We start from the raw sequence: 144,179 nt of genomic DNA on the forward strand, positions 1-144,179 counted from the left end.
TACATACTACCCTTACCTATATTACTGTGTGCATTACTCTCAAATTATACCTTTTAAGCAGAATACTGGGGGCATGATATTGAGTTAGGAGAAAACCCCACTGAACGAGCTGGAAGCATTGGTCTGAAATACATTACTGGCAACCTGTGGCAGGCCACAGTTACAGAGTCAAACGCAAAATGGGCCAAATCTTGCTGGAGCAGGGTATCTCGGGACTTACGCCGTTAGTTGGAATGTACTGGAAGTGCGAGCTGATAATGATGTGTCAAGGGCAATGGGGCATCTGGGACCTTAGTGAACGGTGGGACAAACAACCTATCTCCTTAACCAATGGATTTAAGGATTGAGAAAGAAACAGAGGAACAACGGAGAAGGAGGGTGAATTAGAGTTAAATCACGTAGAGAGAGAGAAATAGAGAGGGAAAGAAAGACTGGGTTAAGAGCAAGAGAAAAAAGGGACAGAAAGGAAAAGTAAGAAAAAATTTTAAATTTAAAATTTTTAAAATCTTTAACAACAATTCACTACATGCAGGAACGAGACTCACTACTTTAAATTGTTTCCTTTCTGGGCCAGAGGAATTGATTGGCATTTTATTAACAATTATCACATCATTAAAAAGGTACTTATGCTTTTAATTATGAGCCCTAACTTTCTGCGGTGAATTTAATGGGCAATTAATATGCAAATCCAGCAAGCTCTTAAAAGTAATGGGGAGACTAAGGGCGAAATTATGTTTTTGCAAGTCAACCGACTGAGCGGCGTAAATTGACCAGCAAGTTTTGGAGATTTATACCTCAAGGCAGATCACTTTGTCCCTGAACTTGCTGACTGATTTGCACATTAATAGTGGTAGGTATCATTAACATGCCCTTATCTTTCCAATTGTAAACAATTTTACAACACCAAGTTATAGTCCAGCAATTTTATTTTAAATTCACAAGCTTTCGGAGGCTACCTCCTTCCTCAAGTGAGACTGAGGAAGCAATGAGACTGAGGAAGCAACTTTGCTTATTTAAGAGGCGAATGGAAAGAGAAAGTCTGCAGCCTTGCTGCATACAAATTAATTGGTCTGATTTACATGATAATAGCAAAATAACCTTGCTTGTAATTTTCTACTGAACTTATCCTGATCTAAAACTATTTCACAAAACAATTAATCTTCTGACCTTATTTCAGAAACTCAATGAAAAGTGATCATATTTTCAGATGATCCCAAACTAGTTGAACCAGAAGAGGCAGCTCAGAAATTACAGCAATAGGTGGGCAGAACAATGGCAGATAAAATTCAATGCAGACAGTTGTAAAATGCGACACATAGCAAGAAAAAATAGGCACACACTTCATGAATGGTGTTGAAATAGATAAGGACGAAGCTGAAAAAGACCAAGCTGTCTTCGCAGATTCGCCCGACCAATGCAGACCATATGGGGTGTTGAACTACAACTGTAAATATAAGTCTTTCTTTCTTTATAAGTCTTAGCTTTGTGGAGAAAATCTACTACTTTCAACTGAAGCACATTAAGCTGGGAACTAAAGGAGAAAAAAACAATTCTATCTTAAAAATGGTGCTATTTTTTGACTTGTTCAATTCTCTCCCCTCCTCTCCTAAACGTAGTGAGGAGTCTTAGTAATTTCAACACCAAATACGTCTAAACAATGTCAGAGCATAAATCACAAAGCCAATAAGATGTTTAAGTACACAGCCACAACAGTAGAATATAAATCAGAGTAGATAGTAATCAAACTGTGCAGTGCTATGGTCAGACTGCACCTTGACTACCGTGTCCCGTTCTAGTTGCCAAGAAACAGAGACATTCAAGCGCTGGAAACAGTAACAAGGCTGATTCCCAGTGTCAGGGGTCTGAGCTATGAGGAAAAATTGGAGAATTGGAAAACAGGAGGAGGCAATCATCCTGGAATCATTTCAGAAACAATTGGATGCTACAATAGGAGAATGTTAACATCTCTCTGGATGGATAAATTAAGATGGACGAATGGCCATCTTGATCTATAATTATCTTGTGATCAGAGCCACCCATTTCTGAGGTTTCACTGGGTGACATGGAACCTTGTTAGTCTCCGTTTTATGCTAGGTGTCAATATTTATTTGATAACGCTCCTGTGAGGCACCTTGAGACGTTAAAGGTGCTATATAAATGCAAGTTGTTGTTGCACTGGGTGATTTAATTTCAATATGAAGAGAAGGGAAAAGTTGTAAAATGCACAATGTGAAGTAAACAGTTTTTATTTGCTTGGCTTTGCTGTTGGTCTTCATATTCATAGTTATGTAGGAGGGAGACCAATGAGGTAGTAGTGTTGGAGGGCATTCAGTAGATGGGTGGAAGGAATGGGTCTAATAATGGGACTGTTGAGGGAGGGTTTGCTTAGAAGGCTCTCTATTTGTTGCCTTACAGTCTGGCTGCCGTCAGCACTGCTCGGCCTTAATCTTCCTCATCATCTTCTTTTTCCTCGTTCCCTTCTTCATCTTGCTCCCGCACTTCTTCCTCAACAGCGGATGCAAGGCTTGGCCCCTCTGAATTGCATAGCTGTGTAAAACTACAAATCTGGAGACTCACTCAGGACTCCACCGGTTCAGTCCGAACACTGGAACCGTTGTTTGAGGACGCCTATGGTTTGCTCAATGAAAGCTCTAGTTGCGTATGGCTCTCATTGTATCAGCATTCCGCATCTGTTCCTGGGTTCCCGACAGGAGCCATGAATGAGGTGTAGAGGGGGTGCCCCATGTCTCCAAGAGGCCCGCCTGATACCCGCTGGGTTGGGTTGAAGACGGGGTGAATTGAGGACTGGCGCAGTATGAAGGCGCTGAAACTACTACCTGAATACCGAGCACAAACCTGCACTATTCACTGTCTGTGGTCACATACCATCTCAACGTTCAAGGAGTGAAACTCCTTCCTGTTATACAACATGGCTGGTTCATGATGGGGAGAACACAGGGCAACGCACATGCAGTCAATGAGACGTTACACCTGGGGATCTCCAGTGATGCGGGCAAATCCGAGAGCAATCTCCTCCTGATCAGCTGCTTCTATGGGGAAGGTGATGCTTTGCTCTCTCCTTGCAAAGTGGGCCGCCCGTCACACACCCGTCACCTGCTTAATGGACGTATGGACAGCAAACTGACTGATGTTGCTGATGTCATCTGTTGAAGCCTGGAATGAGCCTGTGGCATAGAAGTTGAGAGCCACCATAACCTTCACAGCCACAGGCAGTGCTGTATGTGCTCTGGTGTTTGGCTCCAATTTCTGCTGCAACAGGTGACATGAGTCAGCCACAGCATGCCTGCTGAAGCACAGCCTCCTCACAAACTGCTCCTCTGACATGTCGACTTACCACATCCTGTTCCAAAAGACCCGCATGCTATGACGACCCCTTGGTCCTTCGCTCCTTCGCCAGCTTCTTTTACCCTCCACTGCCGTGCTTGCTGCTGCTGCTATCGCTGCCGCTGTGGCAGCCTCAGTGGTATTCCCAGCAATATTCCCATTTTTTTCTGGGCCTCCTGCAGTCAATGAAGTCAAACAGTGCACTGCAGCCAAAAGTCAGCCCCGTCGAGTCCGTGCCGGCTCTCTGCAAGAGCAATCCAGCTAGTCCCACTCCCCTTCCCTTTCTCTGTAGCCCTGCAAATTTTTTCCCTTCAATTACTTATCCAATTCCTTTTGAAAGCCACGATTGAATCTGCCTCCACCACCCCCTCAGGCAGTACACTCCAGATCCTAACCACTCGCTGCATAAAAACGTTTTTCCTCAAATCGCCTTTGGTTCACCTAATCACCTTAAATCTATGACCTCTTGACCCTTCTACCAATGGGAACAGTTTCTCTCTATCTACTCTGTCTAGACCCTTCATGATCTTGAACACCTCTATCAAATCTCCTCTCAACCTTCCCTGCTCTAAGGGGAACAACCCAAACTTCTCCAGTCTATCCATGTAAATGAAGTCCTTCATCCCTGGTACCATTCTAGTAAATTTCTTCTGCACACTCTCTAAGGCCTTCACATCTTTCCTAAAGTGCGGTGCCCAGAACTGGACACAATACTCCAGTTGTGGCTGAACCAGTGTTATATAAAGGCTCATCATGACTTCCTTGCTTTTGTTCTCAATGGGGTCAATTTTCAGATGGCCGAGCGGGTGCATTCGTGGCGGGGGGCTCCTAAAATTGGGGATTCCCGGAGCGGGTCCGGAGCCCGGCTCCAACCCGCCCACTTCCAGGTTCCACAATGACGCGAATCGGTGTGCGCGCAGCCCCCGCATGCGGACTCCCACCGGCAATCAAAGCCGGCGGGATCCCACTTAAGATCATTATCTGGGTACTTGAGGTCATTGACAGACCTCATTAGTTGGAGATTTTAGGAGGATTTGGATTTTGGACTACCCAGAGTGTGTTACCCATGCTGGGGGAAACACTCCCTCTTTAAACAGACGTGTTGCAGCCAGCAGCCAGTGGCAGCTGCAAGGGTCCATTTAGCAGGTGCGGGGTAAACCCTCATTCATTGCAGCAGGGCACTCTGTCACCTCAGACAAAGTTTTGCCCACCACATCGTTGTCTCCACACTCAAAATTATTACATCATACTCTAACATCTGCTGTCCAAACACATTTACCTACTTTATGGACCCCCTCACACTCACACCATCAGGATGGAGGGGGGGGGGTCCATTGCTGCATTCATCACTCCATTGGAGGACAAGCAACATCACCTGCCTCGCCAGGCATGCCGTCCACCTCTGCCACGTGGAGCTACACAACACAGTGCTGCGCAACAGACACCTGCACAAAGTAGTCGTGCAACTACACATACACCCACTGTAGGGTGACCCAATGGGTGGCATCAAGGGTGTTCATGGAGAACCTCATGAAAGGGCATTATTACACAAGCCAGTCAAGAATGGCCAAGAAGTGGCAGTAGTGGTGACAATATAATATGTAATGTGAGTTGATCAGAAATCAAACAGAAGTAAAAACCATGACAAACCCTCAAACGCCCTTGTGCATCCCCTTCATGCTCACGACACATTTGCCTTACGCTTCCTACTGCACATATGTGATGCATGCCCTGTGGCTGCAGCACAGGTAGTGGCAGGTGGGGTGAGGCTGACCGTGAAAGAGATGCACAAGAGGGTGAGTATGAGACAGAGCCATGAGATTGTATGAGGATTGGGTTGAGCGGTAGTGGTGGGATGAATACTGGCGAGGTGAGTAAGTGCAGGTAAGATGAGGATGAGCTTTGAGTGGGTGTGATGTGATAGAGTAGTGTTGGCAGTGCAGAAGGAGATGTGGGGTGGGGGCAGTGATGTGGCAGACGGAGTGTAGGGGAATGAGTAAGTGTACTCACTTCGGCTAACCTACTTAGGTGATTGAAGCGCCTCCTGCACTGTATGCAAGTGCGCGATATGTTGGTGGTGCAGGTGACCTCCTCTGCCACTTCGAGCCAGGCCTTCGTGGTGGCAGAGGCAGGCCACTTCCTCCAGTCCGCCGGGGAGAATATCTCTGTCCTCCCCCTTCTCTTCACCCCATCCAGTAGGACCTGGAGTGAGGCATCATTAAACCTGGGAGCAGCCTTCCCCCTGGGCTGCTCCATGCTGTAATTTTGGCTCCTTTCTGCAGCATCAGTCAGTGGAGGACTGCCCCTTTAAATAGAGCTCCTCCAGCTGACAGCCTATGATGTGGGTGTGCAGTCCGCCCACTGCACAGCTTTCCAGTGTGAAACCCAGAAGCCAAGGTAAGTGGCTTCAATTTACTTACGATTGCGTGGGGAACCCACCGATTTTACTCGGTGGGTTACCCACGCGCCCAGTCAACCTCCGCTGGCAACCCACCTCCCTCCTAATATCAGGCCCAATGTCTCTATTTATAAAGCCTAGGATCCCGTATGCTTTTTTAATCACTTTCTCAACCTGCCCTGCCACCTTCAAATATTTGTGCACATATACCCCCAGATCTCTCTGTTCCTGTACCCCTTTTAGAATTGTACCATTTAGTTTATATTGCCTCTCCTCGCCCTTCCTACCAAAATGTATCACTTCGCACTTTTCTGCGTTAAATTTCATCTGCCGCATGTCCGCCCATTCCACCAGTCTATGTCCTCTTGAAGTCTATCACTATCCTCCTTTGCAGCAGACTGGATCAAATTACATATTCCAGACAAAGGGTTGGGTGAAATAAAAACAGAAAATGCTGGAGAAGCTCAGCAAGTCAGGCAGCATCTGTGGAGAAAGAAACAGAGTTAACGTTTCAGGTCGAAGACCTTTTGTCAGGGTGAATATTGTCCTCCCACATCGGTGGCAATACCAGAATGTGTTACCGCCACCACAGTGCATGGTGGTGGCAGTAGACGTGACCTTATAAATTGTGATCTCTGCTGAAGTAACTTTAATGCCTTTACTATCTTTGTACCACAGACAGCTATACAGCTGCTGCTGGCTCGAAGTATATATTTAAATTTACTTGGCTCAATATTTTAAAAAGCCTCTACCACAGGGGTATCAAACTCATATGGTGGGCCTGATCCAATATCTTGGCACTTGGCGTGGGTCACATTCAGCAAAAATTATTTGGACACACTAGGGTAGAAATTAGTATGTATTTTGCCTGATTTCTGGGCGTAAAATGGGCACAATACATACCAATTTCTAGAGGCAAGGTCCTGCACCTAATCTGCTCTGGTGGCATGGCCACCGCTATATTGGTCTTCGCTGTTTATAGGCAGATATGCAAAGAAGGGTCCTGCACCTGTTTCAGGGCCCTTCTATAAAATGCATGAAAAATTAGGGTGGGCATGCGGCATGCAAGCTCTGACTGTTTTTTCCACTTCAATTGCAGCCCAAACAACGTTCCTTTAAAGGATTGCTGGAGGCCACTGCAGAAACGGTAGGGAAGGAGCACCTCTCCCGGCTCCACAGTACTACTGCGGGCCACTACTGGCCCTCACTCAGCCCTCCTTCATTTTCCAACACCCACCTCCCAAGCCATACCGGCGATGTAGCAGGCCCAAATTTGATCCTCAATGTCAGACATGCTGCCTCTGGAGGCAGTATTTTAACTCCATCTACCCGCCTTGGTTCCATAACCGTTAATACCCTTGCCTAACAAAAACCTAACAATCTCAGTTTTGAAATTTCAATTGACTTAGCCTCAACAGCTTTTTGGGGGAGAGAGTTCAAAGGTTGCCACATTCCTACATTACAACAGTGACTACACTTCAAAAAGCATTTCATTGATTGAAAAGTGCTTTGGGATGTCCTGAAACGTCCCGCTATATAAATGCAAGTTCTTTGTTTCTTTTATTCAAAAATAATTTAGAAAACTAATCCCCGTCATCAGGACAGCCAATCTCCCCATCATTCTGCTGTTCCCCTTGTTGTTGATTGAAGCTTGAAGCTGCAAGCTTTACAAGATCCCGAGTGGGGAGACGACAGATGAGACAGCCTTCAGGCCCAGGGTTGTTTGTGGGGGTTTATTGTCCTGAGAAAGGAGCCGAGGGAGTGGGGCTGCTCCAACCCTCACTGAGCCCGGTGTGAACGGCAGCGATTGGATCTTGCGATGTAAAATCAGAGTGTACAATGAGAATCCATAGTCTCTGTCCCCTTGTTCCCCATTCACCTACCAGTGGAAATAATCTTTTGCTTCTGTGCCGAAAGTAAAGTCCGCAGGTTCCACTCGCCCCTTACTGGCTGCTCCTCTCTCGGCGTCACTCCCACTCACCATGTGGCTGTTGCCAGTGCTGCTGCTCCCAACTCTGCAGGAAATAATGGGCCCTAGGCCCAAACAACCCCACCCCATTCCCCAGTCCTCTCCACCCAGCCTCCCCCCAACCCTCATTCCCTAGTCCCCATCTCTACCCCGAGCCCCTTTCTACCAAACCCCCCCATCCAGTCACCATCTCTATCTCTCCCCCCTCCCCGAGTGACGCACTCCCGACTCCCCCATCCCCGAGTGACGCACTCCCGACTCCCCCCTCCCGAGTGACGCACTCCCGACTCCCCCATCTCCTGCCGTCTAGTCTCTCTTTCCCCCCCCATAAGCTGGTCCTATTTCCACCCACTCCTGAATCATAGAATCATAGAAAATTTACGGCACAGAAGGAGGCCATTCGGCCCATCGTGTCCGCACCGGCTGAGAAACGAGCCACCCAGCCTAACCTCACTTTCCTGCATTTGGTCCGTAGCCCTGCAGGTCACGACTCTTTAAAAATACCTGGATGTTCACCTGAAATGAGTTGAGGGTTTCTGCCTCTACCACCCTCTCAGGCAGTGAGTTCCAGACCCCCACCACCCTCTGGATTAAATATTTTTCCTCATTTCCGCTCTAATCCTTCTACCAATCACTTTAAATCTATGCTCCCTGGTTATTGACCCCTCCGCTAAGGGAAATAGGTCTTTTCAATCAACTCTATCTAGGCCTCTCATCATTTTGTGCACCTCAATCAAATCACCCCTCAGCCTCCTCTGTTGCAAGGAAAACAACTGCAGCCTAGATCAGTCATCATAGCTAAAATTCTCCAGTCCTGGCAACATCCTCGTAAATCTCCTCTGCACCCTCTCTAGTGCAATTACATTCTTCCTATAATGTGGTGACCAGAACTGCAAGCAATACTCAAGCTGTGGCCTAACCAGTGTTTTATACAGTTCCAGCATAACATCCCTGCTTTTATATTCAATGCCTCAGCTAATAAAGGAAAGCATTCCATATGCCTTCTTAACAACCTTATCTACCTGTCCTGCTACCTTCAGGGATCTGTGGACATGCACTCCAAGGTCCCTCACTTCCTCTACACCTCTCAGCATCCTCCCATTTATTGTGTATTCCCTTACCTTGTTTGCTCTCCCCAAATGCATTACCTCACATTTCTCCGGATTGAATTCCATTTGCCACTTTTCTGCCCATCTGACCAGTCCATTGATATCTTCCTGCAGTCTACAGCTTTCCTCCTCACTATCAACCACACGGCCTATCTTTGTGTCATCTGCAAATTTCTTAATCATTCCCTCTATGTTTAAGTCCAAATCGTTAATGTATACCACAAAAAGCAAAGGACCTAGTACCAAGCCCTGCGGCACCCCACTGGAAACAGCCTTCCAGTCCCAAAAACACCCATTGACCATTACCCTTTGCTTCCTGCCACTGAGCCAATTTTGGATCCAATTTGCCACATTCCCTTGGATCCCATAGGCCTTTACTTTTTTGACCAATCTGCCACGTGGGACCTTGTCAAAAGCCTTGCTAAAATCCATGTAGACTACATCAATTGCGCTACCCTCATCGATCCTCCTTGTCACCTCCTTGAAAAATTCGATCAAGTTAGTCAGACATGACCTCACCTTAACAAATCCGTGCTGATTGTCCTTGATTAGTCCGTGCCTTTCTAAGTGACGGTTTATCCTGTCCCTCAGAATTGTTTCCAATAATTTGCCCACCACCGAGGTTAGGCTGACTGGCCTGTAATTACTTGGTCTATCCTTCGCTCCCTTTTTAAACAACAGTACAACGTTAGCAATCCTCCAATCCTCCGGCACTACGCCTGTATCCAGTGAAGTTTGGAAAATGATTGTTAAAGCCTCCGCTATTTCCTCCCTGGTTTCTTTTAACAGCCTGGGATACATTTCATCCGGCCCTGGTGATTTATCCACTTTCAAAGATACTGATCCCCTTAATACTTCCTCTCTCACAATGTTTATCCCATCCAATATTTCACACTCCTCCTCCTTAACTTCAATCCCTGCATCATCCCTCTCCTTTGTGAAGACAGATGTAAAGTATTCATTCAGAACCATACCCACATCTTCCACCTCCACACATAGTTTATCTTTTTGTTCTCTAATAGGCCCTACTCTTTCCTTAGTTATCCTCTTGCTCTTAATGTATTTATAAAACATCTTTGGGTTTTCTTTGATTTTACCTGCTAATATTTTTTCATACCCTCTCTTTGCTTTCCTAATTTCCTTTTTAACTTCACCCCTGCACTTTGTATATTCCTCTAAGCTTTCTGTAGTATTGAGTTCCCGGTGTCTGTCATAGGCTTTCTTTTTCTGCCTTATCTTACCCTGAATGCTTTTTGACATCCAGGGGGCTTTAGATTTGGCAGCCCCTCCCTTTTTCTTTGTGGGAACATGTTTACCCTGAACCCCTTGAATCACCCCTTTGAATGTCTCCCACTGCTCTGACACTGATTTACCTTCAAGTAGTTGTTTCCAGTTTACTTCTGCTAAATTACTTCTCAGTTTAGTAAAATTGGCTTTTGCCCAGTTGAAAACTTTAACTCCTGCTCGGTCTTTGTCCTTTTCTATAACTATGCTAAAACTAAATGTATTATGATCACTATCACCAAAATGTTCTCCCACTGTTGCTTCTTCCTCCTTCATTTCCTAGAACTAAATCCAGAACTGCCACCCCCCTCTCGTTGGGCTTGCTATATACTGGCTAAAAAAATTCTCCTGTACGCAATTTAAGAATTTTGTGCCTTCTTTCCATTCACACTGTTTGTATCCCAGTTAATATTCGGGTAGTTGAAATCCCGTACGATTACTGCCCTATTGTTCTTGCACTTCTCAGAAATTTGCTTACATATTTGCTCCTCTATCTCCCTCTGACTGTTTGAGGGCGTATAGTAAACTCCCACTAGTGTGACTGCCCCTTTTTTTGTTCTATAGCTCAACCCATAAGGCCTCATTTGATGCTCTTTCTAAAATATCATCTCTCCTCACAACTGTAATTGTTTCCTTAACCAAAATTGCCACCCCCCTCCCTTTTTATCCCCCACTCTATCGCGTCTGAAAACCCTGTAACCAGGGACGTTGAGCTGCCAGTCCTACCCCTCTATAAGCCATGTTTCTACAATAGTTAAGATATCATACTGCCACGTGTCTATCTATGCCGTCAGCTCATCCGCCTTATTTCCTGTACTCCTTGCATTGAAGTAAATACATTTAACGACATCCAAACTCCTCTGTTGTTTATTTTCTAGCCTTTGTTCCCTCTGCCTTCCAGACTCACTCACTAATTTTCTGCCTTCCATTTCCAGTTCTGACTTTATCCCATCTGAATCCACACTCAGGTTCCCATCCTCCTGCCAAGCCAGTTTAAACCCTCCCCGACAACACTAGCAAACCTCCCCGCAAGGATACTGGTCTCAGCCCTGTTGAGGTGCAACCCGTCTGGCTTGTACAGGTCCCACCTCCCCCAGAACCGGTCCCATTGCCCCAGGAATCTAAAGCCCTCACCCCTGCACCACATTTGCAGCCATGCATTCATCTGCTCTATCCTCCTATTTCTATTCTCACTAGCGTGTGGCACTGGGAGTAATCTGGAGATTACTACCTTTGAGGTTCTGCTTTTTAATCTTTTTCCTAACTCCTTAAACTCTGCCTGCAGGACCTCATCCCTCTTTCTGCCTATGTCGTTGGTCCCGCTATGGACCACGACCTCTGGCTGTTCACCCTCCCCCTCCCAGAATGTTCTGCAGCCGCTCAGTGACATCCTTGACCCTGGCACCAGGGAGGCAACATACCATCCTGGAATCACGTCTGCGGCTGCAGAAACACCTGTCTGCTCCCCTAACTATGGAATTCCCTATCACTATTGCTCTCCCGACCTGTCTCCGAGTGAGTGTAGGCCTTGAGCCTCGACCTTTATTTGCGCCCCGATGCCAATTCCTGTGCTCCCGTAGGTCCGCTCCCGCCTCCTGCTGCGCTCCGAGTTATCCCCGCTCTCTGTCTGCTCAGGTCCGCCGCGCCCTGCAGAGAAAGTTAGGAAAAGCAAGGCAAAGCAAAGGAGTGCCTCCTTCCCTCACTTCACCAAACTCCCACACTTACCAAACTCTGAATGGGGGGGATGGGGTGATGTCAGTGAGCTGGTGGGGGGGCTTGCGGGAGGGTGGATTCTGCGGTGCGAAATTTAAAAGGTGCAGTTCTCCTGGGCACTGATTCTAACTGAAACAACCATAAGCAAAGCACATCATGGGCTGGCTGAAACTGTTCCACAGGCTGCATCCATATGTTTGACACCCCTGCTCTACAACTTTCAATACTAAAATTCAAAAGAGAGTCGTTCATCCTCATGTGCAAATCCCTTCATGGCCTTGCCCCTCCTTATCTATGTAAGCTCTTCAAGCTCTACAACCCTCACAAAACTCTACACTCTTCCAACTCTGATCTCTTGTGGATCTCCCACTCCCTTTGCCCCATTATTGGAGGCCATGCCTTCTGCCATCTAGGCCATAGGCTCTGGAATGTCCTCCCTAAACCCCTCTGCCTCTCTCTCTCTCCTTTAAGATCTTCCTTAAAACCTATGTCTTTGATTAAGCTTTTAGTCACCCATCTAATACCTCCTTCTATGGTTTGGTGTCACTTTTTGTCTGATTATGATTCTGTGCAGCACCTTGGGACGTTTTTCTACGTTAAAGGGCCGTTATATAAATGCAAGTTGTTGCTATCGTTTTAGCTATTTTCGTTTGTTGGAAAGTGACTGCAATCGTGGGTTGGTAAGTGCTCACATAAGGAATCTGTCCTCCACTCTACAGAGATTTGAGTGGGCAGTGCAATCACAGCTCCTTGCTCATAGTGCTCATGAAATACTGTCAGTGTAAAGGTGGCACTGCTACCTTGCTCATTCCGAGACCGAATACCTACAGAACTGAAATCTGAAATCAAACACTGCGCCTTTGCCAAAACTAGACAGGTCTGGAGGCACTCTATTAAGAACATAAAAACATGAGAAGTAGGAACAGGAATAGACTATATGGCCCCCTCGAGTCTGCTCCGCCATTCAATAAGATCTTCTTCCTCAACTCCACTTTCCTGCCCAATCCCCATATCACTTTGATTCCCTTAGTGTCCAAAAATCTATCCATCTCAGTCTTGAATAAACTCAACGGCTGAGCATGCACAGCCCTCTGGGGTAGAGAATTCCAAAGATTCACAATCCTTTGAGTGAAGAAATCTTTCCTCATCTCAGTCCTAAATGGCCGAATCCTTATCTTGAGGCTATGACCCCTAGTTCTTTACTCAGCCAGGGGAAACAGCCTCTTAGCATCTACCCTGTGAAGCCCTCCAAGAATTTTATACATTTCAATGAGATCACCTCTCATTCTTCTAAACTCCAGGGAATATAGGCCAATTCTACACAATATCTCCTCATAGGACAACTCTGTCATCCCAGGACTCAATCTAGTGAACCTTGGTTGCATCCCTATACAGCAAGTATATCCTTCCATAGCTTAGGAGACCAAAACTGTACACAGTACTCCAGGTGTGGTCTCACCAGAGCCCTATATAATTGCAGCAAGACCTCCTTACTCTTATACTCCAACCCCTTGCAATAAAGACTAACATACCATTTGCCTTCCTAATTGTTCTTTGTACCTGCATGTTAACGTTTTGTGATTCGTGTACAAGGACACCCAAATCCCTCAACATTTCTTAGTCACTCACCTTTTTAAAAAATATTCTGCTTTTCTATTCTTACCAAAGTGCATCATTTCACATTTCCCCACATTATACTCCATCTGCCACCTTCTCACCCACTCACTTAATCTGTCTATATCTCTTTGCTTCGTCCTCACAGCTTACTTTCCCACCTAGCTTTGCATCATCAGCAAACTTGGATACATTACACTTGGTCTCCTAATCTAATGTAAGGAATCTTACAACACCAGGTTATAGTCCAACAAATTTATTTTAAAATCACAAGCTTTCGGAGATTATCTCCTTCGTCAGATGAATGAATGAAAAGGTTCTCAAATCGCATGTCTTATACTATGTTGGGACAGCATCACACCAATCAAAAGGTGTCGTTGTTATTCAAACAGGCCAGTCACGGAGAACAGCACGTCCCAGTACACTCGATATACATTGTGTCTATTACACAGGCAGGCAGAAAGAAACTCAAAATGGCAGAGAGAGAGAGAGAGAGAGAATTTTAAAAAACATATAAATTTTTTCCCCCTTTTTGCTGGTGGGGTTACGTGTAGCGTGACATGAACCCAAGATCCCGGTTGAGGCCGTCCTCATGGGTGCGGAACTTGGCTATCAACTTCTGCTCGACGATTTTGCGTTGTCGTGTGTCTCGAAGGCCGCCTTGGAGAACGCTTACCCGAAGATCGGTGGCTGAATGTCCTTGACTGCTAAAGTGTTCCCCGACTGGGAGGGAACCCTCCTGTCTGGCGATTGTTGCGCGGTGTCCGTTCATCCGTTGTCGCAGCGTCTGCATGGTCTCGCCAATGTACCATGCTCCGGGGCATCCTTTCCTGCAACGTATGAGGTAAACAACTAATCTAAGTCATTGATACATATTGTAAACAGCTGAGGCCCAAGCACTGATCCTTGCGACACCCTACTAATTACAACCTGCCAACCTGATAAGGACTGTATTGCTTAATATCTGTCAGCTGTTCACAGTTTAAAATAGTTTTACATAAATAAGCCTATGGGTGGAACTTTCAACTTTGACGGGGCGTGAAAGGGGCAGTCCTTTCCATTAACTTCAAGTTGAAAGTTCCGCCCTACTTCTTAATTTGTTTCTTCTCTTTTAATCTTGCTGATGTCCAGTACAATGGACCCCGACCTTTCATCCAACTTTCTCAATAAAGAAAAATAGGCTCAGAGTTTAATGATTCTGTCAAGCTTTCTTACTTCCATTTATTTTTCCTTTCCTGTTTTTCTCTCCCTTTGTTCAGTTCAGTGCAAAGTAGTTATAGCCAACATGGCACTGTGCCAGTTGAATTTTGCATACAGGCTATGCAGGAAGTATGTAAGCCTAAAATTTCCCCATTGAAATTATGATACACCTTTAAATTTGAAACAGCCCATTTGCACCTTGCACCCGGTGGTGCACATCGCAATGACGGCCAGATGTAGTCCTCAGAAAAAAAGGGCCTTTCCTCTAAACTTCAGATCAGAACAGCACAGAGGTACCGTGAGCTATAGGTAAAGAATTCATTTATAGCAACTGATTGTAGCTTTTCATTTATGTTGTTGTTGAAAAACAATCCAGTGGTTTTGTTGTCATTAAATTATGAAGGGATGGGAGAGAGTTTGACGGAAACAAACTATTCCCAGTGGTTGAGGAGTCTAGAACAAAGGGATATAGATATAAGATTAAATGTAAGAGATTTAGGACAGAGAGCAGGGGAAACCTTTGTACATAAGAGCATTGTGAGACTGTGGAATACACAGCTGGAGTTAATGATTGAAGCAGAATCCATGGAGGAGAAATCCAACTCGCAACCACAGATTTTGTGCCTGATAAATGGATGGCCAGCAGTTGAAACTTGAGGCAGGGGTCTGGTGGGGGTGGGGGTGCATTTCGGCTGCCCCTTTCACTCCCATGACCCGTCTGATGCAGTATTAAAGCAGAACAGAAAATCATGGGGAACATTTTTGCAATTTTGTAATATATGCTCCTCGCAGGTGAGGCTCTCCTTTGAGAGCACAGATTTGTTAAATTGGCCTTACCATGTACCTTGAAGTTTAAAAATAGATCCAACAATATAATAGTAGATTTGATCCGTACAAATTTATTTGTGGAGAGAGCATTTTGAGTTTTATAACTGGGGTGGGTACTGATGGTATTGAGCCAAATTTTGCTGTGGTAGGGCATCTAACAGTGTCTGCCGTTACTTAGATTTGCCCTTGCATGTTTAGGTTTTTACATTTTTTGCTTGGCAAGTTGCTGAAGGTGTGAGCTGATAACGTCGCAGTGAGAGAAACAGGGCATCTGGGACCTGAGTGAATAGGACATCTCCTTAACCAATCAGAATGAAGGATTGTGAAATAAACAGCGCAAGGACTGAGAAGGAAGTGTAAATTAGAGTGGGTGAATTCAATGTCAAATCAGGTACAGAAAGAGAAATAGAAAGGGAAATAAAGATTGGATTAAGAGAGAGAGAAAAAACGAGACAGAAAGGAAAATTTTAAAAAATCAGTATTTAAAATTTTATATTTTTAAAATCTCCAACAACAATTAAAACCTAAAGAAATGAGCCTCCACACTTGTAATAGTTAATTTTTGGGGCTAGAAAGGTTGATTGGCAGTAATTAACACTTGTCACATCGTTAAAAGGGTATTTAGACTTGAAATGACTTGACTTAACTTTCTGTGGTCAGTTTAGTCTGTATCTACCGCGCAAATACAGCAACTTCACGACATTCAATGCATTTCAATGGTGAGACAGACAGCGAGATGCCGTTTTCCGGTAGCTAATGGTGGAGCAGCGCAACTCGGACAGCAACTTTTGGATATCCACTCCTTGTCTGAAGTTGCTGTACCATTTGCGGATAAATAACGGCAAGTGCCATTAGCCTCACTGTTATTTTGAGAGCACAATCTGGCCCTATACGTCTGCCACTAATAGGTGTTAGTGAAAGGAACACTTTGAAATAATGGCATGGAAATTATGTGAGGGTTCTCCCAAAGAAACGGTGTAAAGGGTCATTTTTAGTCACTTATGCAGTTTCTCTAGGGGTTCCACCAACCTCCTTATGGTAGGAGATTGGGAGAACCTCTGTGGAATTTCAGGGCCAAAGAATTTAGAGCTTTGCACAAGAAGTTTACAATGCTAAAATGCATTAGCTTACCTGCGATTATTCCTATCAGATACCAATAGGCTAAATAAGTCTGGTGACAATGCTAGTCACCTGATCTTAATTGAGAAACGTTACGAGTGAAATTTCTGGAGGTCCTGTGGCATGGGCATATCGGTGCCAGCGGCAGGAGGGTTAGCAGAAAATCACAGGTGATTTGCCCACAACTTTCTGTCTAATCATAACAGTTAGGGCAGGGGCGTAAAACCCTTGTGTTTTTCCAAGGGTCGCCAGGGGCCTGGACATGGGAACATTCTGCCCCACATCTCTCAGCCAATCTGCTATGTCAATATCCTACTGTATAATGAAACTAAAATTGGGGACAAATGAAAATTTTTTTTTTTTTAATTCGTTCATGGGATGTGGGCGTCGCTGGCGAGGCCAGCATTTATTGCCCATCCCTAATTGCCCCCGAGAAGGTGGTGGTGAGCCGCCTTCTTGAACCGCTGCAGTCCGTGTGGTGACGGTTCTCCCACAGTGCTATTAGGAAGGGAGTTCCAGGATTTTGACACAGCGACAATGAAGCCATGGGACGTTTAGCAATCTGGCGTTGGTTAATTTGTAATCTAATCAGACCCACATCTCACCTTCATTCCCCGAGTTTACTAGTTAGGTATTCTTCTCTGGTTGTTGGGAATTTTATTTTTGCTTTTTCTCCTTCCTACTCTGAAGGCAAAGTCTTATACTGTGTTGTACAGAAATCCATTTCTTCACTGGCTTCTGGGCTTTACTGTGACCTTCACCTTCTCTGCCGCTTTCGATCGAGACTGTATTCTGTGCTGGACGGCCTGTATTCCAGTACCTTGCTTGCTCCTGCGGGCTGAGTTTTCTGCTCCTCCCCTGAGCTAGCTCTGGTCTGTTCCTGCTGGCTCCCATCCTGCTCTGGATTCTGCTCCCACTCTGCTGAATGATCTCTGCTTTGCTGCTATCCGCTTGCTTCCTGTGACCACTGACTAACTGCTCCACTTGTCCTTCAGAACTTCTCGGTCACCCTTTTGCTGGACAAGGTTGGATCGGTTCCTCAAGCTCCTACAGCTGCTCCCGATTTTGTGTGCTCCTCTCCTCCCTACAACTGTTACTCGGACCGGCTCTCTCATCTGCACTGTTCCTTTGGATTTATCTGTCACCCTCCCTCGGCTCCCTGGACTTCACTGCTTTTGGTCCTTGGGTTTCACTCCCACTGCTCCTCTCTCCTCTGCTGGTATACGAGATCCACTGGTGTGCACCGCTACCATCTGAGGCCACTATGCAGCTCCACTGGATCTCTGATTCATCCTCTGCTGGCTCATGATTGACCCTCCACTACTCCTTGGTCCTCTGATTCCACTGAATATCCTCCAGCAGTGCGCCCACTGATAGTCTGCCTCTCATGTCACTCCTGGAACCACTCACTCTCCACAACTGTCTTCAAAACTGGACACTGGTTTGTGGATGTTGCAAGCTGATTCCATCATAGCTACAAATCAACTTCAAACCATCACAGGACCTTAGACTTTAACTTTGGACTCTTTCATATCGTCTCCTCCATGTCCTCTGTTTATGACCAGGACGTGTCTTTCCGAATCTCTGCCATACTTATGAGACCGGAATTCCCTTTGTGTTCATTCGCGTAAGCATTTTGGCTGCCGCTCTGGACCCAAGCCCATTACTTCTCTTTCTTTTTTTTGTTTAACTTTGGATCCTTCTCAGGCCTCTCTCCTAACTCCTCTCCTTCCAGTCACCCAGTCATGTCACTTTTCTGAAACTTTAAATGAAACTTGGCTCATGGGTGACCACACCTTGACCCTTATTGAATCCCCACCACCTGGCTATACTTTCTACCAGCTGCCCAAGTGCTGCGGTAGTGGTGTGGAAGACCAAAACCATCGCTTTTGGCACCTGCTACAAACCTCTTGCCACAGATTCCTTGCCACCGATTCCATTCCCTTTCTGACCACTGTCTCAGGTTGAACGAGATTGCTTGCAACCTTGGTGTCCTATTTGACCCTGACCTGAGCATCCAACACCATATCCACTCCATTCACCTACTTCTCCCTCTGTAACACCTTCCCCTCCCTAGTCTAAGGCCAATTTTAACATTTCCACTCCTATCCTGGCTGAGGTCAGCTGACTCAACACAAACCATAGATAGATCTTGGAACTTGTTTAGTCTGTGTGGCTCAGCACCACCTGTCTGGTGCATTGGGATGTTCGCTGATGATTGCACAGTGTTCAGTTCCATTCGCAACCCCTCAGATAATGAAGCAGTCGGTGCCTGCATGCAGCAAGGCCTTGAGAACATCCAGGCTTGGGCTGATAAGTGGCAAGTAACATTCGCGCCAGAAAAGTGCCAGGCAACGACCATCTCCAACAAGAGAGAGTCTAACCACCTCCCCTTGACATTCATGGCATTACCATCGCCGAATCCCCCACCATCAACATCCTGGGGGTCACCATTGACCAGAAACTTAACTGGACCAGCCACAAGAGCAGGTCAGAGGCTGGATATTCTGCGGCGAGTGACTAACCTCGTGACTTCCCAAAGCCTTTCCACCATCTACAAGGCGCAAGTCAGGAGTGTGATGGAATACTCTCCACTCGCCTGGATGAGTGCAGCTCCAACAACACTCAAGAAGCTAGACACCATCCAGAACAAAGCAGCCTGCTTGAGTGGCACCCCATCCACCATCCTAAACATTCACTCCCTTCACCACCGGCGCACTGTGGCTGCAGTGTGTACCATCCACAGGATGCACTGCAGCAACTCGCCAAGGCTTCTTCGACAGCACCTCCCAAACCCGCGACCTCTACCACCTAGAAGGACAAGGGCAGCAGGCACATGGGAACAACAACACCTGCACAGTCCTCTGCAAAACTCTGCAGAAATGGTACGAACACCCATTTATGCCATTTCTCCGGAGTTTCCATTGAAGTTCAAAAATTCCAGGCGAATGTTTCTGGCCAAAGCTCTGTGTGATTTTGTAAAAATGTAGCCATTGCTCCTTATAACTTTCGAATAATGTGGTAGACCTTGACCTTGTGCAATAGTGTCAAATGAGTGATAGCGAGTCAACAGTCCATTATTCAATGGAGATAAAATTCAGGAGAGATGCAAAACGGGCTGCTGACTCGCTATCGCCAGTTTTACTCTATCTCACAAACTCAAGATCTACCCCTATTAGGAACACGTGAATGTACAGGACCGGAAAAGACCAGTGTGGTCCACCAGTCTTGTCCCAGTGTCTTGGAAATATTATATCCTGTGAAACCTCTCAAACACTTCTATTAAATTTTTCTTCAGGTACTTATCTAACTCTCTTGAATTTGCTGATACAGTCAGCCCCCATTGCCTCCCTTGAAAGTCCATTCCATACATTCACCATCCCCTGCACAAAGTAATTAAATCTAAACTGTCTTTTCACTCTCCCTCTTGTAAGTTTAGTATGTCCTCTTATTGTAGAATCTGTAACTATATTAAATATATTAACGTTTATCATGTCCACATCCTCTAGGATCTTGAATATTTCAATACAATCACCCCTAAACCTTTTTTCCAGTGTAACCATTCCCAGCTTCCACAACCTCTTCTCGTAATTCAGGTTCCTAATCCCAGCTATCACTTTAGTTGCTCTTCACTGCACCCTCTCCAGTGCCTAGATGTCTTTTTCAATATCGTGGCCAGATTGTACACAATATTTCACATGGGGCCACACCAAAGTTCTGCACAAACCCAGAATCTCTTCCTGAGATTTGTGCTCTATTCCTCTGACTATACAGCCCAAGATCCTGTTTGCTAAATTTACTGCTGTTGCACGTTGTGCTGATAGCTTCAGCGGTCTATCCACCAGCATCCCCAAATCCTTCTCTTGTGCCGTGTCCTGTAGAATAAACCATTTTGCTTATATTGTTGCTGTTTATTATCCTTTACCCAAACTCAAGCTTTTGAATTTGTCCATAATAAATGACAATTGCACTCATCGATCTGATTCCCAGTCTATCCAAGTCCTTCGTCATTTGTTTCTTGATTATTTATAGTCTCTTCCAGTTTGATATCATCTACAAATTTGGAGAGTTAGTTCTGGTTATGTCCCCACTTCCAGATCATTTATATGTCCTTTAGAACAACTAAGAGCCCTAGCATTGATCCTCGAGGCACCCCACAACTTACTTCCATGTTGATCCAGTTCCATGTACAACCAACCTTTGCTTCCTTTTTTTCAACATATTTTCCGATCCATTTCAGAAGCACTCTACCTATGCCATGCCATCCAACTTTTTGGACCAATCTCCCACATTTTGATATCTAAATAAATAACATTCACTGTATTTATACAATATGCGTTATTTTTATTGAAATACCGAAGAGCTTTTTTAAAAATAAAAAATGGAATTTTAATCTACAGTGACAGGGAGGTGCGTTTCATAGTTTTATGCTATGCCTGAGTCATTAAGTTAGCTATCTCTGTGCAGACAAGTAATGAAGATTACATTTTATTCTGTTCTTTTTTACAGCAAAACATAGCAATGAACACCGAGGCAGAACTTGAGCAGGAACTTGAATCCAAGTCAACTGAAATTCCCAGTGATTTTCCATATGCTATCCTGAACCAGCCTACAACTAACAAAGGTAAAAGGGTTGTGTGCTGGTACATTTCTCAAAGCTGCAGGGTTGCTGATTTCAACCGGCACCTCTGCTAACTCCCTCTCTTCTGACTTCACTGTCCTCCCATCTCCCCTCAATCTCACCTACATATAAACTCCCCCACCCATATCCTCTTGACCTCATCACTGCACCCGAGACCTTGATCACTGACAAGGCAATCTCTGACCACTACCTCCTCTCCCTTACCACCTACCCTCCTCCAATCTCACTATTCCCATATTCTGCTCAGGAAAAAACTCTTCCCCCTGTTCCTTCACAAATTCCCAGCTCTCTCACCTTTGACCTTCTACCCAGCAGGACACCTCTGCCACTCTTGACTTGCTTAATCACTCTCTCATCTCTACCCTCGGCGCTTTTGACCCTTGCAAATCTACCACCTGTTTTCCAGCTTTGTTGCTCTTTTTGGTATAGCCCCTATTTTCAGTCTCTGGTCAGAGGGGTGCAAACTCGAATGTACCTGGAGCACAACTGGCCTAGTCACCAATCACCAGATCTGGCTTGACCACGTCAGGCTTCACCATACTTTGCTTCCCTTAGCTAAAACCATCTCATTACTCAACGATCATCCTGGAATGCAAAGACAATTCCAGGCACCATTGTTCCAAGATCAACTACCTACCTCCTTATCCCCCTTAACTCTCACCTCAAACACCAAATGTGAGGGGCTCATGGATTTCTTCATCTCTAAGACTGAGATAATCTGTGCAGTTGTCTCTACTGCTTCCTCTTCTTGCTTCTGTCCAACATCTCCTACCTTTCCAAAATCTCCAACATGCTCTATCCCAGTAGCCCCAATCTTTCCTGTGCTCGCCCACCCCCCACCACTGCCCACTCTCTCAATGTTCATCTCATCCATGAAACCTACCTCTGATTCCCTCAATCCTCTCCCTGGGCACCATGTTACCTGTGTCAATGGTTCCCTTTCATCTGGCACTGCTCCCTCTTCCCTTCAAAACCACTGTCATCACCTCCTCTTCAAAAAGCCCACCCTTGACTCATCCATCATCTCCATTTACGACCATCTCTCCAAGTTCCATTTTTTCTTTAATGTTCTTGAATGTGTCAGAACTTTCCAGCTTCACGTCCACTTTACCTGAAATTTCCTGTTCAGGTCATTCCAATTCAGATTCCGCTCTTTTCAAAGCGCCGAAATGACTCTAACCAAAGTCATGAAAAACACCTTCTGTGACTGAGACCATGGTGCATTATCCTTTCGTGTCCTCCTCAACCTCTCTGCAGCATTTGATACGGTTGACCATGCCATTCTCCTCCAACACCTTTCCTCCATTGTCTAAGCTGAGCTTTAAACCGCACATCCTATCCATCACCAAGACTGCTTACTTGCACCTCCAAAGATTTCCAGCCTCCGCCCCTACCCCAACCCCTCGCCCCACTGTTGGTAGAAGAACTTTCAGCCACCTCAGTCTTACTTATTGGAATTCCTTCTCCAAATCTTTCTGCAACTCTCTCCATCTTTTAAAACCTCATCAAGATCTACCTCTTGGGCCATGCGCTTCATAATCCCTTCTAATCTCTCCCACCCTAGTTTGAAGCCCATTTTCCTTACGTCTATTTATGAAATACCTTGGGATATTTTTCTACATTAAAGATGCTTTATAATTGCAAATTGTTGTTAAATGGATCTCTCTAACATGCTCATTCATCTGGGAAGAAGAGGTTTTTTGCCAATCTACCCAAATCAGTTAATGAATATTATAGAAAGTCAAAAATATTTAATTTCAACTGGCTTTCAATGTATAAATGCCAGTTATAAAAAATTAAATTGTATTAGATATAATATTTACAGTGTGCTTTGTCTAGTATAGGGGGTGCTGTGGCCTCAATGCGAAATTTCTGGGTAGGCTTAGTCCCTGGAATAGCTTGCTTTATGTCTCTTTTACCTTACAGAGTTGTCTATGATAGTAAACGCTTTATTGAATGCAATCCTGTAATGTAAATTACCCCCTAAGGCTCAGCACCCTGGGAGGCACTGAACCTTCCTTGGGAGATAGTTTCACTAGGGAATTGTAATGGCAAAAAGTTGATGGCAAAGATAAATGGCTCCCGCTGACACCACTTATGATCTGTCCACCGTTTTAATTTTGTTTGTAGATAGGCTGAACTCTCAGTTCACCCAAATAGGTCAGCAATGCACTTTTGCTGTTGTTGGCACGCACAAATCTTCTCATGGAAAATGCAACTTTATTTATGGATATGCAATTGGTCTGTTATTGCCAAAACCATTCTGTAGTATAAATGGGACCAATTTGGCACCAAGGGAAATGGCTCAATATGGAACTGCGTATTGGAAGTAGTTCTGTAATATGAAAGAGGCAAGAAAAATCCAGCTGCCATATTGGCCTCTGTGTAAGCTTGTGTTGCAGCAAATGCCATGGGCAGAAAATTGGGTGGGCTCCATTATGTGCATGCGATTCTTCCTACCCAATTTTCTCTATGCACTGCATCCAGATGATCCAATATGCCCAAGTGCAATAACAACACAATCTGGCCCTTTATCTGCAACAGTGCCACCTTTTACAAAGCAGCATGTACATTACGTAGCATAACCGTGTGCACCTGTAAGAACAACAGATATCTCAGTAATTCCACCATGGTGATTGCTGGCAACACAAAGACTTGAAAAAATCTCAAATGTCCCATTGCCTAATGCATGCTTAAACAACCTGGGTTCGACGGGTGATTTAATTCTCCATTTGAACTGTTGTGTGCAACAGACTGGGTCCCATGCAGTGGCATCTGTAAATGAGTTCCCCAACCAAGAGAATCATGGTCACCAGTATTCAGTGTGATTTTTTTTTAGTTTTGATATAGAATATAGAAGTGCAGCTACAGCAGCTCCTCAGGGCTTTAGATGATTCCTCATGATTTAGTTTAATCGCCACAGTTTTGATCACCATAAGTCTCATCAATGATTTGACTTTTTTTCTAGGATCTTTTAGCCTTATTCTCATTGTTTCATCTTTAATTGCTTCTGGAAGTGGACTTATCTTTGGCTACGAGCTTGCAAACATTTCTGGAGCTCTTCTACAGCTGAAAACTGTTTTACAGCTTACTTGTGAGAAACAAGAAATAGTTGTAAGTTCAATCTTAATTGGAGGCATTGTAGGTTCCCTCGCTGGTGGATACATCATAGATCGATGGGAAAGGCGGATAGGAATCATTGTAACTTCTTGCTGTTTTATAGTGGGCAATGTCATTATGTCAGCGTCTACCTCCTACGCAATGCTTGTTGGAGGTCGCATCGTGGTGGGAATCGCTACAACTTCAGGTGTAATTTCAGCATGTATTTATCTATCGGAGATTGCACCACCAGACAGAAGAGGTTTGCTGGTAGCTCTGACTGAATTCATGATTGTTTTTGGTGTTCTGTTGGCATATACTTTTAATTATGCTTTTTCTAGCATTTCAAATGGTTGGCGGTACATGTTTGCAATTGCTATCCCGCCAGCTGCGCTTCAAATCATTGCCATGTTCTTCCTTCCACCAAGTCCTCGGTTTATGGTTAAGAAAGGATATGATGAAAAGGCAAGTCTCATCCTGAAGAAGATTAGATCATATTCCAACGTTGATGATGAGCTGACAAACATCAAATCTTCCTTGAACAATGAATGCGAGTATAAGTTTTTAGATCTGTTTAGGTCAAAGGACAACATGAGACTACGAATCAAGATAGGATTTGGTTTGGCCTTTTTTTTGCAAGTTACAGGTCAACCAAATGTTTTATTTTATGCATCCACTATCTTAAAATCTGTTGGCTTTGCAAGTGATTCAACAGCAACATTAGCTTCAGTTAGCATGGGGCTGGTGAAAGTGTTTGGCACAGTTCTAGCAATGTTTCTCATTGACCTTGTAGGACGTAAAATATTTCTTTACATTGGAAGTACTGTTATGATTGTATCATTGATTATAACGGCAATGGTGATCCATAAAATCCCAATACAGTTCACGGACATCTGCAATTACCCCAATCACACTAATCACTGGCAAGATAATGTCACATCTACAGTTTCTGGATATAACTCAACAACTACCACAGTCTTTCCTTCGAATATACACTTCAGTTCATCAGCGCCTAGAAGTTTTTCAGTAGCAAAACAAGGCAATATGGAAATTACAATACTACAAAATGAATCCTCCTCTCCATTCACGGAAAACCCTGAGAAAGATGGACATAGGACTGAGCAAGTCTCTGCTTTGTTGAAGTGGCTGACTCTTTGCTGCCTGCTTGTATATGTTGCTGCCTATTCTATAAGTTTTGGACCAGGTAAGCAACTCTATGTAGAAATGAATCCTGCACAGATCATGCTATCGGCGGTGAACTTTATAAACTGTATACTTTAGAGTATAGAAAAGTTGGTTAAATATTTTGTAGTAGAATTTGAATCTAATTGTGATGGTTATAAACTGTATGTGATTTTTTCCCATGGTTTAATGTTTGCTGAGATTTTTACTTGTGTTCAAAATGATGTGAACTATACTTGTGCATTCTAAAAGAATTGTCTATGAGCAGTATTTAAGTTTGGAAGTATTAACTCTGAATTTATTTTCTTCTCTGTCTCTGATTACAGTAGCTTGGGTGCTGCTGAGTGAAATATTTCCAACAGGGATAAAAGGCAGGGCCATGGCTTTCATAGGATTCTTGAACTGGGTCATGAATCTGGTCATTGCTTTGACTTTTTTGACCATGGCAGGTAAGGCACAGTCGCAGAGGCTTTTGGAAAATGTAATTATGGGATGAAACCTGGAATTTATATAATGAGAATAACTCTGGTCACAGTTTGAAACTGGAACTTTATTTGAGTTATTTTACAAATCAACACCAATTTTCCAAGTCCGGCAGATTGTACTGATCTAATTTGTAGGCTCACCTGTGCCTCCGGCACAGAGGTCTGTCCTGGCACAGTTTTCTAATGGAAATCCCCCCCTCTGTCCACCAACTCCCCCCCCCCCCCCCCCCCAATTTGAATAGGCCGCAGGTACAGGCAAAGCTCGCCCAGAGAGCTTGGCCTGAAGCATACTTGGCTGGGGATCAGAAAATCCACCCAGGGAGCAAGTCGGACAGGGCTGCGGCTAGCCATTAAAGGGCAAGTTGTGGCAGGGACTGAAAGAGCAGTAATGGAACGCAATGGCACAGTGGCACTGTTGCTCCCTTTTCTGCTGAAGACTTGAAGGTCTTGCTGCTGGAGGTGCACAAAGAAAGGGCAGGGCTATTTACAGCTAAAAGCCACCCTCCAGTAAAAGCACAGGTGCATCGAAGGAGATCAGTGCAGGAATAGATAGTGCAGGAGTCCCTGAGGGCATCTCACTCTCTATCGAGTATACTGGCGGGGGAGAGGGTTCTTCTGCGGAGTGCAGCCAGAGGCAAGACCAGAGTACCATGTACGGCTCAGCTGTACAGGGGGGGAGGAGAAAGGTCAGGAGGGCAATAGTGATAGGGGATTCCATAGTTAGGGGAGCAGACAGGGGTTTCTGCGGCCGCAGACGTGATTCCAAGATGGTATGTTGCCTCCCTGGTGCCAAGGTCAAAGATATCACTGAGCAGCTGCAGAACATTCTAGAGGGGGAGGGTGAACAGCTAGAGGTCGTGGTCCATATTGGTACCAACGACATAGGTAGGAAGAGGGATGAGGTGCTGCAGGTAGAGTTTAAGGAGTTAGGACTGCAAAGGTAGTAAGCTCCAGATTACTCCCGGTGCCATGCGCTAGCGAGTATAGAAATAGGAGGATACAGCAGATGAATGTGTGGCTGGAGAGATGGTGCAGGAGGGAGGGCTTCAGATTCCTGGGGCACTGGGACTGGTTCTGGGGGAGGTGGGACCTGTACAGGCCGGACGGGTTGCACCTCAATGGAGCTGGTACCAATGTCCTCGCAGGGAGGTTCACTATTACTGTGTGTGTGGGGGGATTTAGATTAATTTGGCAGGCGGATGGGCACCAGGATGTAGCATTGGAAAGGGGAAGCAAGCGGCACAAAGGATCAGGAGGGAAAGATAGCACTAGAGTAAGAAATAGTACGGTATTAGGTGGGGTCAGACCAAGAGAGAGTATAATAAAGTCAAAGATGGGTTTGCGGTGCATGTGTGTAAACACATGAAGTGCAGTAAACAAGGTTGGTGAGCTGCAGGCGCAAATAGCCACATGGGAACACAATGTTGTGGCGATAACGGAGACCTGGCTCAAAAAAGAGCAGGATTGGGTACTAAGTATTCCTGGATACAAGATGTTCAGGAAAGATAGGGAAGGAAAGAAAGGAGGGGGTGGCAGTATTGATAAAGGAGAGAGAGGATGTCCTGGAGGGGTCAAGGACAGAATCTATCTGGTTAGAGTTAAGGAACAAAAGAGGTGCCATTGCATGACTGGGTGCATTCTATAGGCCACCAACTAGTGGGAAGGATATAGAGGAGCAAATTTTGCAGGGATATCACAGAGAGTTGCAAAAGCCATAGAGTGGTAATAATGGGAGATTTCAACTATCCTAATATAGACAAGGATAACAATAATATAAGGGGCAAAGAAGGGGAGGAATTTTTGAAATGTGTTCAGGATAACTTCCTTGACCAGTATGTTTCTGGCCCAATGAGGAAGGAGGCATTGCTGGACTTGGTTCTAGGGAATGAGATGGGCCAAGTGGAGCAAGTGTCAGTGGGGGAGGATTTAGGGACCAGCGATCATAGTATCATAAGGTTTAGAATAGCTATGGAAAAGGACACGGACCACTCTAAAGTGAAAATACTCAATTGGAGAAGGGCCAATTTCAGTTGGATGAGAACAGATCTGGCCCCAGGTAAATTGGAATCAAAGATTGGCAGGCAAAACTATAATTGAACAGTGGATGGCCTTTAAAGAGGAGATGATTCGGGTACAGATAAAGTACATTCCAACGAGGGAGAAAGATAGGACAACTAAAGCCAGAGCTCCCTGGATATCAAAAGAGGTAGAGAATAAGATGAAGCGGAAAAAAGCAGCGTATGATAGGTGCCAGGTTGATAACATAAGTGAGAACCAAGCAGAATATAAAAAGTTCAGAGGGGAAGTGAAAAAGGAAATAAGAGGGGCTAAGAGAAAGAATGAGAATAGACTAGCGGCCAAACATAAAAAGGAATCCAAAAGTTTTCTATAGACATGTTAACAGTAAACGGGTATTAAGAGAAGGGGTGGGGTCGATTAGGGACCATAAAGGAGATCTACTAATGGAGGCAGTGGGCATGGCTGAGCTATTAAATGAGTACTTTGCATCAGTCTTTACCAAGGAAGAAGATGCTGCCATTATCTCGGTAAAGGAAGATATAGTTAAGATACTGGATGGGCTAAAAATTGAGAAAGAAGAGGTACTAGAAAGGCTAGCTGTACTGAAAATAGATAAGTCACCTGGTCCAGATGGGATGCACCCCAGGATGCTGTGGGATGTAAGGGGGGAAATTGCGGAGGTACTGGCCACAATCTTCCAGACGTCCTTAGATATGGGGGTGGTGCCAGAGGACTGGAAAATTGCAAATGTTACACCCTTGTTCAAAAAGGGTGTAAAGATAAACCCAGCAACTACAGGTCAGTCAGTTTAACCTCGGTGGTGGTGGGGAAACTTTTGGAAACGATGATCCGGGACAGAATTAACAGTCACTTGGACGAGGGTGGATTGATTCGGGAAAACCAACACGGATTTGTTAAAGGCAAATCGTGTTTAACCAACTTGATAGAGTTTTTTGATGAGGTAACAGAGAGGGTAGATGAGGGCAATGCAGTTGATGTGGTGTATATGGATTTTCAAAAAGTACCACATGGTAAGCTTGCTATTAAGATTGTGGCCCACGGAATAAAGGGGGCAGTAGCAGCATGGATACAGAATTGGCTAAATGACGGAACAGAGAGAAGTGGTGAACGGTTGCTTTTCGGACTGGAGGGAGGTGTGCAGTGGTGTTCCCCAGGGGTCGGTGCTGGGACCACTGCTTTTCTTGATATATATTAATGACTTGGACTTGGGTGTACAGGGCACAATTTCAAAATTTGCAAATGACACAAAACTTGGAAGGGTAGTGAACAGTGAGGAGGATAGTGATAGACTTCAAGGTGATACAGACAGGCTGGTGGCTGATGAAGTTTAATGTGGAAAAATGCGAGGTGTTGCATTTCGGTAGGAAAAATGAGGAGAGGCAATATAAACTAGAGGGCACAACTCTAAAAGGGGTGGAGGAACAGAGGGATCTGGGGGTGTATGTGCACAAATCGTTGAAGGTGGCAGGGCAGGTTGAGAAAGTGGTTAAAAAAGCTTATGGGGTCCTGGGCTTTATAAATAGAGGCATAGAGTACAAAAGCAAGGAAGTCACAATGAACCTTTATAAAACAAACACTGGTTCGGCCACAACTGGAGTATTGTGTCCAATTCTGGGCACTGCACTTTAGGAAAGATGTGAAGGCCTTAGAGAGGTTGCAGAGGAGATTTACTAGAATGGTTCCAGGGATGAGGGATTTAAATTACGTGGATATACTGGAGAAGCTGGGATTGTTCTCCTTGGAACAGAGAAAATTGAGAGGAGATTTGATAGAGATATTCAAAATCATGAAGGGTCTAGACAGAGTAGATAGAGAGAAACTGTTCCCATTGGCAGAAGGGTCAAGAACCAGAGGACATAGATTTAAGGTGATTGCCAAAAGAACCAAAGGTGATATGAGAAAAAACCTTTTTACACAGCGAGTGGTTAGGATCTGGAATGCACTGCTCGAGGGAGTGATGGAGGCAGATTCAATCATGGCTTTCAAAAGGGAACTGGATAAGTACTTAATGCGAAAAAATGTGCAGGGCTACAGGGATAGGGCGAGGCAGTGGGACCAGCTGGATTGCTTGTGATTAGAGCCGGTGCGGACTCGATGGGCCAAATGGCCTCCTTCCGTGCTGTAACCTTTCTATGATTCTATGATTATATCACAAGCTGAGTCCACGTGGCTCCAAATAAGGAAGATGTTTGCCGGTATCAGAAAGAAGGTAAGTATACTCTTCAGTGTTAAGCACATTTGCTGTGGATCCTATCAAGTGTGGAATAAATCTAAGACAGGAACTTCCACACCATCTGGAGGACACCATTTCCAGCATTCTATGCAACCATTTCTGTGTTACACACACTCTTTCATGGTGCCAAAGCTACATTGTACACTTCAAATTCTCAAAATTCCATGGTGGGATTTGAGCTCACATTCTCTGGATTATTTGTCCAGTAACATTACCACTACACTACCATACCCCAAATAGTGTCATTAATGTGCACGATGATATTTCTGTGACCATATACCTCCTGAACATGGATTGGATCCAAACTCTTTCTCTTCACGAAGGCCGTGGGGTTGATATGAAGAGGCACTAGCCTAGAAATTCCCTGCGCCTGAATGGATAGGCCTGCGCTGCACCCGATATTGGGCCTTGGGCCTCATTTAAATGAGACTGGCGAGCTGCGGGCACCTGCTGGGGGTCCCCAGGCAGCTCGCTTGTGAACAGACTTAGAATTTAGGGCCATGGCAGACGCCTCAGTTAAGTGCTTGAAAGTGAAGGGATTCCACTGAGTCCCTGCTAAAGTTACAGCAAGGGAACAATTCCTGCAGAAATTCAGGGTCACAATCTTCAGACTTTTAAAACTCAAGCTTAGATCTACTAGTTACTACTTTTACTTTTTCAATGATGTCTTGTACTGTGGTACTTGACCCTTCACTCGGGTCTTGCAACAAAAAACGTTGGGCATCATTTTAGCACCAGCTATCGGGTGCATTCCTGACGGGGGGCTCCGAAAATTGGAGAATCCCGGAGCGGGACCGGAGCCCGGCTCCAACCTGCCCACTTCCGGGTTCCCCACTGACGCGCCGGCGTGCGTGCATGGCCCCCGCTGGTGGGAATCCCGCAGGCAATTAAAGCCAGCGGGATGCCACTTGAAGCTATTTATTTTGCTTGCTCAGGTCATTAACTGACCTGATTAAGGGATTATGTGAGGACGGGTGGGATTTTAGAGCAAACTGGGACTGTTTCCCATACTGGGGGAAACACTCCCAGTTCAAATGGACGTTTTGCAGCTGTCAGCCTGTGGCAGCTGCAAAGGCCCATTTGACAGGTGGGGGGGGGCGGGAGACCCTCACTCATTGCAGGAGGCCACTCTGTCACTTGGGACAAAGTTTGGCCTCCACCACCCTCCTCCTGACAATCAAAGTCACCAACCTGCACACTTACCCCGGGGTCCAGAGACATGTACCTACCTTGCGGACCCCCTCAGATGTACATCTTTCGGATGGGGGCCGCCGTAGCTGCAGTCATGACCTCTTCGGAGGGCAAACAGCATCACCAGCCTCGCCATCCACGCCGTCCACCTCTGACACGTGGAGCTCCACAACAGAGTGCTGTGACACATCCACCTGTACAGCAAGAGGGAGGGCTACCGCAGAGAGAGATGCGTCGCAGAGGGCACTACCCTCGCCACAGGGTCCACAGACCGAGGCTCAGCTTCCTGGACCTCTCTGAGCAGCAGCGCACATGGAGGCTCAGAGTCACTCGACATGTAGTCGTGGACATCTGCAGCCTCCTTCATGCCGAGCTGCTCCTGGCTGGCCCGAGCACCATCTTCTTACCTGTCGCTGTCAAAATCACCACTGCCCTCAACAACTTCTCCTCCGCATCCTTCCAGGGTGCCACCGGGGACATCGCCGACGTCTCTCAGCCGTCTGCACAAAAGAGCCCTGCAAATACACCTACACCCACTCTGCAGTGACACAATGGGTGGCATCAGTTGTGGGTCTTCATAATGATCCTCAGGAAAGGGCATTATTGCACAAACCAGACAAGATTCACAAAGACATGGCAGTAGTGGTGCCAATATAATATGTAATGTGAGTTGGTCAGAAATTCAATATAAGTAACAACCATGACAAACCCTCAAACACCCTTGTGCATCCCCTTCATGCTCACGACACGTTTGCCTTACGCTGCCTACTGCACATATGTGATGCATGCCCTGTGGCTGCAGCACAGGTAGTGGCAGGTTGCGTGAGGCTGACCGTGAAAGAGATGCATGAGAGGGTGAGTATGAGATGGAGCCATGAGATTGTATGAGGATTGGGTTGAGTGGTAGTGGCGGGATGACTACTGGCGAGGTGAGTAAGTGCAGGTAAGATGAGGATGAGGTTTGAGTGGGTGTGAGGGGTGATGTCCATTCAGTCTTGGCAAAGTCTGCCAATGTGTTGAAATGCCTTTTGAATCTTTCCTAAAGTCACAAGGGCTCTTGTCCCCCTACTCTGCCATTTTCCTTTAGTTGTCCACATAGCTTTCAATTTCACCTGCACTAGAAATTTCCACTCTCACCGCTACTTTCCTTCCTGCACATTCCAAATTTGCACCTGGAACAATGCATAATCCTGATCTGGGTCTGATCACAGAAAATTCTGTGTAAACAACACTCTTCACTTCAGGTGAGCTCTTTTTCTGTTTGTAAATATTTGGGAGTAAACTGCACATGTTATGGAAATTCTAACTAAGCCGTAAAGTATTGTAAATTGTTTCCAATGTTCTGACTTAGCTTCCTGAAACATAAGTTTCAAATCTAATTTTCTGTCTCCAACAAATCAAATATATATTAATAATTAATGATCCGAAATTGCTCTTGCAAATTGACTTCAATCTGTTACATAATGTTGCCATTAAAATAATTAAATATTTTTTATTTTAATCAACTTTCCCCAAAATCCAGGTATCTACCACAAACTTAATCTCCTACTTAACTATTTTTTCTGATTTTTTTTATATATATATACCTACTAAATATTCAGCTAGGTGGCTGAGTGACTAATTTTAATATTTGTCAAACTGGAGCAGTCAATGTCCAACGTTACTGAAAAAGCAGCGTGCTAATGTTTTGAACACTCATGATTCATAGTAACAGTTTGCTGTTTTACAGATCCAGAACACGGTGTACAATGATAAATGACCCTTACTCCATGTACATGCTAACTCTCCAGATTTGTAGCATGGGACTTACAAATGTTACAAAATCAGATCTTGGCTGAAACAGCCAAAACATAATTTCTCCCAAGAGTAAAGCCAAACAAAAATGTCAGATAAGCTGGGACTAGAGTTTTCTATAATAATACTTGCATTTATATAGAGCTAGATTTTCTGCTAATGCCTTCTTATCATTTGCATTTAAAAAGGTCACATCTGGATCAGCTCAGTTGCAATCGATAGGAATCTAAGTCCGAATAATTCAACCATACAGTGAGCACGTGTTATGTATTCACCAAGATTAAACTCAACTCCCACACAAGGCTGTGGATGCTGGATCAATTGAAATTTTCAAAACTAAGATCAATAGATTTTTGTTGGGTAACGTTGGCAGGTAAATAGAGTTGAGGTACAGATCAGGCTCGAGGGGCTGAATGGCCGACTCCTGTTTCTATGTTCCTAAGAACATTATAACTGCAGCCTTTCTGTGGTGGTTTTGGTTTTGCTCTGATGGCAAACTTTTGTGTGAATTTATCATAAAACTATTGTCGTTTTTTTTAACATGTATTTGACGTGTATTATTGTTTGTTGGTTCCAGAATCAATTGGCCTGATGTGGATGCTTCTAATATATGCAATGCTGAGTTTTGCCGGACTGATTTTTGTCATTTTCATTGTACCTGAGACAAAAGGGCAGTCACTCGAGGAGATATCTGAACGACTAAGCCGAGGGTAAGTTGATATAAAATCCAGCACTCAGTATTGTAAGTGCAGCATGCCAGCGAACCAGATTCAGTACTGGCCAGAATTTTGTAGCAGGCCAAAAAATTGAAACTTTTATGTATAAGTGCCTTCTTAAAGTTAAGTCTTTGGGTACTACCAGTGAGATTAATCATTTTGGCAGTCTTTAGCTCCTCTTGCCACTGCTGACTTAATATTATTGCCTACTGTAACCACATTGAATATTGACTTGCTGCTGCAATGATGCAGCAAAGTCAAACTACAATGTTCAGTCTTTTCCTTACCTAAAACCTCACCTTTAAAAACCAGCCAATCAATGATAGATTTTACTTCTGCGAGTCCCAATTTAATCATGAATGGAAGGAGAATGGAGGCAGATTAAAAAGAAGCTAGGTCTATTACTAAGTTCATTTTTGAATGTTTATTTATCAGAGCTTCCCCTTCAAGACCTATTAGCAACAGGCGCTATGTGATGAGAGTGCTGCATAAGTCGTTTGTTACATTAAAAGGTGGCCCACTGATTTGAACAACTTTCATGGGCCTCATGAACTTTGTGTACAGCTTGTCCGCAGACTTCCAGCTGGCCTCATTGGGCTGCACAGGGCCCATTAGGCGCATTGAAGGCCTGAGGCCTCTGAGGCCAATAATAAGGAGAATGCGTGCCCAATATATTTCAGCAGGCACCCGCCATCACGTATTGGCTCAGTATTGAGTCATGGGAGAAGCTGGACATTTTTATTTAGGTCCTAGGGAGGTCCAGGTTTGATTTTCATCTGTGTTCAGATATCTGATCTCAGCTGGAGCATGTGTGATACAACTGGCCTCTGTGCCCTTAGGTTACAAGGAATAAAATTCAGCCAGGTTTCTTATTCCTGATCGCTATCTCGTGATTCCTGCTGGTGTCAAGTACTCATGAAACCTTATCCCATAAAGACTTTGATGTTCTCAGGATAGAAAGAGAAGTGAGGAAAAATTGGCATAAAAAACTCTCATTCATACCTTTGTCCAGACTTGACTATTCCAATGCTCTGCTGGCCAGCTTCCCATCCTCCACCCTCTGTAAACTTCAGCTCATCCAAAACCCTGCTGCCTGTATCCTATCCCGCACCAAGTTCCACTCACCTACCAGCTCTGTCCTCGATGATCGGCAATAGCTCCTGGTCCCCCAATGCCTCCAGTTTAAAATTCACATCCTCAAGTTTAAATCTTTTGATGGCCTCACCCCTCCCTATCTCTGTAACTTCCTCCGGCCATAACCTCTCCTCCCCTGAACTCTTCGTTCCTCTAATTCTAGCCTTTTGGGATCTCCCTCCATTCGTGGCCGTGCCTTTAGTCAACTAGACACCATGCTCTGGAATTCTCTGCCTAAGTTCCTTCAATTCTTCACCTCTCTCTCCTCTGATAAGACCCTTCTTAAAACCTGTCTTTTTGTCCAAGATTTTGGTCACCCCTTTCCTTCTTTGGTTAGACGTCCGTTCATTTCTGATTATGCCTCTGTGAAGCGCCTTGGGACATTTTTCTATTTTAAAGGCACTGTATAGAAATGTATTTTATTATAACAATTTATATTATGCTCCTCATGAAGAACAGCTAAGAGTGCTTTACAAGGTGGAGGAGTGGTTGTCTAGCACTAAATGGAGAAATTTGGGGGGGGCGCGGATGGGAGGTGACGAAAGGGAAGGTGAAAAGGCGGCTTTTATGAAAGCATTTGAAGACAGGGAGAACGCTTGTTAGCCTGTCAGAGGGTGCAACTGAGGTGTAATTCTGGCGGAACATCTGGAATTTGGAGTGGGATCCAGCAGGGTTTCTGCTCCATTGGTTCTTTAGCAGAAAGTTGTGCTCAGTTGTGTTCTTCCACCACTTTGGGAGGGTTTTTGGGGCCTTTTCTTGGTTTCCCTGGAATTCTGCCCAAAAATCCCCCAGTCCTTAAGAAGCCCCATACAGAAAAGTAGAGAACACTACTTGATATAGTTGAATAACTGCCTGTATTTTGGGGGTGAAGATTACAAAGTATTTTAATGCCTTTTCTTTCCTGCCAAATTCAGGGCTTGAGCTTTCCCTCTCAGAGCGGCATGTTGTCGCGTCAAGATCCAACACTTCATTTGGTTGGGAACCTCTCTTGTGCTGATGTAGGCTCAGGTGTCTGCCTGAATGTTTAAATGACCCTTTCTCCAGGATTTTAGACAGGGTCATTGATGGGCAAAAGTGGCAGGTCACGCTCCATTGCATTTCTGCCCCCTCAAACAGGTTTACAAATGTACAAAGCTTTTTTTGGGGAGAGATTTCTGGAGGATGTTGTGACTTAGGGTTTGCTTCCAAAGGTGAAGCAGAAGGAGGATGTAACATGCAATCATTCTGAATCAGAAGTACAGGAATAGTTAGGGAGATCACTCAGGGTAGAACAAGGCTGTATTGGGATATGAAGATTTCAAAATCAATTTGATGGGCACAGGGTAAGGATGATAATGATGGTTGGATGGGATTTTGTGTAGAAGAGGACATAAGCAGTGAAGTTTTGGAATAGCTGAAGTTTTTTGAAGGGTGGAGCCTGGTAATGAATACATGACATGCCTTTTGGGTTTCAGCAGCAGTGGGGGAAGAAGTAGAGACAAACACAGGCAATGTTATGGAAATGGAAAAATGGGCAACAGTAACAGGCTGGATATAGGGCATTGTACAGCATGCCAAGCTGTGCACCACCCAATTCTGAGAGGGCAGCCAAGGTAGATGCGCTACCTCTCCACCACCTCTCTCGACCCCTCCATTGCCTTTGTGCTGTCAGACTGCCTGTCTGACATCCTGTCTTGGTTGAGCTGCAGTTCTCTCCAGCTAAACATTGGGAAAACCAATGCCATTGGCTTCAGCCCCTGCCACAAACTCGACCCTTCTCCCCATCTACTATCTCAGGTCGAACCAGACAGTTTGCAATCTCGGCATCTTATTCAACCCTGAACTGGGTTTCCAACCCCGTATTCTCTCTATCACAAAGACGTCCTGGGAGCCAAAAAAGGATGGTTTTGGCTTTTCCAGCTTTAAGCCAATGGACATTATGGCCAGGAATTTTCTTAGAGCTACTCCCATTCTGCCGCTGTAACTTTGCCAGAAGTGTGGCGGATGCCCTGTTTATGCAGGCAAAGTCACGGCAACGGAACAGGAGCAGCTCCCAAAGAAATTCCCAGCCTATGACTCATCCAGGATTTGATGTTGGACAGGGAATCAGAATGTATAGAAATAGCCTTCAATTTGCTGGTGGTGACAGAAGTAGAGTTGTGTGTCATTGGTATACTTGTGGAAGCCACCAGCTTGCTTATGAATGACGTTGGGTGATGTGAATGTTTTGTTTTGGTCAGCCAGGTGTCTGAAACACGTGGAAATCCAGCACCTGTGATTGAGTTTTTAAACCAAACCTCTGGGAAATCCTCATCTAAAATTTCTGCTTGCCTGATACAACGTGCACACTCTCTCTCCATAAGGGCCCCCCAATTATTTAAGTCCAAAAAGGTGCAGTTTGGTAGACTCAAGGCTTAAGGGTCCTCAAGAGTGTACCCCGGGACATTACTGGAGTTTAACCAGCTACAGCTGGGCAACTTACCAGTACAGTGCACTGGTAATCTTCTGATTGTTTGTCCAGCTAGGACCATACTATAAATGAGGGCACTGACTTGTAGAGTTATTTATATCCAAGTTTCTAGGCTTTTGATTACTCACTCATACATATCTGAGAAAGATAAATGTGTCTGAAATAGTAGAAGGAAATGAAGAGTGGAAAAGGATTTAAATCAAAATTCTAGAGAAGACAGGTTCCCCAGATGTAACTCTAGCACCTTGAAGAGTAGTGTTTGTAACAATTATGATGAACAATTTGTCCCACCTGGGATATATTATTGGTTCACTCCATCAGTACACAATTTCTTAGGTGGGAAGTCAAGCGACCTGAAACATCACCATGCTGCCACCAGTGCCACTCCTTGACTGATTGATTGGAATGACCTCAGATTTCTGTGTTTCTATTCTCATGGCATCTGAAATGAAGCTTTCTACATGTTTTTTTCACAGCCAAATGACAAGTGATTGAACACAGAATTTTAACAAGCTGTATTCTCATTAGAAAAATTGTACCAGCATTTAACAGTGTACTTCTCTGGTGCACGTTAATTTGTACATGACTATTTTCAGCTGAGAATGGGTTCATGGTGACTTACTTTCAGCCTGACTTAGTTTGAACAAAGGCTACCTTTTGAAAACTATTTGACTTAGCTTGTTGCCCAGAATACACGCATTAACATAACTAAAGAGATTGATTTGTGGTTGAAAGGTCAAATACTAAGTTGAATTCTAACCAACATGAAATGTTAACAATCTTCCAGGTACAACACAACTCCAACATGTTGTACAACTGAATGTTTAAAGAGACTGATCCCAGGACTACTTCGGAAACGCAAAGATGGTGAGCACTCCATCTGGGCTACTGATATCCAATACCACACACATGGCTTGGAAAATCCTTTTGGTGACAGCACTTTGTAACTTGTACTCCAAAAAAATGTTACTGATTGTTTGGAAGTGATGTTGCACTGATTTTCTACAAATTTAGTTTTAATTCAAAAATGTTATTGATCCTCACTTCTTCAGATAAAATAGTCTACAAATATTAGTTAATTATATTTATTGGCACATGATTTTTTTTAATGTGTTGCCATGCACAAATACCCATCACTAATCTTAAAAGTCTCCAAACCAAACTACCCACACAGGTAGAGTTTCTGCGTGTCTGATAAGGAATGCGCACACTCTCCGGTAGGGGCACACTACACCAGAGAGCTCAGGCGCAGGTTGGCAAGGGCCAAAACTTAGGGACACGCATGTGTGTGTAGAATACTGCTGAAGTTTAACCATATGGCTTACCACTGTAGTAATACACCAATTCCTGCTTGTCCAGCCAGGGCCATCCTGCCCGTGAGAACATTTTCTTGCAGAGTTATCTAGAACCAAAGATGAAGAATTGCAGCTTCTAGACAGGAATACCTTTCCAGGTCCCCTTAGTGAGCTGTGCTAGCTCGTCATTGCCCTGGAGTACTGCAGGCTTGCCTGTCTCAGCTATCAGATTACTATATGTGTCACAGAGGGTTGACTTGGTTCCAATCTTCCATCATCTGTACTTCAACCCCAAGGAGACTCTGCTTCTCTTTCTTGCTGTGATTTTAAGGCTTCACCTGATATCTCTTCATGTTCAGCTTCAGGAACCACCCCTATAAGTGAGCCATCACTGCCTTTGAACTGAGTAAGGAATCTTACATTCGTCCACCCCAGTCCATCACTGGCATCTCCACATCATTTGAACTGAGTGATGACCTTATATGCACAAGAGGGTTAAAATTCTGTGAAGTTACAGTGGGAAACAGATGCAACCACCTCCCCCCTACCCACCCTGTGGAATTTCAGCCACAATATCTGGATATGTGGTATTTTCTCACTAGAAATGGCATGAGCTTTCTCATGTTCTTGCCTTTAGATAGTGGAAGAATAAACACACTTTCAGGCCGTGCGACTTAGGTTATAAACTACGGATCAAGTTTATTAAAAGTAAATATTAATTAATAGGAGAAAGTCAATACGGCAGGTTGCACTTGATTACAGAAAATAATTAAAAAATGCAACATCCACTCTTGTTTCTCCAGCCCTCCAAAAATAATTTCAAATTTACCTTTGCTGGGCCTCTTCGGTTATATCACCCGTGAAACTGTTTTGGATCATGCTCGGCACAACCAGTCCCAACCTAAAATGGCAAAAGTGCAAGGTTTCATTCGCCACCCCCGCCTCACCCTGCTTGGGGTGCAAGTTACATGGAATGCCCCTGAAATGCATTCCATCTGATTTGAACTTGCTTGTTTTTGTGGGTCCTGGTCATTACCGTAGATCCGATGTACCACAAGCACAGGCCCAGCCCTTCACAGAGCTTTGTAAATGGGGACATAAATCTAACCATTACTGCACATCCAAAAACAGCAGCCACAGGGCTTACAGACCCGAGAGTCTTCTGACTGACCCTGGACAAAAAGGTGGTGCTGACCTTTTTTCACCTCCATGACCTTTCTGTCTGCCCCTCTCATATCCTCTAATCTGAGCAGGCTGGACAAAATGCCTCACGCAATCGTCTTCTAGGCGCCCACTCAGTGCTGAGACAGCAAAACGAGGGGAAACGTGTTGCTACGTCTTTCCTGCCTCATTTGCATACTTACACTGCTGTAGGTGCACGTTTTCCACCACTGGTAGGAGATTGTATTACAGTTTACAGAGGTATTTTGCATTATAAATCTGACAGAGGAATTTATAATGGAAATATAAAAATAAGAAGAAAATGTATAACTTCAAACTGGGACTGAAGTAATTCGTACATCCTGGTCTAATTATCGCCAGCCTCCAGCCCCACTTCAGTTGAAGACCACACTTGGCCTTGATTTCACGAGTGCAGCGTCACAGTAGATCAGCCAATATATTATTAAAAACCTTGTACTTCAGCCCACTTTCTGTTCACAAGTTTACTTCCTGTTGTAAATACTTTTATGTTAACAATTAATATTGAAACTGTTTTTGTAAATAATTATAATGGGAATTCCCAAAGTTAACAGTTGCCTACCACGGTTGGTTGATGAACCAATCAAATCACTCAGTGTTTTTTGAAAACATTTTCAATTGCCATTTTTTCTCAGTAATCAAAATTTATAATTCCAAATAAGTTTTTAAACAAACTTAAAAAAATAAGAAATTTCAATTTTCACAGTGACATGGTTAAATTTACCTATTAAATTGTCTTGTATTTTTAATGCCTTCCTTAATGTTTTTATTCCAAGACCTCACCTACTCAAATGCTTGGGGCTCGAATTTAGCAGGCCTGCGGGTTCCCAGCGGGTGGTCCTCCGGGAGCGTCGAAAACGCGGACGGGTAATTGTTCGCGTCCCCCACGCGATCGCGGGATAATTGGACCCATTAAGGCCTGCTTCCGGGTTCTGCGCTCCCCAGCTGCGTGCCGGCCGGCTGCGCATGCGCAGTACCGTCGACGCGATGTAGGAGCTCCAGTTAAAGGGGCAGTCTCCCAAAGCCCCTCCTGCTGCAAGCAAGAGGTCTGGGAGAATGGCTCAACCAAGGGGAAAGGCTGCGCCCCGTTTTTCAGATCTGGCACTGCAGCTGATGCTGGAGGGCGTGAGGAGGAGGAGGGAAACACTCTTCCCTGAGGATGGGCGCAAGTTCCCTGCCGCCGCAACCAGGAAGGCATGGGCAGAGGTGGCGGCGGAGGTGAGCAGCAGGGGCAACACCCCAAGGACTTGGGAGCAGTGCCGCAAGCGCTTCAATGACCTGACTAGGTCTGGCAAGGTGAGTACACCAACGCACCCTCCCACATCCCGTCCCCACCATCACGCCAAGCAGATCACAACCCCCTCCTGCACAGCCACCACTGCGCTCCATCAGCAATCCTCACAGCCACTCATTCACCATCCTCGCCGTGCACGCAAGTACCCACCGTCCCTGACCCCACCCGAACACTACCACACACCCCAATCCCCATGCAATGGGATGGGCACGTGGCCCACACTTCCTCCCATCCGTTCCGCGCCACGCTCAACCCAACCACACCGATGCTCGATGCGTCTCACGATGCAAGACGCACCCACTCACACATCTGTGTTTTGCCTTCACAGGAGAAGAGGAGCAAGAACAACCGCGAAAGGGCACGCACCGGAGGTGGGCCGCCGCAAGTGGTGGAGCTCACCGACGCAGAGGTGGAGGCGCTCGACCTCGCCCGCACGCGACATTGCCTGTCGGTGGCCGATGGCGAGTGTGTCGCTGCCGAAATGGGCGGTAAGGGAAAGCTGACACTCAACACCCATGATCGCGAGTGACCGTATCATCACCTGCCATCAGGCGCACTGTCAAGTTGGTCCACATGCCTCAAAGTGCCCTCTGTTCTCTTGCAGGTGCGTCTTTGGATCAAGCGAGCATGGAGGGCGATTCCTCAGAGGACATGGCGGTCTCTGAGGGTGCATCGTCACATCAGAGCCAACCATCCACCAGCGCAGAGACACGCACCTCGGTGGGTCCCCCTCGCCAACTAGTTGGGGTAGCACTTGGTGAGTCACTGCGCACGAGTGAGCATGAGCAGACCCTGGTGGCAGGGGCAGCCGCGGAGGGTCCGCGACGGAGGGAGCACTCATCTCCAGGCTCTGCTCAGCCGGACCCAGATGCTGAACCCAGGGGGCCACCAGAGAAAAGGAGAGTCGTCGAGGGCCACCAGCTAATTGCTGAGGTGCTGGCAGAGGTGCCGCGCGCATTGTCCACAATAGCGCAGGCGATGGAGGAGTCCACCTCCTGCATGTGGGCATTGGTGGCGCAGGCACAGGAGGGTACCGACGACACAGTGTCGCAGGTAGGTGCGGGACTGTCTGCGGTGGAGGACAGGCTGGCCTCCCTCGAGCGTCACGCACAGCTCCACTTCGAGTCCTTGCAGGCCCTCACAACGTCTGTACGGATTCAGGGTGAGCAACATTCCGACGCCACCAACAGGCTGAGGGATACACTAGGGGTGGCCTTGCAAGGCCTCACACATGCCATCCAAACTGCCGTCCAGCAGGGTGGAAGGGGTGATGTGGGCCGAGGCCAAGAGAGGGATGATGGTGACCGGGGACATGGAAGCGGGGACGCCTCTCAAGGCGTCCCCACGTCCCACCCGTCGCCCACCTCTCAACCAGCACCCGCAATGGTGCCTCCTCTCCAGGTGGCCGAGTCTGCCCCTGCCCCGGTGCAGGAGGAGCAGTCTGTGGAGGTGCCCTCACGGGCACCGAAACCCAGGGGCCGTCCGCCAAAAGCATCTACCCGGTCAAGGCAAGAAGACGAGCAACCTGCCACTACCTCTGCTGGAGCCACAGGGGTAGCACCACGTAGGGGTTCCCGGAGAAGAATTCCAAAGGCCTTATAATCACAAAGGGAATACACCAGGGTGTTTATTATTTTGTACTTTGTTTCTTAAATGATGTCACATTCCACATATTAAATAGTCTATTCTCACCACTCCTGCCACCTCTCGTCCATTCTTCCGCGGCTTGTGCAATAGTTGCGTTCCGTGGAGGCCATCATGACGGCGAACACCTGCTGCCACCCATTGGGCACACTGCTGTGGGTGCAGGATTACTGGCAGCACTCTTCAGTGGAGGGGGCTGGTATGGCCGCTCGCATGTGCAGGTGAGGAGATGCGAGCGCCTCGCAGTGTCTGACTCTAGGAGAACCGTTGACGTATGAGTGCGTCCCTGGCCCGGCGACCATCCCGGTGAGTCGCGGCTCGGCGCATGGGTCGTCCAACATCCTCGGGCGCGTCCTCCTCCTCCTCCTCCGCCTCCTCCTCCTCCTCCTCCTCCTCCTCCTCCTCCTCGCCCTCGCCTTCCTCAATGTGGGTGGCGGGTGTGGATGGGGCCTCCTCCAGCGGCACCCCTCTCTGTTGGGCCATGTTGTGCAGGGCACAGCAGACAACTATGATTCGTCCCACTCTGAATGGTGTGTATTGGAGCGCTCCCCCAGAACGATCAAGGCACCTGAAGCGCATCTTGAGAAGCCCTATGGTCTGCTCAATTGTAGACCTGGTAGCAGTGTGGCTGTCATTGTACCGACGCTCCGGCTCGGTGATGGGGTTCCTCAGAGGTGTCATGAGCCACGTGTGGAGGGGATACCCCTTGTCGCCGAGGAGCCAGCCGTTGCCGGCGTTGGGTGCCTGCAGGATGGGCGGGACGGCGGACTCCCTGAGGACGAAGGCATCGTGGCAGCTGCCGGGGTATCTGGCGCACACGTGTAGGAATCTCTGGCGGTGGTCACAGATGAGCTGGGCGTTCATGGAGTGATACCCCTTCCTGTTGATGAACAGCCCTGGCTCATGCGGAGGTGCCCGTATTGCGATGTGGGTGCAGTCGATTACACCCTGCACCCGTGGGAAGCCGGCCATGGCATGGAATCCAACCGCCCTCTCCATCTGGCTGCGCTCGTCCATGGCGAAGTTGATGTAGTGGGAGGCCCCGCGGAACAACCCATCGGTGACCTGCCTTATGCACTTGTGTGCAGAGGACTGACAGACCCCGGTGATGTCCCCGGTGGCACCCTGGAAGGAACCAGATGCGAAGAAGTTGAGGGCAGTGGTGACTTTGACGGCGACAGGTAAGAAGATGCTGCTTGGTCCATCAGGGAGCAGCTCGTCGTTAAGGAGGCTGCAGATGTCGGCGACTACCTGGCGATTGACTCTGAGCCTCCGTATGCACTGCTCCTCGGAGAGGTCCATGAAGCTGAGCCTCGCTCTGTACACCCTGTGCGGAGGGTAGTGCCTCCTGCGACGCATCTCTCTCTGCGGTTGCCCTCCCTCCTGCTGTGCAGGTGGGTGTGCCGCAGCACCGTGTTGGGGGGCCCCACCTCTCCGAGGCGGACGGCGTGGACTGTGAGGCTGCTGGGGCTGGTCATCCTGTTCGTCCTCCGACGATGTCAACGCACCACCCATCTGGCAGGTGTTGGTGTGAGGGGTTGTGCAGGGTAGGTGGGTGGGTCCTCGGACTGGGGCTGCGGTTTCGTGTCGGTCTGTCCTCTGGCTTGGCGGGGGTTGGTGGAGGGCAGGGGTTGCCCTATGTGACGCGGTGGCCTCCTGCGTGGGTGAGGGCGCTCCCCCGTGGAGCGCACCTTGGCACCTGGCACAGGCTGCTGGCTGCAACACGCCTGGTTTGAAGGGTCCTGTTTCCCCCAGTGTGGGAAACTGACTGCTTTGACCGTAAAATCCCACACTTCCTCTTTTGACAGCTGCTTCAGCTCATTAACTGACCACAACGAGCAAGTTAAGTGCTCTCAAGTGGAACCCCGCTGGCTTTAATTGCCTGCGGGATTCCCACCAGCGGGGCTTGCGCGCGCAGCCCCGCACGTCAGCGCGGTACCCGGAAGTGGCCGGGATTTCGTCCGAATCCGGTCACGTGATCGGAGATCGGGATTTTCGGGGCCCCCCCGCTGGAAACCCGCCGGAAACCCGACCCTAAAATCGAGCCCTTGGTCTCCGACTCAAAATTTTCACCTCAAAAAGCCGCACGGGCCTTTGAGTCACATCTTTGCATTCTGAGAATGTGTAGTTTTCAGAATTTCTGGTGCTAGGCTATAAGGATTTGTGAGATCCTATGCTTTTTCAAAAAAAAATTCGAACAAACTGGAGATTGAATTCTCAAAAGATTTAGTTCAGGCATGTCTCACTTAAAACTTCAACAACTTTTCTATTATGAAGTGCCCAGTTAGACTAGGCCTGTGATTAGCAGCAGCTGTGGTTTATTTCCTTTCTAACTGTCAATGAAGATTGTTTATCAAGAATGGATTTCTTTTCCCTCCGTCAAAGGTTCAAAATTCAACTAGCAAATCTTTATGATCCATATTTGGGGTTAAATGAATGAAAGGAAGACTTGCATTTAAATACCGCCTTTGGTGTCCTCGGGACATCTATCTCTCAGTGCTTTACAGCCAAAAATTATTTTTGAAGTGTAGAAACTGTTGCTTTATTGATTAATGCAGCAGCCAATTTGTGCAAAGCAAGGTCCCATAAACAACAATGCGATAAATGGCCAGTTTATCTGATTTTGGTGGTGTTAGTTGAGAGATGTATGTTGGCCAGGGCACCACACAAACTTTGTGTGCTTTGAGTTCCAGTCCTTACTTTTACATTCACTTGGACAAGAAAATGTGGCCTTAGTTTAATGTCTCATCCAAAAGACAATAGCATTGATAATGCAGCACGCCCTAGGTAGCCAACTGAAGCCTTAATTACGTCCTCAAATCCTGAGATGGGATTTGCACCCACAAATTCCGGCACTAAGGTGAAAGTGGTACTACTGACTCAAGATGATCTTTTTAATTAAAAACTGCAACAATGAACTTTTAAGCATTTTATGAGTTAATTTTTGTATTTTGTGGCAATTTATGATTAAATTTATTAAAGCTGGTGAATACTGCACTACTTGCTTTAAGGGGAAATGTAAAGACGGAACCTGTGCTGACAATGGGAACGTGGTGGTAGATGGGGGGAGGCACCTGATGGCACAAAAGAGGTTGCAGAATGGGTCAGGGAGGAGGCTGACATGCAAGACTGCAATGGGGAGCCTTTGGTGTAAAAGGGGACAAGGACATCTCGGTCCCATTCTCCTGGCACCCATCTCCCCATAAGGCTGCTAGACCTACCTTCCCCCACCCTCCCCCACATATTACCATATCGCAGCAATCCTTAATTCTGCCAGATTGTGTGCAGCATCTCCCCACACCCCTCACCCACCAAATCTATCAAACCCTGAAATGTAATCAGTAAGCTAGTTGATTATAAATTTGATGAGGAACTTAATTATAAGATTGAATTTTGGATTGTGCTGTCTGATTGCTTAGTTGATATCAAGTCCTGGATGAACAATAAGTTCCCTCAACTTAACACCAGCAAAATCACAGCCTTCCTGTTCAGCTTTCCTCTACATTTCGCCACATTAGCACTCAATACCCTCCTTCACTACATTACCTTAGTGCCGTATTAGATACCGAGCTGGGCTTCAAACCCCACATCCGTGTCACCACCAAGGTCACCTAATTCCACCTCAGCAACATTGCTCACGTCCAGAATTTTTCACCAGAACTGATTTGGAGATATGGAATAAGTCTGCCCCATTTTGGATGGGCATATTCTCAGGAGAAAACAGTTAAAGGAACAACTTGGAAAAGTTCTTTTTTTACTTTCGAATGTATTCTAAATGGAATTAGTTGCTGCATTTTTATTTATGTTTGTATGAACAATGTTGTTTTGAATTCTGAGTAGAAGTGCCGAGTGGATGATCCATCTCGGCCTCCTCCCGATATCCCCATCATCACTGAAGCCAGTTTTCAGCCAATTTGATTCACTCCACGTGATATCAAGAAATGGCTGAGTGCACTGGATATAACAAAGGCTATGGGCCCCGACAACATCCCAGCTACAGTGCTGAAGACTTGTGCTCCAGAACTAGCCGCGCCTCTGGCCAAACTGTTCCAGTACAGCTACAACACTGGCATCTACCCGACAATGTGGAAAATTGCCCAGGTATGTCCTGTCCACAAAAAGCAGGACAAATCCAATCCGGCCAATTACCGCCCCATCAGTCTACTCTCAATCATCAGCAAAGTGATGGAAGGTGTCCTCGACAGTGCTATCAAGCGGCACTTACTCACCAATAACCTGCTCACCGATGCTCAGTTTGGGTTCCGCCAGGACCACTCGGCTCAGACCTCATTACAGCCTTGGTCCAAACATGGACAAAAGAGCTGAATTCCAGAGGTGAGGTGAGAGTGACTGCCCTTGACATCAAGACAGCATTTGACGGAGTGCAGCACCAAGGAGCCCTAGTAAAATTGAAGTCAATGGGAATCAGGGGGAAAACTCTCCAGTGGCTGGGGTCATACCTAACACAAAGGAAGATGGTAGTGGTTGTTGGAGGCCTATCATCTCAGTCCCAGGACATTGCTGCAGGAGTTCCTCAGGGCAGTGTCCTAGGCCCAACCATCTTCAGCTGCTTCATCAATGACCTTCCCTCCATCATAAGGTCAGAAATGGGGATGTTTGCTGATGATTGCACAGTGTTCAGTTCCATTCGCAACCCCTCAAATAATGAAGCAGTCCGAGCCCGCATGCAGCAAGACCTGGACAACATCCAGACTTAGACTCATAAGTGGCAAGTAACATTCATACCAGACAAGTGCCAGGCAATGACCATCTCCAACAAGGGAGAGTCTAACCACCTCCCCTTGACATTCAACGGCATTACCATCACCGAATCCCCCACCATCAACATCCTGGGGGTCACCATTGACCAGAAACTTAACTGGACCAGCCACATAAATATTGTGGTTACAAGAGCAGGTCAGAGGCTGGGTATTCTGCGGCGAGTGACTCACCTCCTGACTCCCCAAAGCCTTTCCACCATCTACAAAGCACAAGTCAGGATTGTGATAGAATACTCTCCACTTGCCTGGATGAGTGCAGCTCCAACAACACTCAAGAAGCTCGACACCATCCAGGGCAAAGCAGCCCACTTGATTGTTACCCCATCCACTTCCCTAAACATTCACTCCCTTCACCACCGGCGCACTGTGGCTGCAGTGTGTACCATCCACAGGATGCACTGCAGCAACTCGCCAAGGCGTCTTCGACAGCACCTCCCAAACCCGCGACCTCTACCACCTCGAAGGACAAGGGCAGCAAGCACATGGGAACAACACCACCTGCACGTTCCCCTCCAAGTCACACACCATCCCGACTTGGAAATATATCGCCGTTCCTTCATCGTCGCTGGGTCAAAATCCTGGAACTCCCTTCCTAACAGCACTGTGGGAGAACCTTCACCACACGGACTGCAGCGGTTCAAGAAGGCGGCTCACCACCATCTTCTCAAGGGCAATTTGGGATGGGCAATAAATGCTGGCCTCGCCAGCGACACCCTCATCCCATGAACGAATAATAATAATTTAAAAAATCCCATAGTTAAATTTTGGAAAGAGGCTATAAATAAAAGTCCTGAATTCAAATGGTTATAACATTTAATGGGGTTTCATATCCAGTGGAGGTGGGGGGAACCGGGTGGTGGGTAGAGTATGGATGCAAGGGAATATCCAGAAATGCGGGGTCTCTGCCCAGAGGAGCAATGCTGCTAAGGTTCAGATGGGGCCTGGGTTGAGTGGAAATTCTGTCTGCCCCATACTAGGCCCATGACGTGGCAAGAAGATGGGGCAAGCCGGATGGCTTACTCCTTTGGATTTCCTGTGGTTCCTGCCTCTTTTACGACAACACACTAGACAGCGAAAAAAAACCATCATACAGATCCTTGTCGAAACAAAAGTGGAGCCCACTGGTGTCTCCATGGCCTGGAAGACCCTGGAAATGACTGTTCAATTTTTTTTGATAAGGGGGGGCTAATTGCATGAAGCTCGGCAGCAGCTTTTGGGGCTGGGCTGCCAGCGGCATTTCTATGTAACCAAAGAGTGCTCTTCACTATATATATTAAAGAGTGCCATATCTTCACTAATGGGCACTCACCAAATATATTTAAATTAGATGAGGAGGGCCCTTTTAAATTTTATTTTGGTAAGACGCAGTACTATTTTAGGGATATTTGGTGAAGATGCAAATTAGTTTAATCTTTTCTATATAAGCCCTCAGTATAAAAAAACCCACACACTCAGCAGATGGAAAGTAAAGAGTTTGCGTGCAGAGATTTATCTAATTATGTAAGTTTAGCATTGAGGAATCACATTTTTTAATTTACCTGCAGTGGGTAAGGAAAATACTATTTATTTTGTTTTCAGTAACCAATCAAAAAATACCTACTTCGCTCTCTTGCAAGGTAATCTGTTACGGGGTAGCCTCTTCTAAACCTCTTTTCTAATTCTCAGTGGAGCTATCCACTCCACCACTTCTACACCTCAGCAAACTCCTCGTATAACAATGTAGCCTGTGACTTACCATGAGCAATACCATGGAAATCATTCTAATACATACACAAAGACATTATATCCAGCAACACATGCTATATTATTCTACTAAACCCGAATATTCGGTTCCCCATGGTGTTTCTAATAAGAAATAAAATAAAATGTTTCTGATTCTTTTCTGCACATTGTGTTTCTGTTCTAATCGTTGCTGCCTTGTGTAATTTTATCTCTTGAATTCTACCTAGTGTTGTTTTCAAATAGAATCATAGAAAGTTACTGCACAGAAGGAGGCCATTCGGCCCAACGTGTCCATGCCAGCTGAAAAAGAGCTATCCAGCTTAATCCCACTTTCCAGCACTTGGTCCATGGCCCTGTAGGTTACGGCACCTCAGGTGCACATCCTAGTACTTTTTAAATGAGTTGAGGGTTTCCTCTACCACCCTTTCAGGCAGTGAGTTCCAGACCCCCACCACCCTCTGGGTGAAAAAATTTCTCCTCAGCTCCCCTCTAATCCTTCTACCAATTACTTTAAATCTATGCCTCTGGCAACTGACCCCTCTGCTAAAGGAAATAGGTCTCCCTATCTAGTCCCATCATAATTTTATATACCTCAATTAAATCTCCCTTCAGCTTTTTTTGTTCCAAAGAAAACAACCCCAGCCAATCCAATCTTTTCTCAGAGCTAAAATTCTCCAGCCCTGGCAACATCCTCGTGAATCTCCTCTGTACCCTCTCTAGTGCAATCACTGTATGCAGTACTCAAGCTGTGGCCTAACCAATGTTTTATAAAGTTCTAGCATAACCTCCCTGCTCTTATATTCTATGCCTTGGCTAATAAAGGAAAGTATCCCATATGCCTTTTTAACCACCTTACCTACCTGTCCTGCTACCTTCAGGGTTCTGTGGACATGTACTCCAAGGTACCTCTGTTCCTCTACACCTCTCAGTATCCTCCCATTTATTGTGTACTGCCTTGCCTTGTTTGCCCTCCCCAAATACATTACCTCACACTTCTCTGGATTGAATTCCATTTGTCACTTTTCTGCCCACCTGACCAGTCCATTGCTATCTTCCTGCAGCTTTCCTCCTCACTATCAACCACAAGGCCAATTTTTGTATCGTCTGCAAACTTCTTGATCAAGCCCCCCACATTCAAGTCCAAATCATTAATATATACCAAAAAGCAGGGGACCTAGTATTGAGCCTTGCGGAACCCAACTGGAAACAGCCATCCAGTCGCAAAAACACCCGTCAACCATTACCCTTTGCTTCCTGCCACTGAGCCAATTTTGGATCCAACTTGTCACTTTCCCTTGGATCCCATGGGCTTTTACTTTTTTGACCAGTCTGCCACGTGGGACCTTGTCGAAAGCCTTGCTAAAATCCATGTAGACTAAATCAAACACGTCAAACAGTTGTTTCCCTCTCTAAAATATGAAGGTAAAAATCATTCTCATCTGAATGATAGCAACTCTGATAATGTAGCACTCTCTCAGTAAGGCACTGAAGTGTCAGCTTGGATTAAGTGCTCAAATCCTAGAGTGGGGCTTCAAGCCACAACTTTCTGACTTTAAAGTTGAGAATGGTACCAACTGAGCCAACCGACTCTTACATTAGTTAATGGTGGGAAAGTTGTGCAGCAGGATATCTGCCCAACTTATAGCGCAAAGAACTTTCAGAGTTCTGATAGTGTGGCACTTCCTCAGTACTGCCCTGAAATGTTTGCCTGTATTATGTGCTCAAATCTCTAGAGTGGGGCTTGAGCCCACAATCTTTTGATCTGAGATAGCTACCACTGAGCCAAAGTGAACAGTGTATTTGTTGATCTCTTGGTACTATCAATGTCTCAGTGTTCCATGTGATGCCAGTATGGACATAGTGAAGCATTAATGCTCTCACACAGTTGTCAACACCCATGCTGGATAGTGCAAGATCGTCAGCACTTGCATGCTTCTCACTTAAACTGTCATTGCCAGTCCTCTGGCTTTCACGGTTATGAATCTTGAAGTTTGCATGCAGTCAGTGGATGCCCTTCCAAATTCCCACATGAGCTGAGTGAGACTGTCACAGAACTTAGGCTGCATTTGTGCTGCAGGAAAAAATGGTGCATAATGTGAAGTAGAGAAAATCCAGAGGAGAGTGCCAAATATACACAAGTTAATCTCTATGAGGAGGAGGCACCCAGCATCATAGGAAGTCCAGTGGCAGAAGGGGTTGGAGATGGAGAGACTGGTAAGCAAGTGGCAGAAACAGGTTTGTGCACTGATGAAACAATTCTGGCTTCTGAAGCCCTCAGCTAGCATACTGTGATTGTATTGCATTCTGGAAGATTCAGGGGGAGCTCACTGATGAATGGTGTCATACTAATTTCTGTTACTCTGTTCTCCATCCAGATGAAATCCTTCCAGGAGGACATGGAGGAAGAGGAAACTTCCCACTCTGATTGATGACCTATCAGAACACCATAACCCACACTGTCACTTCCAAGTGCCGGCCCAGAGACAAGTACCTGAGGGCTGCACACTATTGACAGGGCAGGGAATATTCTGGGTAATACACAATTCACAAGTGGCCAGATGGAAATAGGGATGGAGGAAGAGGATAATGACATCTCTGATCAGAAGGGTCAGAGGTGTCAGACCTTGGCTGAGAAGCTTTGGGTCATAGATCTCACAGGCTCTGCGTTCAAACTAAGGATGCTTATGGAACTTTGTATTGATATACAGGCACCGCACACTGTCTCCCAAAATGTGCCACATCTGTCTGGTATGCTGGAGGAGTCCATCATTGGCATGTGAAGCTACATTGAGGAGCATCTTTCCCTGGAGAGGATGAAGCGTTAAGGACGATCTGCAGAGGCTATCTCATCATTGACATCCCTGAAGCAATGTTTGCTTCCTGAAAAGCAGCTTACACTTCTGCCATGGAGACCTTGGGTGCCTTCAACGAGAGAAGCATAGATATGGGTTTTTCAGCTCGGATTAAGACCATTCAGTCTACCTCCCCACCAAACACTTGCCAACAGACAATATAGCTAGAGGCACGTGTTCAAACCCGACAGACAGGTATGCACACAACCTAACATCCTCTTAGAAAAACAGGTTCAGTGAGTTTGTCAGGTTCCCCGATGCCTGAACATACTGGGTCGCAGCAGCAGGACTGAGTAACCCCATCATCTGATTTGGAAATGCAATCTGCAGCTCATCCTTCTCAGGACAGTGGCTTCTGGACACAACAAGCACCTCAGCGGCAGGGGACTCAGATAGAATAAGAACAGCCAGTCACCCCGTCCACTTTGGTCACTCAGATGGCACCTAGAAGAATTTCATGGTTTGCAGAATGTTGTTAGGCATGTCGAGGCACAATGGGGAAGTACGATGATGGCGATTAATACATGTTGATGCAATATGTTTGGGGCACACTATTTTCCTGCTTTTATTTCATTGACCATACTGTTGGAATGAGGGATTATGCTGTGTGATGTTACTGGGAAATTTCAAGAAATTGTAAAGGTAAGCCGTCACTGGTGCAGGGTTGTGTCGCCAAGTCCAGATACTGGAGCCTGGGTATATCCATGAATAAGTACATTCATTACTTGTAACTTTAAAAAGTTTATTTTATCGGAACACTTCTGACACAGAATAAGCTTCTAGATCATCATCATTCTCCTGCTCTTTCACATTTTCCCCCCTTTCCCGTGGTGGTTCCTCCTCTTCCTGCAACTGGACTCCTGTCTCCAGTGCGTAATTATGTAGGATGTAGCAGGTGATTACTATACTCAATAATCAAGCTGGAGCATATTGTAGAGCATCACTACACCTGTCCCAACAACAGAAGCATGCCTTCAGAATTCCAAAGATAAGCTTTACTATTACTTGGTAGACACAAGGGCCTCATTGTACCTCTCCTCAGCATCACTGTGAGGAATCCTGACTGGGGTCAGTAGTCAGGTTTGCAGAGAGTAACCTTTATCTCCAAGAAGCCATCTGTTGGCCTTTAATTGGAAAATAGAGATGGCACAGAGAACTGCCTCATTATAAACACATCATGGCAACTGCCAGGGTACCACACATTGATGCGCAGGGCCTTAGGCCTGTGGTCACATACCTTTCTGTTGATGTAAGCCACTGTACTTTCTACTGATGATCTGATAGCCGCATCAGTGCAGTCCACAACCCCTTGCACCCTTAGGAAATCTACCACTCTGAAAAAGCCCAGTTCCCTCTCACATTGAGAAGATGCGTCCATGAGGAATGAAATTAACTGTCCAGTTCTAGTGAACAGTGCATCGGTCACCTGTTTGATGCAACTGTGAAATGTTGCACAGATCCTCTGCAATAGATTGAAAGGATGCTGATGCAAAAAATATCAGTTGTAAACAATTTTACAACACCAAGTTATAGTCCAGCAATTTTATTTTAAATTCACAAGCTTTTGGAGGCTTCCTCCTTCCTCAGGTGAACGTTGTTGGAAATAAAATCCTCGAAATGAAATCGCATTTATAAATCACAGAACAATGCTTGGTGATTACAGACAGTTTTTTCAACTGCCCGTTGCCAAGGCAATCAGTGTGCAGACAGACAGGTGTTACCTGCAAGGTCTCCGAATATACAAATCACCAAAAAAAACCAAAAAAAAACAGAGATAGAGAGGTAGAAACATAGAAAAGACAGCAACTGACCCGTTATATTAAAAATAGATAACATTTGTTCGCTGGTGGGGTAACGTGTAGCGTGACATGAACCCAAGATCCCGGTTGAGGCCGTCCTCATGGGTGCGGAACTTGGCTATCAATTTCTGCTCGACGATTTTGCATTGTCGTGTGTCTCGAAGGCCGCCTTGGAGCACGCTTACCCGAAGGTCGGTGGCTGAATGTCCAAGGCGGCCTTCGAGACACACGACAATGCAAAATCGTCGAGCAGAAATTGATAGCCAAGTTCCGCACCCATGAGGACGGCCTCAACCGGGATCTTGGGTTCATGTCACGCTACACGTTACCCCACCAGTGAACAAATGTTATCTGTTTTTAATATAACGGGTCAGTTGCTGTCTTTTCTATGTTTCTACCTCTCTATCTCTGTTTTTTTTTTGTTTGTTTTTTTTTGGTGATTTGTATATTCGGAGACCTTGCAGGTAACACCTGTCTGTCTGCACACTGATTGCCTTGGCAACGGGCAGTTGAAAAAACTGTCTGTAATCACCAAGCATTGTTCTGTGATTTATAAATGCGATTTCATTTCGAGGATTTCATTTCCAACAACGTTCACCTGAGGAAGGAGGAAGCCTTCGAAAGCGTGTGAATTTAAAATAAAATTGCTGGACTATAACTTGGTGATGTAAAATTGTTTACAATTGTCAACCCCAGTCCATCACCGGCATCTCCACATCAAAAAATATCAGGGCAGTGGATACGTTCACCTCCACAAATGGAGTTGTAACGTTCCTTGAAGGTGGCTTCGGGTCAGGTTCCAGGATCGTCCAGGGATCTGTACTGGGGCCTCAGCTTTTCACCATATATATTCATGACTTGGATGAAGGAATAGAGAGTTGTATATCCAAGTTTGCAGACATTATGACAGATGGCAGATGGGTACTAAATATCCCTGGATACAAAGTGTTCAGGAAAGATAGGGAAGAAAAGAAAGGAAGGGGGTGGCAGTATTGATTAAGGAGAATATTGCAGTGCTGGAGAGAGAGGATGCCCTTGAGGGGTCAAGGACAGAATCTATTTGGTTAGAGTTAAGAAACAATAGAGGTGCCATTACACTACTGGGTATATTCTATAGGCCACCAACCAGTGGGAAGGATATAGAGGAGCAAATTTCCAAGGAAATTACAGAGAGGTGCAAGAACCATAGAGTTGTGATAATGGGGAACTTCAACTACCCTAATGTAGATTGTGATAGTAATAATGTAAAGGGCAAAGATGGGGAAGAATTTCTGAAGTATGTCCAGGAGAACTTTCTTGATCAGTTTCCCACCCAACGAGGAAGGAGGCATTGCTGGATCTGGTTCTGGGGACTGAGGTGGGTCAAGTGGAGCAAGTGTCAGTGGGGGAACATTTAGGGAACAGTGATCATAGTATCATAAGGTTTAGAATAGCTATGGAAAAGGACTCTGTCCACTCTAAAGTAAAAATACTCAATTGGAGGAGGGCCAATTTCAGTGGGTTGAGAATGGATCTGGCCCAGGTAAATTGGAATCAAAGATTGGCAGGCAAAACTGTAATTGAACAATGGGCGGCCTTTAAACAAGAGGTGGTTCGGGTACAGTCCAGATACATTCCCATAAGGGAGAAAGGTAGGACAACCCAAAGCCAGGCCTCCCTGGATGACGAAATAGATAGCAAGATGAAGCAGAAAAAGGGGGCATGTGACAGATGTCAGGTTGATAATACAAGTGAGAACCAGGCTGAATAGAGGGGAAGTAAAAAAGGAAATAAGAGGGACAAAGAGAGAGTATGAGAATAGACTGTCAGCCAACATAAAAGGGAATCCAAAAGTCTTCTAGAGGCATATAAATAGTAAATGGGTAGTAAGAGGAGAGGTCGGGCTGATTAGGGACCAAAAAGGGGATATGTGCATGGAGGCAGAGGGCATGGCAGAGGTACTAATTGAGTATTTTGCATCTGTCTTTACCAAGGAAGAAGATACGGCCAAAGCCACAGTAAAAGGAGGTAGTTTAGATACTGTATTGGATGAAAATTGATAGAGGAGGTACTAGAAAGATTGGCTGTACTTAAAATAGATAAGTCAACAGGTCCGGATGGAACGCATCCTAGGTTGCTGAGGGAAGTAAAGGTGGAAATTGTGGAAGTACTGGCCACAATCTTCCAATCCTCTTCCAATCCTGTGTCAGAGGTGGTACCGAAACACTGGAGAATTGCAAATGTTACACCCTTGTTCAAAAAAGGATGTAAGGATAAACCCAGCAGCTACAGGCCAGTCAGTTTAACCTCAGTGGTGGGGAAACTTTTAGAAACTATAATCCGGGACAAAATTAATAGTCACTTGGACAAGTGTGGATTAATAAGGGAAAGCCAGCACAGATTTGTTAAAGGCAAATCGTGTTTGACTAACTTGATTGAGTTTTTTTGTTGAGGTATCAGAAAGGGTAGATGAGGGCAATGTGGTTGATGTTGTGTATATGGACTTCCAACAGGTGCTTGATAAAGTGCCACATAATAGGCTTGTAAATAAAATTGAAGCCCATGGAATAAAAGGGGCAGTGGCAACATGGATACGAAATTGTCTAAGTATTAGGAAACAGAGGGTAGTGGTGAACGGCTATTTTTCAGACTGGAGGAAGGTATGCAGTGGTGTTCCCCAGGGACCACTGCTTTTCTTGATATATATTAATGACTTGGACTTGGGTGTACAGGGCACAATTCAAAATTTGCAGATGACACAAAACTTGGAAGTGTAGTGAACAGTGAGGAGGATAGTGATAGACTCAAGAGGATATAGACAGGCTGGTGGAATGGGCGGAAACGTGGCAGATGAAATTTAACGCTGAGAAGTGTGAGGTGATACATTTTGGTAGGAAGTATGAGGAGAGGCTGCAGAGCATTCTGTGGGGGGAGGGTGAACAGCCAGAGGTCGTGGTCCATATTGGTACCAATGACATACGTGGAAAGATGGATGAGGTCCTGCAGGCAGATTTTAAGGAGTTGGAAAGAAATTAAGAAGCAGGACTTCAAAACTTGTAACTCCGGATTACTCCCGGTGCCTCGGGCTAGTGAGTAAAGAATTAGGAGGATAGAGCAGATGAATGTGTGGCTGCAGAGATGTGCAGGAGAGCGGGCTTTGGGTTCCTGGGGCATTGGGACCAGTTCTGGGGGAGGTGGGACCTTTACAGGCCGGACGGGTTGCACCTCAACGGAGCTGAGACCAATGTCCTCACGGGGAGGTTCGCTAGTGCTGTTGGGGGGTGGGGGGGGGTTTAAACTAATTTGGCAGGGGGATGGGCACCAAGATGTCGCAATGGAAAGGAGAAACAACGGGCACAAAGGATCGGGGGAGAAAGATAGCACTAGAGCAAGTAATAGTACAGTATTAGGTGGGATCAGACTAAGAGAGAGTACAAGAAAGTCTAAGATGGGTTTGCGGTGCATGTGTGTAAACACATGAAGCATGGTAAAGAAGGTTGGTGAGCTGCAGGCACAAATAGCCACATGGGAATGTGATATTGTGGCGATAACGGAGACCTGGCTCAAAAAAGAGCAGGATTGGGTACTAAATATCCCTGGATACAAGGGGCTCGATTTTCCAGTGAAGTAGTGGGTGTGTTGGGGGGGGGGGGCTCTGAAAATCGCAGAAATCCCGAGCAGGTTCGGAACCCGGCTCCAACCCGCTGACTTCCGGGTTCCTCATTGATGCGTCTGGGTGCGCGTGCCTCTCGGATGTGCAAGTCCCACCAGCATTCCCACCATGCTGTGGGAAACACTCCATGTTCTGCCAGATGTGTTTCAGCCAGCAGTCAGTGGGACATTCAAATGCTTGTTTGACAAATGGGGAGAAAAGGTGAGTTCCTACAGCAGGGCACTCAGTTCTTTCACACAAACTTTTGGCCGCGAGATCTTTATGTTTTCACTGAAAATTCTTACTTTCCACTCACAATTCTTCTGTTCACACATATTTAACAATTTTTCGGACCCCCTCAAACTCACACCATCAGGATGGGGGGGCACGATGGCTGCATTCACCACTACATCCGAGGACGAGCAACATCACCATCCTCGCCAGCCATGGCGTGCACTTCCGCCACTTGCAGCTCCACAACACATTGCTGCGCCACAGGGACCTGCACAAGAGGGCAACAACAGAGAGGGGTGCCGCTTGAGGAGGCCCCATCCACATCTACCACCCACAGGGAGGAGGAGGAGGAACTCATGGGCAGAGCAGTGGCTCACTTGGCTGCTCGTGAGGCCAGGGAGTCACTGATATGTGAACGGTTTCTCCTAACATCAGAAAGTGTGTCACACCACCTGGAAAAAGCAATGCCCACACCAGGCCGCCCACCCCTCCCTGCACAAAACATTCCTGCAACTACACATAGGCCCACTGTAAAGTGACCCAATGAGTGGCATCAAGTGTCGCTGTTCATGGTGAACCTCATGAAAGGGCCCTATCACAAAAGCCAGTCAAGAATAGGCAAGACGTGTTAGCAGTGGTGATAATCATAAAATTTAATGTCACTTTAACAGAAACTAAATATAAACGAAAAACATGACAGTCTGTCAAACACTTTCGTGCATGCCCTTCGTGCTCACAAAACCTTCGCCTTTCTCTTCCGACTACTTCTATGTGGTGCATCCCCTGTGGCTGCAGCAGGGGTAGTGGCAGGTTGCTCATGTTCATGTCCTGACTGCTTAGATGCTTTGGGCCTACACCCTCTGGGTGAGGGTCCCCCCAAAGACTGCTCCACCTGCACCAGTGCAGGGGCAGACTCGGCAACCTGGAGAGGAGGCAGCATTGCGGGTACTGGTTGAGAAGTGGGCAACGGGTGAGACGTGGGAGTGCTTTGAGTGGTGTCCCCACTTCCATGTCCCCTTTCGCCATCATCCCTCCACTGAGCCAGGCCCACACCACTCCTACTTTCCTGCTGGGGGACAGTTGGGAGGACATGTATGATGCCTTGGAAGTCCAGTTGTAAAGTTTCTGTCTGCCTGTTTAAGGCGGTAGAATGTAGCTCACCATGAGCCTGAACGGCCATACTCAAGGCCTGAATGAACTCATTTGTGAGCCGTGCTTGAAGCTCAAAAGAGGCTAGCCTTCTCTCCATTGCAGACATTCCCGCACTTACCTGTGACACTATCGCAGAGAATTGCTCACGTCCCTGTGACAGTATCTCAGAGATTCCCTCCTGTACTTATGCCATCATTCCACTTATGCAGGAGTTGTACTCCTCCATCCTCGGCGCTATTGTGGACAGTGCACATGGCACCTGTTCCAGTACCTCTCAAATGTGCTGCTGTCCCTCGATCATTTTCCTTTTAAAGGATGGCTCCCCCAGGGTTCCGCATCCACGTCCAGCTGAGCAGAGCCTGGATAGGAGTGCTCCCACCAGCGCGGACTCTCTGCAGCTGCCCCTGCCACCAGTGTCTGCTCATGCTCATATGAGTGTGGTAACTCACCAGGTGCCAACCCAACTAATTGGGGACTAGGACCCACCGAAGTGTGAGTATCTGCGCTGGTGGATGGCTCACTAAGATGTGACAGTGCGCCCTCAGAGGCTGGCAGGTCCTTTGAAGAATCGCCCTCTCCCATCACAGCAGCCGATGAAGGCCCTTTAAGAGAACTTAAGGCAACATTAAGCATCATCACAGATGTGTCAAGTTGCGATGAGCATATTGAGGTGCTGAAGATGGCAAGGCATGTTAACATCAATTCATATTGTGTGTAATGAATGTTAAAATTGTGTCACCAGACATTTTTGGGGTGCCATTCTTGGCGTCCCTGATGGACAGGCACTCGAGGGTTTGGCTGAGCTCCAGCGCCTTCTGCTCCGCCTCTGGGAGGATGACGATTTGTTGCAGTCCCACTCCAGTCCTCGCCCTCTCCCGTGCATTTTGCGCTCTCTTCTAGAAGGGGAGAAAGAACAGACGTGTGAGTGAGTGATGATGAAGTGGCCAACCGATGAATGTATTAGTTTGGTTGTGGCTGACCGTAAAAGAGATGCATCAGAGGGTGAGTATGAGACAGAGCATTGACATTGTATGAGGAATGGGTTGAGTGGGGGTAGTGGTGGGGTGACTAATAGTGAGGTAAGGAAGTGCTGAGGAAGTGTAGGTAAGTTGAGGATGAGCCTTAAGTGGGTGTGAGGAGTGATGTGATAGAGTAGTATTGGCAGTGCAGAATGAGTTGGGGGGTGGGGGCGGTGATGTGGAAGTTGGAATGTAGGAGAATCAATAAGTGTACTCACTTTGACTGACCTAGTTAGATCATTGAAGCATTTCCTTCACTGTATTCATATGTGCGAGATGTTGCTGCTGCTGGTGACCTCCTCTGCCACTTTGAGCCAGGCCTTCTTGGTGGCAGAGGCAAGTCACTTTCTCCCATCCTCCAGGTAAAACAGATCCCTCCTCCTCCTCACCCCATCCAGTAGCACCTTGAGTGAGGCATCGTTGAATCTTGGAGCAGCCTTGCCCCTGTGCTGCTCCATTGTGGTCAGTGGGTGTTTGCTCCAGGAAAAGCCTTTGAAGCAATGGTCCTTTAAATAGAGCTCCTCCAGCTGACAGCCTGTGATGCGGGTGCGCAGTCCGCCCGCTGCGCAGCTTTTGGACGATATACCCAGAAAGCACGTTAAGTGGCATCAATTGAATCGTGATCGCGTGGGAAACGGATTTTTTTTATTGGTTGGGTTACCCGCGCGCCCATTCACCACCGCCCCCCCCCCCCCGCTGCCATCCCACCTCCACCCTAATATCGGGGCCAAGGTGATCAGGAAAGATAGGGAAGGAAAGAAAGGAGGTGGGGTGGCAGTATTGATTAAGGAGAATATTGCAGTACTGGAGAGAGAGGATGCTCTTGAGGGGTCAAGGACAGGAACTATGTAGTTAGAGTTAAGAAACAATAGAGGTGCCATTACACTACTGGGTGTATTCCATAGGCCACCAATGATTGGGAAGGATATAGAGGAGCAAATTTGCAGGGAAATGACAGAGAGGTGCAAAAGCTATAGAGTAGTGATAACTGGGGACTTCAACTATCCTAATATAGACTGGGATAATAATAATAATAATAATAATAATAATAATAAAAGGGGCAAAGAGGGGGAGGAATTTTTGAAATGTGTTCAGGATAACTTTCTTAACCAATACATTTCCGTCCCAATGAGGTAGGAGGCATTGCTGGACTTGGTTCTAGGGAATGAGATGGGCCAAGTGGAGCAAGTGTCAGTGGGGGAGCATTAAGGGAGCAGTGATCATAGTATCATAAGGTTTAGAATAGCTATGGAAAAGGACACAGACCACTCTAAAGTAAAAATATTCAATTGGAGGAGGGCCAATTTCAATGGGATGAGAACAGATCTGGCCCGGGTAAATTGGAATCAAAGATTGGGAGGCAAAACTGTAATTGAACAGTGTGTGGCCTTTAAAGAGGAAATGGTTTGGGTACAGACAAGGTACATTCCCATGAGGCAGAAAGGTAGGCCAACTAAAGTCAAAGCTCCCTTGATGACAAAAGAGATAGTGAGTAAGATGAAATGAAAAAAAGGCGAGTAAGACAGATATCAGGTTGATAACACAAGTGAGAACCAGGCAGAATATAAGAAGTTCGGAGGGGAAGTGAAAAAAGAAATGAGAGAGACAAAGAGAGAGTATGAGAATAGACAGACGGCCAATATAAAAGGGAATCTAAAAGTCTTCTACAGGCATGTAAACAGTAAACGGTTAGTAAGAGGAGGGGTGGGCCCAATTAGGGGCCATAAAGGAGATTTACTCACGGAAGCAGGGGATGGCCAAGGTACTAAATGAGCACTTTGCATCTATCTGTACCAAGAAAGAAGATCATGCCAGAGTCTCAGTAAAGGAAGATATTTTTGAGATACTGGATGGGCTAAAAATTGATTAAAAAAAGAGGTGCTTGAAAGGCTAGCTGTACTTAAAGTAGATAAGTCTCGCGGTCCGGATGGGATGCATCCTAGGTTACTGAGGGAAGTAAGGATGGAAATTGCGGAGGTACTGACCATAATCTTCCAAACATCTGTATATACGGGGGTGGTGCCAGAGAACTGGAGAATTACAAATGTTGCACCCTTGTTCAAAAAAGGGTCTAAGGATAAACCCAGCAACTATAGGCCAGTCAGTTTAACCTCGGTGGTGGGGAAACTTTTAGAAACGATGATCCGGGACAGAATTAAGTTACTTGGACGAGTGTGGATTGATTAGGGAAAACCAGCACGGATTTGTTAAAGGCAAATCATGTTTAACTAACCTGATAGAGTTTTTTGATGAGGTAACAGAGAGGGTAGATAAGGGCAATGCAGTTGATGTGGTGTATATGGACTTTCAAAAGGCCTTTGATAAAGTGCCGCACGGTAGGCTTATCATCAAGATTGCGGCCCATGGAATAAAAGGGGCAATAGCAACATGGATACAGAATTGGCTAAGGGACAGGAAACAGAGAGAAGTGGTGAACGGTTATTTTTCGGACTGGAGGGAGGTGTACAGTGGTGTTCCCCAGGGGTCAGTGCTGGGACCACTGCTTTTCTTGATATATATTAATGACTTGGACTTGGGTGTACAGGGCACAATTTCAAAATTTGCAGAAGACACAAAACTTGGAAGGGTAGTAAACAGTGAGGAGGATAGTGATAGACTTCAAGGGGTTATAGACAGGTTGGTGGCATGGACAGACACGTGGCAGATGAAATTTAACGCAGAAAAATGCAAAGTGATACATTTTGGTAGGAAGAACGAGGAGAGGCAATATAAACTAGAGGGCACAATTCTAAAAGGGGCACAGGAACAGATAGATCTGGGGGTACATGTGCACAAATTGTTGAAGATGGCAGGGCAGGTTGAGAAAGTGGTTAAAAAAGCATATGGGATCCTGGGCTTTATAAACAGAGGCATAGAGTACAAAAGTATGGTAGTCATGATGAACCTTTATAAAACACTGGTTCGGCCACAACTGGACAATTGTGTTCAGTTCTGGGCAGCGCACTTTAGGAAAGATGTGAAGGCCTAGAGAGGGTGCAGAAGAGATTTACTAGAAATTATTCCAGGGAAGAGGGACTTTAGTTACGTAGATAGACTGAAGAAGCTGGGGTTGTTCTTCTTGGAATAGAGACGGTTGTGTGGAGATTGGATAGAGGTATTCAAGATCATGGAGAGTCTAGACAGAGTAGATAGAGAGAAAATGTTCCCATTAGCGGCAGGGTCAAGAACCAGGGGACATAGATTTAAGGTGATGGGCAAAAGAACCAAAGGTGACATGAGGAAAAACATTGTTTACACAGCGAGTGGTTAGGATCTGGAATGCACTGCCTGAGGGGGAGTTGGAGGCAGATTCAATCATGGCCTCCAAAAGGGAACTGGGTAAGTACTTGAAAGGAAAAAATTTGCAGGGCTACAGGGATAGGGCAGGGGAATGGGACTAGCTGGATTACTCTTGCATAGTGCCAGTGCGGACTCGATGGGCCGAATGGCCTCCTTTCGTGCTGTAACCTTTCTATGATTCTATGAGGCAGTATAAATTAAAGGGTACAACTCTAAAGGGGGTGCAGGAACAGTGAGAATTGGGGGTACATGTGCACAGGTCGTTGAAGGTGGCAAGTCAGGTTGAGAAAGCAGTTAAGAAAGCATAAGGGATCCTGGGCTTTATAAATAGAGGCTTAGAGTACAAAAGCGAGGATGTTATGTTGAACCTTTATAAAACACTGGTATGGCCACAATTGGAGTATTGTGTCCAATTCTGGACACCACAATTTAGGAAGGATGTGAAGGACTTAGAGAGGGTGCAGAAAAGATTTACTAGAATGGTTCCAGGGATGAGGGACTTCAATTATGTGGATAGACTGGAAAAACTGGGATTGGTCTCCTTAGAGCAGAGAAGTTTGAGAGAAGATTTGATAGAGGTGTTGAAAATCATGAAGGGTCTAGACAAAGTAAATTTAACAAATTGTTGCCACTGGCAGATCACGAACCAGAGGACACAGGTTTAAGGTGATTGGCAAAAAAACCAGAGGCGACATGATGAAAAACTTTTTAACGCAGTGAGTGGTTAGGATCTGGAATGCACTGCCAGATCCTAACCACTCGCTGAACCCAGTCGGTGGAAGCAGGGTCATTTGTGGCTTTCAGAAAGGAATTAGATAAGTACTTTGAAGGAGAAAATTTGCAGGGCTACGGGGAAAGAATGGGGGAGTGGGACTAGCTGGATTGCTCTTGCAGAGAACCAGCGCAGGCTCAATGGGCCAAATGGCCTCCTTCTGTTCCATAACCATTCTATGATTCTGAGACAAAGTTAGGAGGCACAGTAAGTTGTGTAGATGGGAGCAGGAAGTTACAAAGGGACATGGATAGACTAAATGAGTGGGCAAAAACTATGGCAGGTGGAGATCAATTGGAAGAAGTGTGAGGTCATCCACTTTGGATCCAAGAATGACATATTTTCTTAACGGGGAGAGACTAGGAACTGAAGAATTTAGGTGTCCATGTACACTAATCACTAAAAACTAATGCATAAGTACAAAAAGCAATCAGAAAGTCTAATGGAATGTTGTCCTTTATCTCGAGGCGATTGAAACACAAAAGTGAGGAAGTGATGCTTCAGTTGGTCAGACTCCACCTGGAGTATTACGTTCAGTTTGTGCAGTGCACCACAGAAAAGATATATTGGCCTTGGAAGGGGTGCAGTGCAGATTCACCAGAATGACACCAGGGCTAAAAGGATTACAGTATGTGAACTGATTGCAAAAACCTGGTTTGTATTCCTTGAGTTTAGAAGATTGATAGGTGATCTCATCAAAGTGTTTAAAATGATAAAGGGAATGGATAGGGTAGATAGAGAGAAACTATTCCCCGTGGAGGGGGAATCTAGAACAAGGGGACATAATCTTAAAATTAGAGCTAGGCCACTTAGGAGTGATAATCAGAATGCTATTTTTTCACACAAAGGTTAGCGCAAATCTGGAACTCTCTTCCCCCAAAAGGTTGTGAATGCTGGGTCAACTGAAATTTCAAGACTCAGATTGATAGAGTTTTGTTAGGTAAGGGTATCAAGGGATATGGATCAAAGGCAGGTAAATGGAGTTGAGTTTACAGATCAGCCATGATCTAATAGAATGTCAGAACAGGCTCAAGGGGCTGAATGGCCTACTCCTGTTTCCATGTTCCTATAGATGATGGAATTCATCTTTTGAGAATCTGAGTCTCCTCAGGCACTGCTCTTCAAATAACTGAAGGTAAGTGTTCTGTGCTTTGTATGGTCTGGTGGCTGGGTAACTCCTTATCTTCCTCCTTCTCCTCTGATGCAGCTTCTCCTCTACTCCTTATCAAACACAGAGGAATGTGCAGAGATAATGCCACGCTATCTGGCACCCCGAAGGGAGCTGCACTTTAAGAGATTGTGCAGACCCTTTTAAAACACCCACTCTGAATTCACAATTTCAGGCCTCAGTAGTAATGAGCCTTAAACTAAAGTACTTAAACTGACAGCAGCGATAAATGCTCTGGTTGCAATAGATCAAAATCTCACCTTACTGAAACAGATGTCTAAATTTGATGCCTTCAAACATCGTTTGCTGAAATTTTTATCAAAGGTTAGGCCTGCATCTCTTCCTGTTATGTTCCAGAATGCCCAATGATCAACCTACAGGGGGGTGAGGTGATGGCAAATATTGTGGATGATGTCACACCGTCACCTTGCCCTCATATGCATCTTCTCCAATTTGTTTCCAACGAGTCGTGCCAGCACTATTCCCCAGGGCAGAGAGAAAAGCCAGCAGACTAATGCGTGAGTGGAAACTGGGCAGAGTCTGATCCCGGGCCAACTTCTGTATACATTCTCGGCTGGAGTATCCAGATCTACTTCTCTGCTTGCAGAACAAAATGATACATAAAAAAGGGATCAGACCCAAACTTAGAGGCCCAGAAATTGCATGTTCTTGACTGCCTGTGAGGAGACCACCCTGGACATATTAAAACATCAAGGAAGTAGGGAAAAGTGAAATTAAAGGTGTTCCTTCCAACCTCAGCACTGATATCATCCTTCTCTTGTTATGCCTCGTCCTCTTTCACTTATTGACACAGGAACATACACAACCACAAAAACATCCCTATTCCTCTTCTGTTATTAGAGACCAGAAAGAACATCCTGCCAACAACCTGCATTACGCTTCCCCATATTTGTAAGTACCAGCACATCTACACGCATGCCAGAGGATGCAGATAGTGTACTTGAGGAGATAGCACGGAGTGAGGAGGTGCAAGTACTGGTGCCAGAAGAGGAGCAGGAACCAGCTTCCCAGATAACCGCAGAGATGTCATCGGGCATCATCTACTTTAAATAAAATCCATGTCATGATCCTGTTACTATTCCATGAGAAAGGAACTCTAGAGCCGCAGCTTTTCATTTTCTATATATAAATGGACTGGATTTTGTTAATAGTGGGGAGTATATCCAAGATTTATGATGGTAATAAGCTAGCAGGTACAGTGAATTGTGTAGATGAGAGCAGAAAATTGCAAAAGGACATAAAGATTAAGCATGTGGGCAAAACAATGGCAGATATAGGTTAATATGAGCAGAGTGGGATGTTGTACACTTTGGACCCATGAATGGCAGATATGGTATCATCTAAATAGTGGAGTGTTCAGAGGTTGGAATAGATGGAAAAAGTTATTTAGGGGTCCAAGTACATAAGCCATTAAAAGTTAACTTGCAGATGCAAAAAAAATATTTTTATAAAGGCCAATGGACTTCATCACAAGAGGTTAAAATATAAAAGCAAGGAAGGACTACTGCAGTTACACAGACTTTTGGTCAGACTACATTTGTAATATTTGGTTCAATTTGAGAGAGTTGCTGCCTAGGCTAACACTGACAACGCTGTCAGGTCACCTTGCAGCAGATGGCTCAGCTCTGCAACTGCCTCCCCACTGAACTAGAGCCTGTGGAGGCAGTTCCCTCTTGTGTTGCCATGTAGCTGTATGTGAGTTTGCAACTATGGTTGCTTGCATAACAGCAGGTAGATACAGTCTATGTCTGGTGTATTCTAGTATATTTGCTATTCCTTCTTTGCCCTCTTGCATGGAATGTTGTAATGTGGACACCTTGAAAGCAATTCTCATACAATGTCTTTTTAGAGCTCCCATCCTGATGTGATAAATCTTTCTATCCTTAATACCTATTTTGAATGTGCAGACTTAATGCTGAGTGGGACCTGGACAGGAAACCCAGTAAACTGATAACACCATAATATATCCTGATTTGAATGTCGAATGAAAATTTTGCAGATTGTGTGTGAAAGTAAGCAATGCCAGCCAGAAACCAAGTACATAAAGTTGCATGATGCCCAACACAAGCAGGAAGCTGGTGAATTTTCTTCCCCTGCTCACTCAGAGCCCACTGGCAAATCACTATCACTGGCTAAAATTTTTACCCTATAAATTCTTACCATTTGTGTCTCTGTGAGTTGTTATGTGTTTAGTGGATTTCTTTGAATGAGAACACGCATGCACAGAAGGTTGGGCTTCTCCACGATCAGGCAGAATTTGAAAAGCTAGAGTTAAAAGAAACACACAGAAGAAATATAAAGATGTTGGCTCAAAGGAGTGCAGATTAAATACAAAGAAAAAAAGGATAGAGGGAAAGAAAAAACATGCAAGGGTGTGTCAAAAATTGTGTGTGTGCAGAGTATAGGGTCCCAGACCACACATGTACAATTGCAGCCAATTGTAAGGGCAAATAAACAGGTAACAAAGCCCAGGTGAAGAAATGGTGCTGCAGCCAAGGAGAAAAAGTGAGTTTCAGGCCCGAAACACAGGTAGGCCACTGGAAAGAAATGGTAGTTTAGGGATATGGAACAGCACCAGGCAATTGTATCGGTAAATTAGAAGGAATGGAACCTCTCATCTTTTTCTTCCCACTCTAAAGATTTCCGATAATATGGCTAAGCTATGTCAAAACTGCATTGCTCACTAAATTTATATTATATATATTTTATCTTGCCTATGGCCACGTCTTACTTCCTGTTGTCACAACTTTTGGTAATGCTTTTATGTCAGCACTTAACATAGAAACAGCCTATGTATCCATTTTACAATCACATTTCTTCACATAAACATTTGCCTATCACAGTTTATTGATGAATTAATCGAACTCAATGATTTTTGAAAAAAATTCATGCCATTTTTCCCTCAGCAATTGAAATTTCTAATGTCTAAAATACTCCGAGTGTGTGAGATAGAGATAGAGAGAACACATGACAGTACGTATTGACTACACACCACTTGGCAACATCATCTGTGGACATGGAGTCATAATCCACATGTACACTGATAACACCCAGCTCTACTTCTCCACGATCTCTCTCAAGCTCTCCACTACCTCTGTGCTGTCAGATCATTTGTCTGACATCCAGTCCGGGATAAGCTGTAATTTTTTCCAGCTAAATGTTGCGAAGACCAAAGCTATCATCTGACCTCTGCCATCTGTACCCTCACCATCGACTATCCTTTCCCCGCCACTGTTTCAGGCTGAACCAGACTATTCACAATCTTGGTGTCCTATTCAACCCTGAGCTGAGCTTATACTCCCATATCTGCTCCGTCACAAAAACTGCATGCTTGATCCTCCATAATGTTGGCTGCCTCCATCCCTACCTCAGCTCATCTGACGTTGAAACCCTCCACGTGCCTTTGTTACCTTCAGACTCAATTACTCCAATGTTCTTCTCACTGGCCTCCCATCCTTCACCCACTGTAAACTACAGCTCATCCAAAACTCTGTTACCAATATCGTAATCTGCACCAAGTCCTGCTCACCCATTATTCCCTGTCCTTGCTGACCTACATTGGCTACTGGTTCTCCAATGCCTCAAGTTTAAAATTCTCTTCCTTGTTTTAAAAATCTTCCCAAAGCCTCGCTCTTCCTTGCTGACAGGTGTCAGCTGTGGCTAAGTAGTAGCACTCTCACCTCTGAGTCAGGAGGCTATGGGTTCAAGTCCCACTTGAGAGACTGGAGCACAAAATCTAGGCTGACACTCCAGTGCAGTACTGAGGGAGTGCTGCATTGTTGGAGGTGTTGTCTTTCGGCTGAGACTTTAAACTGAGGCCCCGTCTGCCCATTCAGGTGGATGTTAAAGATCCCATGGCGCTATTTCAAAGAAGATCAGGGGAGATTTCCCAGGTATCTGGGGCAATATTTATCCCTCAACGATCACTTAAAACAGATTATCTGGTCATTATCACATTGCTGTTTATGGGACCTTGCTGTATGCCAATTGGCTGCCGTATTTCCTACATTACAACAGTGACTACACTTCAAAAGTACTTCATTAGCTGTAAGGCACTTTGGGCCTCCTGAGGTTGTGAAAGGTGCTATATAAATGCAAGTGTTTCTTTCTCTGTAAGCCCCTCTTCCGAAACTGTTCCTCTGACTCCAGCCTCTTGAAGCTGAAAATGTTCCACAGTGCCTTTTCTCATTCTAATTTAAGTTCTTAAAAAAAACAAATGGGTTGAATTTTGAAAGTAAAGCCTCCAAATATCAGCTGATTATCACTTGTGTTGTTAAGTTAAAAAATTAATTAACACCTCTGAAACAGAAAGAGAGGCAGAGATACACTTCCAAGAACCAATCATAAAACACCAAATTTAATATTTGCAGAGATCTCTTGGAAAATTACAAACCAGTGCTGCCAGACCTGGAATGCCTTCCAATGCTGCCAGGCCCATTACCTCCACTCACTGCTGACAGACACTGGAAATCTGCCAGAGACAAACCTCACATTCCATTCCCTTTTGCCAGTGATATCAAAGGATTCTCCCTTGTGCTGTCAAATACCAGCAACTCCACCATAGTGCTGCCAAACTCCAAGATCTCCACACCAGTTGTCAAAGCCCAGAAGCATCCCACAGGGCTAAAAAAAACCCCAAGATCATTCTCCCAGTGCAACTAGGCCTCCCCCTTTCCACTCAATACTGCTAAATACTGTGGCCACAAAACTTTTTGTTCTTGGAGGGCAGAATGAAGTAGGGCAGGGGCAGAATCTCCATCCCTTTCTACCCATTGTCAGAAATTCTGATGGAAGGGGACTAATGCTTCTTGTGCTTGCCATCTTCTATCCTAAAATCATTAAAAGAGGCAGGACTAGCAGGATGACGCCACTCATCAGAAATCCCACCAGATCCGCTTTACTGCAATCATTTGCGTGAAACAATGTATCACCAATAGAAAACTGGCAACAGTTTCAATGCAGGAACCTCCCCACCCCCCACAAAAAAAATCTTCGGTAATAATGGCCTGTCAATAATGTCCAATGGGGTGGCAAGGTGCCATTTCAATTTACCTGCCCTGCCAATGAGCAGACATGCTGGAAGTGTCTTAAATGTTGCAGGCACTCACCCCCTTTATCTTAATGGCTCTGTCCCTGGGATTTGTGATGTTGTCAATATGCAGAAGACTGGTGGCTGTAAGACTGGCCCTGCTGCACTTCCAGCGGCAGAGTGGGGCTTAAGTGCTTTTCATTTCCCCCCAGATATCTAACTGGTACATCTTGCATTCCACCCCGTTACGCATTTTCAGCTTTAAAATTAGTAAAGGATTAAAATTAAATACATAGGTAAAGGTTTGCATGTGCAAATATATATATATATACCACTGATTTGAAGTTCCACATAATAATGGACAGTCATGTAATTCAATCCCCAAAGTACCAGTAAAAATCCCAGCATTCCATTTAACAGGGAATTTGACTTATTCAGTCACTGCATATGAGTGGCCCTCATGTTATCCCTTACATAGCATAAACACAGCGGCCCTGAAATTCATGGGTGCCCGCTGGCTGATGCAAGTATGGCAGAGCGGCATCCGCATCTGCAGCTAAATATGCAGACCCTGTCCCAAATCACGAGGACAGGCTCATTTAAACAGCCAGTGTAAACAGGGCGGAATCCTGGTGTAACCAGGTTCTGTCCCAAATTCCTGGTCTTTTCAGAGTAGAAATCTTGCTTTCTCTGACCCCAGGAATTTCAGGGTGTGTATCCTCCAATTTACCATGATCAACACCACGGAAGTTCAACTGTTCTCTGTATCTTATTAAAAACCTTGCATCTGCATGCACTGTTTACAAAACATTACTTCCTGTTGTAATATTTCTTGTCGCACTTTTGTGTCAACTCTTCCCATTACATTTCTTATTAAAAATCTTGATATAGCACGCCCTGGTCTACCTTCTAACCCTTCACTTGAAGATTATATGGTCTTGATTCCCCATTTGCAAAGGCACATAGGATGGACTAGTATTATCATATGTATATAAATTAAAAATAAAGATATGTAGTCTTCTCCATCAAGTCTATTGCAAACAAGTCATCGTATATTGCATACAGGTAGTATTTCACTGAACCCAAGTAACTGTGTAATCATTTGATTGTTAATTTTGAATCAAGTATATTATTACATCTGCATAAAGTATCAAAATGATTTGACTCAACCCAAGTTGGACAGGAAAACATTGGGTATATATTGTAGAAGCCAGCCATTAGAATGCAGGTATCAAGGAGAACTGAAGTGTTATTCCACGAACATGGGAATGAGATTCATTTACAAGACTGACTAAGAATTGCACCTATAAAGCAGTAGCTTTTCTAGCACAATGAAATTTGAATCAATTTCTGCTTCTGTCAATATTCTACTTAACTGTAACTTCAAATTTTAGAAGAGGCCCTGCAATTTCTTTGGCCCACCAATATTACTTGTACATCACAAAATCTCATTTATGTGGAAATCTAAGTTATTCAGAATTATTTCTATTTCCACCTTTCTTTTGGTGCATAGGCTCCAGTAAATATTGCAATCGTGCACACATCCAGGGAAAACAAAAATTCACTAATTTCCATTGAAATTGGAAGTCTTGTAAATTACAGCACATCAAACTTTAGCTATAGTTCATCATCACTCAGAATAAGGTTACCATATCATTATTACCAGTAGATGCCTCCGACAGGCAGTGAGTTTTCCTCCTACCTGCAGGCCAATGCAGCTCCCAATGCCAATTTTGTTTTCCTCATTCCAAATTGTTTACCGTGGTTCTGTCTGGCCCAGGCAGGAACAAACAAAAGTTCACCAACTGAAATACATGCATTCAAGGAAGCTCTGGGATTTCCATCTTCAATATAATTGGTAGTCAAGTGTTCAACTACAAGAGCTATCTGGTGACCCTGTTATTGAAAGTTTTAAAGCAATCCAAAACACATTTTTCTTTAAATGAGTAGATTTTGATGTTTTTTTTCCTGAATTTACAGTTTTACATATGAAAGTTACATGTTTTCTATGAAAAAAGTAAGTATACCATCTTAACTACATCTTATCAACACAAACACTTAGCCTTTGCAATACATAATTGTCCTTTCCAACTCAAATTCAACAGCAGAGGCGATTTCCAAGGTATGGTATAAAAGCAATACAATATTCCAACTACTGGCAATTGGAATGAAGACATAACATTTAAGCAACAATGCCGACACATTTTGAAGTAGACTATTTACATGACAGATGCACTCTGTCGCTCAACATAACCCTTTGAGACCGAGGAAGCATTGCTACATCAAAAAAAAACAACTACTATATAGTTAAGACTACATTTATTGTGTGAATATTGTAAATCAGTATGTTACAGTCGCATCCATCCATCTACTACAACTTTGTTGAGAACTGGAAATTTACAAAAAAAAACATAATTGTTCTACACAACAAAAAATATGCTATTCAAAAGTGCTATCCAGTACTCAAAGGATTATGTTCTATGTGAATTTTGATTCTAATTTAGATGTTGTAATGTCTAATTGAAAATTCTTGTTTGTGAATTACTTTGAAATCACAATGATAAAAGTAAATTCTTGTTTGAAGTTCAATAGGAGTATTCTTGTATCAAACAGGTGCTACTTGCAACTCTTATGAGGATGGACACTCAACCTGAGGAACACAAGTTCAGCTGGGAAAAGTGGAGCTGAATCGAGAATTATGTTCACTGCTACAGTGCAGTGGGCTTTCTACTGCACAAACCCCTCAAGAGTTCCAAACTTTCTTTGCACTTTGCAGAACAAAAACCTTGTTTTCATTATAAATCATGAATATCTGATGAAATACTGGCAATATTATATTTCTATTATGGAGAGTAATGGTGGGCCAAACTGTTAACAATTGAACTTTTCTTTTGGAAACGGTGGAAGGGCATTAGCATAGTTTTTTTTAAAGTTACATATGTAATAATCTGCTTGCTATAGGTACATTAAAGAACTTCAAATCAAAGCTGTGCATCATAAAGCACTTTTCTTTCAAGTCAGTATTTATTAAAACATAGACAAAGTAAATCTGGGTGCAGAGAAGAAATCTCACTGGTGATGGGTAGTTACAGCCATTCTTTCTGGAGCATGAAAGATTCATAACTCAAAAGTAACAGTGATCGAAGTTTGTAGTGAAGCACAAATGAAAAAACACCTGGAACTCACCAACATTAGTGAGATTCTGTTCATTGTATGGGTGTGAGGCTCCTGGTAGAAGTTTAAATTCACCTTCTGCAGCATTATGGGCTATATAATTCTATTCCCATGAAAGGTTTTTCAAATACAGAAAACGTTTCCTAAGTTACTGCTTTAGAATATTAATGCAATACTTATTACTATGTTTTGATACATTTCCAATGGTTGATAAATGGTATGCATCACAGCATGTAATTATTTTAATAAAACAAATTTACAGTGCCATTTTTGATCCATTAGATGATGCTGTATATGAAGTTTCTTAGCTTAGCTGATCAATTTTAAAAATTAAGATCAACAAGCAACCATGCAAATATTTTAAGTGATCTTTCAATACCCTACAATGTGCGAAAGGTTTGATGCATTAGCTTTTTCAATTAATAGGATGTGATTTGATTCCAATTTTTAGGAACCCTCCGTTTTCATTAGCTCACCGAACATGCGTTTTTAAAAAATGAACTTTCAATGCAGATCTACCTGAAATTTTTAATCACTACTAAATGATAATTTGACTTCAACCACAGCCCTTACTTGTGAGGACCTGTTACAGTCAAAACTGATTTCCAAAATAATGTTTTGGGTTTACTAATGAATGTAAAATTGCTTACGTGCCATTTATAAATTCTGAAAGAAATTAGGGCTTACGGCAAGGTTCTTGCTTAAAATTAAGTACACATCTATTAATTTTATTTAAACACTTTAACCAAATGAACAGTAACATTGGTGGCATCTTTGGTTTTCATATACAGCATAAATTTTTTTTAAAAAAGACCTCACAATAAAACACAAAGCTCAACCAGAAAAAATGGTTCAACTTTAAATGTAGTGCACATTTTACAATCCTGTTCCCTTACTGCACAGACTAAAAGGAGAGCTCTCCCAAGAAAAACAGCAGCATCATGTCATGTAAACAGTTCACAATAAAACAATATTAACATCCCAATATGAATACATTTGCATTGTGTTCATACATTTTCATAAGCTTCTCACAGTCTCTCATTCGCCGTAGGTCCATTCCTGGAATTATTACATAGTAAAATTTGTCTCTGTAGTCATCCATTCAGTAATCACAAAGGATGGTCCCAGAATAGGAATGGTTATTTGATCATCTTTCTGGACTCAAAGATTAATGGATAGGTTTGCTCCACTGCACTGGCAACACACTGTATACTGGGTGCTAAGGTACAGAAAAAAAAGTCACATTATACATCATACTTTATAGGTTAATCCTACAGTTTAAAGTTCTAAATGCTAAAGTTCTTAGCATTTTAATATGCTTGCACTTAAATCTCTCAGTTCAGTTTTGCTGATTTTTGATGTATTGTAGAACTTACTTCAATATGACCCTGTTACAAGTTTAGGGTCTTACCAGATATTCTTTTGGGTACAGTGGTGCTAGTTGCTCTCATAAGCAGTCCGAGTGTCTTATATTTAGGGATGTTCCCATATTGCTCAATATCTAACTATACTTAGCGTAACCCAGGTGTGTAACAATAGCATCCCCTTGTGATCAGAACTGGATAATCATGTCTTTCACACATGCCCCTATGTGTACCTCTCCAATCTTTTCAAAGGCGGACCGAGAAAACACTTGACAAGATGAGGCCAGATACAAATCGTTAAGCTGCTTTATTTCACAGCAAGTGAACATAGAGAGCATCAGTTATAATTGGACTCACTTAATGCAAATCAGTAAAACTTGTCTTTATTTAATAAAACAAAGTAACAAACATGCTATATTTCCCCATATCTGTGGAAAAATGGTCAAAAAATCCTGAAACGTGATAACCCCTTTAGCCTATTTTAGCTGCTTTAAAATCTCGAGTGACAACACTAAATTATTTTCAGCATGCTCCATACATGCATTTATCTTCGCTATTACTGTGAAATTATAATCCATTATCCTTACAGTGCAATAACTCTAAAAATGCTGGTTACGTCCTGAATATGGACCACAACTGTTAACATAAACTTTAATAAATGCAATTGCAAAATGACAACTAAGTGATGTTATTGTCAATTCAATTAATCCAGTTTACTCCATTATTCAGATCCTGTTTCACAATCTGATTTTTAAAATCTTTTCCTTATTCAAAACCCATATCATCTTTCTCACTACTGAATCAAGAAATCAATGCAATACTTTGACTGAGTATTTTCTGCCTTAAGGAAATAATGTATTTCGTGTTATGGAAAATTACTAGTGCAAATTATAATATATTATGTGTTAGGGATGCAAGGACAAGCAGATGCCCAATTCATGTTTTTGTTTTCATGCTCCTTTGTTGCAGTGATACCATTAAGGAGCCAATTATAAAAATCTCACTTGTTAAAAATGCTACTGCCACTAAAAAAAAGACAATGCTGACAAATACTAGCATTTAATACTTTGTGACCTGGAAGGAAAGACATACATGGAGGGAAATTAATTGTGGGTCAAAAAGGAAATAGCAGGACAGAAAATCGTAACACAAAAGGATTTATTATTAATTGAGTCTTTCTAGCAAATACTTTTTCTTTCCCTCGCTGCTATCCAGAACATCTGGTTAACACTGCCTTGGTGATCAGTTTTTTCTAAAGTAATTTATTGACATTATTTGACCGGCATATTAAACACTATCCTCAAACAGCTGTGAGCTTCGTTGGCAACTGCAAATTGTACATTTTTTCAAGTTAACATTTTAGGAATATCTCTGAACTAAAAAAGTGGATTTATTCAGGTTGATGGGAGGAATAATGAAAGTTCTGAAATGTACTTTAAACATTTCAATGGTATTACACAATGGACTGTCAACAGGAGAGAGGGAACTGAGTAGATGCTGCACAGAGAAGACTATATTTAATGGGCATAATTTTGACCCTGAGCTGGGAAGGGGGCGGGGTTGTCAAATTGTGGACAGGAAACCCGGAAGTATGGGTTTCTTGGACATCCTTACTATTTTGACGTAAGGACATCTTTTATTTCTTTTTGTCGGTTTGCCGTCCGACTGTCAGGCTGGTCTCAGTCAGACAGGAGAGCAGCCAGGGAGAGGACGTGTTCAGGTAAGTCTTTGTTTGTCTGGACTGGGGGGGAACAGTCAGTCATGGGAGGAAGGGATCGGGGTCAGTTGGGGGGGGGGGGGGGGGGGGGGAAGAGCGTCGGGATCGGGAGTCATCGTGGGAATCTGCGATCGAGGGTGTCAGGATTGGGGAGGTCCGCAATCACTGTGGGGGGGGGGGGGGGGAGGAGAAAAAAGAGATAGGGGGTCATTGTAGGGGGAGGGGGGGTGGGTAGGCTTGTTGGGCCTGGGGGAAGGACTCCTGCTCCTCCGGGCCCACAAGCTGTACCAGAAAGGCACTTACCTGTAGTTTCGGGCCTTCTCGCCTTCTTTCGCGTGGCGGAAAGGAGAAAGCTCAGGAATCCTGACCTCTGGGGCTGAAATCACAAAACCTGTAAAAATGGAGGCCTGCAGCCTCCTTGAAAGGTTTTAGTAACCAACCAGCCTCCTGGGAGTGGGTTGGCTGCCTGCCCCTCGTCCTGCCCCAGTGAAAACTAGAAATGGGTGGTTTGGGGGCGGGTCTGAAATGGTTGCGATTTTGAATGCCCCCCCCACCCCACCCGTTTTTCAATGTTAAAATTGTGCCCAATGTGTAGGAAGAAATCATGCACAACAACATAATACTGACCTCATGCAATCCAATGGAAATTCTTCAAAAGGCAGCTACACATCTTTACTCACATAAAATACTGATTTTTTACTAAACTTATGAAATGTGGAGGAATCTGAAAATGAAGAAGTTAGTGGTTACTGTAGCTGAGTTTAACCTGTGGTTTGCAAGCGCACCTGTTATAGTTATACTTCCCGTGGAAAAAATTTGAAGTGTAGCCTTTAACGCTTTAACTCTATAAGATGCTGCAGGATGGAGTTCTGGCTCATAGCTGCAAGAGAAGGAAAAAACACCGGAATTTCAGTAACTAAACAAAATGACAGAAAGCATAACTACTAGCAATATAGTTATAGAGATTGTTACAAAATAACAGCAACACTCAAGAGAGAAAGAAAGATAAAACTTCAAATGCTGCAAATTTGAAATAAAAACAAATGCTGGAAATACACAGCAGGTCTGTCAACATCTGAAAAGAAAAAATGTGAGTTTATGTTTGGGGTAGAGATCTTTCATCTGCTCTAGTCATTTTTCAGTTGCTGTTGGGACAACCCATGTATTTCCAATATTTCTGTTTTTATCACAGTTATACTCAATAACTTCCAAGTGCATACCTTGCAATTGGCCGATTCTTTTTGGTGAATTCTGGCAGCCTTATTTCAAATGGCATAGTGCATACAGCCAGAACGTTGACAACTTTATAACCAGCAAATTTTACCTTCAGAATGAGGAGAGAAGAGTTTAAAAAAAGTCTAATACTGTACTACACATTTTAACATCTGCCTGCTATTACATTCACAGTTAACAATGAAAATATCTGATTACAAATACATCTAGCGTGTGTAATCAGTTAGATACTGGCCTTCCCGCTTTGGCACCCGAGTTAATATCCAGTATATGCTGATGGGATAAAATTCTCCTCTCTACTGGCTGTAATAGCCCTATATGTCCAATAAGTTTGTGGCAATCTGAAGCCAGTCCCTTGGGGGGGGGGGGGGAATGGACGGACAAATCCACAGCACAAAATTGCCTTTAATTATGCAGTAATTGACATTGAATTGCCAGACTGGTGGAGAGATGGGTCTGTTAAATTGGGTCAGAATAAACTCGCAAAAACAAAATCCTTTCAGTCAGACAATATCATTCACATAATTAGAGAGCAGAGGTAAAGCAGGATTGCTGAGATAATCAGCCTGAAACAGCAGTTACCAAATCTATTTTGAGACTTGAGTAATAATGTAGAGAAAAGCCAAGGGGAGTCCATTTTGAGGAAGTGAAACATTATGTATTCCTGAAACCTAGGTTACTATTGTTCTGTTATTACTTTAATCATACCAGCTATTTTAGGACACAGTTTTGTCATTTTTGCAAAGCAGCTTCAGGAAGGCCATCTCACACCACTGCATTTGACACTGCATAGGATATAGCTCATGGGTAGTATCAGACCTAGTTCAGAAAGTACTCTGTATTCGACTTGGATTTCCTGCATACTTTATAATCACACAGAATGGTTTTAAATGTTTTGAGAGTGTGGACACTCCAGTTCACACTCTCAATAAATTTAAAATGCATTGCAGAGTGCGAAACTCTATGCATGCGTATAGGTGTAGGGATGCAGAGGTTCTAAGTGTTCAATTCAGAGCCAGGAAATATAAACAAGCAAAAGCAAAATACTGCAGATGCTGGAAATCTGAAATAAAGACAGAAAATGCTGGAAATACTCAGCAAGTCAGGGTCATTGACCTGAAACGTTAACTCTGTTTCTTTCTCCACAGATGCTGCCTGACTTCTGAGTATTTCCAGCATTTTCTGTTTTCATTTAAGTATAAACAAGCTACTGACAGGCTGGAATTCATTTTGTAACTGCTGGTCTCAGGCTGGTAGCTACAATATAAACATAAACTTTGATTAGCACCAATTATTAGTTACACACTGTGATTAAGTACATACAGATTGCAAGTACATTGTCGTAATGTCAAGTTAAACTTGTCTTCATCACTACTTCGCCCTAAGCTCAGCTTTCTCCTTTATATTCAATCCATCACCAAGGCCACTTTCTTTCACTTCCAAAACCTGCCTCTGTCTCACCTCTGACCTTCTGTTGCTGAAACCCTAATCCATGTCATTAACACATTACAACTGTCTTCCTCCAAGGTGATCCTGGCTGGCTTCCCCACTTCCACCATCCACAAACTACAAATTATACAAAATACTGTGTCCTGTGTTCTCACTCACGTTATGGCCTGCATCTCCACCAATCCTGTTCCCATCAACTTCTACTGGCTTCCTGTGTCCCAGAGTTTCTCATTTTCTCTCCATGGCCTTGCCTCTCACTATTTCTGCTATCTCCTCTAGCTCTGCATCTTGTGTACACCCCTCCAATTATCCGATACTGACATACATATTGCTCCCCACTCCTTCCATCCCATCACCAGCAGTTGCAACTTCAGCTACCTATGGTCCTCTGGAACTTCTTCCTTCAGCATCTTTGCCTTTCCACCTCCCTTCCTGCTTTCAAAAGCCTCACTAAGATCTTTTTTGACCATGTTGTTGCATCCCACCAACTCTCTTCCCTTTCTCCCTCCTGTAAAGTGCTCTGAGACACTTCTCCTTAAGTAATTAGTGCTAAATAAAATTGCAAATTGCTGTTGTTACTAGCATTTGTATTATTGTGTATATATTCAATACTTAAAAGAGGCAGAAAATCTGTTCATAGTACTATCCTTTTTATAGAAGAAAATAAATCACATTAGAAATTTCCAATGTTTTTTTATAAAAACTTGAATTATTGCTGGCATGGAGACATTCAAATAGGGTCATCCTCCCTGTTAAGCTGTTCAGGTGACATCACCAATGGTGACATTGGTGACGTCACCATTGGTGACATCACCCTGTGTCCTGGAGTGGCTCCAGAGTAAACACGGGCCATGATTTCAGACTAACCTGCCAATTGTTCTGGAGCAGAGACACCGTAGGAAACCACATCATAGATTGGGAATACAGAAGTCTAAATACTCAGCCCCCATTTGCTTACAATGGAACTGCTGCAGGATCCAGAGATACTCAAAGCCAGTAGTATCATCAGAGAGGACTTGCAAGAGGAGACCAAACTTGAGGTTCCTCTTGCTGACAAAAAAAATGATGTTTCTATTAAAACGTCAAAGGAATTTTTGGCATGTACATAATTTTCTACTATAAAAAAGGTGTTAATTGTATCCATGTGATTTATATCAATTAGTGTTAATTGTATTCAGGTGGTGCATATCAATTGGGAGCTCTCTTGTATCCATTTATAAGAGAGTTGATCTAGGGTGCGGTGTTGGTGTAATGGGCTTTGTGAATAAAGGCTTGGAAACAATTTAAGACTATCCATCACCACCTGGCTATCCAATTTATAACAAAAGCGAGTACTTACAATAAAAAGTACTCCCACTAGACTTTCTGAGCCCTTTACGTACTATAGGGCAGTGGTATTATAGAACTGAATTATGAAGTAATTAGTATATTTGGCCAGACTCAGGGTCTAATTTTTGTATATAGGCTTATAGGGCACAGGTAGAATTTAAAAATAGACAAGACATACAAATGAAATCAATTCTAACTGTAATTAGAGATTAAAATTTCAGTTTTAGCGTGGAATAATAGGGTCATTGAGTGCAAAAGTTACACTGCAGAGGACAGCTTATTTAAAATCTAGATACCAAAAATCCACATCACTAGCTGAAGTAACCAATGGTGATTTTCATTAGCTCTGTACTTAGACTTGCTATACAAATATAACATACAAAAGAGTTACCTGAAAACCCAGTTTCTGCAGAAGACGGGCTAATCTTCGAGCACCAGTTTTTGCATCTTCTTCACTAAATTGTGTTTGAAAAAATTTAATTAATTTTGCACAAAAAGATCTTGTGACATTATATTTCAGCTGAAGTATTGTAAACTACTGCATCACAGATTTTAAACACTAGAAATACATTTTGAAATTGGGTAGGGAGTGATCTTGATAATGGAATGAAGAAATACATAATGGTTGACTGACACCAAATGGTCAGGTATACAAAGTTGACATTAGCACAATTGAATGACACAGGGCAAATTTTATGATCAGTGGGAGTGAAATGTAACCTTGCTGGGTTGCAAAATGGGCAGTAGTGGATTGGTCGCCAATTATATACCCCCATCGATTTTCCTTTCCACTGACAGCAATCAAAAGAAAAATTGGACGGGGTGGTTAGTCCACTACCGCCCACTTTGTGCTCCCACTGAAATTGAATTTCACCCCCAGTGTTCCCGGCGTAAGACGTTCATTAATAGGAGAGCATATTGGGAATTCAAGTGTGAACAGAGCATCGGAATTCTCAATATGTACTCTTGTTGCTTTGCATTAGAGCTCTAACTCATAAAATTTACCTAGAATCACTTCTGAGGTTCTTGTTGTGCCCTCTAGTGACCAAGCTCTTTCCCAGTATTTTAATATATATTATTGCAGGCAAAAACATCAGTAACCGGACATATTTATATATACATTGATTCCATAATATTACACATATATTATGGTGTATGGAACAAAATAGAGAATAATGATTTGGTTTGTAACTATCTATAAGCATAAATTTACAATATATACTTTACAGGTACATCTCATTTTATATTACATCATCATTCATATAAATACAGATAGTGTTTTTTCCACTTATCTGGGAAAACACAGGCAGAAATTTCCCAATTCATAGGGCCCGATATTAGGAGGGCAGTGGGTTCGCAGCGGGGGGTTGACTGGGCGCGTGGGTAACGTGCCCAGTGAAATCAGTGTGCTCCGCACGCAATCGCGCTGGAAAGCTGCGCAGCAGGCGGACTGCGCATGCGCAGTAAGGTCTGTCAGTTGGAGGAGCCCTATTTACAGGGGCAGTCCTCCACTGACTGATGCTGCAGAAAATAGGAAAAATTACAGCATGGAGCAGCCCAAGGGGAAGGCTGCTCCCAGGTTTAATGATGCCTCACTCCAGGTCTATTGGATGGGGTGAGGAGGAGGGGGAGGACAGAGATCTTCCCCCTGGTGGGCGGGAGGAAGTGACCTGCCTCTGCCACCAAGAAGGCCTGGCTCGAGGTGGCAGAGGAGGTCACTTGCACCACCAACATATCGCCCACCTGCATACAGTGCAGGAGGCGCTTCAATGACCTAAGTAGGTCAGCCAAAGTGAGTACACTTACTCATTCCCCGACACTCCGTCTGCCACATCACCGCCCCCACCCCAACGTCTGCTTCTGCACTGCCGACACTACTCTATCACATCACCCATCACACCCACTCAAAACACATCCTCATCTTACCTGCACTTACTCACCTCGCCAGTACTCATCCCACGACTACCACTCAACCCAATCCTCATACAATCTCATGGCTCTATCTCATACTCACCCTCTCATGCATCATGTATCTCTTTCACAGCCAGGCTCACTCAACCTGCCACTATCTGTGCTGCAGCCACAGGGCATGCATCACATATGTGCAGTAGGAAGCTTAAGGCAAACGTGTCGTGAGCTTGAAGGGGATGCACAAGGGTGCTTGAGGGTTTGTCATGGTTTTTACTTATATTTAATTTCTGACCAACTCACATTACATATTATATTGTCACCACTACTAGCATGTCTTTGCGAATCTTGTCTGGTTTGTGCAATAAAGCCCTTTCCTGAGGATCACTATGAAGACCCACAACTGATGCCACCCATTTTGTCACTGCAGAGTGGGTGTAGGTGTATTTGCAGGGCTCTTTTGTGCAGATGACTGAGAGAAGTCGGCGATGTCCCCGGTGGCACCCTGGAAGGATGCGGAGGAGAAGCTGTTGAGGGCAGTGGTGACTTTGACAACGACAGGTAAGAAGATGGTGCTCGGGCCAGCCGGGAACAGCTCGGCATGAAGGAGGCTGCAGATGTCCACGACTACATGTCGAGTGACTCTGAGCCTCCGTGTACACTGCTGCTCAGAGAGGTCCAGGAAGATGAGCCTCGGTCTGTAGACCATGTGGTGAGGGTAGTGCCTTCTGCGACGCATCTCTCTCTGCCGTTGCCCTCCCTCCTGCTGTGCAGGTGGATGTGTCTCCACGTGTCAGAGGTGGACGGCGTGGCCGGCGATGCTGTTCGTCCTCCGAGGAGGTCATGACTGCAGCTATGGCAGCCCCCATCTGGAAGATGTACATTTGAGGGGGTCCGCAAGGTAGGTAAATGTGTCTGGACACCGGGATAAGTGTGTAAGTTGGTGAATTTTATTGTTAGGAGGAGGGTGGTGGAGGCCAAACTTTGTCCAAAGTGACAGAGTGGCCTCCTGCAATGAGTGAGGGTCCCCCACCCCCACCTGTCAAATGGACCTTTGCAGCTGCCACAGGCTGATGGCTGCAACACATCCATTTCAACTGGGAGTGTTTCCCCCAGTACGGGAAACAGTCCCAGTTGATCTGAAAATCCCACCCCTCCTAAAAAATCAGGTCTGTAAACAACCTGAAGTACCTAGTTAATTACTTCAAGTGGCACCCCACCGGCTTTAATTGCCGGTGGGAGTCCCACAAGCGGGGGCTGCGCGCGCATGTCAGCGCGTCACTGGGGAACCCAGAAGTGGGTGGGTTGGAGCCGGGCTCCGGACCCGCCCCGTGAATCCCCGATTTTCGCAGCCCCCCGCCACGAACGCACCCGCTCGGAGGTGCGAAAATCGAGCCCACAGTTATCTAATCCTACTTATATATAATGTTAGTGTCATTAAAATAAAGAAGATCTTAAGATGAAATAAATCGATTGTCAATTTTAATACTAGAATAAAAAGCTTTTAAAAAGAAAATTAAGTTCTTACCTTGTAGCTCCAGTGCATATAATTTTCCCTGAGGACCAGATTGTGGCTGTTATCCTGGGTTTCCTCAGTTTCATTAACACCTTCTGCAAACGTATGTAACAAATTATTAGCTGTGCCTTTGTCATAGAATGCCTGGTACATCATCGAGAATGTCACATTTATATTTTGTTTAATTGAATTCTGGATCATGTTATATACAAAAATGACAACGGTCTGCTTTGGTATAAAATACTTGTAGATAACGTGCACCTAAATTCTAGGTCTGAATGTAAAATAGTGCATGTTATATGGAAAGCACTATGGTAATTAAGATTTGTCTGATGCCAGTAATCATTTTAAGCACTTGGCTTTGTCTTATTCCCAAAATGATTAGAATTTTATATGCATGCTTTCTATTCATTACTGCTAGATGTAACTTTTGCCTAATATTGATCAAGTCTGGACTGTCATCTAGAAGTTATAGGCTTAGTACTTTATTGATTTTCTTATGCTAATATAATCTGAGTATGTATGCTAATTTAGCAGTAACTATTCAATAATTCACACATGAAAATCAAAATGATTATATACAAAACACTTACTATAACAATGAATAGTGTATATGAATTTTAAAAATAATTTCTCTGTATCTACTGTACTGAATCACTTTAAACAACTCAATTAGATTACCCCTCTATCTTCAAAACTCAAAGGAATACAAGTCAAGTATTCCCTCGTAATGTAATCCTTTAAGGCGAGGTATCATTCTGGTGAGTCTGCGATGTATGCCTTCAAAGGTTAATATATCTTTCCTGAGGTACAGTGCCCAAAACTGAACGCAGTACAGTTGAAAGCCAATGGTGAATCACATACCTTTCAATTGTGTGGAAAAATGCTCTAAATCATTAGCTTGAAGATAAACTGTAAAATATAAGGGCCAATTTTCACGATGAGCACCCATCATGCAGCCTCACTTGCCGGGAGCACACATCAAGAATCACAAGCACACACCCCACGATTTTCCAATTCATTCATTTTACTTTAAATTTACCCTGTCACATTGAATTGTACTAATATCAACCTCATGTACATAACCATTAGATGTCAGTCTATTATAGTTGTCAAATGTAATATATTTCTTCATTCTTTTATTACTTTTCTCAAAACTCTTCCTGTTTTAAATCTAAACAAGACCCTTGTACACCTTTTTTCAATTGGAACTCAATTAAATAAATAAATCACACCAGTGTGTTACAGGAGACGTTGGTCACATGGATGGTGGAGTTAAAGTAGTTCTCCCAAAAGTGTGACAAACCCATAGCTCACAACTATTTCAGACTTGAGTTATCATGAAATAAGTGAAAGAAACAGAACACCCCATTAGTGAAGAGTTTAATGGAAGTGGAAGTTCATGGTAGTTTCATTATCCTAGACAGCATTAACTGCATTGAAAATACAAAAATGGAACAGTAGTTAACCCTTTAGGGTCTACATCACAGGATGAATTCCTAAATGTGTTCATATGGTGGTCTTTAAATGGAAGTTCTTTCACCATTGGCACAACATAAGACTGTCATAAGCAATATTGAACCTTGGCTTGTGACCGTGGCCCTTTTTTGTTTACAAAAGAATCCTCAAAAGATAGACAATACCAGTGAATCACTCTATGGAGGGGCATTTCTGTACAAATCCATTTGTCTCTGTAAATGAATTCTGGAACACCATGAATACTATTGCTGCCCGCTGAGCGTTATTTCAGATGTAAATTATTGATTTTGTGGATAATGAAAGTACCAATGATGCCGAGGAGTAAAATAATCTATTTTATAATAACATTTATAATAAAAGAACAAAAAGTAATTCATGAAAGTGTTTTGCACTAAAGTAAATTATGCCAGCTTTTCTCCATTTTAAAGGAAGCATAAATGAGTGAACAGTGACACCTCATGCCCAAATGGAAGAATTTCAGCTTCTTAGTTGAGCGTTATTTCTTACTATAATCAACAAACCTACAGTGTCTGATATTTTTGAATTGCAATTGAATTTGTGTAGAGTTTGTGTTTGAACTATGGTTATTTGATCCAAAAAAAATAGGTTTTCCTGCAGATACTGAGTCTCACACAGATGGCACACAAGAAATCCTGAATGAGGGGCTCAGTTAGAATGAACAACAAAAAGAAACACAAATTGTATCACCGTGGTCCATAGTCAGCACATGTGCTGAAACCATATACTCCAAAGACCCTCTTGATTAAGCTCATCACAATTTGATTTTCTTAGTATGGTAAAGTGATGAATTCAGGACTCTATAAAAGACCTTTTATTTTTTTTTGAAAAACAGGAACTGTATTACTGAGAGATATTGAAATACTTCACATTAATATCACTTACCCCTAGAGTAACCTTCCTTTTTAAAGTGAACAGTCATCTATCTGTTTTACTATCTCAAAATTTAAGTAGATTTAAATCAGTGTTGCCATATAATTTGGTGAATTCTATTGACTTTAATAAAAACACAACTGTAAGCTCATATAATGTTTTTAAAGACACAAAATTAGTTTCAGTGACTTGAAGTCCTATGTCCTGATTATTCATTAAAATGGTTCAGTTAGTATAGTGAGTGGTGGCAGATATATTTAGAGGCTAATAGGTTGGAGTAATGTTTTAACTTGAGAAAAGTATCCATTTACTATGTTGGGGGGGGGGTGGGGTTACAGGAATACATTCAGGTACATGGCTCTACATGATTAGTGATGCTGGATCTTTATCTTCCACCAGGCCAGGAAGGCAAGGAATTCTGCAGAGTCCAGTTGAAATTTTGTTCATTCTCTTGAATGAGTTTTTTTTTGCTGCAAGAATCAAAGGCAGCCAATGAAAATGCACCAAAAGCTGAAGTTTGAAAATCAGTACCCAGTTACACAGAATGTACAACACAGAAACAGGCCATTCGGCCCAACAGGTCTATGCTGGTGTTTATGCTCCACCAGAGCCTCCTCCCTCCCTACTTCATCTAACCCTATCAGCATATCCTTCTATTCCTTTCTCCCTCATGTGTTTATCTAGCTTCCCCTTAAATGCATCTATGCTAGTCACCTCAACTAATCCTTGTGGTAGTGAATTCCATATTCTAACCACTCTCTGGGTAAAGAAGTTTCTCCTGAATTCCCTATTGGATTTAATAGTGACTATCTTATATTTAAGGCCCCTAGTTCTGGTCTCCCCCGCAAGTGGAAACATCTTCTCTACGTCAATGCTATCAAACCCTTTCATAATCTTAAAGGCCTCCATCACCCCTCAGTCTTCTCTTTTCTAGAGAAAAGAGCCCCAACCTGTTCAATCTTCCCTGATAGGTATAACCTCTCAGTTCCCGTATCATTCTAGTAAATCTTTATTGCACCTTCTCCAGTGCCTCTATATCCTCTTCATAATATGGAGACCAGAACTGTTCACAGTGCTCCAAGTGTGGTCTCACCAAGGTTCTATACTAGTTTAGCATAACTTCTCTGCTTTTTAATTCTATCCCTCTAGAAATGTACTTGGTTTCCATTTTTTATGGCCTTATTAACTTGCGTCGCTACTTTTAGTGATTTGTGTATCTGTATCCCGCGATCCCTCTGTTGCTCTACCCCAGTTAGACTCTTATTTTCCAAGGAATATGTGACCTCCTTATTCTTCCTACCAAAATGCACCACCTCACACTTGTCTATATTGAAATTCATTTGCCAATTAACGCCCATTCTACAAGTTTATTAATGTCTTCCTGTATTTTGTCACAGTCCTCCACAGTATGAACTACAGCCCCCAATTTGGTGTCATCCGCAAATTTTGAAATTGTACTTCCGATTCCAGCGAACAAATCGTTTATGTGAATGGTGAACAACAGTGGTCCCAGCACTGATCCTTGCGGAACATCATTTCCCACCATTTGCCAGTCTGAGTAACTATCTTTAACCCCTACTCTGTTTTCTGTTTTGTAGCCAGCTTGATATCCATTCCTACAGTAGATTCAGAAGTATATTTTTATCCATACTCTAAGCACCCCAAAGTCTATAGTAGCCATCTGCATTGTCACATGCTTTAATTTTATCTATATGCACTTAAATAGTTATTTTATAACAAAGCATTAGTGCTAAGATTAATTGTAGAAATCATATAGTGCTCATTAAGCAAATTAAGCATGAATAAACATGTGACCTTTAAAACTGAAGATCAGTAAACCACTTTGAAATCTACACATTTAAAAATTAACTAAATATAACAGGAAAGACTTAAACATATCTCCTGCTTATAAAATGATTTAGCATTGTTCACTGCAGCAGCATAGAGAAGGTCATATGGTTTCTTTCAAGTAATATGACAATGCAGAGGTGAGGACACAAACCGAATAGAACTTACCCCAACATCTCTTTTGTAGATCACATTTGTTCCTTCCAGTGCAATCTTTCGCAGATTTAAATGGCATCTTGTTTTAAAGACACAGACTACATTGGTTATCAAAATATCCAGTGCAATATCATTGTCTGGTTCCATGGGTATGGCTTGTTATCCAACTGACCAACAGACAGCATACCATCTAGATAGTGCTATACTAGATTAGAACAACAAAACGTTAAATTCATATAATTAAAAAAATGGATATACTATATAAAACATACAACAATAAGCAACTGTTACTCAATATCTGCTGGAGTGCCTTACTCAAAATAGCATCCATGAAACAAGGCAGTAAAATCTAGATGTTACTACAGAGAAGTCACATTATGCTAAGTATACTGCACAGAACCATGAGGCACCCCACAATTTTCTGGTGATGCACTTGAGAGTTAAGAATAGAAAGATACTCACCATGGCCAGCTGGGCAGCCAATTCCTAGAGTCTGAGTAAATGGCAAATATAAACAAAGTCGAGCAGAAAGAGTACCAGCAAACCTAGAAGTGAAATAAAAGCAGTACCTCAGTTAAGCTTAGTTTACAGCTTAATGTCCTATAAACTGCTGTCTGCAAAGTATAATGAATCCCTACAGAGAACCCTAGCAGTCATAAAAATATTATATTAAAAAATAGAACCCGTGCAATGAAAGCTCAAACATTAAAAGCAGAACTTGGACACATCTTTAAAGTATCAGAGAAATCAGTCAGTTTAAATGTTTATATAATAGATCGATGGTCAAGCTTGTTCTTATTTAATGCCTTAATTGTAGACACAAATTACACATGGCTGAAAATCAGGATGTATTAATGGTATATTACTGGTTTCAATTTACAAGTATCAAAAGAACTAGCTTGTGTCCACGTTGTTTTCCTTTAACACTCAAATAAAAATACAGTTCAATATTACTTGCGTGATATTCCTGTTATTTTAAGTCGTAAAACAAGTAGCCACTGCTTAATTTTCATCACAATTACATATAGGGTAGCAAGAATTATTGGTATATATGTATATTGTTACACTGGAAAATGTCTTGTCACAGTAATTATCATAATTGTTTGCACACACACACACACAGATAAGTTGTTGCAAAAATGCCTGGCAGAACTCTAGCAAACCTGGTCATGTGTTAAATGCTGACACTCCCTATTATAAACCAAAACACCAGTGACTATAAGGCATTTGTGGAAAACAATAAATGTAAAAAGTGGCATATGCCAATGGGTCTTAGTAATGGATAAAAGAATATGATAAAAAAGAGCAAACAGCAAAGAATACACTAACTCCAAATATCCCTATCCTATGATGCCTTGACAGAAATCCTACGTAGTAATAATCTTCTCCATCTGTAATTTACAAATTTGTTTTGTTGATGAGAAAAAGGTGAATAATCTTGTCTGAGAAAATCCTGATTTAAAGACTCAACACTTTGCAAGAGCCAGGCAGGCAATTAAGTGCACCGGAGAAGGGCAAGTTGCACCTCGCAGGAAAACAAAATGGAAGCTGATTATCAGCTGATGGCAGTGAGCCGAGGGTGCCCAGAACACTACATTATAATGAGGATGTCTGTCACTCCCTCCTCAGCACAATTATTCAAGGTATCAGAGAAAAACCAAATAGGAATTCCATCTCCACATTACTTCTACTTCAGCAACTGCAAGTGCTAACATTTTACTTAAAGCAATGAACTTTACTAGTATTTTAGCACACTAAGAAAACTTTCTCAATTCTGACAAGTTACTAACTTTGTGTTGGGTTAAGTCATCGAACAAAGTCCTGCTAAAAGGAAAATTTCGAACACATGTGCTTTAATATCAGTACTTCCACTATAAACTAATAAATCTCATACACATCCTTGAAAGCCTGTACTTCAATGGGAGCAATATGCAAGGATATTGAGACTTCTTGTATTCATAGAATCATAGAAATTTATAGCACAGAAGGCCATTCTTGCAGGGTGATCAAACTTTCTGAAGATAGTGTAAGCAACCATAATAGACTATGTTGCTTACAAAGTTAAAAAATAAAAGTGCAACATGTTATGTGAATAAAATGTTATACATAAGAAACAAGGAGATTTCAAAGAGATCATGAGGTATTCCACAGATATCTTTTTATTATAGGCATACAGGCAAAGTTGCAAATAAAATATAGCATGAGAAAAGACTTATTTAAATAGACCATATCCAATTTGCACAATCATGAACTCTCTTTCTTAACCTCTGAAACTTGGAAAATTTACAAGGAGATAAAATTCTTATGTTTCTTCCAGATCCAAGAAAGATAATCAAGCAAAACCTCCAGATTATCAATGTAAGTTGGCATTCCCATGGTTCAAAAGCATGAAACCAGTATTCCAATGAATATCTATAATTATATATTAAAAATCTTACATCTGTAAGCCCTTCCTGTCTACTTCTGATTGTCATATTTCTGTGTCAACTTTTCCCATTATAAATCCCTATGTCCACATTTATAATGGAAACTGCTCATAAAAACTTGTAACATTGTAATTACACTTCCCCGCCTGCAGTGTCGCGGTAGCATCTTAGTTGGCACCTCCCAGCTCCTCAGTCTGTACTACAGAGAAATTCTTACTCTCCAACCAACTCCACTTCTATGCTTCCCAAATTGGTCTACGGTTTGCTGGTTAACTACAGATATTAGGATATTTTAGGACAGAATGCATGACTTTAAAATAGGGACTAAATTATATCTTCACACCCTGGTCCAATTATTCCCTATCATCTAATACAGCTTCACTTGAAGACCACACTTAGCTCTGACTCCCAGCATGCAATGCCATGGGAGAGCAACTCATTAGTTCAATAATAAATATATGTTTTGGATCTACCACGAGTCTCATTTCAGGTATCTTATTTCAAGTGTCAAAAGTATATATATTATCTTGGGTACCTGACCTTTCACCAAGGCCATGAACTGGATATTTATGAACAACTGGCAATCTAAAATACCAACAATTAGCCTCAAATTGATTTTAAGATGCACCCATTTAGACCACTTCCTCACAGACAGCACCAGAGCAGTGGCTTTAAAAGGGACAGACTAGATTAAGTAAGCAGCTAAACATCTCACCTATGTTCATTCCCCGGACTACTTATAAGCAATGCCACAGGAGATTAGTTAATATATATAAATACTCCAAAAACTGTGTTTGCACATGTGCAGTATTCTTTTGCTTTTTTTTTAAAATGCCAAATTCATTCAGCCAGTTAATGTGCAGCAAGGAAATTGGTTCAGCAAAAACTGCTGTATAGAAGGTGCAACTCATTAAACACTTGCTGAAGGAATAAAGCATAGTAGTGGTCATTTTTGTTTCTTTTTGGTCCACAGGTTACAAGCAACCTGCATGCTTATTTGCTGACTGGAATTCCAGGTGTTCAGATCCAGGTCTAAGATGGTCTAAGCCAATTCAAATCCCTGAAATGTTTGGTTTCCCTAATGGGTTGTGGGATTAGTGCAAGAATCAGTCGTGCATTTGAATATTATCGAGCTCACCTGTGTGAGGGAACTAAATTAATAACATCAGTAAATATAGAGGGGTGGATAATTCTATGTCAGGTAACATCACACGTTTTCAGGTGTTTGGAACAGGGGCGGAACTAAGGTCAAAGGATTGGGGGTGGGGGGTTGTTGAGGTTCAGATTTGGCTGACTTGGCACAGCACAGCCACGACGTTCTCCAATAATGTGTTGCCGTTTGCTTCAGACTCGAAACCGCAATGCAGTCACGATCAGCAATTGAAAAGGGAGTAAATTATTGTTTTGGTCGAGTCCTGACATACAAAATTAGCCAACCTCGAAGAAATTGGGGTGATGAACCCCACCCCAAATGGCTCCGCCACTGGTTTGGAGTACATTCACCACTGGTGGTAAAAGAGTTGTAGTAAGTACCACCTCGACACATTTTCTATATACCAAATAACTGCCTTTCAATACCACACGTTGACTAAAAAAAAGCAATTAAAGCCAAATATGACACCAGTCCTCATTTGAAAAAGAGGGATATCACTATTATCTTTTGAGACACTATAAATGCATAGCGTCTATTACTAATTCTTGCTGAGATGTTACATTTTTCCCCTACCTATAAATTTTTAATGAAACCTATCAACAGGTATTCATCATCTCTCACTATGGTGTGATACTTGAAGTTTAAAAACAATAGAATTCTGATACCATGATAAAATTGGAATTTCCCTTTCTGGTCAAGTATAAATATTTCAATGTGCAACTTTAAAACTATAATTGGCAGTGAGCATGCTGTCTTTTACACACCCTAGGAAATCAGGTCTCAAGAGCGTAAAAGAGCAGCACACCTGCTAAAACATTCCAGAAACTGAAACGCTGTATGCAGTACCACCACCAAACCCGTTTCATTTCCACTTCTTTAATTAAAAGGTGCTTTTACATTAGAGAGGTGCACTACTAAAGCATTTTAAAAAAAATCAGTCTCAGGACGTATGGTGAGCCTTTTTCTTGAACCGCTGCAGTCTATGTGGTGAAGGTAATCCCACAATGCTGTTGTGGATAGGTAGGGAGTTACTGGACTTTGACCAAGCGACAATGAAGGCATGGCAAGATATGTTCAAGTCTGCATCGTGTGTGTGACTTGGAGATTATGGTGTTCCCATGCACCTGCTGCTCTTGTTCTTCAAAATGGTGGAGGTCGCAAGCTAGGGAGATGCTACCGAAGAAGCCCTGGCAAGTTACTGCACTGCTCCCTGTAGATGGTACACACTGCTGCTACGGTACAACAGAGGTGGAGGGGTTGATGTTTAGGCTATTGGATAAGGTGCTGCAAGCAGACTGTTTTGTCCTGGAAAGTGTTGAGCTTTTGGAGTATTGTTGCAGTTGTACCTCTATCCAGGCAAGTCAAGAGTATTTAATCACACTCCTGACTTGTGCCTTGCAGGCAGTGGTGAGGCTTTGGGGAGTCAAGAGGTAAGCCACTCACTGCAGAATACCCAGCCTTTGACCTACTCTAGTATTCATGCAATTTATGTGGCTGGTCTAGTTGAGTTTCTGGTCAATGGTAAGCCCCAGGATGTTGATGGTGGGGGACTTGGCGATGGTCATGCCACTGAACGTCAAGAAGCGGGTAGGCTTTCTCTTGTTGGAGATGGTTGTTGCCTGGCATTTGTGTGGTACAAATGTTACTTGCCACTTATCAGCCCAAGCCTGGATATTGTCTAGGTCTTGCTGCATGTGGGTATTGTCTGACGAATTGCAAATGGAGCTGATCATCAGCGAGCAGCCCCATTTCTGACTTTATGATGGAGGGAAGGTTATTGATGAAGCAGCTGAAGGTAATTGGGCCTAGGATGCTGCCCTGAGGAACTCCTGCAGCGATTTACTGGAGCTGAGATATGCATAGAACGATTGGGTGGACTTATTGAAGGGAGTTAAGGGATCAGCTGGTGTGGTTCAATAGGAGAAATAAGATTGGTGAAGTCTGGGGAGGGGAGATTAAGAAGAAGCATGGGGGGGGGGGGTACTCCCTCTAAGGCCAATATATTCTTACTAAGGTGCAGTGCCCAGAACTGAACACAGTATTCCAAGTGTGGTCTAACCAGGGCTTTGTATAGCTTCTACGCCCTTGTATTCTAGATATAAAGGCCAGCATTGCATCAGCCTTTCTGCTTATTTTCTGTATCTGTCCATGACATTTTAATGATCTATGTACATGGACCCCCAAGTCCCCTTAGTGGGAATGAGATCAAGGGAGCAGGAGGTGGGTCTCGTGGACTGCTTTGATTGTGGAACTCTTCATGCACAACTCTGTGGCACATTTTACTATTGTTACCAAAGGTAAATTTCAACTCAATTTACTAATAAATATCTTAGAAGAATGTGCATTTATGACCTCAAGACATCTCAAAGGACTTCACACCAATAGGTACTTTTCAACTGCAGTCACTCTTACAGTGTCGGGAAACAACAATAACTTGCATTTGTATAGAGCTTTAATGTAGAAAAACATCCCATGGTGATTCACAGAAAGATAATCAGACAAAAATGCATGCCCAAAACAGAGGGGATATTAGGAGGGGTGACTAAAAGCTTGGTCAAAGAGGTAGGTTTTAACAAGGGTCTTAAAGGAGGAGAGGCATAGAGGTTTAAGGTGGAATTTCCAGACAGCAGGGCCTAGATGTCGAGGGTGGGGCAAAGGGAGTGGGGGATGCGCAAGATACCAGAGTCAGAGGAACACAGAGTTCTTGGAGATTCGTAGGGATGGAGAAAGTTAGAGGTACGGACAGAGGAGTCCAAGAAGGAATTTAAAAGCGTGGATGAAACTTTTAAATTTGAGGCGTTCGGGGACCAGGAGTCAATGTAGGTCAGTGAGCGCAGGTGTGATGGGCTAGCAGAACTTGGTTGGGGATAGGATACAGGCAGCAGAGTTTGGGATGCTGACCAGGACAGCATTTCAATAATCGAATCTGAAGGTGAGAAAGGCATGGATGAGGGTTTCAGCAGCATATGGGCAAGTAGGCAAGCAATGTTACGGAGATGGTCTTAGGTGCAGAATATATGGAAACTCAGTTCAGGGTCAAATAGGACACCATGGTTGTGAACAGTCTGGTTCAACCCGAGACTGGGGATGGGGATGGAATCGGTGGCATCGGCTGAAGATGATGGCTTTGGTCTTCCCAACGTTTAACAAGAGGAAATTGCAGCTCATCTGACTAGCAATCTGACAACAGAGGTAGAGGGTTCGAGAAAAGTGGTGGAAAGGTAGAGCTGGGTATCATCAATGTACATATCGAACCTGACCCCATGTCTGCAGATGTTGTCACAAAGAGGCTGCATGTCAATGAGGGGGGGGTGGCAAGGATGCGAACTCCAGAGGTATCTGTGCGGGGGCAGGAAGAGAAACCATTGATGGATATGCTCTGGTTATGAATGGATAGGCAAGAGTGGAACCAGCGAGAGCAATCCTACTGAGCTAGACAGCAGAGGAGAGGCGTTGGAGAAGGATGGTATGATCATCCATGTCAAAGACTGCAGAGAGGTCAAGAAGGACAAGGAGGGATAGTGCACCATGATCACAGTTATAGTAGATGAATTTATGGCTTTGATTAGGGGCATCTTGGTGCTGTGGCATAGGCAGAAACCTCATTGGAGAAATTCCAAACTGGAGTTACAGGAATGATGGGCATGGGAAGCAACAACACATTCCAAGATTTGGAGGGGAAAGGAATGTTGGAGATGGGGCAGTAGTTTGCATGGACAGAGGAGTTGAGAATGCATTTTTTGAGGAGGGAAGTGATGACAGTGGTTTTGAGAGAATGGGGACAGTTCCTAAGGAGAGGGAACCATTTGCAGTCAGCTAGCATGGAGGCCAGGAAGGGAAGTTGGCTGGTCAGCTTTAGGAATAGAGGAACAGGAGTAGGCCACTTAGCCCCTCGAGCCTGTTCCGCCATTCGAAGAGATCACGGTGGACCTGTGACCTAGCTCCATACATCAGCCATAGCCCCACATCCCTTAATATCTTTGGTTAACAAAAATCAATCAATCTCGGATTTAAAATTAACTGAGCTAGCATCAACTGCCGTTTGCGGAAGAGTTCCAAACTTGTACCACCCTTTGCGTGTAGAAGTGTTTCCTAACTTCACTCCTGAAAGTCCTGGCTCTAACTTTTAGGCTATGTTCACTAGTACTAGGACTCCCCAACCAGCAGAAATAGTTTCTCTTTTTCTCCCCTATCAGTTCTCCTTAATATCTCAAAAGCTTCGAGCAAATCACCCCTTATTCTTCTAAATTCCAGAGAATACAACCCTAGTTTATGTAATCTCTCCTCATAATTTAACCCTTGGAATCCAGATATAATTCTAGTAACTCTATGCTGCACTCCCTCCAAGGCCAATATATCCTTCCTAAGGTGCGGTGCCCAGAACTGAACACAGTATTCCAAGTGTGGTCTAACCAGGGCTTTGTATAGCTGTAGCATAACTTCTCACCCCTTGTATTCTAGTCTTTAGATATAAAGGCCAGCATTCCATCAGCCTTTCTGCTTATTTTCTGTACCTGACCATGACATTTTAATGATCTATGCACATGGACCCCTAAGTCTCTTTAGTGGGAATGAGATCAAGGGAGCAGGAGGTGTGTCTCGTAGACAAGATGAGGGCCTGAGATGAGATAGGAGAGAAACCAGGGGAAGACCCAGGTTGAGGAATAGGACAGGGGGAGCTTGGAGTAGGCTTGGTTATTGGACAAAGGGAAGGAGGAATGTGGTAGAGGTAGCTGAACAGATGCTCTCAATCTTAGTGCACATGAGCCCATGAGCTCTTCGCATATTGTTGGTGAGGGTGGAAGGGGCAGGGGAAGAGGGGTTTAAGGAGATGTTGGTAGTGGAGAAGAGTTCAGTATTATTTTTGTTTTCAAGAATAATCCTGGAGCAGTGAGCAGTTTTGGCATAGGAAAACAAAGTCCAATAGTGCTTTATGTAGTCCAGCCTGATCTGGCAACAGATCACGATACAGTTGTATGCCAGATAGGCGAGAGTCTGCGCCCCTTGGACTTAATGGAGTGAAGGTGGGAGGCCTATCAGGCAGATTGACTAGGGTGGGAAGAGAGTAAAAGTTTTTCTGTGGACAAGGGCATCAAAAGTGTTGGGGAGGGACTAGTTGATCAGATAGACAGCTGCAGAAGAATTGTGGCCGACGGAGGGCCAAAGGCTAGACAGTTGAGAGTTTGAAAGTGTTGTTGTAAGTGACTTGGTTGGGGGGGGGGGGGGGGGGGGGGGGGGGGGGGGGGAAGAAGAGAAAGTTTTTTTTCTGGCAGCGGATTAGAAGAAAGTGGGGATGTGGGTGGTGAACGATACAAGGAAGTGGTTGGAGATGGCCCTGTCTATGATTGAGGCCATGGGAGTAGAAGCCATGTGAGGTGGCAACAGGTAGCCTTGGGGTTATCCAAGAAGGGATTCAATCCTAGGACAGTGGCAAGAAAGCAGGAAGGCCATGGCTTATTTGGGATGGGGCGGAGGAATGAAATGTGACTTGACTGGGTAATTGGGAGGGAAGGGTCAAGAGAAGAAAAAAAATAGGTGATAGAAACAATGGGCATGTGTTTGGTATGGCAGCCAAAAATGGACATGGAGGGAATTCAGGTTACACAGGCATGGCAAAGACTAGGAGAGACATGTCCTGGTTGTAAATGGAGGACAGGAAGGAGAAAATATGAGAAACATAACAAATTTGTGTCACAACAGTAATAAAATAAATGACCAAATAATCTTGTTTTGATGTTGGTTGAGCAATAGATGTTTGCCAGTACACTGCCAACTTCTCTCGCTCTTCTTGAATAGTGCCATGGGATCTTTTGCATTCACCTGAGAAGGCCTTGATTTTAACATCTCATCTAAAAGATGGCACTTTTGATAATGCAGTACTCCCTCAGTACTGCAATGAAGTGTCAACATGGATTGTGTGTTCAAGTCTGCGAAACCACAAACTCCTGACTTAGAGGAAAGAGTGCTACTGCTGGGCCAAAGTTGACACTTGTAAACTTTAGGGTCCCACCTTCTCTCACACACACACACACACACACACACACACACACAAACACACACAAAAACTGCATGTGCAAAGTGCGATCCAAAGTAAAATATGGCCTCCAACTGAGGGCAGTACATAAAGCAGGTCTTTCAACACCATTCATCTGGGATTTCAATCTATAATATAAAAGTATCTTTAAATGATAACTGATCATTTGCATCAATGAAAAGGCACTGGGTTCACAAGTGAGGAAAAATCTTTTATTTAATGCCTTCAACAGAAAAGGCAAATAAATTACACTGGATTTTTGTACACCCTCATAAGAAAATATTTTAATATGCAATTTAGTGTGATATAAACTAATAATTGCAACGCTACAAGATGCATATGCACAAGTCAGAATCTGTAGGAGCCTATAAGAGAGTCAACAACAGAGTGAAGTAGCACATCGAACATGTGGTGCTGATGATTGTCTGCTCAATTCCAGGGGAGAACTCTAAGAATCTGTTTCAGAAGATCTCCTAGCTATGTAGGATAGCTAGTTTTGGATCATTGTGGTCAGGATATTAATTACAAATCTTTGGCTAATTGTGCCAAGCTTACTTGTAAAGGGCTGAATTATACTGGTTATCTCACTGAGCAGCTGGCACCGGTGTAAACCCAACACAGCATCCATGTACATTCTGTGTCCTAAATTAGAAGACACATTCCCTAATTTCTGCTGCCTCATGTTGTGACTATGTCCTTTCACATCGATTTTAGGTGACTTCTTGAATGTTGACAGCCTTTTGTAAGGTAGCCTTGTGGAGGTGCCTGGAATGGAAGCAAATTCACATCTTGCGACTTCTAGGCTTCGTTATGCCTCTCAGCATGCTGCATCTGTGATTGAACAGATTTTACCCCCTCCTCATTCTTCAAATCTTGAGGTTCATCTTCCTCCTAAGGCAAGATGATCAAGATTTGGTTGTTGGCTGGGCTGTGGATTAATCATCTGTGAAAATATGAAGTGGACATTATGAATTAAGACATTGTACTGCACATCAGCTCAGAAGATTATGTTTTAAAGACAAGTGCATAAAACATTTGTGAACTTTTATTGTTTTACTTTCAGGAATTCAGAACGTGAGGACAAAACATTACATATGTGTGACAATTTATAAAATTATTCATATCAGGTTTGTTTAAAATACATGTGGTTATAGAGTGAATAGCATGAAGTAACTTACCAGACTTCAAAAGTCAGTGGATGCAGTTTCACCCTCCCACTGTTTAAAATTAGTGGCACTCTCCATTCAGCAGCAGTTTTTCTTTCTTTTGTGACACATCTCCACCTTGGCCTTCTATTTCAGACCTGTACCATCAGTTACCTTTAAAACATGCCACCCTTTTTAAGATCATTCAGAAGTTGCCTTACATTCATTAGCATCCCTAATAACTTTGGATACAAGGCTCATTTTATGAAGAACAGCTCAGTTATTGACACCTAGAGTTGCTAGTATTTTGTTGGGAATCCAAGACAGTATCTTTTAAAAAATAAATTGTTAATAATCAGTTACAAATAAGGTTGACGAGCAGCAGACACAAGTTGCCACATGGGGTTGTGATATAGTGACTATAATGGAGACCTAGTTTAAACATGGGTAGGAATTAAACATTTCTGGCTATGAGGTATTCAGGAGACAGGGAAGGAAAAAAAACAGGAGGAGGGTGGCAGCATTGATCAAGGATAATATTACAGTTCTACAGAGGGATGATATACTAGAGGGTTCAAAGACAGCATCTCTTTGGTTAGAGTTAAGGAACAAAAAAGCTGTTACATTGCTGAGTGTTCACTACAGACCTCCAAATATTGAGAAGGAAATAGAGGAGCAAATCTGTAGACATATTTCAGACATATGCAAAAATAATAGAGCGGCAATAGTAGGGGACTTCAATTACCCTAATATACACTGGGGGGGGGGGGGGGGGGGGGAAGAGTAAAGGCAAGGAGAGTGAAGATTTCTTAAAACGTGTACAGGAGAACTTTCTTAATCAGTATGTTTCTAGCCCAATGAGGAAGGAAGCACTGCTGGATCTAGTTCAGGGCAAGTGGAGTGTGTTTCAGTGCGAGAATATCTGGGTAAAAGCAATCGTAATATAATTAGGTTTAAAGTAGTTATGGAAAGGGATGAAGAAAAATCAACAGTGAAAATAACCAAATAGAAGAGAGCCAATTTCAGTGGTTGGCCAGGAAAACAGTAAATGAGCAATGGCAGGCCTTCATAGAATCATAGAATTACGGCAAAGGAGGCGGCCAGTCGGCCCATCGTGTCCGCACCAGCCAAAAATGAGCCTCCCAGTCCAACTTAACAACACTTGTTCCGTAGCCTTGTAGGTTATGGCACTGCAGGTGCATATCCAGGTACTTTTTAAATGTGATGACGGTTTCTGCCTCTACCACCCTTTCAGGCAGTGAGTTCCAGACCCCCACCATCCTCCAGGTGAAAAAAATTTTCCTCAACTCTCCTCTAATCCTTCTACCAATTAATTTAAATCTATGCCCCCTGGTTATTGACCTCTCTGCTAACCTACTCTATCCCCTCTAGGCCCCTCATCATTTTATACACCTCAATTCAATCACCCCTCTGACTAAAGAAAACAACCCCAGCCTATCCTATCTTTCCTCATACCTAAAATTCTCCAGTCCTGGCAACATCCTCGTAAATCTCCTCTGCACCCTCTCTAGTGCAATTACATCCTTCCTGTAATGTGATGACCAGAACTGTATGCAGTACTCAAGCTGTGGCCTAACCAATGTTTTATAAAGTTCTAGCATAACCTCCCTGCTCTTATATTCTATGCCTCGGCTAGTAAAGGAAAGTATCCCGTATGCCTTTTTAACCACCTTATCTACCTGTCCTGCTACCTTCAGGGATCTGTGGATATACACCCCAAGGTCCCTCACTTCCTCTACACCTCTCAGTATCCTCCCATTTATTGTGTATTCCCTTGCCTTGTTTGCCCTCTCCAAATGCATTACCTCACACTTCTCTGGATTGAATTCCATTTGCCACTTTTCTGCCCACCTGACCAATCCAATGATAACTGCCTGCAGTCTACAGCTTTCCTCCTCACTATCAACCACATGGCTAATTTTTGTATCATCTGCAAACTTCTTAATCATACCCCCTACATTTAAGTCCAAATCATTTATACCACAAAAAGCAAGGAACCTAGTATTGAGCCCTGCAGAACCCCACTGTAAACAGCCTTCCAGTCACAAAAACACCCAACCATTACCCTTTGCTTCTTGCCACTGAGCCAATTTTGGATCCAACTTGCCACTTTCCCTTGGATCCCATGGGCTTTTACTTTCCTGACCAATCTGCCATGTGGGACCTTGTCAAAAGCCTTGCTAAAATCCATGTAGACTACATCAAATGCGTTACCCTCATCGACCCTCCTTGTTACCTCCTCAAAAAATTCAATCAAGTGCACCAGACATGACCTTCCTTTAACAAATCCACACTGACTGTCATTGATTACTCCGTGCCTTTCTAAGTGATGGTTTATCCTGTCCCTCAGAATTGATTCCAATAATTTGCCCACCACCGAGGTTAGACTGGCCTGTAATTACTCGGTCTATCCTTCTCTCCCTTTTTAAACAACGGTAAACATTAGCAGTCCTCCAATCCTCCGGCACCACGCCTGTATCCAGGGAGGACTGGAAAATGGTCAGAGCCTCCGCTATTTCCTCCCATGCTTCTTTTAAAAGCCTGGGATACATTTCATCTGGGCCTGGTGATTTATCAATTTTCAAAGATGCTGATCCCCTTAACACTTCCTCTCTCATTAAGTTTATCCCATCCAATATTTCACAGTCCTCCTCCTTAACTAAAATGTCTGCATCATCCCTCTCTTTTGTGAAGACAGAGATAGTTCGGATACAGACCAAGCATATTACCATACAGAGGAAAGAAGGGGCATCCAAAGCTAGAGCTCCCTGGTTAACAAAGGAAATAGAGGTTAAAATAGAACAGAAAAAGGTTTTGGCAAATGTCAGGTATAGAATAGTCAAAAAACAGGCAGAATACAGAGAGTACATGAGGAAATTAAAAAAGGATATAAGGGCAAAGAGAGGGTATGAAAAAAGATTAGCAGGTAACATAAAAGGGAACCCAAAAATCTTTTATAAACCTAAGTAAAGGAATGGTGGGGCCAATTAGGGACAAGAAAGAAAATCTTCTTGAGGAGGTAGAGGGCATGACTGAGGTACTGAATGAGTACTTTGCATCTGTCTTCACAAAAGAAGAGGATAAAGTTAATGTTGCAGTAGAGGAAGAGGGAGCAGAGATATTGGATAGGATAACAAATAGATAGAAAGGAGGTGCTAAATTAGGTTGGCATCACTCAAAGTAGAAAAGGGTGAAAATAGCAGAAGCTCTGACCACAATCTTTCAATCCTCCTTGGATATGGGCCAGAGGACTGGAGGATTGCAAATGTTACACCCCTGTTCAAAAAAGGGGAGGGGATAAACCTGGTTACTACAGGCCAATCAGTCTAACGTCAGTGGTGGGGAAATAACTAGAGACCATTGTCAAAATGAATTCTCACTTGGAGAAGCTTGTTAAAGGCAAATCATATCTGACTATCCCGTTTGATTTCTTTGATGAAATAACAGAGGATTGATGAAGTTGGTGCAGTGTATGTTATATATATGGACTTTCAAAAGGCATTTGATAAAGTGCCACATAACAGGCTTATTTGGAAAATAGAAGCACATGGTGTTAAAAGGTATGATGGTACCTTGGGTACGTAATTGGCTAAGGGATAGGAGGCAGAGAATAGTGGTGAACGGATGTTTTTCTGACTGCAGAGAAGTATGTAGTGAGGTCCCCCAGGGGTCAGTATTAGGACCATTGCTTTTCTTGTTATATGTAGAAGACTTGGACTTGGATATAGGGAGTACAATTTTGAAGTTTGTGGGTTATACAAAATTTGGCAACGTAGTAAATGGTGAGCAGGATAGTAGCAGACTTCAGGAGGACATAGACAGACTGGTGAAATGGGCAGACACGTGGCAGATGAATTTTAATGCGGATAAGTGTGAAGTGATTTACTTTGGGGGGGAACAACATAGAGAGGCAGTATAATCTAAATTGTACTATTTTGAGGGGGGGGGGGGGGGTGCAAGAGCAGAGGGACCTGGGGGTGCTTATTCACAAATCTTTGAAGGTAGCAAGGCAAGTCGAAAAGACGACTAAGTATATTGGATACTTGGCTTTGTAAATAGGAGCAATGAATACAAAACAAGGAAGTCATGCCAAACCTTTACAAAGCACTGGTCAGGCCACAGCTGGAGCACTGTGTATAATACCGGGCACCACACTTTAGGAAGGACATCAGGGCCTTGGAGATGGTACAGAGGAGGTTTACCAGGATGATACCAGGGATGATGAGCTTCAGTTATGTGGAGGGATTGGAGACGTGGGATTGTTCTCCATGGAGCAAAGAAGGTTCAGGGGAGACCCAATAGTGATATTCAAAATTATGATGGGTTTTGATAGAGCAAGTAGGGAGAAAGTGTTTCCTCTGGCAAGTGGGTCAGTAACCTGAGGTCATAGATTTAAAATAATTGGCAAAAGAACTAGAGGGGAATTTTTTTCAGAGAGGGTTGTTAAGATCTGGAATGCACTATCTGGAAAGGTGGTGGAATCCGATTCCATAGGAACTTTCAAAAGGCAATTGGACATTGTACTTGAAGAGGACTAATTTGCAGGGTTATGGGAATAAATTGGACCGCTCTTTCAAAGTGCCGACACAGGCACGTTGGGCTGAATGGCCTCCTCTGCGCTGTAAGATTCTATGATGCACAAATATATGGATCTCTTTCCCGATGAAAGGTGACATTCAGCCCTCTAATTTAGAGGTTAAACATGGTTTTCTTCATGTTTATGCCACTTTGCTAGAAGATACACTCATTAAATATCAAATGGCTCACTAGTTACACAGATTGATAAAATTATGGTAATTTATCAAGACATTTGATTTCTCAGGGTACACAACAGCAAGTTACTGTATTTAAGTGGTGAAAATCCATATTTTGAGCATTGTTACCATTAAACTTGGTTAAATGCCTTCGTGCAAGAGTCTTCCCCAGTTTCTAATACAGGGGCTGGATGGAGTACTATGTCCAATAGTGTAAATAAGTTGATTTAACATCAACAGGGATATATAGATTAACACAACGTACAACTTTATTTCTCACGGAGAGGTACATAAAAACACTAACAGTTCGATTAGCCACTAACAAAGTACACTAACGGAGCAGAATGCACAGGGCACACTGGCAGTAACATTCTGATTCAGCACATAGGGTGGACACTCCCATAACTTGCAGGTTTGTCAATATGCAGAATTTGCTACTGAAGTTCATAAAAGAAGGCAACAGTACTTCTAGAAAAATCCTCATATTATAGTATGATACTACTAGAATAATATGTACTTCCATGTGCACTGTACTAGAAATCAAGAATATCACTTGTTCAAATTACACATAATTACTTAGAGGATGTCTTACCATCAGGAACCCTTTCAAAATCATCTAGACAGTTTGAAATAAGATGAACTCTCAAATTCCATAGTATTTTTTTTTGTAATTTCTTAGAGACCAAGTCTGCTTGGATACAAACTCAATTTACCAAACAAGTAATACTGCATGCAGGCAAGGCTCAATGAAAACATGAGCAGGAGACTCCTACTTAGGGACCTCCAGGGTACAAGAAATCAGGGCCAGAGTAAGTCAAATTAGGTTATCACATGGGGTTGATATTTTTACTAGCTTTTTGGGGATTGCATTCCATGATCTTTGTATGAAAACAGCAAAATGGTAGCATTGACATAAGGCGCATCCCTCTGATTGTGGTGACATTTATGCACATGATGTTATTTGTTGCTCCCAGTACTGTGGATTTAGCCTCTGACATGCCTCTATTAGTAGCTGGCAACTATTTCTAATACAGACATGAATAAATTTGACGAGGACATTGTATGGTGCATATGTGCATACGAGTTGAGTACAGTATCACATTGAAGATGAAGATGAATGCCTATAATGTAAGCAATCTAACTCTTCTGCATAGCTGCAAGACATGAATATGCTACAGGCATGTGAAAGAACTCAAAAAATTCAATATGTATCATTTGTAATTGATACCATGCATCAAACATCAAAAACAGAATCACTAACACAGAATCAGGTCATGAAACACTATAAATGTCATCAAAGTGATGCTCAACAAAGCAGTTTTATTTTTTTGGCCATGTCATGTGACTACTGGATAGTATACTCCTAAAGCAAATGTTCTCCTGTGGGACACAGAAGTAGCACCTAGAAACATGCAATCACAAGGCATGTAACATCCCCACTAACAACTAGGATGATATTAGCACTGGATAGGATGTGATGGATCAGTTGTCTTGCACTTCGGAAATGAATACCTGTGCAAGTTGAGCAGAAATCAAAAAGTAAAACCATACAATAGCTGCAACATCTAAGTAACTCAGATTATCCTAAACTGCAACAAGTGGAAAAAGATCTGTGATTCCTGTCTCAGGCTCATTCGTCACCAGCACAGGCTCCAGAAAATCTGAGAGATTTCTGGCAATGCAAACATCTCAACCATTTCTACACATCAAATATACATTTACATCACACAAGATGTCATCTCTGACTGGTGTTATGGTTTCTTAGTCTTCCCATATTAGTGAATCATTCACAAAAGAAATAACAAAACTACATCCATTCTGGCCTGTGATCTATTTGCCTGAATTGCAGCAGACAGTGGAAGAGTTGTCCTCAGATGGGGTACTTTTACCATCCACCACCAATTGATAATTCCATCATCTATTTTCAACAGCCTGTTCTCTCAATCAACAACGTCAACTGGTATTACAAGGACTGACTCGGAAACAAGACAAACCATTGTGGCATGCTGTACTCGCTTATACTCAGCAACTTCACCAAGCTCGTTTAGTCTTCAAATAGAGGTAAGCAATGCCCACTTAGATGCAGCAAAGAGGTAAGCAATGCCCACTTAGATGCAGCAAAGAGGTAAGCAATGCCCACTTAGATGCAGCAAAGAGGTAAGCAATGCCCACTTAGATGCAGCAAAGAGGTAAGCAATGCCCACTTAGATGCAGCAAAGAGGTAAGCAATGCCCACTTAGATGCAGCAAAGAGGTAAGCAATGCCCACTTAGATGCAGCAAAGAGGTAAGCAATGCCCACTTAGATGCAGCAAAGAGGTAAGCAATGCCCACTTAGATGCAGCAAAGAGGTAAGCAATGCCCACTTAGATGCAGCAAAGAGGTAAGCAATGCCCACTTAGATGCAGCAAAGAGGTAAGCAATGCCCACTTAGATGCAGCAAAGAGGTAAGCAATGCCCACTTAGATGCAGCAAAGAGGTAAGCAATGCCCACTTAGATGCAGCAAAGAGGTAAGCAATGCCCACTTAGATGCAGCAAAGAGGTAAGCAATGCCCACTTAGATGCAGCAAAGAGGTAAGCAATGCCCACTTAGATGCAGCAAAGAGGTAAGCAATGCCCACTTAGATGCAGCAAAGAGGTAAGCAATGCCCACTTAGATGCAGCAAAGAGGTAAGCAATGCCCACTTAGATGCAGCAAAGAGGTAAGCAATGCCCACTTAGATGCAGCAAAGAGGTAAGCAATGCCCACTTAGATGCAGCAAAGAGGTAAGCAATGCCCACTTAGATGCAGCAAAGAGGTAAGCAATGCCCACTTAGATGCAGCAAAGAGGTAAGCAATGCCCACTTAGATGCAGCAAAGAGGTAAGCAATGCCCACTTAGATGCAGCAAAGAGGTAAGCAATGCCCACTTAGATGCAGCAAAGAGGTAAGCAATGCCCACTTAGATGCAGCAAAGAGGTAAGCAATGCCCACTTAGATGCAGCAAAGAGGTAAGCAATGCCCACTTAGATGCAAATGGTTACAGTAATGCCCACTTAGATGTAAATGGTTACAGTAATGCCCACTTAGATCCAGCAAACACAGGTACAATAATGCCCAGTTGAAACCAACAAATACAGGTACAGTAATGCCCATTTAGGTCAAGCACTAACTGACTTCCTCAATCACCTGGAGCATTTAACAAAGCCACGCCTGACCACCACCGTACTTGGCTCTGGGTTAAATCAGACATTCTTTTTGCATTTTGCAAGAAGCATCAAGTGCGAGGTTGGACTGTATGAACTCGAAAAACCTCAACAACAACAAAAAAGGCCTCGTTGATGCAGAAGAAACACGCATCAATCAGCACGAACACCACGGTCCACCTTCTTACGCTGACCGCCAATATGCAAACAAAAAAACATACCATTAGCGAGTTCCACACAACCTCGCTGAGTTCACTGTTAATCACGGATCGAGCGAGTGAACGTGCATCACTGCGCAGCAGCTGCCAGGTCTGGTTAGAGAACCTCAGATATTACCCTACCAGCCCACCGAGGGAGCTGCAACATCGCTGAACCAACTCGGGCTATCATCCCCAATAGCAACAGACCTCTTTTTGTGTGTGTGTGCAAGTACAACACAGTAAAGCGGCGAGATGACAGGTAGAGTGCGCTCCTCGATTATGTAAGAGAGTTTGCTTGGTTTCCACACTGGGATTTAAGCACAGCAGCGATTTTTTAAAAAAAAATAAAGAACGGGGGCCAACCACGGCGCCCGAAATAACCGGCCCCCAACAAACGTCCGGCACTTTGTGGATAAACCAACTAATGGGCCCGCGTCAGCAAAGCGACAGGGCGAGGAGCGCTCTCTCCCCTGCCCTGCCCTGCCTGTCCTGGAGCTTCGTTGAATCACCAACGCCACCGGGGTCTCTCTCTCTCTCTCTCTCTCATATACACGTGTGAAAAAGGACAACAGAGACTCACCACCGCCCGCCCGCCCGGCCGGCAGGAACCCGCTATTTTACCACCGCTGATTTCTTCCCATTTTACCCAAGGCCCAAGAAACCGGATATCGGAAACTCTTGCCGCGCATGTTCACAAACTACTAAAGAAACTAATGAAAGCCTCCTTACAACACGCTCTCCTCTCGGCTCGGCTCGGCTCGGCTCGGCCCGGGATTTAGTCGTCGCCGGCTGTGCGGTTCCGCGGCCGCTCCTTCTGTTTGTTGTGGTGGGTTCGGAACTCGGCGGTTTAACGGTTTAATAGCGACGTTCCAACACTGTTAGTGTTTGAGCACACATCCAGAGACCCGGAAGCGTGGTGGCCCGCTCTGACTGACAGCTCAGCCCACCAGTCGGAGCGGGGTGGCTGAGGTACGCAGCCAATGCGGGCGGCCGATGGGCGGGATTTCCTCCGGGAAGGGGCGGGGTTTGGCTGGTGCGCGCGGGCTGGGTCGCGTCAGTCCGTTTCGAAATGAATCGGGATTTGTAAGCGGTTTGTTTTCGCTCCACTTGACGGCGAACGAGGAGGCAAAACCCCGGGAGAAGGTCGAGTAGGCCCCAGTATTGGGGGGTTAGCAGCCCTGCGGCTGCAACCCGTGGATGTTTTTATATTCAGAAATTTTACATAAATTGTGTTTACAACTCTGGTTCAAATCTTCATTACAAAAATAGACCGTTTGGTGATGACAAAAAATTACATAGAATTTACAGCACAGAAACAGGCCATTCGGCCCAACAGGTGTATGCTGGTGTTTATGCTCCACATGGCCATCCTCCCCTCCCTACTTCATCTAACCCTATCAGCATATCCTTCTATTTCTCCCTCATGTAAGACCATAAGAGATAGGAGCAGGAGTAGGCCATTCGGCCCCTCGAGCCTGCTCCGCCATTTAATGAGATCATGGCTGATCTGATTTTTACCTCAACTCCACTTTCCTGCCCTTTCCCCATATCCTTTGACTCACTTGCTGATCAAAAATTTGTCTAACTCAGCCTTGAATGTATCCAATGACTCAGCCTCCACAGCTTTTTGGGGTAAAGAATTCCAAAGATTAACGACCCTCTGGGAGAAGAAATTCCTCCTCATTTCCGTCTTAAACGGGCAGCCCCTTATTCTGAGACTATTCCCCCTAGTTTTAGATTCCCCCATGAGGGGTAACATCCTCTCAGCATCTACCCTATCGAGTCCCCTCAGAGTCTTGTATGTTTCAAAAAGATGATCTCTCATTCTTCTAAACTCTAATGAGTATAGACCTAACCTGTTCAATCTTTCCTCATAAGACAACCCTTCCATACCCAGAATCAACCTAGTGAACCTTCTCTGAACTGCCTCCAATGCAAGTATGTCCTTCCTTAAATAAGGGCACCAGAACTGTACGCAGTACTCCAGGTGTGGTCTCACCAGCACCCTCTGCAGTTGTAGCATGACTTCCCTGCTTTTATACTCCATCCCCCTAGAAATAAAGGCCAATATTCCGTTTGCCTTCCAGATTACCTGCTGCACCTGTATGTTGACTTTTTGTGTTTCATGCACAAGGACACCCAGATCCCTCTGTACTTATCTAGCTTCCCCTTAAATCTGTGTTATTGGATTGCTGTCCCTCTTATTTTGTAAACAATTTTACAACACCAAGTTATAGTCCAGCAATTTTATTTTAAATTCACAAGCTTTCGGAGATTTTCTCCTTCCTCAGGCAAATGTTTCAAGAGCTCCTTGAAGCCTACGCATTTATACATATAGAACAATACATGGTGTTTACAGACTGCCCCTGCAACTGCCCGTTGCCAAGGCAATCACCGTGTTCAGACAGAGAGGTGTCACCTGCAGAACCCCCGAATACACATTCAACAAAAAAACAAACAGGGAAAAAAAACAGAAAAAAAACACAGAGAGAGGCAGAAACATCCGGAAGGCAGAGAGAGCCAGCAAATGACCCATTATATTAAAAACAGATAACATTTGTTCGATGGTGGGGTAACGTGTAGCGTGACATGAACCCAAGATCCCGGTTGAGGCCGTCCTCATGGGTGCGGAACTTGGCTATCAATTTCTGCTCGACGATTTTGCGTTGTCGTGTGTCTCGAAGGCCGCCTTGGAGTACGCTTACCCGAAGGTCGGTGGATGAATGTCCATGACTGCTGAAGTGTTCCCCGACTGGGAGGGAACCCTCCTGTTTGGCGATTGTTGCGCGGTGTCCGTTCATCCGTTGTCGCAGCGTCTGCATGGTCTCGCCAATGTACCATGCTCTGGGGCATCCTTTCCTGCAACGTATGAGGTAGACAACGTTGGCCGAGTCACAGGAGTATGAACCATGCACCTGGTGGGTGGTGTCCTCTCGTGTGATGGTGGTATCTGTGTCGATGATCTGGCATGTCTTGCAGAGGTTACCGTGGCAGGGTTGTGTGGCGTCGTGGACGCTGTTCTCTTGAAAGCTAGGTAGTTTGCTGCGAACGATGGTCTGTTTGAGGTTGGGTGGCTGTTTAAAGGCGAGTAGTGGAGGTGTGGGGATGGCCATAGCGAGGTGTTTGTCCTCATTGATGACATGTTGAAGGCTGCGGAGAACATGGCGTAGTTTCTCCGCTCCGGGGAAGTACTGGACGACAAAGGGTACTCTGTTGGTTGCGTCCCGTGTTAGTCTCCTGAGGAGGTCTATGCGATTTTTTGCTGTGGCCCGTCGGAACTGTCGATCGATGAGTCGAGCGTCATATCCCGTTCTTACTAGGGCGTCTTTCAGCGTCTGTAGGTGTCCATCGCGTTCCTCCTCGTCTGAGCAGACCCTGTGTATTCGCAGGGCCTGTCCATAGGGGATGGCCTCTTTGACGTGGTTAGGGTGGAAGCTGGAAAAGTGGAGCATCGTGAGGTTGTCCGTGGGCTTGCGGTAGAGTGAGGTGCTGAGGTGCCCGTCTTTGATGGAGATTCGTGTGTCCAAGAAAGAAACTGATTCTGAGGAGTAGTCCATGGTGAGCTTGATGGTGGGATGGAACTTGTTGATGTTATCGTGTAGTCTCTTTAGTGATTCCTTGCCGTGGGTCCATAGAAAGAAAATGTCGTCGATGTATCTGGTGTATAGTGTTGGTTGGAGGTCTTGTGCAGTGAAGAAGTCCTGCTCGAACTTGTGCATGAAAATGTTGGCGTATTGGGGTGCGAATTTGGTCCCCATGGCTGTTCCGTGTGTTTGGGTAAAGAACTGGTTATCGAAGGTGAAGACATTGTGATCCAGGATGAAGCGGATGAGTTGTAGGATGGCTTCCGGAGATTGGCTGTTGTTGGTGTTGAGTATTGATGCTGTCGCAGCGATGCCGTCATCGTGGGGGATACTGGTGTATAGTGCCGAGACGTCCATCGTGGTGAGAAGTGTTCCTGGTTCAACTGGTCCGTGGGTACTGAGTTTTTGTAGGAAGTCTGTAGTGTCACGACAGAAGCTGGGGGTTCCCTGTACGATGGGTTTCAGGATGCCCTCGATGTATCCAGAGAGGTTCTCACACAGGGTTCCGTTGCCTGATACGATGGGACGTCCGGGTGTGTTGGCTTTGTGTATCTTTGGGAGGCAGTAGAAGTCTCCCACGCGGGGATTACGTGGGATGAGAATGCGTAGGATGCTTTGAAGGTCTGGATCGAAGGTCTTGATCAGTTTGTTGAGCTGGTGGGTGTGTTCTTTGGTCGGATCTGCGGGTGTAACCCAGGTTTTGATTGGGCTGCCTGGATTTTTTGTTAAAAGTACTGCTGCTAATTCATTGAATTACATAAAATCTACAACACAGAAACAGGCCGTTGTACTCCACATGAGCCTCAGATCACAAAAATTACCTTTCCTCTCTGCCCCCATCCCTCTATTTGCCTTCTCCCGCATGTATGCATCAAGCCTCTGCTCAATGCGTCATTGTAATCTGCTTCAACCACGCCACATGGCAGCAAGTTTCACATTCTCACCACTCTGTAAACAAATTCCTCCTAAATTCATTGTTTGATTCATTTTTAAGGTGATTGGCAAAAGAACCAAAGGCGACATGAGGAAAAACTTTTTTATGCAGCGAGTAATTATGACCTGGAATGTGCTGCCTGAATGGGTGGTGGAAGCAGATTCAATCGTGGCTTTCAAAAAGGAATTGGATAAATATTTGAAGGGAAAAAATTTGCAGGGCTACGGGGAAAGAGCGGGGAAATGGGACTAACTGGATTGCTCTTAGAAAGAACCGACACGGGCTCGATGGGCCGAATGGCCTCCTTCTGTGCTGTAACTATTCTATGATTGGTTAATGGCTATTTTAAATTTATGCCCCCTTGTTCTCGACTCACCCACAAGTGGAAACAGTTTTTCCACATCCACCCAATCGAGCCACTTAATAATTTTAAAGACCTCTTATCAGGTCTCTTAGCCGTTGCCTGCTCAACCTTTCATCCTCTCAATTCTGGTAACGTCGTTGTGAATTCTTTCTGCACTTTCTCCAGTGCTTCAATATCCTTTTTGTGATACGGATACCAGAACGGCACACAGTACTCCAAGTGCGGTGTAACCAAGGTTCTATATAAATTTAACATTGCCTCCCTGCGTTTGTATTCCATTCCTCTGGAAATGAACACCAGTACTTTGTTTGCACTCTTATCTGCACTTTATGGCCTTATCAATTTGTGTTGCTTCTTTTAGTGATTTATGGATTTATTCCCAGATTTCCTTGCTCCTCTACCCCATCTAGTTTCTTACTTTCCAAGGAATAAGTTACCTCCTTATTCCTCCTACTAAAATGAACCAGCTCGCACTTCACTGTATTGAATTTCATTTGCTATTTATCTGCCCAGTCTGCAAGCCTGTTCATGTTTCCTGTATTTTGATGCAGTCCTTCACATTATGCCCCCACCCCCAATTAGTTTCATCTGCAAATTTTGATTCCAGGCTTTGCATTTCTGAGTCCAAATCATTTATGTATATGATGATGTCAACCCTGTTACTTCTTCAAATAATTCAATAAGGTTGTTTAAACATGACCTTCCTTTTAGAAATCCATGCTGACTTTTTATTATATTCTTTGTCTCTAAATGTTTTGTTATCTGAGCATTTAGCAAAGATTCTAGTATCTTCCTACCACTGACAATAAGGTAACTGGTCTATGGTTCCCTGAGTTAGTTTGCCTCCTTTTGTGAAGCTAAGAATTACATTTGGTATTTGCCAGTCCTCTGTCACTATTCCTTTTTCTATTGAATTTTTGTAATAGGACACCAATGTTTCTGCTATCTCTTCCCTTGTTTCTTTGAGTATCCTCAGTAATATATGTTAACCATTCTTCCAGTTTTTTAAAGGCCAAACTTTACAGAACAATAACCTCTCAAGCAGTTAACTGATCTTTTATTGTATGTCAGACTAGAACAATATATAAATACTGTAATTAAAAACTGATAAGGAACAGTCTCTGACCTAGAAATTCGATCGCGCCCAAAAACGGGTGGCACACGCCTATTCATGTGGTCCCAGGCAGCAGGTTGAGTTCACGCCGAGACCTCATTGAAATGGTTTAGGCGTGCAGCCAGCACTACCCAAGCTATTCATTTACTATGCCTGTTTGGGTGGGTGGGAAATCGGGCATCTCTGATGGCACTTAAAGGCAGCCAGCACTTCTTAAAGGCGAGGTGCACTGTAGCTACAGACAGCAGGGAAACTTCCCAGATTGAAGAAGATGGCTGGAAGGGGTCCAGAGAGGGCACCCAGGTTCTCTGGAAGCCCTTTGTGCAGGCGGTGGACAGGAGGAGGGAGATCCTATTCCTCACCCGCCCCCCCCCCCCCCCCAACAGTGGGCAATAACCGTCCAGGCAACACCTCCACTGCCAGTGGGAAGTCGCTGAGGAGGTCAATGCCAGGAGCTTACCTTCCAGGACATGGTGCAATGCCAAAAGAAGTTCAATAACCTCACCAGAGTTGTTGAGATAACAATACTGCTCTCTTACTCTCTGCTCACACCTTCACCACCTCCAGCATCACTACTCACAATACTCCCCTCCCCTGCTTCCCTTAACTCTCCTACAATCACTGCACCACACTCCTCCCCATCTCCTTCTCTTCATACTCACACACTTGCCATAATTGAAAGCCTCACTTCCCCACACCTCACATCTTAAATGCTGCATACCAACTATTCAACCATGGCAGGCACATTCTCTAAACGCCACACAAGACTGTTACTAACGCATTCCCTTCCTTCTTGTAAGAGGAGGTCACACCAGGAGGCTGCCACCGGAGGAGGCCGAGCCCACTTGCACACTTTCTCCTGTTCAAGAAAATGGGGTTGAGGTACGCATCAGCCATGATCTAATTGAATGGCGGAAGCTTAAGGGGCTGAATGGCCTACTTCTGTTTCTAAGTTCCTATGGCTGGACCCTCGTTATGGAGCCAGCAGGAAATGGCCATAAAACCTGGATACCCACTCAGGGCTGTATTGCAAAGCTCCTCCCGAAGGGTCCGGGCATTGGAAATATTGCTTGAGCACACTGACTGGCTGCTGGATGATGTTTCTGGTGGCAACATGGCTCTTATTGTAGGCCAGGTCTGCAGCTATGCCTACAATGAGGGGCACAGACAGGAGTTATGAGCCAAATCTGAAGGAGATAGCCCTTTTCACCTAGTAGCCAGCCTGTTACCAGGTTGGAACAAAGGCGACACAGAGGACTGGCGCAGGATGAATGCATAATGACTGCTGCCAGGAAACTGGGTACACACCTGCACGATGCGCTGCTTGTGGTTGCAAACAAGCTTGACATTGTGGGAGTGGAATCCCTTTTGACTCAGAAAGATGCCAGGATGGTGATGGGGAGTACGTAAGGCAATGTGGGCGCAGTCTATGGCACCTTGCACCCTGGGGAAGCCTGCAATGTAGGCTAAGCCCAGTGCTCTCTCATCCTGCTTCGCTCTGCCCATGGGGAAAAGTGTTCCTTTTGGCATAGATAGCCTTGGTGACCTCTCTGAAACAGTGATGGACTGCAAACTGAGATGTCGCTGATGTCATCTGCTGCAGCCTGGAAGGAGCCTGTTAAAAGTTAAGGGCCACGATGACCTTGACAGCCACAGGAGTGTTTTCCAGGCTCTGATACGAGGCTCCTGTTGTGGCCTCAGTAAGTGACACAGCTCAGTTACAGCTTCCTTTGTGAAGTGAAGGCGCCTCATACATTGCTCCTCAGAGAGGTTCAGGTAGCAGAAGTGCTCCCAGAAGACCCGCTATGGGTATAGCCTCCTGCGCTGTGCCCTCCTTTTCCTCCCCCTACTCGCAGCTACACCTGCTCTCTCCTATCTTCTATACTGTTCTCCCTTGTCCGCCAGCCCCAAAGGCAGTCCAACCAGACCACCCATGACTGCGGTAGGACTGTTTTGAAGGCAGCCAAAAACAGAGCAGCAAAAACATCTTTGAAATCAGTATTCAGTTTTATGTCAGAAAACAGGTTAAAAAGCACGCAGAAGTTAACAAGCAGCCTAAAAGGACAAATCAGCAACTAACCTGTATGTAGTGGATGAGGCCTTTAAATAGCACTGCCGAAGGGTCCTTCCTGTCTGCTAGCGCCATGAATTGCTGAGCGAGTTTATCACGTGGTGAACCAGACCGATATCACAAAAGGTTTCTACAAAATGCAGAGGACCCTTAAGTTAAATATTTTAATCATGGTTGAACATACTTCTTCCCCTTGATTCTGCAGAGCAGCCCAATCCAATATGTTGGGCAGCGTACTTCCGGCGGGAATGAATACGTGTCATATTGGATGCTTTGGTGCCAGTTTTTCGCCTGAAAAACTGGCGTGGCTTCAACAAATTTCTAGTCCTCTATCTTTGAAGGGGATGAAATTACTCTTGCCAGACAGATTGAGTTAAATTAGAGCTGTAGAAATTACAGCACAGAAAGCCATGTGCCAGTGCTAGCTCTTAAAATCTGTTCCAATCCTCTTTCCCCATTTTTTCACTGTATCTTTTTATATTCTTTTCAAATATTTAGCCAGTTCCCTTTTATAGTTCTGGGCACCGCACTTTAGGAAAGATGTGAAGGCCTTAGAGAGGTTGCAGAATAGATTTACTAGAATGATGTCAGGGATGAGGAACTTTAATTACGTGGATAGTCTGGAGAAGCTGGGGTTGTTGTCCTTGGAACAGATTTGATAGAGGTATTCAAAATCATGAAGGGTCTAGACAGGGTAGATAGAGAGAAACTATACCCATTGGCGGAAGGGTCAAGAACCAGAGGACATAGATTTAAGGTGATTGGCAAAAGAATCAAAGGTGACATGAAGAAAAGCTTTTTTACACAGCAAGTGGTTAGGATCTGGAATGCACTGCCCGAGGGGGTGGTGGAGGCAGATTCAATCATGGCCTTCAAAAGGGAACTGGATAAGTATCTTAAAAGAAAAAAATTGCAGGGCTATGGGGATAGGACGGGGACGTGGGACTAGCTGGATTGCACTTGCATAGAGCCGGCGTGGACTCGATGGGCCGAATGGTCTCCTTCCGTGCAGTAACCTTTCTATGAGTCGATGATTCTATGATATGTTGTTATAGTCTCTATCTCAAGAGCCACTTGTGGTAAACCATTCCATGTTCTAATAACCCTATGTGAAAACAATTTAACCTATCTTCCCCTTCCTTTCGTTGAGTCTTTGCCCCTTTGCTACCAATTGTCAGTCAGTGGAAACAATCTTTCACTTGCAAAACTTCTCATAATCTTGAAAAATTCAATGATATCTCCATTAACTGTTAAAAGAAGCAAGGGAGGAGGAGGGTGAAATATGGATGGGATAAACATAGTGAGAGAGGAAGTATTAAGGGTTTTAGCATCCTTGAAAGTAGATAAATCGCCAGGCCCGGATGAAGCAAGGGAGGAAATCGAGGAGGCTCTGACCATCATTTTCCAATCCTTTCTGGCTACCGGCATGGTGCCAGAGGATTGGAGGACTGCTAACGTTGTGCCATTGTTTAAAAAGGGAGAAAGTGATAGACCGAGTTATTACAGGCCAGTCTGCCTAACCTCGGTGGTGGGCAAATTATTGGAAACAATTCTGAGGGACAGTATTAATCGTTATTTTGAAAGGCACGGATTAGTCAAGGACAGTCAGCATGGATTTGTTAAGGGAAGGTCTGGCTGACTAACTTGATTGAATTTTTTGCGGAGGTAACCAAGAGGGTCGATGAGGGTAGCGCGTTTGATGTAGTCTACATGAATTTTAGCAAGGCTTTTGACAAGGTCCCATATGGCAGACTGGTCAGGAAAGTAAAAGCCCATGGGATCCAAGGGAAAGTGATAAGTTGGATCCAAAGTTGGCTCAGTGGCAGGAAGCAAAGGGTAATGGTCGACGGGTGTTTTTGTGACTGGAAGGCTGTTTACAGTGGGGTTTCGCAGGGCTCAGTACAAGGTCCCTTGCTTTTTGTGGTATATATCAATGATTTAGTCTTAACTGTAGGGGCATGATTAAGAAGTTTGCAGATGATACAAAAATTAGTCTTGTGGTTGATAGTAAGGAGGAAAGCTGTAGACTGCAGGAAGATATTAATGGACTGGTCAGGTGGACAGAAAAGTGGCAAATGGTATTCAATCCGGAGAAGTGTGAAGTAATGCATTTGGGGAGGGCAAACAAGGCAAGGGAATACACAATAAATGGGAGGGTACTGAGAGATGTAGAGGAACAGAGGTACCTTGGAGTGCATGTTCACAGATCCCTGAAGGTAGGACAGGTAGATAAGGTGATTAAAAAGGCATAGGGGTTCTTTCCTTTATTAGCCGAGGCATAGAATATAAGATCAGGGAGGTTATGCTGGAACTGTATAAAACACTAGTTAGGCCATAGCTAGAGTACTGCGTACAGTTCTGGTCACCACATTTCAGGAAAGATGTGATTGCACTAGAGAGGGTACAGAGAAGATTTAGGAGGATGTTGCCAAGACTGGAAAATTTTAGCCACGAGGAAAGATTGGATAGGCTGGGGTCATTTTCTTTGGAACAGAGGAGGCCGAGGGGAGATTTAATTGAGATGTATAAAATTATTAGGGGCCTGGAGTGAATGGATAGGAAGGACCTATTTCCCTTAGCAGAGAGGTCAATAACCAGGGGGCATAGATTTAAAGGAATGGGTAGAAGGATTAGAGGGGAGTTGAGGAGAAATCTTTTTACCCAGAGGGTGGTGGGGATCTGGAACTCACTACCTGAAAAGGTGGTGGAGGCAGAAACCCTCATCATATTTAAAAAGTACAGGGGGCACATGCCACATCATCCATTCTGCAGTTCACAGCTGGATCAAGCAAGTTACAGATACCATGCCTGCCTGCAGAAATCACTTAATTTCTTTCTCAAGGGTGGTTAACTAGTGCTGTGGGGGAGGGTTTAAACTAATTTGACAGGGAGATGGGCATCAGGATGAAACGTTAGGGAGGAGAAATAAGGTGCACAGAAGACTGGGAGGGACAAACAGCATTATAGTGAAGAAGAGCTCAAAAATTGGAAGCATCAGACAGGGGGCAAATGCAAGGCAGTCTAAGATGAGTCTGGAGTGTAATTGTGTAAATGCACGTAGCGTGGTAAATAAGGTTGGTGAACTGCAGGCTCAAGTCACCAAATAGGACCATGATATAGTGGCAATAACAGAGACCTGGCACAAAAATTGGGACAGGGATAAACCTGGCAATTACAGGCCAGTCAACCTAACGTCCGGGGTGGGGAAACCTTTAGAGACAATAATCCGGGACAAAATTAATTGGCACTTGGAAAAGTATGGGCTAATAAATGGAAGTCAACACGATTTGTTAAAGGAAAATTGTGTTTGACTAACTTGATTAAGTTCTTTGATGAAGTAACAGAGAAGGTTGATGAGGGTAGTGAGGTTGATGTGGTGTATGTGGACTTTCTGATAATAGACTTGTTAGCAAAATTAAAACCTATGGGATTAAAGGGACAGTGACAGTGTGGATACGAAATTGGCTAGGGGACAGAAAGCAGAGAGTAGTGGTGAACAGTTGTTTTTCAGACTGGAGGAAAGTATACAGTGGTGTTCCCCGGGGGTCAGTATTAGGACCGCTGCTCTTTTTTATATATATTAATGACTTGGACTTGGGTATACAGGGTATAATTTCAAATTTTGCAGATGACGCAAAACTCGGAAATGTAGTAAACAATGTGGAGAATAGTAACAGACTTCGGGAGGACGTAGACAGACTGTTGAAATGGGCAGACACATGGCAGATGAAATTTAACGCAGAGAAGTGTGAAGTGATACATTTTGGTAGGAAGAACAAGGAGAGGCAATATATTAAAAAAGCATATAGGATCCTGGGCTTTATTAATAGAGGCATACAGTACAAAAGCAAGGAAGTTATGCTAAACCATTATAAAACACTAGTTAGGCCTCAGCTGGAGTATTGTGTTCAATTTTGGGCACCACACTTTAGGAAGAATGTTAAGAACATGATAACTTAAGAAATAGGAGCAGGAGTAGGCCATACATCCCATCAAGCCTGCTCCGCCATTCAATCAGATCATGGCTGATCTTCAACCTCAACTCCACTTTCCCGCCCGATCCCCATATCCCTTGATTCCCCAGAGTCCAAAAATCTATCCATCTCAACCTTGAATCTGCTCAACAACTCAGCATCCACAGCCCTCTGGGGTAGAGAATTCCAAAGATTCACAACCCTCTGAGTGAAGAAATTCCTCCTCATCTGAGTCTTAAATGGCTGACCCCTTATCCTGTGATTATGCCCCCCAGTTCTAGACTCTCCAGCCAGGGGAAACAACCTCTCAGCATCTACCCTGTCAAGCCCCCTCAGAATTTTATATGTTTCAATAAGGTCGCCTTTTTTTTTTCTAAACACCAGAGAGTATAGGCCCATTCTACTCAACCTCTCCTCATAGGACAACCCTCTCATCCCAGGAATTAATCTAATGAACCTTTGTTGCACCGCCTCTAAGGCCAGTATAACCTTCCTTAGATAAGGAGAACAAAACTGTACGCAGTACTCCAGGTGAGGTCTCACCAATGCCCTGTACAATTGTAGTAAGACTTCCTTATTCTTATACTCCAACCCCCTTGCAATAAAGGCCAACATGCCATTTGCTTTCCTAATTGCTTGCTGTACGTGCATGCTAACTTTTTGTGTTTCTTGTACGAGGACACCCAAGTCTCTCTGAACACCAATATTTACTAGTTTCTCACCATTTAAAAAATATTCTGTTTTTCTATTCTTCCTACCAAAGTGAATAGCCTCATATTTCCCCACATTATATTGCATCTGCCACCTTCTTGCCCACTCACTTAACCTGTCTATATCCCTTTGTAGACTCTTTGTGACCTCTTCACAGCTTACTTTCCCACCTAGCATTGCATCGGCAGCAAACTTGGATACATTACACTCAGTCCCTTCATCTAAGTCATTAATATAGATTGTAAATAGCTGAGGCCCAAGCACCGATCCTTGCGGCAGCCCACTAGTTACAGCCTGCCAACCTGAAAATGACCAGTTTATCCCTATTCTCTGTTTTCTGTCCGTTAACCAATCCTCTATTCATGCTAATATGTTATCCCCAACCCCATGAGCCCTTATCTTGCGTAACAACCTTATATGTGGCACCTTTTTGAATGCCTTTTGAAAATCCAAGGATACCACGTGCACTGGTTCCCCTTTATCTACCCTGCTTGTTACATCCTCAAAACACTCTAATAAATTTGTCAAACATGATTTCCCTTTCATAAAACCAAGTTGACTCTGCCTAATCATGTTATGATGTTCTAAGTGCCTTGTTACCACTTCCTTAATAATGGATTCCAGCATTTTCCCAACGACTGATGTCAGGCTAACTGGCCTGTAGTTCCCTGTTTTCTCTCTCCCTCCTTTCTTGAATAGCGGAGTTACATTTGCTAGCTTCAAATCTGCTGGTACCATTCTAGAATCTAAGGAATTCTGGAAGATCATAACTAATGCATCCACTATTTCTGCAGCCACCTCTTTTAGAACCCTCGGATGTAGGCCATCAGGCCCAGGGGATTTATCGGCTTTAATCCCATTAGTTTCTCAAGTACTTTTTCTGCACTGATATTAATTACTTTAAGTTCCTCACTCTTATTAGATCCCTGGTTCCCTATTATTTTTGGTATGCCTTTTGTGTCTTCTACTGTGAAGACAGATACAGTTAGACCGCACCTGGAGTACTGTGAGCAGTTCTGGGCACCGCACCTTCGGAATGACATATTGGCCTTGGAGGGAGTGCAGCGTAGGTTTACTAGAATGATACCCGGACTTCAAGGGTTAAGTTACGAGGAGAGATTACACAAATTGGGGTTGTATTCTCTGGAGTTTCGAAGGTTAAGGGGTGATCTGATCGAAGTTTATAAGATATTAAGGGGAACAGATAGGGTGGATAGAGAGAAACTATTTCCGCTGGTTGGGGATTTTAGGAGTAGGGGCACAGTCTAAAAATTAGAGCCAGACCTTTCAGGAGCGAGATTAGAAAACATTTCTACACACAAAGGGTTGTAGAAGTTTGGAACTCTCTTCCACAAACGGCAATTGATACTAGTTCAATTGCTAAATTTAAATCTGAGATAGATAGCTTTTTGGTAACCGAAGGTATTAAGGGATATGGGCCAAAGGCAGGTATCTGGAGTTAGATCACAGATCAGCCATGATCTTATCAAATGGTGGAGCAGTCACGAGGGGCTGAATGGCCTACTCCTGTTCCTATGTTCCTAAAATATTTGTTTAACGCATCTGCCATTTCCTGATTCCCCATTATAATTTCTCCTGTCTCAGCCTCTAGGGACAAACGTTCACTTTTGCTACTCTCTTCCTTTTTACGTACTTGTAGAAGCTTTAAAAATCCGTTTTATATTTCTTGCTAGTTTACTTTCATATTCTATTTTCTCCCTTTTTATCAATTTTTTGGTCATCCTTAGCTGGTTTCAAAACTTTCCCAATCCTCAGGCTTACTACTCTTCTTGGCAACATTATAGACCTCTTCTTTTAATCTAATACTATCCTTAACTTCATTAGTTAGCCACAGATGGATCACTTTGCCCGTGGAGTTTTTATTTCTCAGTGGAATGAGTATTTGTTGAGAATATTGAAATATTCTTAAGGCCTTAGAAAACGTGCATAAGAAATTTACTAGAATGGTACCAGTGATGAGGGACTTCAGTTATGTGGAGAGACTGGAGAAGCTCAGGTTGTTCTCCTTAGAACAGAGACTATTAAGGGGAGATTTGATAGAGGTGTTCAAAATCATGAATACTTTTGATAGAGTAAGTAAGGAGAAACTGTTTCCAATGGCAGAAGGGTTGCTAACCAGAGGACACAGATTTAAGATGATCGGCAAAAGAGCCAGAGGCGATATGAGGAAACATTTTTTTACGCAGCAAGTTGTAATGACCTAGACTGCACTGCCTGAAGGGGTGGTGGAAACAGATTCAGTAGTAACTTTCAAAAAGGAATTGGATAAATAATTGAAGGGAAAAAATTTACAGGGCTATGAGGGAAAAGCAGCAGAATGGGATTAATTGGATAGCTCTTTCAAAGATCTGGCATAGGCATGAAGGGCCGAATGGCCTCCTCCTGTGCTGTACCTACTGTGATACTATGAGAGGACCCTGAACTTTTATCAATGAATGGTCTTCCCAAGAGTTCAGGGCATTATAGATAGCATGCAAATGACCATCAGGACTCTAAGTCACAACGTAAAAACCTACATGAAAGGAAAGGGGTTCCATTCTCTTCATGTGCAGGTGGTGTCAAACAACAATGTCATTTGCATTCAATACATGATATTGAGGGACCAGCCACCATTCCTTCATACTGCAGTAGTTTGCACTTCCCACATTGTTTGAAGTGCGTGATAGAATGTCTGGATGGCTCTTGGGTGTCCAGGGCTACCCATTGCTCCCATGATTCATGACAATAATTCGGAATTCCCACACAGCAGCCAAGAGCGAGAGTCCCGAAGGCTGTGTTGCCTACCCGGTGCCAGGGTTAAGGACATCTCCTCAGGGCTGGAGAGAAACTTGGAGTGGGAGGGGGAGGATCCAGTTGTCGTGGTCCACGTAGGTACCAACGACATAGGTAGAACTAAGAAAGGGGTTCTGCTGAGGGAGTTTGAGCAGCTAGAGACTAAATTAAAAAGCAGAACCACAAAGGTGATAATCTCCGGATTATTACCTGAGCCACGAGCAAATTGGCATAGGGTAAATAAGATCAGAGAGATGAATGCGTGGCTCAAAGATTGGTGTGGAAGAAGTTTGTTTTGATTCATGGGGCACTGGCACCAGTACTGGGGAAAGCGGGAGCTGTTCCGTTGGGACGGGCTTCATCTGAACCATGCTGGGACCAGTGTCCTGGCGAATCAAATAACGAGGGCGGTAGAGAAGGCTTTAAACTAAATAGAGGGGGGGGAGGGCTAGGTGGGGCGAAGTTTAGATTGATAAAGAGAAAAGACAAGGAAGTAGTACAGGAAAGTGATGGGGGTAATGATAAACAGAGTGTGTCAGGAAGGGATAGAGCGTACAAACATAAGAGTGCACTAGCAAATGGGGCCGGGATAGGAAAGAATGGTAAAAAGACAAAATTAAAGGTTCTTTATCTGAATGTGCGCAGCATTCGTAATAAGATAGATGAATTGACAGCACAGATAGAAACAAATGAGTATGATCTCGTGGCCATTACAGAGACGTGGTTGCAAGGTGACCAAGGTTGGGAGCTAAATATTCAGGGTTATTTAACATTTCGGAAGGATAAGAAAAAAGATAAAGGTGGTGGGGTAGCTCTGTTAATAAAGGATGAAATTGGTATAATAGTGAGAAATGATCTTGGCTCAGAAGATCAAAAGGATTTCGAATCAATTTGGGTGGAGGTAAGAAATGGCAAGGGAAAGAAATCACTGGTGGGAGTAGTATATAGGCACCCTAACAGTAGCTACACTGTAGGGCAAAATATTAATCAGGAAATAAGGGGGGGCTTGTAAAAAAAAGTAATGCAATAATCATGGGCGATTCTAACTTTCACATAGATTGGACAAATCAAATTGGCAAAAATAGCCCTGAGGAGGAGTTCATAGAGTGTATTAGGGACTGTTTCTTAGACCAATACGTCAGGGAACCAACCAGGAAACAGGCCATTTTGGATCTGGTAATGGGTAACGAAACAGGATTAATTAATGATCTCAAAGTAAAGGATCCCTTGGGAAGCAGTGATCATAACATGATAGCATTTCACATCCAGTTTGAGAGCGAGGATCTTGGGTCTGAAACTACTGTATTAAACTTAAATAAGGACAATTATAAAGGAATGAGGGCAGAATTGGCTAAAGTGGACTGGGTAAACAGATTGGATGGTATGATGGTGGATAAGCAGTGGCAAACATTTAAAAAGATACTTTATGACTCGCAACAAAAATATATCCCTGTTAGGAGGAAAGACTCCACAAAAAGGATGAACCAACCATGGCTAACTAAGGAAGTCAAGAATGGTATCAGGTTAAAAGAAAAAGCATACAACATGGCAAAGATTACTGGTAAACCCAAAGATTGGGAAAACTTTAAAAACCAGCAAAGGATGACTAAAAGAATAATAAAGAGGGAGAAAATAAATTATGAGAGTAAACTAGCAAGAAATATAAAAACTGACAGTAAAAGCTTCTACAAGTATATAAAAAGGAAGACGGTAGCTAAAGTAAACATTGGTCCCTTAGAGGATGAGACTGGGGAAATAATAATGGAAAACAAGGAAATGGCAGAGGAATTGAACAGATATTTTGTATCTGTCTTCACAGTAGAAGACACTAATAATATACCAATAATAGTAGAAAATCAAAGAGCTTAGGGGAGTGAGGAACTAAAAACAATCACTATCACTAGAGAAAAAGTACTAGGTAAACTAATGTGTCTAAAGGCTGACAAGTCCCCTGGACCTGGTGGCTTGCATCCGAGGTTCTTAAAGGAAGTGGCTACAGAGTACAGAGATAGTGAATGCATTGGTTGTAAACTTCCAGAATTCACTAGATTCTGGAAAGATCCCTGCGCCTCTAGCCAAACTGTTCCAGTACAGCTACAACACTGGCATCTACCCGACAATGTGGAAAATTGCCCAGGTATGTCCTGTCCACAAAAAGCAGGACAAATCCAATCCGGCCAATTACCGCCCCATCAGCCGGCTCTCAATCACCAGCAAAGTGATGGAAGGTGTCGTCGACAGTGCTATCAAGCGGCACTTACTCACCAATAACCTGCTCACCGATGCTCAGTTTGGGTACGGCCAGGACCACTCGGCTCCAGACCTCATTACAGCCTTGGTCCAAACATGAACAAAAGAGCTGAATTCCAGAGGTGAGGTGAGAGTGACTGCCCTTGACATCAAGGCAGCATTTGACCGAGTGTGGCACCAAGGAGCCCTAGTAAAATTGAAGTCAATGGAATCAGGGGGAAAACTTTCCAGTGGCTGGAGTCATACCTTACACAAAGGAAGATGGTAGTGGTTGTTGGAAGCCAGTCATCTCAGCCCCAGGACATTGCTGCAGGAGTTCCTCAGGGCAGTGTCCTTGGCCCAACCATCTTCAGCTGCTTCATCAATGAACTTCCCTCCATCATAAGGTCAGAAATGGGGATGTTCGCTGATGATTGCACAGTGTTCAATTGCATTTGTAACCCCTCAGATAATGAAGCAGTCCGTGCCTGCATGCAGCAAGACCTGGACAACATCCAGGCTTGGGCTGATAAGTGGCAAGTAACATTCGCGCCAGACAAGTGCCAGACAATGACCATCTCCAAAAAGAAAGAGTCTAACCACTTCCCCTTGACATACAACGGCATTACCATCACTGAATCCCCCACCATCAACATCCTGGGGGTCACCATTGACCAGAAACTTAACTGGACCAGCCACATAAATAGTGTGGCTACAAGAGCAGGTCAGAGGCTGGGTATTCTGCGGCGAGTGACTCACCTCCTCACTCCCCAAAACCTTTCCACCATCTACAAGGCACAAGTCAAGAGTGTGATGTAATACTCTCCACTTGCCTGGATGAGTGCAGCTCCAACAACACTCAAGAAGCTTGACACCATCCAGGACAAAGCAGCCCGCTTGATTGGCACCCCATCCACCACCCTAAACATTCACTCCCTCCACCACCGGCGCACTGTGGCTGCAGTGTGTACCATCCACAGGATGCATTGCAGCAACTCGCCAAGGCTTCTTCGACAGCACCTCCCAAACCCGCGACCTCTACCACCTAGAAGGACAAGGGCAGCAGGCACATGGGAACAACACCACCTGCACTTTCCCCTCCAGGTCACACACCATCCCGACTTGGAAATATATCGCCGTTCCTTCATCGTTGCTGGGTCAAAATCCTGGAACTCCCTTCCTAACAGCACGGAGGGAGAAACTTCACCACACGGACTGCAGCGGTTCAAGAAGGCGGCTCATCACTACCTTGTCAAGGGCAATTAAGGATGGGCAATAAATGCTGGCCTCACCAGCGACGCCCACATCCCATGAACAAACTAAAAAAAGTGATTGGCAAACTGCAAACGTAACACCCCTATTCAAGAAGGGAGTGAGACAGAAAGCAGGTAACTATAGACCAGTTAGCCTAACATCTGTCATTGGGAGAATGCTAGATCATATCATATCCTGCTAGAAACCATTATTAAGGAAGTAGTAGCAGGACATTTGGAGACTCATAATACAATCAAGGAGAATCAACATGGTTTTATGAAGGGGAAATCGTGTCTGACAAATTTATTAGAGTTCTTTGAGGAAGTAAGGGGCAGGGTGGATAAAGGGGAAACCAATGGATGCAGTATATTTGGATTCCAAAAGGCATTCGATAAGGTGTCACATAAAAGATTACTGCACAAGATAAGAGCTCATGGTATTGGGGTTAATATACTGACATGGATAGAGGATTGGCTAACTAACAGAAAACAAAGAGTCGGGATAAAAGGGTCATTTTCTAAATGGCAATCTGTAACTAGTGGGGTGCCGCAGGGCTCAGTGCTGGGGCCTCAACTATTTACAATATATAATCAATGACTTGGATCAAGGAACAGAGTGTCTTGTGGCCAAATTTGTTGATGATACAAAGATAGGTGGAAAAGCAAGTTGCGATGAGGAAACAAAGTGTCTGCAAAGGGATATTGACAGGTTAAGTGAATGGGCAAAAATTTGGCAGATGGAATATAATGTGGGAAAATGTGAAGTCATCCACTTTGGGAGGAAAAATAAAAAAGCAAAATATTATTTGAATGGAGAAATACTACAAAATGCTGCAGTACAGAGGGATCTGGCTGTCCTCGTACATGAATCAGAATCTTGTTTGTTTCAATAAGATCTCCTCTCAATCTTCTAAACTCCAATGAGTATAGACCCAACCTGTTCAATCTTTCCTCATAAGACAACCCTTCCATACCCGGAATCAACCTAGTGAACCTTCTCTGAACTGCCTCCAATGCAAGGATGTCCTTCCTTAAATAAGGGCACCAGAACTGTATGCAGTACTCCAGGTGTGGTCTCACCAGCACCCTCTGCAGTTGTAGCATAACTTCCCTGCTTTTATACTCCATCCCCCTAGAAATAAAGGCCAATATTCTGTTTGCCTTCCAGATTACCTGCTGCACCTGTACGTTGACTTTTTGTGTTTCATGTACGAGGACACCCAGATGCCTCTGTACTTATCGAGCTTCCCCTTAAATCTGTGTTATTGGAAAAAAACTAGAAAATCCAGCATTCCCAGGATTGCTGTCCCTCTTATTTTGGGCAGTGTAACCCAGGTTTTGATTGGGCTGCCTGGATTTTTTGTTAAAAGTACTGCTGCTAATTCATTGAATTACATAAAATCTACAACACAGAAACAGGCCGTTGTCCCCAACTGGTCTTTACTGATGTTCATACTCCACTCAGACCACAACAATTACCTTTCCTCTCTGCCCCCATCCCTCTATTTGCCTTCTCCTTCATGTATACATCAAGCATCTGCTCAATGCGTCATTGTAATCTGCTTCAACCACGCCACATGGCAGCAAGTTTCACATTCTCACCATTCTGTAAACAAATTCCTCCTAAATTCATTGTTTGATTCATTTTTAAGGTGATTGGCAAAAGAACCAAAGGCGACATGAGGAAAAACTTTTTTATGCAGCGAGTAATTATGACCTGGAATGTGCTGCCTGAATGGGTGGTGGAAGCAGATTCAATCGTGGCTTTCAAAAAGGAATTGGATAAATATTTGAAGGGAAAAAATTTGCAGGGCTACGGGGAAAGAGCGGGGGAATGGGACTAACTGGATTGCTCTTAGAAAGAACCGACACGGGCTCGATGGGCCGAATGGCCTCCTTCTGTGCTGTAACTATTCTATGATTGGTTAATGGCTATTTTAAATTTATGCCCCCTTGTTCTCGACTCACCCACAAGTGGAAACAGTTTTTCCACATCCACCCAATCGAGCCACTTAATAATTTTAAAGACCTCTTATCAGGTCTCTTAGCCGTTGCCTGCTCAGTCTTTCATCCTCTCAATTCTGGTAACGTCGTTGTGAATTTTTTCTGCACTTTCTCCAGTGCTTCAATATCCTTTTTGTGATACGGATACCAGAAATGCACACAGTACTCCAAGTGCGGTGTAACCAAGGTTCTATATAAATTTAATATTGCCTCCCTGCGTTTGTATTCCATTCCTCTAGAAATGAACACCAGTGCTTTGTTTGCATTCTTATCTGCACTCACTTTATGGCCTTATCAATTTGTGTTGCTTCTTTTAGTGATTTATGGATTTATTCCCAGATTTCCTTGCTCCTCTACCCCATCTAGTTTCTTACTTTCCAAGGAATAAGTTACCTCCTTATTCCTCCTACTAAAATGAACCAGCTCGCACTTCACTGTATTGAATTTCATTTGCTATTTATCTGCCCAGTCTGCAAGTCTGTTTATGTTTCCTATATTTTGATGCAGTCCTTCACATTATGCCCCCACCCCCAATTAATTTCATCTGCAAATTTTGATACCAGGCCTCGCATTTCTGAGTCCAAATCATTTATGTATATGATTATGTCAACCCTGTTACTTCTTCAAATAATTCAATAAGGTTGTTTAAACATGACCTTCCTTTTAGAAATCCATGCTGACTTTTTATTATATTCTTTGTCTCTAAATGTTTTGTTATCTGAGCATTTAGCAAAGATTCTAGTATCTTTCCTACCACTGACATTAAGGTAACTGGTCTATAATTCCCTGAGTTAGTTTGCCTCCCTTTATGAAGCTTAGAATTATATTGAGTATTCGCCAGTCCTCTGTCACTATTCCTTTTTCTATTGAATTTTTGTAATAGGACACCAATGTTTCTGCTATCTCTTCCCTTGTTTCTTTGATGTGGAGATGCCGGTGATGGACTGGGGTTGACAATTGTAAACAATTTTACAACACCAAGTTATAGTCCAACGATTTTTATTTGAAATCTACAAGCTTTCGGAGGCTTCCTCCTTCCTCAGGTTTCTTTGAGTATCCTCAGTAATATATGTTAACCATTTTTCCAGTTTTTTAAAGCCCAATCTTTACAGAACAATAACCTCTCAAGCAGTTAACTGATCTTTTATTGTATGTCAGACTAGAACAATATGTAAATACTGTAATTAAAAACTGATAAGGAACAGTCTCTGACCTAGAAATTCGATCACGCCCAAAAACGGGCGGCACACGCCTATTCATGTGGTCCCAGGCAGCAGGTTGAGTTCACGCCGAGACCTCATTGAAATGGTTTAGGCGTGCAGCCAGCACTACCCAAGCTATTCATTTACTACGCCTGTTTGGGTGGGCGGGAAATCGGGCATCTCTGATGGCACGTAAAGGCAGCCAGCACTTCTTAAAGGCGAGGTGCACTGTAGCTACAGACAGCAGGGAAACTTCCCAGATTGAAGAAGATGGCTGGAAGGGGTCCAGACAGGCCACCCAGGTTCTCTGGAAGCCCTTTGTGCAGGTGGTGGACTGGAGGAGGGAGATCCTGTTTTCCGCCCCCCCACCCCCCCCGCAGTGGGCAATAACCCTCCAGGCGTAAACTAGGTAAACTAATGGGTCTAAAGGCTGACAAGTCCCCTGGACCTGATGCCTTGCATCCAAGGGTCTTAAAGGAAGTGGCTACAGAGATAGTAGATGCATTGGTTGTAATCTTCCAGAATTCACTAAATTCTGGAAAGGTCCCAGCGGATTGGAAAATTGCAATCGTAACACCCCTATTCAAGAAGGGAGTGAGACAGAAAGCAGGTAACTATAGACCAGTTAGCCTAACATCTGTCATTGGGAAAATGCTAGAATCCATTATTAAGGAAGTAGTAGCAGGACATTTGGAGACTCAAAATACAATCAAGGAGAGTCAACATGGTTTTATGAAGGGGAAATCGTGTCTGACAAATTTATTAGAGTTCTTTGAGGAAGTAACGGGCAGGGTGGATAAAGGGGAAACCAATGAATGCAGTATATTTGGATTTCCAAAAGGCATTCGATAAGGTGTCACATAAAAGATTACTGCACAAGATAAGAGCTCATGGTGTTGGGGTAATATACTGACATGGATAGAGGATTGGCTAATGAACAGAAAACAAAGAGTCGGGATAAAAGGGTCATTTTCTAAATGGCAATCTGTAACTAGTGGGGTGCCGCAGGGATCAGTGCTGGGGCCTCAACTATTTACAATATATAATCAATGACTTGGATCAAGGAACAGAGTGTCTAGTGGCCAAATTTGCTGATGATACAAAGATAGGTGGAAAAGCAAGTTGCGATGAGGACACAAAGTGTCTGCAAAGGGATATTGACAGGTTAAGTGAATGGGCAAAAATTTGGCAGATGGAATATAATGTGGGAAAATGTGAAGTCATCCACTTTGGGAGGAAAAATAAAAAAGCAAAATATTATTTGAATGGAGAAATACTACAAAATGCTGCGGTACAGAGGGATCTGGGTGTCCTCGTACATGAAACACAAAAAGTCAACATACAGGTGCAGCAGGTAATCCGGAAAGCAAACGGAATATTGGCCTTTATTTCTGGGGGATGGAGTATAAAAGCAGGGAAGTCATGCTACAACTGTACAGGGTGCTGGTGAGACCGCACCTGGAGTACTGCGTACAGTTCTGGTGACCTTATTTAAGGAAGGACATACTTGCATTGGAGGCAGTTCAGAGAAGGTTCACTAGGTTGATTCCGGGTATGGAAGGGTTGTCTAATGAGGAAAGATTGAACAGGTTGGGTCTATACTCATTGGAGTTTAGAAGAATGAGAGGAGATCTTATTGAAACAAACAAGATTCTGAGGGGACTCGATAGGGTAGATGCCGAGAGGATGTTACCCCTCATGGGGGAATCTAAAACTAGGGGACATAGTCTCAGAATAAGGGGTTGCCCGTTTAAGACGGAAATGAGGAGGAATTTCTTCTCCCAGAGGGTCGTGAATCTTTGGAATTCTTTACCCCAAAAAGCTGTGGAGGCTGAGTCATTGAATACATTCAAGGCTGAGTTGGACAAATTTTTGATCAGCAAGAGAGTCAAAGGATATGGGGAAAAGGCGGGAAAGTGGAGTTGAGGTAAAAATCAGATCAGCCATGATCTCATTGAATGGCGGAGCAGGCTTGAGGGGCCGAATGGCCTACTCCAGCTCCTATCTCTTATGGTCTTATGCAACAATGTAATGAAGCCCATTTTACAGTGGAACACATACTTTTGAGTTGCTGAAGCAGAAAGGTGAATTCCTTCCTGCCTTACATTCTTTTTTTCATCGTGTAATATAATTTGCTATTTTCACTCGTCCTACCTTCCTTGCAATATCTGTCTTAACATTTTTCTGTGTGAGTACAATGTTTTTTTTTCCATTTTTGTATTATTCTGCTACCCGTATCATATCCTGCACCAACTCCTGCTCACCTATCACTCCTGTCGTTGCTCAAATGTATTAGCTCCCAGTCCCCCCAAGCCTCCAAGTTAAAATCCTTATCCTTGTATTTAAATCTCTTGAACAACAACAACTTGCATTTATATAGCCCCTTTAATGTAGTAAAACAGCCCAAGGTGCTTCACAGGAGTGGAATCAGACAAAAATTGACACCAAGCCAAAGAAGGAGACCAAAAGCTTGGTCAAAGAAGTAGGTTATAAGGAGCATCTTAAAGGAAGAGAGAGGTAGAGAGGCAGAGAGGTTTGAGGAGGGAATTCTAGAGCTTCAGGCTTAAACAGCTGAAGCCAAGGGAGTGGGGGATGCACAAGGGGCCAGAGTTGGAGGAACGCAGAGTTCTCAAAGGGTTGTAGCGCTGGAGGAGCTTACAGAGATAGGGAGGGGCAAGGCCGTGAAAGGATTTGAACACCAGGATGAGAATTTTAAAATCAAGGAGTTGATGGATCATGGGTGAACGGGACTTAGTGCGAGTTAGGATATGGGCAGCAGAGTTTTGGATGAACTCAAGTTTATGAAGGGTGGAAGATGGGAGGCTGGCCAGGAGAGCATTGGAATAGTTGAGTATGGTGAAGACATGGAGCTCGGTGTCCCAGTGTACATGTATAACCTGACCCCATGTCTGCAGATGATGTCGCCAAGGGGCAACATATAGTTGAAGAAGAGGAAGAGGCCAAGGATAGATCCTTGAGAGAATCTGGAGATTAACAGTGCGGCATTGGGAAGAGAAGCCATTGCTAGAGATGCTCTGGTTATGATTAGATAGGTAACAATGGAAACAAGTTCGGGCAGTCCCACGAGAGTGTCAGTGGGTGTTGACTGCAAGCAGGACGTTGGGAAATTATCTTAAAAATATTTTGACCCACATAGTTTTCACAATGTACTGGCACTAAATAAGAATCTGAAAAACAAAATACTCGCACAGTAGTAGTGAGATCAAATATCTTGTAGTGCAAGAGCAAGTGTCAGCCTTCACTCAATGGCAGTACTCTTGGCTCTGAATCAGACAGTTGTGGGTTCAAGCTCTGGCCTAGAAACTTGAGCTGTCTAGGTTAACACAGTACTGTATTAAGTATTAACACAGCGCAGTACTGAGGGAGTGCGGCATCATCAGAGATGCTATCTTTTGGATGAGACATCAAACCAAGACTTCAGCTGCCCTCTCAGCATGTAAGGTTCCATGGCACGAATAAAGAAGAGGAGGAGAGTTCTCCTGGTGTCCTGGCCACCAATTATCACTCAATCAATATCATTTAAACAGATGATCTAGTCATTTATATAATTGTTGTTTGTGGGACCCTACTGTGCACAAACTGGCTGCCATGTTTTTCTACATTACAACAGTGACTACACTACTTGAGAAAAGTATTTCTCAACTTAAAAATGTAACCAGGGCAATATTGGATTAAAGAGGGGTCCACGAGGAATAGAAAAGTCAATTTCAGGGCTTGGGGCTCTAAAGTATGAAGACAGACTCATTGAACCTGCTTTCATTGGAGAAAAATACTGAGAAGGAACATGATCCAGGTCTTTAAAATGATGGGGGAGCGGGGGTTTGGATAATACACAAATAAGCAAGTTATTTCACTCAGACTGCATGCACAGAACTAAAAGGAACTGGTACAAAAGTAGTTAGTCTTAAGGGGAGATCAGTGCAATAGCTTACAGTTAATACTGCATGCATACCAACCATCAGCTTGTTAGGTTGACCGTATGCTTTTCAACCCACGTGTCAGTGATTCATATGAAAATTCAGATTTTTTCCACTGAGATGAGAAGTTTTCAATATGAAGCCATCAGATCAGTCGGAAGACACATCTGGAGACTGTCAGAATCAATCAGGTAAGTTGTGAGACCACATCCAAAGGCTGTTGGAGAAAAAAAATTCCCTCACTCCCTGTTGTGGAGAAATTTTAGGCAGAAAAGTTTGGAAATGAGCTGATGGTTTTTGAGGGTCACAGTTACTGATTTTTTTTTATTGTTTGTTCTCAAATAAGTTGTATATAAGAAATAAGCTGTTAAAATACAACTTTTAAAAACTTGTAATTTTCCACAAATGAACTTCCTGAGGGATGCCTGGCTGTTGTCTTGTATGAAGTTTTATTTTCCTCAAGACTAGTTATAGCTTTTTTTTCAGATATGGGGGTAAATTTTAACATACTGGCGGGAACTCAGCGGGGAGGTCAATACGCGCATGGGAAACCCGGAAAATTTTTTCGTGCCTTTTCTCGAGCGAATGCGACCCAATGAAGGCCTTTAATGTGACTTCCGGGTTTGGCGTCTCCAAGCTGTGCAGCGGGCGTACAGCGCACCCGAATGACATGCTGGGAGCTGGGGTATTTAAAGGGCCATTGCAACCATCTATTTTGAGGAAGAAAGAAGGAATTGAACCAAATGGAGCAACAAAGGACGAGGCCATCACCCTGGTTCAGTGACTCCTCGTTGGAGTTTCTACTGGCCAATGTGAGGAGCAGGAGGGATATATTGTACCTGGCTGACAGGAAGAAGTGCCCTGCCTTTGCTGCCAAGAAGGCCTGGCTCGAGGTGGCAGAGGAGTTGAGCAACAGGAGCACCGTGGCAAGGATGTGGGTGCAGTGCAGGAAGCGTTTTAATGACCTAACCAGGTCAGGAAAAGTGAGTACAGTTACTGATTCACCTATATCCTGTGGTACACATTACCCCCACTCTCACTCTGTTCCGCCAAGCCTACTCCATCACATCACTCCTCACACCCACTTAAGGCTCAGTATCAACTTACCTTCACTTTCTGTGCACTTCCTCACCTCCTCACTCACCACAGTCCTGATGCAATGTGATCAGTCTGTCTGATACTCACCCTCTGATGCACCTCTTTCATTGGCAGCTTCACCCAAAGCAGTGCATCCATCGAGTGACCCCATCACCCTCACTCACTCACACATCTGTTTTTTCTCCCTTTGTAGGAGAAGAGAGCGCAAAATGCAAGGGAGAGGAGTTGGATTGGAGGGGAGCCACCACAAACAGCTGACAGAGGCTGAGGAGGAGGCCTTGAAGCTAAGCTGAAAGGTCCAATGACCGGGTTAGGTCATTATAGCGCTTCCTGCACTGCACCCACATCCTTGCCACGGTCCTGCAAACATCTGGTGACAGAACTTTAAAATCTCTCATGAACTAAAGTTATCAATGATTGACCTGTTGCACACCTCAGGAAGCTCATCACAACATAACTTCTCGATGATTCTTAATATTGCTGTATGTCCTCGTCCAGGGCCTTCAAGGATTGCTAAAGTACCACATGACCTGGACGAGGGCGATTCCTCAGAGGAGCTCCCTGCCTCTGAGGGCGCACTGTAACATCATCTCGAGCCATGCACCAGCGCAGATACTCACACCTCAGTGGGTCCTATTAGTCAGTTAGTTGGATTGTCACCTGGTGATTCACCACTCACAAGTGAGCACGAGCAGACACTGGTGGCAGGGGCAGCTGCGAAGAGTCTGCGTCGGGGGGGCGCACTCCTCTCCAAGCTCTGCTCAGCTAAACACAAATGATGAACCCTGGGGGCCATCCTTGAGAAGAATGATCAAGGTACAGATGCACCTTTGTAAGATATTGGGGGACATGCCACGCACACTCTCCACAATAGTGGAGAGTATGGAGGAGTCCACCTTCAGTATTAGTGGAATGGTGGCGCAGGTAAGTGTGGGAATGTCCATGATGGAGAGAATGGCAGCCTCCATTGAGCTTCAAGCAGGGCTCACAAATGAGTCCATTCAGGCCCTGGTAATGGCCGCGTGAACTCAGGATGCCAACTATTCTGCCTCCTTAAACAGGCAGATAGATACTTTAGCAGTGGCCTTACAACGTGTCACAGATGTCCTCCTAGCTGTTGTCCAGCAGAGTGATAGGAATGATATGGCTCTGACCCTGGAGAGGGATGATGGCGAAAGGGGACATGGAAGTGGGGACTCCACCTCTCACCCGTTGCCCCCTCCTCAACCAGTACCCACAATGCTGCATCCTCTCCCGATGACCAAGTCTGCCCCTACACAAGTGCAGATGGTGCAGTTTTTGGCGGGGCTGTCACGCGCTGCAAAACCCAGACGTGGTAGGCAGTCAGGACAGGGACAAAGCAACCCGCTTGATTGGCATCCCATCCACCACCCAAAACATTCACTCCCTTTACCACCAGCACATGGTGGCTGCAGTGTGTACCATCCACAGGATGCACTGCAGCAACTCGCCAAGGCTTCTTCAACAGCACCTCCCAAACCCGCGACCTCTACCACCTAGACAGACAAGGGCAGCAGGCACATGGGAACAACACCACCAGCACGTTCCCCTCCAGGTCACACACCATCCCGACTTGGAAATATATCGCCGTTCCTTCATCGTCGCTGGGTCAAAATCCTGGAACTCCCTACCTAACAGCACTGTGGGAGAACCTTCACCACACAGACTGCAGCGGTTCAAGAAGGCAGCTCACCACCACCTTCTCAAGGGCAATTAGGGATGGGCAATAAATGCTGGCCTTGCCAGCGACATCCACATCCCATGAACGAATAAAAAAAATTACTTTGAGCCTGCATGCAGGCTTGGGCTCTGGCCACCAGATGGGGCTGCAGAGCAATTTAAAAAAATGTCCGAGTCTCATTGCCATCTTATTTTGTTGCTTTACCAGGTGAGTACTCGACTTATTTTAATTTATATCTTTTCATTTATTATTTAAATCTATTATTAACTATTTTCACCTCTGTCTCCTTGCAGGTCATATTCACCTCTCACAGTCCTGGTCCTATCTTTCTAAACTTCAGTTGCAGTATATTAAAATGAACATGGTTTTTAGTGACTGTTTGGACCAATCAGTAAAATATATGCATCAGATTGCTAGTACTTTACTGCTCACATCAGGTGATAGCTGTGCGCAGGAAGGCTGCTGTCAGTGTCAGCGACAATGGATGGCAATGGACTCCAGTTAGAAACATGGCTCCATGCTGCTCCATGCTGGTCTTGAGGGTAGATTTTCAATTAGCACTGAAAACAGGCGCGAAATGGGCAGCGCATCCAAAACACCATCCCGAACCCAATGACGTGAGGCATGCCTGTAATTGGCAGCTTGCCCATTGTGGGGTGGAATCTGGCAGTGCTCGTAAGATGAGGAACTCCAAGGCCCAGCCTTTAAAAGAAGACTGAGAGATGTGCGCCAGCAATTGTTCAGTTCATTGGATGGTCCTCCAGGGAGCCTCCGCACCTTGTCAGACAGTGTGAGGGAGTCCACTTCCAACTTGTGTGGGGTCATCGTGCACTGAGGCAATGCAGGCAACCAGTGAGCGTGAGGTCAGCTCTATAAATGCTACAGCGAGGGCCCCAGTAACAGGAGGCTGTGGTGACAGGTCCGAGAGCTCCCATGGAAATGAACAAACCAGTGATTTACCTGAGACCAGCAGATGATCCCTTTAACTAACGCCAGAAATGGCGCCCTCCCATCTGTTCCCACCCATGATTTCTATATCAACTGTAGAACTGATGAAGAACATGCTAAAGCTGTCCAAGATGTCATTTGGGCCCTTAAACAAGGGCAGGATGCTCATTTGTATAAATTAAATAGGCATGCTGGACAACTTACAGGAGGCGCAACCCAAACTGGGATTGGACGCACTTTCGGGATGGATTGGGTGGCCGAGTCAATTTTCATGGTCCTAACGCCCATATACCCAATGTTCCCAGTTCCCCAACGGCTCAAACAAGCTTCACGTTTGGACTAGTGCAATTTTTATGTTGCTCCCGACGCCACCTCCTCCAGCCTCAGGTTAAAGACTAAGGCTGAAACAGAGCAAGTGTCCACCAAACATAAAAATGAAATGTGTAGCGGGAGTCTGGTTTCTTCACTCACAGTGCTGGTTTTGGATTAACCATCACCTGAAAACAGTGGTCGGTCACTAATGCCTGGAGGAAATTAATACGAAGAATCACGTAAATTCATCTTTTCAATGAAAATTAATTCAGCAGCAATAATCAATAATTATTAATAACCTGCAGGAAGTTTTTTTTTATGTTGTTGGCGGTTTCCATTAAATTTCGACATTTTTATAGTCATCTAGTGAGATATCGTCCATTCTTTGTTTATAGCAACTTACAACTCTGTTAAAAAGACTTAAATCAATGCCTCCAACAGTAAAGTTTGTTTTATAAATACAAAATTAAATAAATCTATCAAATTTTCTATGGAACTTTGAATAATTTAGTGGTAATCTGAAATTTTCCATTTGCTTCATGCAACTCCATGGGAGATCCACTAGTGGGGAAGAATATCTAATTGGCAGGAAGATTATTAGTGTATGCAGGGAACAAAAAATCCCATTTTGCAACATGCCTAGCTTTCATTCAGAAAGTACTCTGTACAGAATGTGCAAGGCGTTGATTATTCATGCATAATACATGTAAATAAGGCCATTTATATACTTCCCTGGATTTTCCAAGATTAAGGCGGAAGTCCCTACCAGCATTAATTCCAAAGTGGGAGTTAAAGGAAAGCTGAATTCTCACTTATGGGGAAGGGAGTTCTAAAAGCGATTACCGATGTTTTATATTGACAATTTATTATTAACGATGGGGTTTGCTTTTAAAGCTTCCCAACCACATAATTCAGTGCTTGAAGTGGTAGAAGGTGAAAGAAGACATGCCAGGAAGATCAGCTGGCACTACAACTGGACTAGTCATGCTGCTATTTGGCCACTAACTGAGAAATGATCAGGGAAAGCTGTTCCTGAAGGCTCTGGGTCAATCCAGAGGCAGGGACAGAGACGTTTCAACTGCTGTAAGGACACCTGCAGATAACCTTCACTACAAGGGCGGCACTGACAATTGTGATCATCACTGCCCTCAACTCCAGGTTAGCACAGGGATCATCTGCAATATCAGCCAACTTGCTGCCTGCAGGTATATCAAACAAATGACAGATGCGTTGTTCAGCAGGCCAGCACTTACAGCTGCTTCCCCATTGAATAACAACAACAGTATGACATGGCTGCCCAATGGCATCAGACTGTTGGATACCTCAAAGATCAATGGGTTATCCATGCAACCATGTTGCCACGTGGGCCAGTGGACACAATGTGGCTTTCACTCCATCGATACATAGGTAGTCAGTTATCAGGAATACTGCATAATGCAGGGCAGTGCTCACTTCTCATGCAGCAGTTATGATGCTTTCATTTTAAGTCAGTCATCTGTGGCACCCTTATTTGAAGACACACTGCAATTATGGCTTCTCAGAGACCAAGACTACCCTCCTCAGCCCTTCTCAATGACATCCTAAAACCAACCACAGATCAAAGTAGAGTGCAGTTCCAATGAGGCCCATGCAGCTAACAGAATAATTATAGACCATAGCATTGGAATATTGAGGCAGTGTTTCATAGGTCTCAATTTTGCAAGTTGCTTTGGACAGAATCTAAATGACCCCAATAAACAATCATGCTCAAATAACAAGTTTCTTTTATAAGCAGGCTCTGCAGCTGAGGACGTTTCTAAGCTGGAATGTCAGCTAACAGGTCCTTGCTTCTGTATTGCCATCTCCACTTGCTCTGCATCACTCATGCTCAGTGAACGACATGGGGCTCCCTACCGAAACTCACCAATTGCATCCACAATGACAGATGTCAGGGTGGCTCTCTGGCAATGAAGGCTATCCTTCTTAGCCAAGGCACATGATACCTTTGTGGCATCCAAGGACAGCAACTGAAAATAGGTATGATGAGGTTCATGCGTTCACCAGAGTAATCATAGAGCATATCATTGGCATATTTAAGTGGTGCTTCAGGTGTTTGACCAACCCTATGCGTATCCTGCAGTACAATCCAGCAGGGATCGTGGTAATCTGTTGAATGATGCATAACTTCACCTTGCAAAAAGGCATCAGCAGAGCTCCCAGAAGAGGAAGAAAACAGTTGCATCATGGGAACCAGCAATAAATGCCTGAAGAGTGTCCACTCCCAGCTGTAAGCTCTCATAAAGGAAACCTTCTAATAACATGAAAATCTGCCCACTGCATTAATAGTCTGGTCTATATCTTTACCAAGTCTTCCATTAATCTGCCTTCACCTACCATGCCTTAGCTCTCCCACTCAACTCCCCAAACCCCTATTCCTGCCAGCTCTGAAACTTGATGCAAACTATTAGAAAGAACACTTTCTGCACACAGTTCAGCTGCAGTGCAACCAATGTTTTGATAATCCCACGTCTGATATTTGTGAGTGTCTACTGTTTGGTTCTCTGATGCTTCCCTTAGTGATAGTGGGTGACGTCTCTCCTCTTCCACATAATCTAACATTCAATTAGGTCAGGGCTGTCCAATCTTTTTCTCTTTCTGGGCCACTCAGCTTCCCATTATAGAGCCCTTGGTCCACAGATGGCCTAAGGTTTGTTACTCTTTTCACATTCTTTTGGTGCTTTGGTACTTTTCTCCTGCCTTTCCCCATTTCAAGGTAATACTTCCTCTCCCTCCCATTCCTCCCCACTTTATGCTGGTACTGGAGTCTCACCCCCTGCACTTTCATGCTGTACTTTTGTCCTCTCCTTCCAATTTTATGCTGTCACTCTCTCGCCCTCAGCACGAGCCCAGACTCCTCGGCCTTCAGTACGGCTCTTGGCTCCTTCCCCCGCAGTGTTGTTGCTCCTGTGATTACATGCCGCTGCAAGCTGTTCTCATATTGGCCCAGATTTTGCTGTGAAAGTAACGGTGAGGCTAACAACGCTCGCCATTATTTATGCGCAAATTGGACAGCAACTGCCGGCGAGCGGAGATAGGCAGTTAAACGTGAAAATCCGGAAGCTGCTGTCCGAGACTATGCTGCTCCTCTGTACGCTGTGTGAAAACGGCACCTTGCCGTCTGGCTCCCCATTCAAATGCATTGAATGGCGTGAAGTTCCTGTGCTGACATGGTAGATACGGACTAAACTCACCACAAAAAAGTTAGGGCTTGTCCAGTCCAGTCTAAATACCCTTTTAACGACGTGGTAAGTCTTAATTACTGCCAAACAACCTCTCTGGCACTGAAAATTAACTTTTACAACTGTGGAGTCTGATTCCTTCAGCTTTTAATTATTGGAGATTTTTTTAAATGTTTTATTTTTACTTTCTGTCTCTTTTATCTCCCTCCCTTAATCCAATCTTTCTTTCCCTCTCTTTATTTTGTTTTCTGTACCTGATATGACATTAAATTCATTATTCTAACAGACACTTCCTGATTCAGTCTCTGCGCTGCTCATTAGAAACATAGAAAATAGGAGCAGGAGTAGGCCATTCGGCCCTTCGAGCCTGCTCCGCATTCAATATGATCATGGCTGATCCTCTATCTCAATGCCATATTCCCGCTCTCTCCTCATACCGCTTGAAACCTTCTGTGTCTAGAAATCTATCTATCTCCTTCTTAAATATATTCAGTGACTTGGCCTCCACAGCCTTCTGTGGTAGAAAATTCCACAGGTTCACCACCCTCTGAGTGAAGAAATTTCTCTTCATCTCAGTCGAACCCTGTATCCTGAGACTGTGACCCCTCGTTCTGGACCCCCCCCAGCCTGGGGAAACATCCTCCCTGCATTCAGTCTGTCTAGCCCTGTCAGAATTTTATACATTTCAGTGAGATCCCCTCTCATTCTTCTAAACTCGAGTGAATACAGGCCGAGTCGATCCAATCTCTCCTCATACGACAGTCCTGCCATCCCAGGAATCAGTCTGGTGAACCTTCGCTGCACTCCCTCTTTGGCAAGTATATCCTTTCTTAGGTAAGGATTAACGATTCTTCAATCTGATTGGTGAAGGAGATACACAGTTGCTTGCCCTGTTCAGGTCCCAGATGCCCTAAAGAGGGCATCGCGCTGTTTGGATGTCCCGCTGACAGCAACTTGCCGTGCGAAACCATATAGAATGTCTATGGGCAAGTGCAAGTCTAATGAATGGTGGGTGCCTTTCGTCTGCTGCTCACAGCACAATCTGGCCCAATAATTGTAAGTAAGAAGCAGCAACAGCATTGAGGAGGGAGGGGTGGAGTGGAGGGCGCCTTGAATTGCGTTGATGGAGGGAGGATCCAGGTGCCACACTGCATGTATGCAGGTCAGACAGCCTAAGCTCACAGGCCATATCTGGACCATAGCTTGGGCATCCTGACCTAGGTGCTAAGCCAGGGGCAGGAGTACGTGAGGTGGTTGGTTGCTCCGATCCTCTTGGGATGAAATGGTCTCCACTCCCCCCAGCAACTGCGGTCTGAGATGGAGCACCTGCAGACTGCATCAGTCCACAACTATTTGGGGGGGGGGGTGGCGGTGCTGACCCTGGCCCTACATGCTTTCTGAGACATGTAGTGGCACCATAGAGGCTTGTAGGAAAGGTCCAGTTTGTGACTATCGTAAGAGACAGCACCATCACCTGTGCCCATTGCAGCAATGTTGCTGTTACTGGGCACTGGCTCACAATAGGCACTTATAAGCATGACAGCAAACCTAATGACAACAATGGGGTCTGTAAGTCCCTATTTCATGGTTCCCTCAGGACATTCTTGGCTCTGACTGAAGCCAGAAGATATAGCCTAAACCATTCTGGAACTCTAGGCTTCTTTGGCAGCAGTCTGAGCATCAAAGGAAGAAGCATCAACTGCCCTTAAGAGTTTCTGGCACGGGAGGAGGGGCTCCTTTACAGATGTCCTTGGAACTGCCACATGTTAGACTGCAGTTTGTGAAACTGTTTGCAAGCCTGCACACATGTCTAATAAATTTCATCATCTGTAGAATACTGCTTAGCACAATTCTCAAAGACTGCATCAATATTCGATGCTCCAAAAACATCCTTTTAAATTCAAGTTCCATAAGGTCCCAATCCCTGGGCTTACCAGTTCTGCTCCTGCTCACTGTCACTGAGTGTTCTCCTCTCCAACTCACTTTCTAAAATCCTCTGAGAGTGGATATATTGGGAGGGGTAAAGTGGATGACGGTGTGTTCTGTGAAGTGTTGCTATGGCTGGATACAACGGGTGCTGGTTCTCTTCCTGTGGGGCATCTAGAGAAACACAAGAAAACAAAGGTTATAATGGTGTCCTTATGAGCAGCCTTCACTCATGGTTTTCAGTACAAGAATGATTCAGTATATGCTTTGGTTCAGATGAGTGAATTAGAGAAAAGGAAGAGAAGAAAGATCAGGGAGGATGTTTGCACTACCCCACAGCCAGCAGCAGTTCTCCAACCCCGCACCGCCATTTCCAACACCCTTTATATAATCTCTACAAAGAATTGACAGGACTTCCTCCTCTTTGGGGTTAATGGTCATATGTTTGGGGGTCTTCCTTCCGTTCTTATGCTTTTCTTTTTAATATGAGCCGTCTTTGTTTGCAACCAGAGTACAATAGGTGAGAAATTCCCAATGCCATGACAACATACATTGAGCAATACCTCAGTGCAGGCCACAGTGGCTGTCAAGACACGTGTGCATCATGTAGTTGCATTCGATAGGATGATCATTTTGGGCTGAATGCACATAAAGATGTGAAACGGAACACTTCCAGGTGAAGGTTGGGGTTCAAAGTGAACCCTGCTGTACAGTAAGCATTGAAAGCACTTTAACACAATGTGAGGGGGAGGAAATTACATACTGAGTTTACTGCATTAATGGAACTCAATGATGCGATCTCCTATCTTGGCTGACTTGTAAGGTCATTAAACTTATTGCAGCACTACTTTTATGTGCGTAGAATGGCAGAGGTGACATTGATGTTAATCACCATCTTCTCCCATTCTCCCATACCTGCTGCCTTGGGGATCTGCTAATTTCATTGGTAAATAGAGTCCACTGCTCTGATAAACCTTATGCTGGAGAATTTCTATGGCTCCATCAAAGAACCACATTTTCTCTGCCATTTTGCATTCTTTAAAGACATTTTTGTCTGAATTACTGTGCTATTTTTCAAAGTGTGCAATCGCCGTTGCCGCTCCTTTAAGTTTCTCCAGGTCTTTAAGTGCTGCAGAAGCACTGGATTCTCCACTCACCAACAAGCAAGCTCCAAACTACAGGAGTTTTCGATGCAGGGAGCCGACCCATGCTAAAACACAGCAAAGATCGGGCAGGTGTTCTTCCCACATTGCTGAACTTCTAGTTGAGCCTGCACCTGACCAGAAAATCTAGGTTAATTCTTACAACATTAATCCTTGCCCTACTATAGAGGTTAGACCCATACAGCACCACAAATGCTGTAGTA

The 144,179-nt window shown here is 44.1% G+C and overlaps 2 protein-coding genes across 5 annotated transcripts; one reads left to right on the top strand and one right to left on the bottom strand.

The window, feature by feature from the left end:
- The first annotated feature begins 14,844 nt into the window (after nt 1-14,844).
- Nucleotides 14,845-52,006, top strand: slc2a12 (solute carrier family 2 member 12). Of its 2 annotated transcripts, XM_067983858.1 has the most exons (7): nt 14,845-14,941; nt 21,089-21,203; nt 24,190-25,524; nt 25,829-25,951; nt 33,823-33,955; nt 38,332-38,411; nt 51,856-52,006. In XM_067983858.1, exons 2-7 carry the CDS (start codon nt 21,101-21,103, stop codon nt 51,903-51,905), a joined length of 1,824 nt encoding a protein of 607 aa, XP_067839959.1. In that variant the 5' UTR covers nt 14,845-14,941; nt 21,089-21,100; the 3' UTR covers nt 51,906-52,006. The 2 variants fall into 2 exon arrangements, with proteins under 2 accessions (XP_067839959.1, XP_067839958.1); XM_067983857.1 differs by lacking the exon at nt 51,856-52,006 and having other exon boundaries at nt 38,332-40,827.
- A 20,382-nt stretch (nt 52,007-72,388) lies between these two features.
- Nucleotides 72,389-108,370, bottom strand: tbpl1 (TBP-like 1). Of its 3 annotated transcripts, none has more exons than XM_067984857.1 (8): nt 108,168-108,370; nt 88,984-89,066; nt 88,534-88,721; nt 84,160-84,242; nt 81,115-81,178; nt 77,933-78,036; nt 77,498-77,592; nt 72,389-74,850 (listed from the first exon to the last, which is right to left on the bottom strand). In XM_067984857.1, exons 3-8 carry the CDS (start codon nt 88,666-88,668, stop codon nt 74,771-74,773), a joined length of 561 nt encoding a protein of 186 aa, XP_067840958.1. In that variant the 5' UTR covers nt 88,669-88,721; nt 88,984-89,066; nt 108,168-108,370; the 3' UTR covers nt 72,389-74,770. The 3 variants fall into 3 exon arrangements, with proteins under 3 accessions (XP_067840958.1, XP_067840956.1, XP_067840957.1); XM_067984855.1 differs by having other exon boundaries at nt 88,534-88,726; XM_067984856.1 differs by lacking the exon at nt 108,168-108,370 and adding an exon at nt 108,019-108,116 and having other exon boundaries at nt 88,534-88,726.
- Between the last annotated feature and the right edge of the window lie 35,809 nt (nt 108,371-144,179).

The sequence above is a fragment of the Heptranchias perlo genome, chromosome 5 (assembly GCF_035084215.1).
Source record: "Heptranchias perlo isolate sHepPer1 chromosome 5, sHepPer1.hap1, whole genome shotgun sequence".
NCBI classification, from domain to species: Eukaryota; Metazoa; Chordata; class Chondrichthyes; order Hexanchiformes; family Hexanchidae; genus Heptranchias; species Heptranchias perlo.

What these genes read in the sequence shown, in the direction of transcription:
- tbpl1 (XM_067984857.1), bottom strand. Translation starts at nt 88,668, where the DNA reads ATGGAACCAGACAATGATATTGCACTGGATATTTTGATAACCAATGTA. An exon ending in AAGAATCGGCCAATTGCAAG is followed by an intron (nt 77,593 to 77,932) that starts GTATGCACTTGG and finishes CTTCTCTTGCAG; the next exon opens with CTATGAGCCAGAACTCCATC. An exon ending in GGGAAGTATAACTATAACAG is followed by an intron (nt 74,851 to 77,497) that starts GTGCGCTTGCAA and finishes TCTGTACCTTAG; the next exon opens with CACCCAGTATACAGTGTGTT.
- slc2a12 (XM_067983857.1), top strand. Translation starts at nt 21,101, where the DNA reads ATGAACACCGAGGCAGAACTTGAGCAGGAACTTGAATCCAAGTCAACT. An exon ending in CCAGCCTACAACTAACAAAG is followed by an intron (nt 21,204 to 24,189) that starts GTAAAAGGGTTG and finishes CTTTTTTTCTAG; the next exon opens with GATCTTTTAGCCTTATTCTC. An exon ending in GACTTTTTTGACCATGGCAG is followed by an intron (nt 25,952 to 33,822) that starts GTAAGGCACAGT and finishes TGTTGGTTCCAG; the next exon opens with AATCAATTGGCCTGATGTGG.